The sequence below is a fragment of the Salmo trutta genome, chromosome 13, assembly GCF_901001165.1.
Source record: "Salmo trutta chromosome 13, fSalTru1.1, whole genome shotgun sequence".
Classification (NCBI taxonomy): domain Eukaryota; kingdom Metazoa; phylum Chordata; class Actinopteri; order Salmoniformes; family Salmonidae; genus Salmo; species Salmo trutta.
Window position 1 is genome coordinate 51,009,203 of NC_042969.1, and position 144,179 is coordinate 51,153,381.

At 43.9% G+C, this 144,179-nt stretch overlaps 5 protein-coding genes across 6 annotated transcripts; 1 reads left to right on the plus strand and 4 right to left on the minus strand.

Annotated features, from left to right (window-relative positions):
• Positions 1–30,901: 30,901 nt before the first annotated feature.
• On the minus strand, positions 30,902–49,094 carry LOC115205966 (Down syndrome cell adhesion molecule-like protein 1 homolog). The gene is made up of 3 exons (XM_029772423.1): positions 48,907–49,094; positions 37,539–37,859; positions 30,902–31,375 (listed from the first exon to the last, which is right to left on the minus strand). Exons 1-3 carry the CDS (start codon positions 48,947–48,949, stop codon positions 30,942–30,944), a joined length of 798 nt encoding a protein of 265 aa, XP_029628283.1. The 5' UTR covers positions 48,950–49,094; the 3' UTR covers positions 30,902–30,941.
• A 28,549-nt stretch (positions 49,095–77,643) lies between these two features.
• On the minus strand, positions 77,644–81,805 carry LOC115206781 (sodium/potassium-transporting ATPase subunit gamma). Its single transcript, XM_029773981.1, has 7 exons — positions 81,794–81,805; positions 81,598–81,659; positions 80,195–80,232; positions 79,197–79,232; positions 78,713–78,787; positions 78,452–78,483; positions 77,644–77,757 (listed from the first exon to the last, which is right to left on the minus strand). Exons 1-7 carry the CDS (start codon positions 81,803–81,805, stop codon positions 77,725–77,727), a joined length of 288 nt encoding a protein of 95 aa, XP_029629841.1. The 3' UTR covers positions 77,644–77,724.
• Positions 81,806–85,007: 3,202 nt separating this feature from the next.
• On the minus strand, positions 85,008–98,532 carry LOC115205967 (FXYD domain-containing ion transport regulator 6). Of its 2 annotated transcripts, none has more exons than XM_029772425.1 (7): positions 98,078–98,532; positions 87,747–87,800; positions 85,995–86,036; positions 85,801–85,875; positions 85,656–85,698; positions 85,488–85,537; positions 85,008–85,269 (listed from the first exon to the last, which is right to left on the minus strand). In XM_029772425.1, the coding sequence occupies exons 2-7, from the start codon at positions 87,793–87,795 to the stop codon at positions 85,220–85,222; spliced, it is 309 nt and encodes a 102-aa protein (XP_029628285.1). In that variant the 5' UTR covers positions 87,796–87,800; positions 98,078–98,532; the 3' UTR covers positions 85,008–85,219. The 2 variants fall into 2 exon arrangements, with proteins under 2 accessions (XP_029628285.1, XP_029628284.1); XM_029772424.1 differs by having other exon boundaries at positions 85,783–85,875.
• A 6,219-nt stretch (positions 98,533–104,751) lies between these two features.
• On the minus strand, positions 104,752–119,133 carry LOC115205968 (transmembrane protease serine 13). Its single transcript, XM_029772426.1, has 13 exons — positions 119,010–119,133; positions 115,006–115,180; positions 113,207–113,320; positions 112,551–112,727; positions 112,253–112,379; positions 111,787–111,882; positions 111,473–111,516; positions 111,180–111,342; positions 108,817–108,995; positions 108,178–108,276; positions 107,553–107,695; positions 105,786–105,941; positions 104,752–105,665 (listed from the first exon to the last, which is right to left on the minus strand). Exons 1-13 carry the CDS (start codon positions 119,025–119,027, stop codon positions 105,651–105,653), a joined length of 1,506 nt encoding a protein of 501 aa, XP_029628286.1. The 5' UTR covers positions 119,028–119,133; the 3' UTR covers positions 104,752–105,650.
• Positions 119,134–138,819: 19,686 nt separating this feature from the next.
• LOC115205969 (uncharacterized) lies at positions 138,820–142,823 on the plus strand. Its single transcript, XM_029772427.1, has 7 exons — positions 138,820–139,240; positions 139,937–140,057; positions 140,274–140,449; positions 140,594–140,739; positions 140,893–141,061; positions 141,184–141,302; positions 141,648–142,823. The coding sequence occupies exons 1-7, from the start codon at positions 139,186–139,188 to the stop codon at positions 142,605–142,607; spliced, it is 1,746 nt and encodes a 581-aa protein (XP_029628287.1). The 5' UTR covers positions 138,820–139,185; the 3' UTR covers positions 142,608–142,823.
• The last annotated feature ends 1,356 nt before the right edge of the window (positions 142,824–144,179 follow it).

Here is a 144,179-nt window from a genome sequence, read left to right on the forward strand (position 1 = left end):
ACGTGACAGACGTGACAGAGTCTGGAGACGCCGTGGAGAACGTTCTGCTGCCTGCAACATCCTCCAGCATGACCGGTTTGGCGGTGGGTCAGTCATGGTGAGGGGTGGCATTTCTTTGGGGGGCCGCACAGCCCTCCATGTGCTCGCCAGAGGTAGCCTGACTGCCATTAGGTACCAAGATGAGATCCTCAGACCCCTTGTGAGACCATATGCTGGTGCGGTTGGCCCTGGGTTCCTCCTAATGCAAGACAATGCTAGACCTCATGTGGCTGGAGTGTGTCAGCAGTTCCTGCAAGAGGAAGGCATTGATGCTATGGACTGGCCCGCCCGTTCCCCAGACCTGAATCCAATTGAGCACATCTGGGACATCATGTCTCGCTCCTTCCACCAACGCCACGTTGCACCACAGACTGTCCAGGAGTTGGCGGATGCTTTAGTCCAGGTCTGGGAAGAGATCCCTCAGGAGACCATCCGCCACCTCATCAGGAGCATGCCCAGGCGTTGTAGGGAGGTCATACAGGCACGTGGAGGCCACACACACTACTGAGCCTCATTTTGACTTGTTTTAAGGACATTACATCAAAGTTGGATAAGCCTGTAGTGTGGTTTTCCACTTTAATTTTGAGTGTGACTCCAAATCCAGACCTCCATGGGTTGATAAATTGGATTTCCATTGATTATTTTTGTGTGATTTTGTTGTCAGCACATTCAACTATGTAAAGAAAAAAGTATTTAATAAGATTATTTCATTCATTCAGATCTAGGATGTGTTATTTTAGTGTTCCCTTTATTTTTTTGAGCAGTATATATATCATTGTCACAATAGATTGTACCTTTGTTAAGTTTTAACCAAATGTGACTGGTACCTTTTTTCATTTCATTCCGTGCTAAGTCCTGCTTATGCCAAATGATGATTCCACCTGAGTCTCGGTCCCGTTTAACAATTTTTTGTTAGATTGATCGCAGTAAACTTTCTCTATAGCCTGAGGGACACTGAGTATCTATGTCTCCATGACCCAATGTTTCCAGTAGGATTATGATGTCCTGTCCCTTGATGTTTTTAATCCATTCTGGATTTGTTGTTTTATAACCAAAATGTGAAGAGTATAGGTCCTGGATATTCCAAGAGCTGATAGTTAATGATCTCATTTATAATAAGTGATATTCACTGGTTTGAGTAAAGTACATAGATTTTTTTTTTTATAATAATATATACACACACACACACACACACACACACACACACACACACACACACACACACACACACACACACACACACAGCATTACATATAATTATTATTATAATACCGGTGCCAATAAAATTAAGATTAGTTGTAAACAAATGAATAAGAATGGAATAAGATTGCACAAAAAATAAGTACAATGTAATCTGCAACCCTGTGTGTGTGTGTGTGTGTGTGTGTGTGTGTGTGTGTGTGTGTGTGTGTGTGTGTGTGTGTGTGTGTGTGTGTGAATTAAAGGGTCTGTGTCACGTCCTGACCAGTAAAGGGTTTATTTGTTATTGTAGTTTGGTCAGGACGTGGCAGGGGGTGTTTGTTTTATGGTTTTCATTTTTTTTTGGTTAACTTCTTTGGGATAGGGGGCAGTATTTTCACGGCCGGATAAAAAACGTACCTGATTTAATCTGGTTACTACTCCTGCTCAGAAACTAGAATATGCATATAATTAGTAGATTTGGATAGAAAACACTCTAAAGTTTCTAAAACTGTTTGAATGGTGTCTGTGAGTATAACAGAACTCATATGGCAGGCCAAAATCTGAGAAGATTCCATGCAGGAAGTACCTTGTATGACAATTTGTTGTCCTTCTGTTACATCTCTATCGAAATTACAGCATCTGTGCTGTAACGTGACACTTTCTAAGGCTCCCATTGGCTCTCTAAAGCCGCCAGAAAGTGGAATGGGGTGTCTGCTGTCTCTGGGCAAAGTATAGGAGAAGAGTTTGTAAGTGGTCATTCTGGGGACAATGAGACTGGAGATGCGAGGTCACGAGAACTCGCCATGTTTTTCTTTCTCTCTTTAAATGAATAAAACGTTGCCCGGTTGGAATATTATCGCTATTTTACGAGAAAAATAGCATAAAAATTGATTTTAAACAGCGTTTGACATGCTTCTAAGTACGGTAATGGAATATTTTGAATTTTTTTGTCACGAAATGCGCTCGCGCGTTACCCTTCGGATAGTGACCTAAACACACAAACAAAACGGAGGTATTTGGATATAACTATGGATTATTTGGAACCAAAACAACATTTGTGGATGAAGTAGAAGTCCTGGGAGTGCATTCTGACGAAGAACAGCAAAAATAATCACATTTTTCTAATAGTAATTCTGAGTTTAGGTGACCCCGAAGTTGGCGGATGTCAAAATAGCTAGCCGTGATGGCCGAGCTATGTACTCAGAATATTGAAATATGTGCTTTCGCCGAAAAATCGGACATAGCGATTGCATAAAGGAGTTCTGTATCTATAATTCTTAAAATAATTGTTATGTATTTTGTCAACGTTTATCATGAGTAATTTAGTAAATTCACCGGAAGTTTTCGGTGGGTATGCTAGTTCTGAACATCACATGCTAATGTAAAAAAGCTGTTTTTTGATATAAATATGAACTTGATTGAACAAAACATGCATGTATTGTATAACATAATGTCCTAGGAGTGTCATCTGATGAAGATCATCAAAGGTTAGTGCTGCATTTAGCTGTGGTTTGGGTTTATGTGACATATATGCTTGCTTTGAAAATGGCTGTGTGATTATTTGTGTCTATGTACTCTCCTAACATAATCTAATGTTTTGCTTTCACTGTAAAGCCTTTTTGAAATCGGACAATGTGGTTAGATTAACGAGAGTCTTATCTTTAAAATGGTGTAAAATAGTTGATTGTTTGAGAAAATTGAATTTTGGTATTTTAGTTGGTTTTGTATTTCACGTCGTGCGATGCCATTGGCTGTTGGCTAGGGGTTAGGCAGGAGGGACGGGGTTCCTCAACAGGTTAATGTTCTATGTTAGTATATTTCTATGTTCGTTCTAGTTTTCTATGTTTAGTTTATTGGGTTGACCTTCAATTGGAGGCAGCTGTTCCTCGTTACCTCTAATTGAAGGTCCTATTTAGTAGGGGTGTTTTTCTATGGGTTTTTGTGGGTAGTTGTTCCAAGTGTAGCTGTGGGCCTCACAGGACTGTTTTTCGTTGTTGTTTTAGATTAAGTGTTTGTTTTGGTTTTCTTCGTAAATAAAGAAGATGAGCATACACATTCCCGCTGCGCCTTGGTCTCATCCTTACGACGAACGTGACAGTCTGTCTACTTCAGTAGTCTGCATATTAGATGCAGTAGTTGGCACACCTCTCCAATCTCTGATTGTTCTAGGTGTCTTCTCCAGAGGTTACCTCAGCATATGTAGGCTGATGATCTGAATGATACGTGGTGTGGACTGCACCATGTGGTGTACTTCTCTGAAGGACAGTGTTCTGTCCAACGCTGGAGTAGTGGTCAGAGCTGTGTTGTGATGGGCCAGGTCTAGTAGAGCTGTGTTGTGATGGGCCTGGTCCAGTAGAGCTGTGTTGTGATGGGCCTGGTCCAGTAGAGATGTGTTGTGATGGACCTGGTCTAGTAGAGCTGTGTTGTGATGGGCCAGGTCTAGTAGAGCTGTGTTGTGATGGGCCAGGTCTAGTAGAGCTGTGTTGTGATGAGCCTGGTCTAGTAGAGCTGTGTTGTGATGGGCCTGGTCTAGTAGAGCTGTGTTGTGATGGGCCTGGTCTAGTAGAGCTGTGTTGTGATGGGCCTGGTCTAGTAGAGCTGTGTTGTGATGGGCCTGGTCCAGTAGAGCTGTGTTGAGATGGGACGGGTCCAGTAGAGCTGTGTTGTGATGGGACGGGTCTACTAGAGCTGTGTTGTGATGGGCCAGGTCCAGTAGAGCTGTGTTGTGATGGGCCAGGTCCAGTAGAGCTGTGTTGTGATGGGCCTGGTCTAGTAGAGCTGTGTTGTGATGGGACGGGTCCAGTAGAGCTGTGTTGTGATGGGTCTAGTCTGGTAAATCTGTGCTGTGTTGGGCCTGGTCTAGTAGAGCTGTGTTGTGATGGGTCTAGTCTGGTAAATCTGTGCTGTGTTGGGCCTGGTCTAGTAGAGCTGTGTTGTGTTGGGCCTGGTCTAGTAGAGCTGTGTTGTGATGGGCCAGGTCTAGTAGAGCTGTGTTGTGATGGGTCTAGTCTGGTAAATCTGTGCTGTAATAAGCCGTGTCTGGCTCTTTTCTCCTGGGGATGGTGGAGGTACTGTTTCAGAATGTGGGGCGGGGGACCTCTGTTGCTGGGGTGATGGGTGTGTGGGTCCCTGCCAAATGTTGCATCTTTTAGGTCCTTGGCAAAGGTGCTGATACTGTCCTGATCAAGATGTACGTCATCGTATAAATGTTAACATGTCAGAGTGGGGTGGTGAGCCGTTCTGACGTTGAGCAGTGAGGCACAGTCCACAGTGATCTGTTCATTTATATTGTTGATCAACTGTCCTGGGAAGTCTTTTCTTGGTAGGAGGGTGGACACAACTATATTGGTTGTTGGGAACATAGCCTGTGGCCGTTCTGCCACTCTTCTCACTGCCCCAGATACATTTTCACCTTTGGCATGAAGGTGGTTTGTGCCAGTGTGGATGATGAGGTTGTCGGGGGTGTCAGTCCTGGTCTGACTGAGTAGCTGCATTGCACTGTCAGTTGTAGGACACCAGAAATTAATCACCTGGTGTCTAGGGAATAATCTTTCCTGGACTAAGAACTTCCCATTTGAATCAATAAGGATTGCAGTTGTGGGGTATTGTCTGGGTGGAGAAGACTGGGAGACTGGAGCAGACTGGGAGACTGGTATTTTGACCTGGGCTGGAGCAGACTGGGAGGCTGGTATTCTGACTGGTTATGCTGGTCTCACGTTCTGCTTGTGTTGTACCAAGCTGGTGGACATGTTCTCTAGATGCAGAGGACATAATGACTAGCTGCTGGTTGAGGGGGTCAATGTACCTCTCTCTCTGTTCTTGCTCCTCTCTTGTTGTGCTCAGATGGTCTCTGAGGTCATCATTTGTCTGACTCAGTTTGTCCATTCTGCTTTCTAATTTCGCAATAGATGCTCTGCTCACCTCCCTGAACTGTTTCATCTCTTCTTTTAGTTTTTGGACAGTGTCCTCCTCTTGAAGCTTGTTCTCTCTGAGTTCTATGACCTCTGCTTCGATGAGAGAGAGGGTGTTGTGGAAAACGTTGCATAGCAGGTGTTCTTGGTGTTGTAGGCATGTCCTTGGCTCTGTCTGCTGCAGGTGAGGTAGGTAGAGGGACACTGAGGGCTTCTTGCTGGGTCACAGAGACCGTTGGGGCCTGCTTTTCTCCATCTCCCTCCTTGACTTTTTCCTCAGTTTCTGAGATGAGTTCAGCTTCTGCTTTTAGGGTAGCAAACCTATTCTCAAAGGCCTGGAGGCTTGAATCATTGCCTTGTATCAATACAGTTCCATTATTATATAAGTTTACTGTCCCATCAACAAACCTTTGAAACTTTTCTTAGCATTCTCTGTTTGGATGTCTGGTGGGTAAACAATTTCCATAGCAACGCTGGTGATGTTGGCTACAATGTTGCGATAGAAGCTTGTTTCTTGTATTATTGTCTCTTGTGTCTTTAGAGGACTGTATCACTTTGATTTCCTTTTTCTTCTGTCCTTATTTTGTCTTTCTTTTCTTCTGTTAACTAGATATTCTTTGTTAGCTAGCTAGCTTCTTCCAGGAGAGTCCCTAGCAACTGCTTAGCAACTGGTAAACAATTCAGCTAGCTAAGATAACTGTACAATTTCATGAAAAATAGTTACTTTTTCAAAAGCCTATCTTCTTTGTTTGTTGCTTGTTTTGTCTCCTATTCAGTCATGCAGTTTTCTTTTGCTTTTTTCCGATGTACAATACTTCTCTCTCTCTCTCTCAAATATCCTCCCCTCATCTGATTTATTTTATCATTGGTTACTGTTGGTCCATATCCCAGATAGCAATATCTAATCCCGCTATAGTGAGGACTTGGTTTGCTATTGGCCCACTACAGAGATGTCTTGGTTTTCTATTGGCCCATTACAGAGAGGACTTGGTTTGCTATTGGTCCACTACAGAGAGGACTTGGTTTGCTATTGGCCCACTACAGAGATGTCTTGGTTTGCTATTGGCCCACTACAGAGAGGACTTGGTTTTCTATTGGCCCACTACAGACTATAAATAAACCAACATGGAACAAACCAAGGAGGTAGGGGAGGTGATGGATATAGGGGAGGTAATCAGGGAGGTGATGGAGTCCAGGTAAGTGTCATGAGGCGCAGGTGCGAAAAACGATGGTGGCAAGGGGTGCGTAATGATGAGACAACTGGCGACGTTGAGCGCCGGAGAGGGGGAGCGGGAGTAAATCTGACACATTGGCAGTTCACTTCGGGTCAGAGGGAAAGAGAGATCCTCCTAACATGCTTTGAGGATGATGATGATGAGGAAGGAATTCAAATAATGCAAATATAGTCGAATTAGGCCACATCCCATTGGTAAGAAAAATAGCACTTTGATTCCAGATCCATATCAAGTCCCCGAGATACGCATGAGCACTGAAATAGAGAAAACCCTCATCACTGAAAATAGTCTGCTCAGTCAGCTGATCTGAGAGCAGCTTACCAACCAAACAAATATGTATTGGCCAGGCAAAGACCTACTGTTACGCAACCAATCAGAATCAACTAAAACCTACTACAAAGCAACATGACCATAGTGAGACTATGGGACACGGAGATAAAAACGCTGATGATAGTTGAAATAGAATGCTGATCTTTTCTATAAACTTATACAAACCTTCCTTCTCCAAAAACAGAAACTTTTCAGGAAAAAAACAGCCATATTTGCCCATTAACTTAAATGCAATAAGGAACATTTCCAAAGCTATTTTTAATATATTTTCTTGGTCCTATAGTCATGAACTGTTCAGAGCACATTGAGAGGAGTCACTGCTTTATGTAAAATCAAATAAAAATGGCAAAAAAAATTGAGTTACAAGGTTTTCATCTGACAGAGATGTTGTGTTCCACTCTCACACTGAACAACATTTAAGTTAATGATAAGATAATGACTTTATTATCCCCATGGGTAAATTTGGGTTGCGGTTCTGTGCATACATAACAACACATAATAATTTACCAATTTGATTTCAGATTCTGATGTTTATTCACGTTTCTCCAAACATCAAATTTCGAAGTTAAGGGTTAAAGGTCCAATGCAGCTGTTTTTATCTCACTATCAAATATTATTTCTGGGTAACAACGAAGCACCTTACTGTGATTGCTTTCAATTAAAATGGTAAAAAAGAAACAAAAATAGCTTCTTCACAAAGAGCAATTTCTCAACAATGTTGCTAGGACTGTCTGGGAGTGGTCTGAGTGGGGTGGGGAAAACTGAAAACTAGCTGTTATTGCCAGAGCGGTTTGGAACTCTCCTTTTATTGGTCTACTAACTAATTTACCACCTGGTGATATCACCAGGCAGGCCGAAACGCCATCCAACCGAAACAGGCAGACATTGCTGGCTGTAAAATGTGGGAATTTGGGAATTTAAGGTTTAAGGTTTTGGATAGGGTTCAAATACTAAGTTTATTTATTAAATCCTGAATGGTTAAGTTAAGGATTAGGGTTAAACCATTTTTAATAATAATTATGAATCTACCACTGAAAAACTGTGTCTACCACTGGAATTGAAAACACAACCTTTGAATCCTGAGTCATGGGATTATGTCCATCCCAAAACCCAAACCTAATTGATGGTAATAGCGCTCACTGTTGCCCAAAGAGGATGGCTTTGAAGGAATTACCGAACGTCTTCAGGACATGGACAGACATCCAATTTCAAAGTCAATCTTGAGCAAACAGCGCTCCTTCATGACATGGATTTTGAAATGAAGAACAGTTCAATTGCAGAGCATTACACTGTAAGTAAAATGGAGTGGAGGAAGCAAGACAAAGGAGTGACAAACAGATGAGAAAGAGAGAGAGTTTAGCAATGAAAGGAAAACATACAGTTGAATTCGGAAGTTTACATACACCTTAGCCAACTACATTTAAACTCAGTTTTTCATATTTCCTGACATTTAATCCTAGTAAAAATTCCCTATCTTAAGTTAGTTAGGATCACCACTTAATTTTAAGAATGTGAAATGTCAGAAGAATAGTAGAGAGAATGATTTATTTCAGCTTTTATTTCTTTCATCACATTCCCAGTGGGTCAGAAGTTTACATATACTCAATTAGTATTTGGTAGCATTGCCTTTAAATTGTTTAATTTTGGTCAAACGTCTCAGGTAGCCTTCCACAAGCTTCCCACAATAAGTTGGGTGAATTTTGGCCCATTCCTCCTGACAGAGCGGGTGCTACTGAGTCAGGTTTGGAGGCATCTTTGCTCACACACGCTTTTTCAGTTATGCCCACAAACTTTCTATAGGGTTGAGGTCAGGGCTTTGTGATGGCCACTCCAATATCTTGACTTTGTTGTTCTTAAGCCATTTTGCCACAACTTTGGAAGTGTGCTTAAGGTCATTGTCCATTTGGAAGACCCATTTGCGACCAAGCTTTAACTTCCTGACTGATGTCTTGAGATGCTGCTTTAATATATCCACATAATTTTCTCTCCTCATGATGGCATTTATTTTGTGAAGTGCACCAGTCCCTCCTGCAGCAAAGCACCCCCACAACATGATGCTGCCACCCCCCAATGCTTCACGGTTGGGATGGTGTTCTTCGGCTTGCAAGCCTCCCCCTTTATCCTCCAAACATAACGATGGTCATTATGGCCAAACAGTTCTATTTTTGTTTCATCAGACTAGAGGACCTTTCTCCAAAAAGTACGATCTTTGTACCATGTGCAGTCGCAAAACGTAGTCTGGCTTTTTTTATGGCAGTTTTGGAGCAGTGGCTTCTTCCTTGCTGAGCGGCCTTTCAGGTTATGTCGATACAGGACTTGTTTACTGTGGATATAGATACTTTTGTACGTGTTTCCTCCAGCATCTTCACAAGGTCCTTTGCTGTTGTTCTGGGATTGATTTGCACTTTTCGCACCAAAGAACATTCATCGCGAGGAGACAGAACACGTCTCCTTCCTGAGGGGTATGACGGCTGCGTGGTCCCATGTTGTTTATACTTACGTACTATTGTTTGTACAGATGAACGTGGTACCTTCAGGTATTTGGAAATTGATCCCAAGGATGAACCAGACTTTTGGAGGTCTACAATATTTTTTCTGTGGTCTTGGCTGATTTCTTTTGATTTTCCCAAGCAAAGGGGCACTGAGTTTGAAGGAAGGCCTTGAAATACATCCACAGGTACACCTCCAATTGACTCAAATGTCAATTAGCCTATCAGAAGCTTCTAAAGCCATGACATAATTTTCTGGAACTTTCCAAGCTGTTTAAAGGCACAGTCAACTTAGTGTATGTAACCTCTGACCCACTTGAATTGTGATACAGTGAATTATAAGTGAAATAATCTGTCTGTAAACAAGTGTTGGAACAATGCCATGCACAAAGTAGATGTCCTAACCTAGTTGCCAAAACTATAGTTTGTTAACAAGAAAATTGTGGAGTGGTTGAAAAACGAGTTTTAATGAGTCCAACCTAAATGTATTTAAAACTTCCGACTTCAACTGTACATTACATGACTGTGTGTGATAGGGGAATGAGAGAGAGAGAGAGAGAGAGAGAGAGAGAGAGAGAGAGAGAGAGAGAGAGAGAGAGAGAGAGAGACAGGGAGCAGCATCCATCCACCCTACTGGATAAATATACACATGTACCTCTCTCTTTCTCTCTATGTGTGTGTGTCTCTCTCTCTCTCTCTGTGTCTCTCTCTCTCTGTGTGTCTCTTTCTCTCTGTCTGTGTCTCTCTCTCTCTCTGTCTGTGTCTCTCTCTCTCTGTCTGTGTCTCTCTCTCTCTCCTGCATTATTGACACAGAGACAACAAACATAATTACAGACACAATCATGTATGTGGCAGAAGCACACACACACACACACATACACACACACACCTGAACACAACCTAAGCCCTCAACTCTTCACATGACCCGACCGTCATCAGCCAGTAGTAGTCCACAGCTGTAGTCACGACACAATGCATCTGCATGGGCTGGGAGAGTGATGGAAAAAGAGGGAGTGTGTGAGAGAGTGAGGGGGAGGGACAGAAAGGAATAAATACTGGTCTGTTTTCATCTCAACAGAAATAAACAAGGCATGCACTTGTCATCCCGAGAGAGAAAGACACACTGTCTGCAGGAGAGAAAAACAAATCGCACAACTAACAAAACTAGAGATGGGTGTGGCTAGCGAGAGACAGGGTAGAGGGAGAGAGGGAGAGCGGGGGGAGAGAATGGGGGGGGGGGGCACTGGGCACAGACGTCAATTTAACGTCTACTTCAAGTCGGTTCAACATAATTTTGTTGATATGACAGTGGAGACAACGTTGATTCAACCAGTGTGTGCCCAGTGGGGTGAGAGTAAAGGAGACAACGTTGATTCAACCAGTGTGTGCCCAGTGGGGTGAGAGTAAAGGAGACAACGTTGATTCAACCAGTGTGTGCCAGTGGGGTGAGAGTAAAGGAGACAACGTTGATTCAACCAGTGTGTGCCCAGTGGGGTGAGAGTAAGGAGACAACGTTGATTCAACCAGTGTGTGCCCAGTGGGGTGAGAGTAAAGGAGACAACGTTGATTCAACCAGTGTGTGCCCAGTGGGGTGAGAGTAAAGGAGACAACGTTGATTCAACCAGTGTGTGCCCAGTGGGGTGAGAGTAAAGGAGACAACGTTGATTCAACCAGTGTGTGCCCAGTGGGGTGAGAGTAAAGGAGACAACGTTGATTCAACCAGTGTGTGCCCAGTGGGGTGAGAGTAAAGGAGACAACGTTGATTCAACCAGTGTGTGCCCAGTGGGGTGAGAGTAAAGGAGACAACGTTGATTCAACCAGTGTGTGCCCAGTGGGGTGAGAGTAAAGGAGACAACGTTGATTCAACCAGTGTGTGCCCAGTGGGGTGAGAGTAAAGGAGACAACGTTGATTCAACCAGTGTGTGCCCAGTGGGGTGAGAGTAAAGGAGACAACGTTGATTCAACCAGTGTGTGCCCAGTGGGGTGAGAGTAAAGGAGACAACGTTGATTCAACCAGTGTGTGCCCAGTGGGGTGAGAGTAAGGAGACAACGTTGATTCAACCAGTGTGTGCCCAGTGGGGTGAGAGTAAAGGAGACAACGTTGATTCAACCAGTGTGTGCCCAGTGGGGTGAGAGTAAAGGAGACAACGTTGATTCAACCAGTGTGTGCCCAGTGGGGTGAGAGTAAAGGAGACAACGTTGATTCAACCAGTGTGTGCCCAGTGGGGTGAGAGTAAAGGAGACAACGTTGATTCAACCAGTGTGTGCCCAGTGGGGTGAGAGTAAAGGAGACAACGTTGATTCAACCAGTGTGTGCCCAGTGGGGTGAGAGTAAAGGAGACAACGTTGATTCAACCAGTGTGTGCCCAGTGGGGTGAGAGTAAAGGAGACAACGTTGATTCAACCAGTGTGTGCCCAGTGGGGTGAGAGTAAAGGAGACAACGTTGATTCAACCAGTGTGTGCCCAGTGGGGTGAGAGTAAAGGAGACAACGTTGATTCAACCAGTGTGTGCCCAGTGGGGTGAGAGTAAAGGAGACAACGTTGATTCAACCAGTGTGTGCCCAGTGGGGTGAGAGTAAAGGAGACAACGTTGATTCAACCAGTGTGTGCCCAGTGGGGTGAGAGTAAAGGAGACAACGTTGATTCAACCAGTGTGTGCCCAGTGGGGTGAGAGTAAAGGAGACAACGTTGATTCAACCAGTGTGTGCCCAGTGGGGTGAGAGTAAAGGAGACAACGTTGATTCAACCAGTGTGTGCCCAGTGGGGTGAGAGTAAAGGAGACAACGTTGATTCAACCAGTGTGTGCCCAGTGGGGTGAGAGTAAAGGAGAAGTGGATCTTTAAAACTTCCTCCACCCCCCAAAGAGAGAAGGGATGGTGGTCCGAAAAGCCCAAATAACAGAATGGGTTTCAGATTAGGGAAATGGAGGATAGGGCTACAGGTAGAGATAAACCACTTCTAGCAGATCAACTGCCAAAGTCTCTGTTTGTCTTCTGCTTTCAGAAGCTGAATGGGTTCCTTTATGAACATATTCCCATGGCAATGCTTCCCATACTTCCCTGAGTGAGTATGTGGGTGAGTGCGTGTTTGTATGGGTGTCCACATTACTATAAGTGTCTTTCCGCTACTTATATTTGAGTCTGCTGAGGAGAATGTATGAGTTTGTGTGTGAGCACTCAAATATCAAGCCATCGGGAACAATTTGTGCTCACAGGAGAGAGGGTTGTACACAAAAGAGAGAAAAGGAGAGAGAGAGTGTGTGTGTGTGTGTGTGTGTGTGTGTGAGAGAGAGCTTGCTTGAGTTTGAGTGAGCTTTTAAATTGATGTGTGTGCGTTTCTGTCTATGTGTGCGATGTGTGTGCGTGCGTGCTCGTGTTGCTGCAGTGTGATGTTTTCTGTCTTTATTAAAGGTATGGTCATTGGAGAACGGAGCCAGATCTGAGGAGGGGGGGTTGTACTCCAAAGAGTATATGTGTCAGAGCAAGAATGGCTTTCAACTGAAATGTATATGGGATTCAAATGACATTCTCTACCCTCCACCCCGCACATCTCCCTCCACTCTCTTCCCTTCCCCTCTCACCACTTTGTCTTATGTCCACTGAATACTAGTGTGGAAAACATGACCTTCAGATGAACCCTGTAGACTTGTGTGGCAGTAGGTGGTCCACTGAACTGACGTCTAGGCAGACAATACAGGCCGCTCTTCTCCACAGATATCAGCCAAACACCGGCTGCAACAAACAGACATCAGCTACAAGGTTCCTGATCATTGAATGGCATATCAATCACATACAGTACAATAGTCAGGTTTAGTGATTTTGATAACTGGCCTGATAAAATATGTTTTCAAGAAAAACAATGCTGCGGGTTTCCCGCCTTTTCTACCTGTCAGAAAGACAGGAGTGATGACAACAGAGAACGCTTGCTGAAGGGTTGAGGAAAAGAAACAGAGCAGACCGAGAATTGAACCCTGAGGTACGCCGTGCAGGATGAGGTCTAAATCACTAGTGCAGAAACTGGAAACGGGCTGAGAAGGAAATCAAAAGACAGACATAAGAATAATACTCCGCAAGACACAACGGAGAACGAGAAGTATGTTTGCACAAAAAAAAGCTATTGAGTGGGGGAACATCAAGCAAAGCAAATAAAGTACCTTAAGAGAGAGAGAGCGAAAGAGAGAGAGAAAGAGAGACAGAGAGAGAAAGAGAGACAGAGAGAGAAAGAGAGACAGAGATAATGAGAAAGAAAGAGACAGAGAGACAGAGAGGAATAGAGAAAGAGAGAGAGAGACAGAGAGAGAAAGAGAGAGACAGACAGACAGAGAAAGAGAGACAGAGAGAGAAAGAGAGAGACAGAGAGACAGGGAGACAGAGAGAGAAAGAGAGACGGATAGAGAAAGAGAGACAGAGAGAGAGCAAACTGATGCAGTTTACATTGTCATTTCCATGTTTAATGCAGTCTGAAAACAAACTTTTTTTAATGCAGTCCGAAAACAAAACTGTAGTCAAACATGCTCTTCGGTAGTACAGACCTCACACTCTCTCCTGTGTTATTGATTGTGTGTGTTTGTGTGTGTGTGTGTGTGTGTGTGTTGGGCTTTTGTGGAGATGTCCAGATTAAAGTCTTGTGGGATTTCCCAGGCACTCTATATATTCCAGCAAGGCCATTGATTAGCTATTAATGACGCATGGAGAAGCCATCCATCTCAACAGTGGTCAATCAGGACACACGTACACACACACACACCTCTGTCTCCTCACACCAGCCTCTATTTTCCTCTCTCTTTCTTTCTTTCTCTCCCTCTGTCTCTTTCTGTCCTGTCACTGTCCATTGTCAGGTGCGTGTCAGAGCTATTTTGTCTGTCTCCGTTCGCTCTTTGATTAGCCGCGATCTATCAGCCCGATAAAGAGATGGAGGGAGGGGAAGGAAGGAGGGAGGGAGGGAGGAGGGGATCTGCTGGCTGATGGATAGACTCTGTGTGTGCCATGGCCCGAAAAGAGAGAGAGAGAGAGAGAGAGAGAGAGAGAGAGAGAGACAGAGAGAGACAGAGAGAGACAGAGAGAGAGATCTACAGCAAGGAGGGACAACGCCACCTCATCATTTCTCATTCTGACTTTTGCTTTCCCTCTCTCTCTCCCCGTCTATTTGCTCCAGCTCTCACCACTCCTCTTTACCTCCCTAAGTCCTCTCCTCCATTCTCCCCAGCATCCTCCCTCTCTTTGGTGAACACATTCTCAGGCCATGGATCATTAACCTGGGACTGCCATGTTGCCATATATCCCTCACAGCGCCCACCCCCCCACCTCTCCTGACACCCCCACTCAGACATCGGGACAGGATGAAATTACCCTCCTCAAAACAACATGGCAACCAAGAGCAACAGTAGACATGCTAAAGGTGGGGGGGGGGATTTTGTATGTGTGTTTGTGTGTGCGTCTGGTTTTGTCATATTCTGCACAGTTCAATAGTTGAAAATTGAATTCCTGGGGTGGACTCCATCTGTGATTACTATATGATGGATACACGCCCTATTTTACTCCAGGCCGCTATAACACTGCCAATCTCTCTCACACACACACACACCATGGTTGTCGCTGCTGTCAGACAGCATTAGTCCCTATAGCGGTGTCATTTGAATAACTCGCAGAACAAATCCATTGGATCCCTCATTATCTACGACATCTCCACTTACTCACACGTTCCCCATCATTACCAACACACACCCCGGAGTTGGCGATAGCCCCCCCGGAATGACGTCCATCCTCATCGTCATGCCAACGCAGCTTATCATCAGCACCACGGATCTCATTATCAGAGGCAGAATCGTGGTTTCATTTCTTCATTCGTTCGCTGGGCTGGGTTAACATGGCTGTGCTACAATGTCACGGAGCAGTCATACTGTTGGAGAACGAAACCCAATTAGACAGGCTGTCGTAGAGGGAGGGTGTGATCGGGCTCCGACCAGGTTTATGGAGACTGGAAATGTCCCAAAAATATGCTGGGATGTATTTACAAACATGCACGCACACACACAAAGACGAAGGTGTCTGACAAACACACACACACACATATACACACAGTGGCTGTGGAGGTCAATGCACAACTAACCAGGAGAAAGGAATGGGTGCCATCTTCTCTGAGTAAGGCCAAATGAATCCGCCGAAGGACTATGCAAATGTTCCCCCAGTTAACGAGGCTGCCTGCATGATTGGAGTGCCATTGAAATTCTCCTCATGCACAGCCCTCTCTCAGTCCCTGCCTCCCTCCTTCAATCTCCCTCCGTATCTTCATTTCAACCCTCGCTGTAGCACACATCTCTCTCTCTCTCTCTCTCTCTCTCTTTGTTGATCTGCATCTTTCTGTGTGCATCTGTCATTATCCATGAATCAACTATTCCATCCATCCATCTGAACAGCAAAACAAGTAGCAAACATGTCATTGTAGAACTTTAACTATATAGCGTCATCGTTCTTAGCCATGGTGCCACCAAAAACAAAACAACATCAAATTCAAGCCAGCAATGATCAAATTCGCTGCACTTAGTCGGGCGAGACGTAACAGCCAGCCATTTTGGAATTGATCCAAACTTGCGAGACAACGGTGAAGTCAAAAAGTCAAACTTGAACATTTGTCTGAGCTGGATAAGAAGAGGGCGAGACTGCATGGTGGTCTGTCTCTAATAAGCGGCGGATGTCTTCACTGATCTGGGCGATTAATTGAAGTTTTATGGGTATACAAACATGAAACAAAGCCTATCATCATAGTAGGGTGCAGGGTTCTGTTCTGTCGGTGGACTGTGGTGAATGCCTCTGTGTCTTAGACCCCCCGTCTCCTGCCAATGCCCCCCCCTCATCGAAACAGAGCGCGCTCAGAGTCGCTCTGCACCTGCTCTCTCTGTAAAACACCCAAACACGAGTGCTGAATAAATAATCTAGCACAACATGCATCGCCGTCGTGTCGCCACACACACACACACACACACACACACACACACACGCACACTCCGCACCCCATAAACACGCCTCAATAAGTAAACACCACCCATTTCCTTTCTACATCTCCCCCCCTCCCTCCTACCAACCACTAGGTACAAACTACTCCCCCCCAACACAAAGACAGACATGGGAATAAATAAGTCAAGAGCAGAGAATGCATCTTTAATGGGGAGAAACAGAGCGCCGTGCCCTCCTCTAGCTCCCCGAGGGCCCGGCGACATCAGGATTTCAAAGTGTGCACCTCTCTCCTTGTCCACCTGTCAATCTTTCTCCCTAGACCTTCCTCCCTCTCTTTGCCCATCTTCCTGTCTGCATAATTTAGGATCCCCTGCTCTCTGTCACTTAATCTCTCTCTCTTCTGTCTATCCCTCACTTTTTCTCTCGTCTTCGGCGGAGTTATGCTATTGTCACCCCTCTGTCCCCTTACCTTTCCCACTAAGTGCCCTGAAATGGAGGGATGAAAGAGGGAGAGAAATAAAGATTGGGGACAAGAGAGAACGATTGAGAGTGGAAGCGTGAGAAAGAGAAGAGAGAGGGAGGGAGAGACAGTAGAGAGGCCCTTGCAAAGTGGTCACAAAATGGAGACCTGGGCAAAAGCAGAAGCTGTGATGCTTCACTCCACTGAGAGAGAGAGAGAGAGAGAGAGAGAGAGAGAGAGAGAGAGAGAGAGAGAGAGAGGGAGAGAGAGAGAGAGAGAGAGAGAGAGAGAGAGAGAAAAGATAGATGATTAAACAAGCTCACCTAGAACGCAAACACAGAGATCACTCCTTTCCACCCCCCCATTTCTTTGCAGCATTTCTACTGTCCTCTGTCCCTCTCCGTGTCCTTCTTTTTACACCCCTCTCTCAGAGGAAAGGAGTGGAGGAACGCAAAAATCTCAGGTACATTGTGTGTGTCTGTGCGTGCGTGACCACAAGTGCGGTCCCTTGGTAAGGATAGAGGACAAGTCTGGACATGACTGGGCCCCCACAAAGGGCACATTATTATATCAACTGTCACAAAGCCACAACCGCTGACGCCTCATCAACTTCATAACGAGCGAGGTGAGAAAGACCGTGTGTGTGTGTGTGTGTGTGTGTGTGTGTGTTCTCTCTCGGTGTCAGTGTGTTTTATGTGTCAGCTCGGTGTGTATTAATAGGTCTAAATGTTTTCTCTGTCACTGCGTCTTCTCTTTTTGTTTGATGTTAAAAGAGTACGTGCACGTCTGTTTGTCTTTCTAAGGGTGCGCGTGTGTGCGCGTTTGTGTGTGCGGCGGCGCGGAGCGGTGGTGATGCACTAAATAAAAAAATCACGCGGTGACGCGTCCTCGCACCTTCCTCATTGCCAGCGAGGTTTTTGCGGCCGTTGCCATGGTGACACGATAAAACTCACACTGTTTTAAGCCCTGAGTGGAGGAGGAGACGGATACCAACAAACTGACACGCTGAGGCTGACATAATGACACATACACACACGGATGACATCACCCTACACACACACACACACACACACACACACACATACACACACACACACACACACACACCAAAAGTAAAGAACATTCTCCTTCAGTTTCTTCACTGACAACTAAACAAATGCAAATTCCATAACTGACAGATACACCAGTAGTCAAAAGAGAAGAGGTAGAGAAAGGGGAGAAGAAACCCATTGCCACTGATCCACCAAACAAAGCCAATCTCTGTCCCCCCCCTCCTCTCCCTCCTCTCCCCTCCTCCCCTCCTGTCCCTGTCTCTACAGCTCTCCCCATTGGAAACACATTTGGCTGTCAAACGGTGACACAACGCACACGCAGGGTCACATCATAGTGAGCCCAGCTGTCACGAAACACACCCCTGCCTCTTCATCAAATCAAATCCAAACACAGCTTTATCGACTTGAGGGATGACAGGCGCTGGCCATGTCATACTGTATGTTATGTCATTAAGACAATGCTTACTGGTCTTATTGCTCATACTAAATAGCAAACCAACAGACCGCTGCTTCTTAAATTGAGAAATATATACAGAATACAATAGAAAGCCAATGGATAGATATTCTTTGTGTGTGTGTGTGTGTGTGTGTGTGTGTGTGTGTGTGTGTGTGTGTGTGTGTGTGTGTGTGTGTGTGTGTGTGTGTGTGTGTGTGTGTGTGTGTGTGGTAGGTGTTTGGTGGGTGTGGGGATAAGGTCACCTACATATTATACACACTCAAATTAATTGCATACGCTATCTAAGGACTCCTGTTTAATTGGCACTCCAAAGTATGGATAACTGGTATGAGAGTGGGTATGAGTGTGTGTGTTTGTGTCTCTTGGGGGGAGGTGCTGTCATACAGTGCCCCCAGAGAGAGAGAGAGAGAGAGAGAGAGAGATGTCAAGGGTGTCAGATGAGCATTTTTTTGAAGAAGCTGACCAGAGCAACACGTATCAAACAGTAAACTTATATAATAATGGAACTGTATTGATACAAGGCAATGATTCAAGCCTCCAGGCCTTTGAGAATAGGTTTGCTACCCTAAAAGCAGAAGCTGAACTCATCTTAGAAACTGAGGAAAAAGTCAAGAAGGGAGATGGAGAAAAGCAGGCCCCAACGGTCTCTGTGACCCAGCAAGAAGCCCTCAGTGTCCCTCTACCTACCTCACCTGCAGCAGACCGAGCCAAGGACATGCCTACAACACCAAGAACACCTGTTATGCAACGTTTCCACAACACCCTCTCTCTCGTCGAAGCAGAGGTCATAGAACTCAGAGAGAACAAGCTTCAACAGGAGGACACTGTCCAGAAACTAAAAGAAGAGATGAAACAGTTCAGGGAGGAGAGCAGAGCATCTATTGCTAAATTAGAAAGCAGAATGGACAAACTGAGTCAGACAAATGACGACCTCAGAGACCATCTGAGCACAACAAGAGAGGAGCAAGGACAAAGAGAGAGGAACATTGACCCCCTCAACCAGCAGCTAGTCATTATGTCCTCTGCATCTAGAGAACATGTCCACCAGCTTGGTACAACACAAGCAGAACCTGAGACCAGCATAACCAGCATGGCCTCCAACACAGCCTGATGACACTGCACCAGCCTACCAGTCTGCTCCAGCCCAGATCAGCCAACCAGCGTCCCAGTCTGCTCTAGCACAGGTCAACCTACCAGCCTCTCAGTCTGCTCCAGCCCAGGTCAACCTACCAGCCTCCCAGTCTGCTCCAGCCCAGATCAGCCAACCAGCGTCCCAGTCTGCTCTAACACAGGTCAACCTACCAGCCTCTCAGTCTGCTCCAGCCCAGGTCAACCTACCAGCCTCCCAGTCTGCTCGAGCCCAGATCAGCCAACCAGCCACCCAGTCTGCTCCAGCCCAGGTCAACCTACCAGCCATCCAGTCTGCTCGAGCCCAGATCAGCCAACCAGCCTCCCAGTCTGCTCCAGCCCAGATCAGCCAACCAGCCTCCCAGTCTGCTCCAGCCCAGATCAGCCAACCAGCCTCCCAGTCTGCTCCAGCCCAGATCAGCCAACCAGCCTCCCAGTCTGCTCCAGCCCAGGTTAGAATACCAGCCTCCCAGTCTGCTCCAGCCCAGGTCAGAATACCAGTCTCCCAGTCTGCTCCACCCAGACAATACCCCACAACTTCCATCCTTATTGATTCAAATGGGAAGTTCTTAGTCCAGGAAAGATTATTCCCTAGACACCAGGTGTATAATTTCTGGTGTCCTACAACTGACAGTGCAATGCAGCTACTCAGTCAGACCAGGACTGACACCCCCGACAACCTCATCATCCACATTGGCACAAACCACCTTCATGCCAAAGGTGAAAATGTATCTGGGGCAGTGAGAAGAGTGGCAGAACGGGCACAGGCTATGTTCCCAACAACCAATATAGTTGTGTCCACCCTCCTACCAAGAAAATACTTCCCAGGACAGTTGATCAACAATATAAATCAACAGGTCACTCTGGACTGTGCCTCACTGCTCAACGTCAGAACGGCTCACCACCCCACTCTGACATGTTAACATTTATACGATAACGTACATCTTGATCAGGACAGTATCAGAACCTTTGCCAGGGACCTAAAGGATGCAACACTTGGCAGGGATCCACACACCCATCACCCTAGCAACAGAGGTCCCCCGCCCCACCTTCTGAAACAACAGCACCCCCACCATCCCCAGGAGAAAAGAGCCAGACACAGCTTATTACAGCACAGCTCTACTAGACCCGTCCCATCACAACACAGCTCTACTAGACCAGGCCCATCACAACACAGCTCTACTAGACCAGGCCCAACACAGCACAGATTTACCAGACTAGACCCATCACAACACAGCTCTACTAGACCAGGCCCAACACAGCACAGATTTACCAGACTAGACCCATCACAACACAGCTCTACTGGACCCGTCCCATCACAACACAGCTCTACTAGACCAGGCCCATCACAACACAGCTCTACTGGACCTGGCCCATCACAACACAGCTCTACTGGACCTGGCCCATCACAACACAGCTCTAGTAGACCCGTCCCATCACAACACAGCTCTACTGGACCCGTCCCATCTCAACACAGCTCTACTGGACCAGGCCCATCACAACACAGCTCTACTAGACCAGGCCCATCACAACACAGCTCTACTAGACCAGGCCCATCACAACACAGCTCTACTAGACCAGGCCCATCACAACACAGCTCTACTAGACCAGGCCCATCACAACACACCTCTACTAGACCTGGCCCATCACAACACAGCTCTACTAGACCTGGCCCATCACAACACAGCTCTACTAGACCTGGCCCATCACAACACAGCTCTACTGGACCAGGCCCATCACAACACAGCTCTACTGGACCAGGCCCATCACAATACAGCTCTACTGGACCAGGCCCATCACAACACAGCTCTGACCATTACACCAGGGTCGGACAGAACACTATCCTTCAGAGAAGTACACCACATGATGAAGTCCACACCACGTATCATTCAGATCATCAGCCCGCTGAGGTAACCTCTGGAGAAGACACCTAGAACAATCAGAGATTGGAGAGGTGCGCCAACTACTGCATCTAATATGCAGACTACTGAAGTAGACAGACCCTATAATTCACACACACACACACACACACACACACAGGGTTGCAGATTGCATTGTACTTATTTTTGGTGCAATCTTATTCCATTCTTATGAATTTGTTTACAACTATTCTTAATTTTATTGGCACCGGTATTATAATAATAATTATATGTAATGGTGTGTGTGTGCGTGCATGCGTGCGTATGTATGTATGTATGTATGTATGTATGTATGTATGTATGTATGTATGTATGTATGTATGTATGTATGTATGTATGTATGTATGTACAGTGGGGCAAAAAAGTATTTCGTCAGCCACCAATTGTGCAAGTTCTCCCACTTAAAAAGATGAGGCCTGTAATTTTCATCATAGGTACACGTCAACTATGACAGACAAAAGGAGAAAAAAAATCCAGAAAATCACATTGTAGGATTTTAATGAATTTATTAGCAAATTATGGTGGAAAATAAGTATTTGGTCACCTACAAACAAGCAAGATTTCTGTCTATCACAGACCTGTAACTTCTTCTTTAAGAGGCTCCTCTGTCCTCCACTCGTTACCTGTATTAATGGCACCTGTTTGAACTTGTTATCAGTATAAAAGACACCTGTCCACAACCTCAAACAGTCACACTGCAAACTCCACTATGGCCAAGACCAAAGAGCTGTCAAAGGACATCAGAAACAAAATTGTAGACCTGCACCAGGCTGGGAAGACTGAATCTGCAATAGGTAAGCAGCTTGGTTTGAAGAAATCAACTGTGGGAGCAATTATTAGGAAATGGAAGACATACAAGACCACTGATAATCTCCCTCGATCTGGGGCTCCACGCAAGATCTCACCCGTGGGGTCAAAATGATCACAAGAATGGTGAGCAAAAATCCCAGAACCACACGGGGGGACCTAGTGAATGACCTGCAGAGAGCTGGGACCAAAGTAACAAATCCTACCATCAGTAACACACTACGCCGCCAGGGACTCAAATCCTGCAGTGCTAGACGTGTCCCCCTGCTTAAGCCAGTACATGTCCAGGCCCGTCTGAAGTTTGCTAGAGAGCATTTGGATGATCCAGAAGAGGATTGGGAGAATGTCATATGGTCAGATGAAACCAAAATAGAACTTTTTGGTAAAAACTCAACTCGTCGTGTTTGGAGGACAAAGCATGCTGAGTTGCATCCAAAGAACACCATACCTACTGTGAAGCATGGGGGTGGAAACATCATTCTTTGGGGCTGTTTTTCTGCAAAGGGACCAGGAAGACTGATCCGTGTAAAGGAAAGAATGAATGGGGCCATGTATCGTGAGATTTTGAGTGAAAACCTCCTTCCATCAGCAAGGGCATTGAAGATGAAACGTGGCTGGGTCTTTCAGCATGACAATGATCCCAAACACACCGCCCAGGCAACGAAGGAGTGGCTTTGTAAGAAGCATTTCAAGGTCCTGGAGTGGCCTAACCAGTCTCCAGATCTCAACCCCATAGAAAATCTTTGGAGGGAGTTGAAAGTCTGTGTTGCCCAGCGACAGCCCCAAAACATCACTGCTCTAGAGGAGATCTGCATGGAGGAATGGGCCAAAATGCCAGCAACAGTGTGTGAAGACTTACAGAAAACGTTTGACCTGTGTCATTGCCAACAAAGGGTATATAACAAAGTATTGAGATAAACTTTTGTTATTGACCAAATACTTATTTTCCACCATAATTTGCAAATAAATTCATAAAAAATCCTACAATGTGATTTTCTGGATTTTTTTTCTTCTCATTTTGTCTGTCATAGTTGACGTGTACCTATGATGAAAATTACAGGCCTCTCTCATCTTTTTAAGTGGGAGAACTTGCACAATTGGTGGCTAACTAAATACTTTTTTGCCCCACTGTATGTATGTATGTATGTATGTATGTATGTATGTATGTATGTATGTATGTATGTATGTACGTACAGTGGGGGAAAAAAGTATTTGATCCCCTGCTGATTTTGTACGTTTGCCTACTTACAAAGAAATGATCAGTCTCTAATTTTAATAGTAGGTTTATTTGAACATTGAGAGACAGAATAACAACAACAAAAATCCAGAAAAATGCATGTCAAAAATGTTATAAAATTATTTGCATTTTAATGAGGGAAATAAGTATTTGACCCCTCTGCAAAACATGACTTAGCATTTGGTGGCAAAACCCTTGTTGGCAATCACAGAGGTCAGACGTTTCTTGTAGTTGGCCACCAGGTTTGCACACATCTCAGGTGGGATTTTGTCCCACTCCTCTTTGCAGATCTTCTCCAAGTCATTAAGGTTTCAAGGCTGACGTTTGGCAACTCGAACGTTCAGCTCCCTCCACAGATTTTCTATGGGATTAAGGTCTGGAGACTGGCTAGGCCAATCCAGGACCTTAATGTGCTTCTTCTTGAGCCACTCCTTTGTTGCCTTGGCCGTGTGTTTTGGGTCATTGTCATGCTGGAATACCCATCCACGACCAATTTTCAATGCCCTGGCTGAGGGAAGGAGGTTCTCACCCAAGATTTCACGGTACATGGCCCCGTCCATCGTCCCTTTGATGCGGTGAAGTTGTCCTGTCCCCTTAGTAGAAAAACACCCCAAAGCATAATGTTTCCACCTCCATGTTTGACGGTGTAGATGGTGTTCTTGGGATCATAGGCAGCATTCCTCCTCCTCCAAACACGGCAAGTTGAGTTGATGTCAAAGAGCTCCATTTTGGTCTCATCTGACCACAACACTTTCACCAGTTGTCCTCTGAGTCATTCAGATGTTCATTGGCAAACTTCAGACGGGCATGTATATGTATTCTTGAGCAGGGGGACATTGCGGGCGCTGCAGGGTTTCAGTCCTTCACGGCGTAGTGTGTTACCAATTGTTTTCTTGGTGACTATGGTCCAAGCTGCCTTGAGATCATTGACAAGATCCTCCCGTGTAGTTCTGGGCTGATTCCTCACCATTCTCATGATCATTGCAACTCCACGAGGTGAGATCTTGCATGGAGCCCCAGGCCGAGGGATATTGACAGTTCTTTTGTGTTTCTTCCATTTGCGAATAATCGCATCAAATGTTGTCACCTTCTCACCGAGCTGCTTGGCGATGGTCTTGTAGCCCATTCCAGCCTTGTGTAGGTCTACAATCTTGTCCCTGACATCCTTGGAGAGCTCTTTGGTCTTGGCCATGGTGGAGAGTTTGGAATCTGATTGATTGATTGCTTCTGTGGACAGGAGTCTTTTTTACAGATAACAAGCTGCTGTTAGGAGCACTCCCTTTAAGAGTGTGCTCCTAATCTCAGCTCGTTACCTGTATAAAAGACACCTGGGAGCCAGAAATCTTTCTGATTGAGAGGGGGTAAAATACTTATTTCCCTCATTAAAATGCAAATCAATTTATAACATTTTTGTCATGCGTTTTCTGGATATTTTTGTTGTTATTCTGTCTCTCACTGTTCAAATAAACCTACCATTAAAATTATAGACTGATCCTTTCTTTGTCAGTGGGCAAACGTACAAAATCAGCAGGGGATCAAATACTTTTTTCCCCCACTGTATGTATGTATGCATGCATGCATATATGTATGTATGTATATATTATTTTTATTTTTTTTCAATGTAGTTTACTCAAGCTAGTGAATATCACTTATTATAAATGAGATCATTAACCTCTCTGGGCCAGACGCTTGCGTCCCACCTACTCAACAGCCAGTGGAATCCCGTGGCGCGTTATTCAAATACCTTAGAATTGCTATTACTTCAATTTCTCAAACATATGACTATTTTACAGCATTTTAAAGACAAGACTCTCGTTAATCTAACCACACTGTCCGATTTCAAAAAGGCTTTACAACGAAAGCAAAACATTAGATTATGTCAGCAGAGTACCCAGCCAGAAATAATCAGACACCCATTTTTCAAGCTAGCATATAATGTCACATAAACCCAAACCACAGCTAAATGCAGCACTAACCTTTGATGATCTTCATCAGATGACAATCCTAGGACATTATGTTATACAATACATGCATGTTTTGTTCAATCAAGTTCATATTTATATCAAAAAACAGCTTTTGACATTAGCATGTGACTAGCATGTGACTAGCATTCCCACCCAACACTTCCGGTGAATTTACTAAATTACTCACGATAAACGTTCACAAAAAACATAACAATTATTTTAAGAATTATAGATACAGAACTCCTTTATGCACTCGCTATGTCCGATTTTAAAATAGCTTTTCGGTGAAAGCACATTTTGCAATATTCTGAGTAGATAGCCCAGCCATCACAGGCTAGCTATTTTGACACCCACAAAGTGTGGTACTCACCAAACTCCGATTTACTATTAGAAAAGTTTGATTAGCTTTGGTGTTCTTAGTCAGAATGCACTCCCAGGACTTCTACTTCAATAACAAATGTTGGTTTGGTCCCAAATAATCCATAGTTATATCCAAATAGCGGCGTTTTGTTCGTGCGTTCAAGACACTATCCGATGGGTAAATAAGGGTGACGCGCCCGATGCGTTTCGTGACAAAACAATTCGAAATATTCCATTACCGTACTTCGAAGCATATCAACCGCTGTTTAAAATCAATTTTTATGCCATTTTTCTCGTAAAAAAGCGATAATATTCTGACCGGGAGTGGTTGTTTTCGTTCAAAGAGAGAGAAAGTAAACATGGTGTCAGCTCGGGCACGCGCCTCCAGTCTCATTGTCCTCAGATCGACCACTTACAAAATGCGCTAATGTTTTTCAGCCAGGGCCTGCAAAGCTACCATTCAACTTTCTGGCGCCTTCTGAGAGCCTATGGGAGCGTTAGAAAATGTCACGTCATGCCAGAGATCCCCTGTTTTGGTTAGAGATGATCAAGAAGGCCATGAAATGGTCAGAGAGAGCGCTTCCTGTTTGGAATCTTCTCTGGTTTTGGCCTGCCAAATGAGTTCTGTTATACTCACAGACACCATTCAAACAGTTTTAGAAACTTTAGGGTGTTTTCTTTCCAAATCAAACAATTATATGCATATTCTAGTTACTGGGCAGGAGTAGTAACCAGATTAAATCGGGTACGTTTTTTATCCGGCCGTGCAAATACTGCCCCCTATCCCCAACAGGTTTTAACTATCAGCTCTTGGAATATCCAGGGCCTATACTCTTCACATTTTGGTTATAAAACAACAAATCCAGAATTGATTAAAGACATGGTTTGATAATGAATGTATAACAATTAGAAAACGCCTAAGACAAATGTCAAATGAAAAACATAAGCAGCAAAACAACCCAGAGCTACAATATTAATACTTTGAAACTTTGAAACTCTGAAACAGTATAAACAAACACTGAAACGCAAGAAATTGAATTATACCAAAAAGACACTTGATGAAATTGAAAACGCAATTGACCAAAATCCCTTCTGAGACATGTGGAACAATTTAAGGACGACAAAGCCACAAGAATTAGCCATACAAGATGAAGGAATTTGGAAAACTTATTTTGATAATCTATACAAAAACATTCCACAAAAAGACTTACAACAGAACCAATTAGAAATTCAAGAAAAATGTAACATCCTTGAATCAGTCATTAAAAACAACCAAAATCCATTAGATTACCCAATAACCCAACAAGATCTAAATGAAAAGCTCAAATCTATAAAATCAAAGAAGTCTTGTGGTCTAGATAACATCAGAAATGAAATGCTGAAAAACAGCACACCTGAGTAGCAAAATGCTGTGCTAAACTGTTCAACATGGTTTTAACTTCTGGCTGCTTCCCTGATGTCTGGAACCAGGGGCTCATCTCCCCTATCCACAAACACGGAGACAAATCAGACCCCAAAAAGTACAGGGGAATTTGCATAAACAGCAACTTGGGAAAGGTTTTCTGTAGCATTATGAATTCAAGAATTCAAACTTTTCTTCAAGAAAAACATGTGATAAGTAAATGTCAAATTGGCTTTATGCCTAACTATCGCACTACTGACCACATATACACCTTACACACACTAATTAATAAACACGTCCACCAAAAAAAGAGGGCAAAATCATTGCTTGATTTATTGACTTTAAAAAAAAGCATTTGATTCTATTTGGCACGAAGGGCTATTCTACAAAATTCTCCAAAGTGGGCTGGGTGGTAAGGTGTATGACTTAATAAAATGTATTTCCAAAGAAAACAAGTGTGCAATAAAAATCAAAAACCAAAGAACAGAATTTGTTTCACAACGTCGAGGTGTGAGACAAAGCTGCAGTTTGAGTCCAAATCTTTATAACATTTATATCAATGAATTAGCAGACATGTTGGACCATTCTCCAGCCCCAGGACTCACACTATTTGACACAGAGGTAAAATACCTGCTATATGCTGATGACTTGGTACTTCTATCACCAACCAAAGAAGGTCTTCAACAGAACCTTAACATTCTAGAGCAATATTGCCATAATTGGGCCCTAGCAGTAAATTTCCAAAAAACGAAAATCATGATTTTCCAAAAGAAAACAGATGGCAGAAACACAAATATAAATTCACCCTGAGCAACACCATAATTAAACACACAAAAAATTACACCTACCTTGGTCTGACCATATCTGCATCGGGAAACTTTAATATGGCAGTGAATGCACTCAAAGAAAAAGCCTGCAGAGCATTGTATGCATTGTATGAAATTATTCAAAATCAACATCCCAATTAGAATTTGGCCCAAATTATTTGACAGTGTAATCCTACCAATAGCTCTTTACGGAAGTGAGGTTTGGGGGCCACTCAATAAACTGGACTTTAAAATGTGGGACAAACATCCAATTGAAGCCCTATATGCAGAATTCTGTCGGAAAATTCTACAAGTCCAGAGAAATACACCAACTAATGCATGTAGGGCAGAATTGGGCCGCTTTCCAGTAGTAATGAAAATACAGAAAAGATCATAAAAATGTTGGCTACATCTAAATTCAAGTCCAAATTCAAGTCTGCAATTTAAAGCACTTCAAACCCAAGAGCTGAGCCCAGAAACGAGCCCTCTCAGTCAGCTGGTGTTGGACCTAACCAACCAAGCTGACACCAGCACTGCTTAAAAATAAATAATTCCAATAAACAAAATCATGAACCAATCAAAGGACTCATATTTACAACATTGGAAAAACGAAACAAAATCCCAAAGCTGACTAAATTGCTATCTGACCCTAAACAGAGAATATGAATTGGCTGATTATCTCTACTCTGTCAGAGATACGAAGCAGAGACAGATCCTCACCAAGTACAGGCTGAGTGACCACCGATTGGCAATAGAAACCGGCAGACATAAAAAGACATGGCTACCGAAAGAGGAGCGTGTATGTGGTCATTGCACGACAGGGGAGGTAGAAACAGAGATGCACTTTCTCCTTTACTGGGAGAAATATTCCTCACCAAGAGATTCATTATTCACAGAAATGACTACATTTTATCCAAATTGTAACTTATTAAACCCAGAGGGAAAACTAAAAATACTAACGGGCGAAGGTGCAATGGCTACTCTTGCAGCCAAATATGTATTTTCCTGCCATAGCCTGAGGGACACTGAATAATAACATCTGCATAGTGAGCAGTAACTTACTTATTATTACTATTATTGTTATTACTATTATTATTGTTGTTTATCATTCCAAATAGCAGTGGTATTGGTGGTAATGGTAATGATAGCAGTTTAGTGATGGTGGTGGTAGTAGTAGTGGTAATGTTGATAGTAGTTGTAGTACTGATGTAATGGTGAAGATGACCGTTATTTAGTTATAAGTTAGTTATAGTTTCATTTTTCATATTTAGATTTTTATATTTATTACATTACATTCTACTATTGACTGTTACCATTTTATTGTTATTATTTTTGTATGTAATTGTGTATTATTATTTAATACCATTTAATATTATTATTCTTTATCATTTTAATACAATGTATATTGTATACATTGTTGCTTTGGCAATGTTGACAGAATGTTTTTCATGCCAATAAAGCAGCTTGAATTTGAGAGAGAGAGAGAGAGAGAGAGAGAGAGAGAGAGAGAGAGAGAGAGAGAGAGAGAGAGAGAGAGAGAGAGAGAGAGAGAGAGAGAGAGAGAGAGAGAGAGAGAGAGAGAGAGAGAGAGAGAGAGAGAGAGAGAGAGAGAGAGAGAGAGAGAGAGAGGCCCACCATATCCCATCAGCTTTATCTAACTGCCTATAATAGCAGTAGAAAACTTGAGAGTGGGGACATAGTCCCCTGCAGAGGGTCTACTGCCTTCCACTGCTCTGTGACTCAGTCAGTTCAGCACTGATGATCTGCCCTCCCCCATGCTCAGTGGGGCAGAGAGTCACCTCGCCCTAATGCCGGGGGTGTGAAGTGAACTGGTGTTTTAGTCTATGGCAGTACACCCATCGGCTAAAACCAACACCAGCATGTCCCCCCATATGTCCACAAAACCATGGTACGGATATCTGAATCATTAGAGGACATACAAAGCCTGACAGCTAATACATATGTTAATGAAATACACACATCCATCACATCCAGCACACGTCCATCCATCACTCACACAGAGTGATGGGTCTCACCACACCGAGGTATCCGTGACAAGGGAGAGGGGAATCCGACAGCAAGCTGTATCGATTCAGTCTGGAAACCACCCCTCGGGTCCTGTTCACACACATACGAAACGCAGCTGCACTGGATCAATGAGTGGTCCCGTGTGAAGGACAGAGCCACACGCACGCACGTGCACGCACACGCACACAACAGTGAGAGAGATGAAACGGGAGCCGAGTATCAGAAGGTGAGAGCTGGAGCGAGGAGAGCGACCTGTATCATCTGACCTGAGAAGTCTTATCTGACACCCCTCCATTTATTACTGGGCCACAGAGCGACCTTTAAAACTATGGGCATTTACAGACAGTGCAACACACACACACAAATCCACATTCTGTACCAGCATGTTAGCAGTTGTAACACAGATACAAATAGGAACCTAGATATATGTAGGATGCAGGAAAATTGACAGCACATCCCTCCAAATGTAGGACAAAGATGGTGACATAGCCAAAATATAAAGACAGTTTGTGTGTCATGCCTGGTTTCTTTGGTCTGAATGTGATCAATGGGTAAACAGGTCCACTCCATCAATCCAATGAGTTACAATGAGGCAATGTCCTTGAATTACAGTCTCTTCCCACACACACACGCACATGCAGGTGCGCAGGCACGCACACACACACACACACACACACACACACACACACACACACACACACACACACACACACACACACCCACACCCACCCACACACACACACACGCACACACGTCAGCTCTGTCGGATTTATCCCCCTCACACTGCTATTAAACACGGCAATGAGTGACTAGCCACAGATCACCCCATGAGAGGCTATTTTATGAGACTCCATTTTGAATAATTGGAAAAAAATGTACCCGCTCCCCCCTCTGGTCTACACAAAATGGGACATGCCACTAAAACCACAAAACAGATTACTGCTGATTAACGACCTCCAGATGACCTTAACAGGGGTCCGAGGGTCTTACCAGCAATGTCGGAAAAACCAGGAGGTGATATTCATTTAAATAAGGAGCCCAAAATCAACATTCAAAAACCCTTCTGCACACACACAACAATCCCGTTGGTGGTAACAGTCCAGAGTCTGTTCACTATGATTTTTTATCTGTATTTTTTTCATCCTTTGGGCCAAAATCAGACACGTTTGTCATCTTCATTCTCATATAACTAACCAATCAATCAGCCAATCAATTAAGCAATCAGCCAATCCGTCAAGAATCCCGTTCACATGCATTGGTGATTGGTTGTGAGGTTTCTTTTCAAAGTGTGAATGTATTTGTTGATGGATGTCCATCCCGCATGGGGAAATAAGAGTTGTACTTTCAAGATCTGGGCCCAAAAACATTAAAGGTTTGCCATCTTTGTACTCATATATACCAATCAACCAACCAGCCGACACTTTTTCCCATTTCCACATATTCAGATCTAAACCTGAGATGCTCCTACCTGGCACCATGGAGACGGTGTCTTTCTCCCAGGACACCACGCTGACGTACTCCTGCACGGCCGAGGGGATGAGGCACTTGAACACGGCCACGTTGCCCCGCATGGACCGCTGGTCTGCCACCCGCACCGTATAGGGCTCCCTGAATACTGGAGAGGAGAGACAGAGGAGAAGGGTGGTTAGAGGGGAACAAACCGGGGCTATTCTGCACCCAACTGTGTTAGTCAGCTAAGCTAAAGCCAAGGCGTTCGTTCGGAAAGCTAACACAAGCCAAGAGCAAGAGATGACTAACCTGTACCCTAGATGATAATCCAATGAAAGCAATGACCTCTTTTTCTGATATGCAAGACCTGACATTGTTCCTGAAACTATAATTCACTGAGAGACGCTAAGAGTAAATTTGGTTGGTGGACTGTTAAACAACATCAAGCCAATGTTGTTTTCGCTTTAATCCTGCAATGCAAAGGAGAAACTGATTGTAGAAAGAAGTGACACCCAGTTGCATTGAGAAGGATCTGGTGCGAATGGCGATTACATTTTTAAAGAAAAACCCATGCAATTCTAAAAGGCAGCGCCGAATGGCTGGGTGCGGGCAGTCGCAAAAAGGGGGTGCCCTCTGCACTTGACGCACAGTACCCTGGACATCGCACAGATATATATAGACAAATGACAAAATGGCAACACTAAGGGTATCAGTGTGGATTGGATTGAAATTGGCCTATACAGCAACATGACAAGACGATAGCAGAGCTGGTATGACTGAAATGAAATTGTATTTCAAGCATAATAACAGTGTAATATCAAAATGTATTAGCTAGACTAACAGAAGACAAAAGCATGGGCGTTTGTCATTTCAAACATGTCGATGCAAACGCGATTAAATGTAGACCGAAATCAGCTGGAAAACAACGTGGGGAGGGGACTCTGTGGCACTGCAATCTAATCACAGCTAATTCTAGGAGGCTTCTCTCATACCAATCAGGGGAGTAATGGTTTAACCACGTGAAGTCGACAACACACACACACACACACCCTGCCTGTGCTCTCTCTCTCTCTCTCTCTCTCCAAGTTCACTAGCGATATAATTAACGCCTAGCCTGGAGGTGAATTTCCTTGGTCATTAATAATGTTTAATGCCAGCCGCCAGTGTCACCCACTGAAACCAGAGCCAATGTCCTTGTCGGAATAGTGAAGTCGTTAACCTTAACGTTGTGGTGTGGGTCTACCCCAAACGTAATGTAACCACGAGATGCGCTTTGAGCAGCCGTAGCCAAGCTCTACGCCTATTTGGCCTCTGCACTCAGTGGCCTAATGTATTGCGAAGCCTCATTTGTAACAAATCGAAGAAAGGCCAAATAATTCCAATCAGGTCTTCATTCCAATTCCTCATTTAAATGCCCCCGTTTCTTATCACAGCAGACCATCTCCGGGTCAATCGGCATAATCGATTAAGCAGCCCCTTTCGCAGCCAAGCCAATACGTTCAATCATTTATTTACTCCTTGGTAGAACCTGCATCTCATCACGCAGAGCTAAATTGCCCTATGAGCACTGAGCATCTATGAGACAGTTTAAAGCCAAAACAACTGACAGCAAACATCGCTGATTCTTCGCACTTACATTTCCGATAAAGGCTTAAACCAGAGGTAGGCTAACAAGTGTGGTAGCACACTGATATTGCACATATTTCCGGTTTCGAGGCGAGAGGTGCAGAATATGCCACATTTGTTTCATTAAGCCCTTGCAAGTGCATGCAAATGGTAGCCAGTGTTTATGCATGAATTGCACTCCCCTCACATGCGCACCGTCATTAGCACGTTACTGATGCCTGACTATATGCACCCCGGTTGCCTAGGAACGGGCAAAAACACCGGCCAGGCGCTCTCCGCGCACTGGGAGGAGAGGCCTGTATCACTGCTGCCTAAATAATTAACTACAGGGAAACCAAATACACTATTTACTTATTCATAAAGCGAGCAGCGAAAAAGAGAGAAGAAAATAATCATATAAACGGGAAACTGAAGGGATGTACTGTATTGTACACGTTAATGAATGGGAATAAACAACATCTTGCTAGCAGGTTCCTTCTGTGGCAGAAGACCTACAAACCAGAGATAAAAAGGAGAGCGGCCATGGCCGGGAGCATACAGGGCGGCAGTGGACCACTGTGCTCAGCCCTCAGTCTAAACTCGGTGTGTTTGTGTTGGTAGAAAAAGGGGAGCTGAGGGAGCTCACTGAACAGCTGACCCCAGTTCACTCTAGACCTCCCCTGTGTGTGTAACTCTAGCTCTGTGTGACAAAAGGCGAAGGACATAGGATACAGACACATGCCTAGCGTTGATTACACTACTACTACACTACCAGCCATTGACGGTTACTCGGACTGTCAGGCAAAAATGAATAAAAAGTCATCCAGTAAAGTCACCAGTCATCTCTGCTGTGTGTGTGCGTGTACGCGCGTGTGTGTGGGAGAGGACAGCAGGCATTTGACAGGTGTGAGGAGCGCTGAGCAGGCAGCCATAGACCAAATGAGAGGCGCTCCATCATCACGTGATCTCAATGAGCACACAGGCAGGAAGTCCTCATTACCAGGACTTGAACAGGCTCCAAACTGCAGGCAGACAGGCACTGGGACCAGACAGAGTCTACCTGTAATGCACTCCAAAATGATTGACAGCTCTACAGCAGTGGCTACTACTTCCCAATTCTGTTGACTGACTTTATTTTTCTCCTTTCTTTTCGGTCACAGTGGAATGGCTTGATTTATCTTGTTTCTCTCCCCTGGTGGCCACTGATAGGTGGAAGAATAAACTCGGTCTCAAGAGTGGAGCGCTCAGCTGTAGTTCATTCAGACTGCGTTTTGAGACGAGGTCAGAAACTCAGTCTAGGTCCAATATCTACTCAGTAAAGCATCACAGCCAATAGCCCAGTGTTTAGATTCTCGTTCAATTGGTGACAGATTTTAATGCGAATACTCTAAAATATGCATACATGCACATTTTTCCACCAGAGATGTGTTTCAGTCAAATTGACCAATTGCGTGATGACATACTGCCACGGGGGACCAGTACAAAAAAATGTATGAAATGAAATGAAATGTATGCATTCACTACTGTAAGTCGCTCTGGATAAGAGCGTCTGCTAAATGACTAAAATGTAATGTAAATGTAAAAATAAATTTTTGTGGAAAAATTCCCATGTACCGAAAAAAAGTGAAATAGTCCTCAACAGTCAATCTAATTAACACAATAATACAATCTCCGTCAAGATCTGTCAGTTTAAGCTTGGGCTGCTTCTCAATCCACCACATCCACCTATGTCGGCCATCTGCATCTGCATCTGCGGTGGAAAGTGGCAGAGCTGTTTGTCAGACCAGGAGAAAACATCTGTACCGTCCGAACCATTTGGGCTACTAATATGACCCCACTAAGGAAAGGGGAGACTCTCAAGGACAGGATGGTGTGCTCCGTTTTGCTCTATGACCCCCACAAGTGTCATGGGACTCATCTGAAGGTAACCCATACAAATGAATGGAAGTATAGAGGTAGTTTTGTGTCAACAAAAAAGGGCTAAATACATTGTGTCCAAAAAACAACAATATTTCCTGAGCTTTCTTATCTCCTAGAAATAGGACAGACCCTTCAAAACCTTATTCCTTATGATTTCTTTTTTTTACTGTCTTTTGTGAGAAAAAAACAATGTTATTCAATGCATTTCTATGGGCTACAGCAGTAAAATCCAAATTCAATATTTTCTCTAATATTTTATTTGTATATATTTTTTTTATACATACAGGGGTCCTAAACTTTTAAATAGGTTTCCATTGCATTTTCAACTCCTCTGATGGTTTTGTCACAAGAAAAATGTTGAGTTATATAGTGAATGTGCCCAATCTGGTATTGGCACGTGCGCTTTAGCCAACAACTCGCAGATACATTGCGGGTATAGCCTACATGATGAGATTATTATGGACAAAAGAGCGAGATTATTCGAATTTGTCAAAAGGCAGCCAAGCATCGATCATCATGTCACCAGAATAAGACCCTTGATATTTACTGGAAAGGAGCATCAAGCGAATGATCTTGAAACATCCGTCACGTTCATCATAAGTTATTTCATCTGTAGCCTAATCGACTGCATACTTTCCCCGAGTCGTAGTGTGAGAACCACACAACATGTCTTTGCGTGACTCCAACTTTACTTCAATATGATTGTTATTATATCAACATTTGCACATAAAAGCGTTTCCACTGCCATTTCTCGCGTCACTTATTTTACCAACACAAAAAGATCCCACCTTGTCTAGCGTATTTTGCTTTGTCGACAGTTGCTATCGACATTCGCCGTTTCCATCAGACCTGTCATGACATTTTTTTTGTTGATCCGACGTGGACTTGATTTCGCGTAAAAAGGTTGGACGGGAAAAACCTGGTTAATGACGCTTATCAATGTCAACCGTCACGCACATATGATGCCCAAGCCTGCTTTTCAATGTTTTGTCATGTTATTCACAGTGTGTCTATTCACTGTTAATGGGGTGAGGAGAGGACAACGGAGGGGACGGGCGTAGGATGGAAAGCAGATGAGGGACAAATGTTGACAATGAAGGGGAGGAGGATGGCAAGAACTAGAGATGGATGGGAACGCATCCTATGAGAGCCAATGGAAACACCTTCAACGTCATTAGAACACCGGCAGGTGATTTACAAAATGTCCGTCAAATGCCGAGGATGAAAACGTGTGAGAATGGGTTTAACAAGAAATAGAGGCTCAGGACTTTGACGTTAACAGAGGGAGAGAAAGAAAACAAGCAGTGATTTTCATAAATGTACAGAGATCCACCCAGGTGCCAGTGCTATTGTTGGCACGGTATCAGCACGCATGGGAGGGAGGGAGAATTAGAGGGGGGGTGTCACACCGTGAGCTGTCGGTCTCCGACGCCACCTGAGACGGAACGCGCCACACCCTGCCTCTCAAGCCCTGCCTGTCGCCCATGGTAACCGCAGAATGTGTATGTGAATTTGTGTGTGTGTGTGTGTGTGTGTGTGTGTGTGTGTGTGTGTGTGTGTGTGTGTGTGTGTGTGTGTGTGTGTGTGTGTGTGCGTTCTGCGAAAGTGTGCGGCAGTAGTGGGGCAATACACAGGCGAGTCCTGAGAGCTGGAGTTGAGGGGCTGCAGAGTTGGGTGTGGGTGTGGGGGATGGTGGTTTTTCACAGACTCAGCATTTCATTGATTAATTGAGGTAATTATTTTTTAGGGAAGGTCGCCCCACACAGATGCTGGTTGGAAAGACACTGTACAGCTGATGGGACAAGGGTCCTCTGGACAGAAAGGCTATAATGGGTATGGTGGAGTAGGTGTTGTCTGTAGCCATCTTCAATTGGCCAACTGACAGTTAACAACTGAATCGCTACTGGATCTGTTTTATATCGTCCACATCTTTTAATGGGGTCGTTCCGATTTTGAAGATGCAGATTTGAACGTGAACTAAAACACCAACAATATTTCTTCTCTCTGTTTAACTCTGTTCAATCCCTCACATGTTTAAACTCATTCCCTTTCCAGCTACAGTAAACACCCCGACAAAGACCTGGCACAGCTACCCAGAACAGCCAGCTTGACAAAAATGGTGTGTGTGTGTGTGTGTGTAGTTGGGGGACTTTCCAGTCCATGGACAGATGGTGAGACTGGGAGACAGGAGGCCTGCTGGCATAAGCAGGGCACAGGCTGGTGTGTGTGTGAGTGAGCATCCCAAAGCCTGCTTGTATGTGTACGTGTGTGAACTCCCCCATTGCAGTTTGGCCAGCCCCACACTCCAGCAGTGACCTTGGTACAGGGCACAGAGGTCACTCTGCCAACTGTCTGTGCCACTGTGTGTGTGGCTGCCAGGGGATTTTTAAAGGCGCAGGGTCAAGGCTTTGGGACGCTCCCCCCCCCCCCCCACGAGACTTATTGTTAGTGAGAGGACCAATATGGATGTCGTTTGGTTTACCGTTTGTTACAGATGTTTTTGTTGTTTGTGTGTCTTCACTGTGTTTGGGGGGGTGGTTCTCTTAGAATGGAGCTGAATGATCAGCATCAAATCGCATGAGAAAGTATTTGAGGCACTACATGCATTTTCTTTGTGTTTCTAAACCTCTTCCTTGCAGCCTGTCTTTATGCTTAGCCTCCTCTCATTCTTTGTGAAGACACTGTGTTTCCGTTTGGCCCCGGGAACACTGTTAAGTTAGAGACACAGCTTCACCTGTAGAACCTATGTCCGTCTGTCTAAGGCCCCACCAGAAAAGGTTGCCTGTGTTCAGTCTGAGTCTGACCTGCTTTGACGTGGATGCTGGGGCTGCGGATCTTGCCGGCCTGGTTCTCTGCGGTGCAGAAGTAGTCGTTGTCATGGATGTAGCTGTTGAAGGCGGAGGGCGAGAAAGGGTAGAGCTGGAGGGTGCCGTTGGCGTGCACGTGGCGGATGTGGGGCACGTCGTAGATGTCGTCGCCGGTGGCCAGGTACCAGCGCAGGACGGCATGGGGTGCGCCGCCCGCGGGGCAGGGCAGGGACACCCCGACCGAGCTGGAGAAGGTCACCCGCTGCAGGGAGGCGTTTACAAAGTACAGCCGCGTCGAGACCACATCCTCACTGTTCACTGTGATGGGGGGAGAGAGACATGGTCAGGATAATACACACACAGACACACACACACACACACACACACACACACACACACACACACACACACACACACACACACACACACACACACACACACACACACACACACACACACACACACACAAAGAAAAGCCACATCTAGACTACATCCTCACTCTGATGGGGAGAAGAGATAGGGTGGGGTTGGGACACACACACAGACACACACACACCCATATCCTCCCACACACATATACACACAGCCAATGTGTGGGCAGCTACCTGCCAATCTGCAAACTGGGTTATCTTCTAGAGATTTCCATCAGGTCAGCACAGCAGATCCCAAAAATAGAATCAATTACTCTTTCCCCATTAGGCAAATGACCTGACGTAATATATTCATTATTTATTTCCAGCTACATGTAAGTCTGTTATGATAAGAGATAAGCCAGGCCACAGTCGGAAGCTCTGCTAAGAGCAGATGAACACGGTCTACTTGTTTGGTCTGTACAAAAGTTGGTCTGTACAATAGCTTAAATCAACCTGGGCATTGACTTTGATCATGTAACATGTTACTCTCTCATCCACCTTAATCGAAACAAGCGACCTGGCAGCCAAAAACAGCAGAGATCCGTCATCAACAATGTGCTAGCATCGTATCTGTAGTCTAAGATATGCCTAACGAGAACCCCTCATTAGACTTGCATCTGATTGGAGGGGAAAGGGGTCATGCACCCTCAGACCCCCCCCATGTTGGTATACCCTGCCCACAAAAACAAGAATCCATGAGGTCGTTAGAACAAACCTAATCTGCCAGTTAAACCCACCTCAAGACGATATCGTCACTGAGAAGCCTTCGGTATATCTCCAACCGCAACCCCCAACTTCTTTGCAACCACTATGACTTTCACACGCTGCTTCAATGAAGTGCCGTTGTCCCATAAGTCGTCTTAGGGGAGATGAGTCCCTAATACCTCCCCCCCCATCAGTGTCTCCTGGGAGGCAGCTAGACGTCTTTTTAGCGTAGGGGGGTGTGCTGAGCTCAGCTTGGTCCCGGGCCAACAGGAGACAGGAGGAATGAGAGCCAGATCATTTCTTCTGAATCAATGATCTATAATTAATCCTCTTCCCTGGTTTGTGTCAACAATGGCCGGATTAGCCCTCTCTGTTTGACTCTGAATGACGTGGGACGAATGTCCGTGAATGGAGGTGGCGGCTAGACGCCTCATCAAGGTAGATTTAGGAGGGATCGGCAGCACAGCAGATAACCTACAGCCAGCCATGTGCATTGATGTCAAACCAAATTAGCATGAGGAAAATCATTAAAACTGCTATGAGGGGGAAAAATGAAAGGACTTAAATGCATATTTTGTCATAATTCATATGTTTCAGATCAGATTAATTTCAGTGCTTCATTCATTTTCAGTTAAGTCAAGTCTCTTTATGGGCCTTTCTATATACACTACATGACCCACACTCCAGCAGTGACCTTGGCACAGGAAACAGGGGTCACTCTGCCAACTGTCTGTGCCACTGTGTGTCTGCCAGGGGATTAGGGTCAAGGCTTTGGGATGCTCGCAACCCCGCTGAGTCTTATTGTTAGTCAGAGAACCAATATGGACGTTGTTGGGTTTCATTTTATTTGGGGAGTGGTTCTCTTAGAATGGAGCTGAGTGTACAGCATCATATCATAAGTATGTGGACACCTGCACGGCGAACATCTCATTCCAAAATCATGGGCATTAATATGGAGTTGGTCCCCCCCTTTGCTGCAGTAACAGCCTCGACTCTTCTAGGAAGGCTTTCCACTAGATGTTGGAACATTGCTACGAGGACTTGCTTCCATTCAGCCACAAGAGCATTAGCGAAGTCGGGCACTGATGTTGGGCGATTAGGCCTGGCTCGCAGTCAGCGTTTCAATTCATCCCAAAGGTGTTCGATGGGGTTGAGGTCAGGGTTCTATTCAGGCCAGTCAAGTTCTTCCTCACCGATCTCAACAAACCATTTCTGTATGGACCTCGCTTTGTGCATGGGGGCATTGTCATGCTGAAAAAGGAAAGGTCCTTCCCCAAACTGTTGCCACAAAGTTGGAAGCACAGAATCGTCTAGAATGGTATTGTATGCTGTAACGTTAAGATTTCCCTTCACAGGAACTAAGGGGCCTAGCCCGAACCATGAAATACAGCCCCAGACCATTATTCCTGCTCCACCAAGCTTTACAGTTGGCACTATGCATTGGGGTGGGTAGCGTTCTCCTGCCAAACCCACCAAACCCAGTTTTTGTGCTGACGTTGCTTCCAGGGGTAGTTTGGAACTCGGTAGTGAGTATCGCAACTGAGGACAGACAATTTTTACACGCTACACGCTTCTGCACATGGCGTTCCCATTCTGTGAGCTTGTGTGACCTACCACTTTGCGGCTGAGCCATTGTTGCTCCTAGATGTTTCCACTTCACAATAACAGCACTTACAGTTGACTGGGGCAGCTCTAGCAGGGCAGAAATTTGACAAACTAACTTGTTGGAAAGGTGGCATCCTAAGACGGTGCAACGTTAAAAGTCACTGAGCTCTTCAGTAAGGCCATTCTACTGCCAATGTTTGTGTACGGAGATTGCATGGCTGTGTGCTTGATTTTTATACACCTGTCAGCAACGGGTGTGGCTAAAATAACCGAATCCACAAATTTTAAGAGGTGTCCACATACTTATGTATATATAGTGTAAATATTAACAGACATACGCCAATTGATATCTGGTACAGCAAAAACAGAATGAAGAATATGATACAAGTGATGGCAGAGTATTGAATGGTTGAGATAGTGCTAAAGCCCTCACTAGGTAAGGGTAGCTCTGTCTCTCCCCTCTCCCTCTCTCTCCATTCATTCATCCCTCTCCCACTTCTCTTCCTCCTCTCCTCTGCGTCAATGTATTTTTTCTCTCTCTTCCTCACTCTCCATACATTTTATCTCTCCCTCTTTTTCTCTCCCCACCATTCTCAATCCATCTTACCCTGTCTCTCACCCTTCCCCTCCCTCTCTCTCTCTCTCTCTCTCTCTCTCTCTCTCTCTCTCCTGTTAAAGTCCTCGAGTACATGGCAGGATATGTTATGTGATTTGAATTTGTATTCCAGACGCAGAGAGTTAAATCCATATAATCTCCTTTCACATTTAACACACACACATAGTCTCTCCGCCCTGGTAATCGCAGCACCGTGGAGGGCCTCTTTCCCACTTCTCTGGTGTGTGTGTGTGGTTGGGTTAGATCAGGGCCAGGGAAGGGTTAAGGGGGGTCACTGTGTGCGTGTGCGTGTGCGTGCGCACGAGTTTGTGTGTGCATACGTGCGTTAGTGTTGGGGGGGGGCAGTGATGAGGGGAGTGAGGAGAGGTGACAGTGTGAGTGTGTACACATAAGTGCATGTGTGTGTGTATGTGAGGTCCCTCTCCTATCCAAAATGGAGCAGTTCCTCTGTGTCTAAAAGGTGTAATTTAGGTTGAGTGCAATATATCCTGTATCATATGCCATATAAAACACAAATCTCTGCTCATGTTCTGAGAGAGAGACCATTTCAGCACCATGGACAGGGCCACACTGGCTTTTCAGTCTCACATTTACATTTGAGTCATTTAGCAGACACTCTTTATCCAGAGCAATTAAGGTTAAGTGACTTGCTCATGGGCACATTGACAGATTTTTCACCTAGTCAGCTGGGGGATTCGAACCAGTGAGTGTTTGGTTACTGGCTCAAAGCTCTTAACCACTAAGCTACATGTATTTTTGCGAAAAATATAAAAAATATTTGAAAAATTGTTAAGAAAGGAATCCTTGAATCATCATTGAGCATCCCTGTAATCTTATTTAAAAAATGAAAGACATTCTACAAATAAACAAATTACTGTGATGTCATAAAAAATGGCGCCCGCGAAGTGACATCAAAACAAATCGGAGGCCCATATTGAACTAAAAAGAAAGCAAACAGGCGACTTTGGATGAGGCGGCTCTTGTGAAGCTGTCCTATTGGTGAATCCAGGTCAGTCACTTGAGTACAGTACAACACAGAGAGGGCAGTACAGTGGTGGACTGAACTCCCATCGTGCAGCACAGATTGTGGGCTGCAGCAGAAAGGCCCATAATAAAGATGGCCATATATATATAATCCGCCAGTCGGGGTCTGGGGGAGAGAGAGAGCCAGGACGACGTCCCGCCACAGACTGACAGGGTCTGTCAACACAACCATTAGAAAGAAGAGAGAGACCAAAGAAAGAGAAAAAAACACCCCAACCCAAAAGTGGATATAGAAGCCCAGTGCCCAATCCGAAATCAAGCCCCTGAGAGATGGATGAATGTAAACAAGATGGCAGAAAATCCACTAAAACCTTCCAGAGGGCTACATGAGATGATACAATGTTGCCTTCACCAGGAGGACGTCAAGACATGACTAGGGACAGTGGTAGAGCTTTCTAAGCAAACAGCTGGAGGCAGGGCTTTCTCCTATAGAGCTCAATTTTTATGGAATGGTCTGCCTACCCATGTGAGAGACGCAGACTCGGTCTCAACCTTTAAGTCTTTATTGAAGACTCATCTCTTTAGTAGGTCCTATGATTGAGTGTAGTCTGGCCCAGGAGTGTGCCCTTGCTGTCTCTGCCTGGCCGGTTCCCCTCTCTCCACTGGGATTCTCTGCCTCTAACCCTATTACAGGGGCTGAGTCACTGGCTTACTGGTGCTCTTCCATGCCGTCCCTAGGAGGGTTGCGTCACTTGAGTGGGTTGAGTCACTGGCGTGGTCTTCCTGTCTGGGTTGGCACCCCCCCCCTTGGGTTGTGCCGTGGCGGAGATCTTTGTGGGCTATACTCGGCCTTGTCTCAGGATGGTAAGTTGGTGGTTGAAGTTATCCCTCTAGTGGTGTGAGGGATGTGCTTTGGCAAAGTGGGTGGGGTTATATCCTGCCTGTTTGGCCCTGTCTGGGGGTATCATCGGATGGGGCCACAGTGTCTCCTGACCCCTCCTGTCTCAGCCTCCAGTATTAATGCTGCAGTAGTTTATGTGCCGGGGGGCTAGGGTCAGTCTGTTATATCTGGAGTATTTCTCCTGTCTTATCCGGTGTCCTGTGTGAATTTAAGTATGCTCTCTCTAATTCTCTCTTTCTTTCTTTCTTTCTGTCTCTCGGAGGACCTGGGCTCTAGGACCATGTCTCAGGACTACCTGGCATGATGACTCCTTGTTGTCCTCAGTCCACCTGGCCATGCTGCTGCTCCAGTTTCAACTGTTCTGCCTGCAGCTATGGAACCCTGACCTGTTCACTATGTTCACATTTGAACATCTTGGCCATGTTCTGTTATAATCTCCACCCGGCACAGCCAGAAGAGGACTGGCCACCCTTCATAGCCTGGTTCCTCTCTAGGTTTCTTCCTAGGCTTTGGCCTTTCTAAGGAGTTTTTCCTAGCCGCCGTGCTTCTACACCTGCATTGCTTGCTGTTTGAGGTTTTAGGCTGGGTTTCTGTACAGCACTTTGATACATCAGCTGATGTAAGAAGGGCTATATAAATACATTTGATTTGATTAGAGGCTTGGGCTAGATTTGGGATTTGGATTAAAAGGGGACATAAGGATCCCACACGGGGCTTTGGGGTCTGAGGATTTGAGCAAGGGGCCAGTCTTTACCCCATTCAACAGGGAGTCATGGTGGAAATAAGGAGAGGAGAGAGGACTGAAATAACCCAAATTCTCCCTTTCTTTGTTCTGAGACGTCTAACCCAACGTGTAACTCTTAGTTCTTCCATGCCCTCAGGCTGCCCGCCCTTTTCCCTGGCATGGGCAGGAAGGGAGCAGAGTAGAGGAGGAGAGGAGCAAGTGAGAGAGCTAGGCGCACTCATCCATTTTGGAAGCATATTTTCCCTTTCCTTCAAGCCTGAATGCGTTGATTACAACGGGAGAAGGTCATTGTGATTTGGGTGAGTTACCTAAAACACCACTCCTGTTGGGTGAAGCTTCTTCACTCCGTCTCCTGCTCTTGTTCTGTTGCTGTGACACATTTGACTCAAGCCTCTCCTCCCTCCACACACACATCTGCATATTTCCTTTTTTTCCCCCTTTTGCGGGCAGTATGAAAATGGCGTATGAATATGTATGCCACTGAGACAGGGATATTGCCTATGGTGAACGGCTATGCATAATGCAGCTCTTTCTGTCTCATCTACACACACACACACGCAATCGTCTCTGAGATTCATACCATCCCATGCACACAGGTCAATAAATCTCTCTCACACACACACAATAACATGCACTCAAGGATACACGTACACATTCTCAGAGGCAAGAATGCGTTCCTGTTATGGGTCTGATGAATCATACAGAATACAATACTTAATATGTTCAGGCAGCATAACACTAATGTCATTGCTTTCAGTTACAACACCACAATAACATAGTAGTGATGTTTTACAACCCATTACGGGAAAGCAAGAAGAGAATTATAATTATATCATTGTGAATGCTATTTGATACCCATTTTGCATACAAAGACACTGAAAAAGAATAATGCATTGGCATAACACTGAAATTACCTTGCCGGACGCATGCATGTGTGCACGCACGCACGCACACACCACAAACAACCCCCTTCTACACATTATTCAGTGGAATATTAGGATCCGTTTCAGCGTTTGAGGAGCCACAACCTCCCTCTTTAAATGAAAGATTTTCACAGTTGTGAAGTGAGTGTCATATTGTTGGGGTGTGATTTAATCCTCTATCCTTCCTTCTCACTGAGTCCGAGATATAGGGAGCGGTAGTAAGCAAGACAGCTAGAGAAAAGAGGGACGCAAAGGAGGGAAAAGAAGAGCTGGCCATGTCACTTTAAAGCAGATTAGCCCTACACATGACCCCCCCCCCCCCCCTTGCATCTCCTTTCCTCTCCTGGTACAACAGATCTTGTGAAAGTGGAGATGACTGTCAAGTCAGAGGCCACAGAAAAGATGCCCCACTCAACAACAGGTGAGAGAATACCTGTTGAGTTATCAAACTCAATTGGACAATCCATGTGAAAAGGTCAAGTCATTGTTTACTTTATAGGGTGTTCATTTGTGTTCATATGTTCATATTTTTTTAAGGCATTGGTAAGTTACCCATTGGAAGGGTAGAGGAGTGAAGCGGCATTTGTTATCTATGTCATTTCTCTGTTCTCCCCATATGGTCAAGTTACCCTAGGCCTAAATGATGCATGCAGGTGAGGAATAGCCTCCGTGGCTTTTCTGTTCACCGGCCAAGTCACCAGCACAAACACTCCACGGTAAAAACAGTCGTTGCTTGCCAGAGCGAGACGAGGGGATGCGAGTTAACACGAGAGGGTGGTATTATTGTGGCCGTGCCTCGCAGAGACAAATGACAAGTTCATAGGTAAGGTGTTATTTAGGAGAAGAGATGGTATACACTTAGAGATCGAATATTATGACTGTCGGTCGCGCAATTATATTCAGCGAGAGAGAGAGAGGGGTGGGGTTGCAGGCAACTTGTTGCGGGATAACTCGTGGCTAAGGAGAGGACAGGATAGGTCGAGTCGATATCATTGGAATCAACGTGAAAGACTTAATTTAAAAGTGTATGTTCAATTGAATATCGCGTCAGACTAAATGAAAGCAAAAATACCGTACTGGCACACGTGGCGAGGTAGTAGCCTTTCACCAGGACGCAGACGCAACACATCTAGACGCAGTGCAGTGGTGTACATGAATTCGAGGCAGTCTGAATCTGACTCATAAGAAAATGACTACAAGCCCATTCTGCCCTCTCATCTCTCAGTTTGTGTGCCTTTCATTTGATTCCAAAATTACACTGCCGTATCCGCCCGACCAGGCCTTGGTTGTAAGTCAGACAAGTGCCATAACGGTTGACAAAATACGTTATGAGGAGAGCAGAGAGCAACACGCCGTTGTCAAAACTATCTGGCCCAGATTATGGAAACAAACGGCTATCCCATCAAACATAAAACAAAAGAGGAGGGAGAAGTGCAGTCCTCTAGTCAATGAACTGATTTACTTTTGTAAATAGGTTGCAAATCAGGCTTTAGTTTCAGTTCAAACTGAAGCCTACTAATTACGCAGCTGGGAAGGGATGCTGATTTGGGTAAAACAAGAAGAGAAACCAATTTTGCATATTTCATCCGGTAAGGGGACTAAGTAGAGAGAAAGAGGTCTGTAAGGGGGACATTACAGAGATGATAAATTGCCTCAAAATGCAGCCTAAAGAATGCAATTATATATTGTGCATAACAAAATGCTTACACATCACAAATTAATAAACACTGATAGGCCGAATTATAATGATAATAATAATTATTTTTATTTTTACAATAATAATATTAATAATAATATAGGTGTATTGGTTTCACATTTTAATTTTGGCAAATGTTCAGAAAATCTGGTTCAGGCAAGATAATATCGCTGCCACCACGTACACCACATTGCCTATTTGACGACTGCTCATCCCCCCACCAGTCATTGAGTCATAGTTATGTTCCCGTCAGGTAAGGGAAACGAAATATACATGCATAAAAACCAACTGTTTAGATGTGTCAACTAATCTATTTATATCCTACATTCATCCTATCGTTTCTATTGAAACGGTACAGTCATTCAGTATTCGTTTTATGGATTGGAGGCCTGTCTGGCTGAACTGGATAAAACCGGAATCAGCAATGAATTGATAAAATAACTCTAGTATCTCTCCCTCATTATTTTACAAACCGTAGTCTTGATCAGAATATTGGGTGATTTGAATTTGTGGAGCCATAATAATGATAAAACATTAGGCTTTAAATATCACAAATTGATATGAACATTATTACGTTAATACATTGCAACAAATATGTACAATAAGTGCCATCACCAATAGGCCTGACTGTTTCGGCTGAATAGATGGCACGGATAGCATCTTTCCCTGCTGATTTGTTTTGTGTCTCATCACATTTACATAAAATGACAAGCGAGACCAGATCATGACAAAGAAGAATGAGCCCCCCCCCCCCACCCGCACACACCCCGTTTCAAACCAGGGGTTGATGAGTACTGGTATGGCCGAGACGCATCAATTATGGGACATCTGGTTGTTCATATTGCACTCAAATGACTAATTAGCCTACTGGAAACCAACGACAACGAAAATGTATATTTCTGAGAATATCAAATTATGCAAGGATGTATGGAAGATATATTCATCAAATTAAGCACAGGATGTTGTGTGCCGTTCCACAAAAGTGAGAACCTTTATGGAGGCGCGGCAGACTCAGGAAAATACGCAGTCCTAATGCATATGCATGTGAGATAATTGGCTAACATTTTTCTCTGATCAAATCGTCTCTTTAAAATTAAAACACACATTAAATCAGATAGTATGTAAATATGAAATTGATTGCTGACAAAAATGAACGAATAAAGGAAAAAACTATGCTAAATTGAAGTTCGTTTTCGACTGCGTTATCAACATCTCTTCCCTCTCTACTCTTTCCGCTCCACTGCCTAGCTGCAACCCTCACCCCTCCCTCCCTCCTTTCACCACACACACACACACACACACACACACACACACACACACACACAGCACGTCTTGTTCAGTCACGAGACAAGACAGTGTGCAGTACATAATCTAAAAAGACCCTGTAATCCAATTAAACACAACAAAAACACCACAAAAAGCCCTCGTCACAACAGCAGCAGCAGCACCACGCACACACGCCACGCCATCCCGGACTGTTGGCCTGCAAGGATATAGGCCATGTCTTTCATATGTCTGAAAGGGCATCCACTCATGAAAACACAGAGTGAACAGAATAGAGTTAGGGCCTATCTGCTTGTGGTCCTAAGACTATTTACGTTTTGGACAATTATTTACATATTTATTTATTTATTATTTATGTATATGTATTTATTTTATCTTGGGGTTATGACTGAATTTGATCGACTGGATTATGTTCAAGTTGTTGAAATGGTTGACAAGCGTTCAATCTGAAGCAATTGTTCAATCAAAAACCATATTGAAGCTTCCTCTCGACCTGCAGTATTTTTCCATGCAAACCCAATCAGTATGTAGAATCTGGGGCCATAGAAAATGGAGGATGCATAATTAGACTACCGATAATAATAACTGAGTGTGTCTGCATGCGCTGACCCGTGTCATTCTAGAAAATGAAGCAAATTCCCAACTGCGTATAATCCCAGCGTTCAAAATCCTCAGCATCGCTTTACACATCTCTTATAAAATGTTTTGGCCCTCATTGTGTTTGAACACTCACGCGCACACACACACACACACACACACACACACACACACACACACACTAAAAGGCACGCTCTTCAACAGACATGCACTAATTTGGTGCGCCAAAGAAGCCATATTAGCAAATGACACATAAGCCTGTGACACCTTCTGCTATCTGTTATGGGACAGAGGAAAGAGAGCAAACAAATGTACACTTGAATGCCCCGCTACTTTTCTGATAAACATCCCACAGCTCAGAGACCCAGTTGGAGTTCGTAGCAGCTTGTAGCTCGCAGTCTTTGCGTCCGCATCGCTTCCTCTCTTATTGTCGTGTCTCCATATTCATGACAACTCGACATGTTCATGCATGCAAATGTTATCTCTCCCATTTTAACTGCCACATACAGCGTTTAGGGGAATATGGACCACACTGCCAATATGTACGTTCCTTCTCAAATAAAGTAAACGTGTATTTATGCAGCTGCATAATGCGTCCTTGGATTGATCAAGACACCTGACAGAGGGGATGGTGGCTGGAAAGTCATTCTAATGGTCATCCTCCATTCTAAGTGTGGTTAAAACCGATTATTCCCATCCAAATCAAGCTTTTTATCCAAGTAAAGATAGGCCATTGACTTTAACTGACAAGAAGGAATTTAAAGTTACGACTTTTGTAAATTAGCGCATTTCAACCCAACCTCATTTATTGTAGCACAAATAAACACAAATAGCCCATATGCGCCCCAACTTCATCACTGGATTGGAGCGCAATAGTGTGAATGTCTTTCACGTACCTTCTTGTAAAGAATACAGCAGGAATAAAGTTACCAGCCACATGCCATAAATAGCAGGTATATTTCTCAGGAATGTTGTGCAATCCCGACGAGTGCACGGCGCAGCGTTCGGCCAAGCGAGGCTCCGTGCTGGAGTGGTGACGATGCTCACCGGCGATCTCTCCAGCCCTAGTCCCAGACTCGCAAGCTCCGAGGAACGGACACTGATCTGGTCCCGCCTTCCGTACCCTCCCATAGCCGGGACCATCATCCGAGAGGGGCCCTCCCCCGCTATTGTAATGATGCGCCGTGATGGAGAAGTGAGGCAGTGCGTCTACTGTACGAGGACCACACGCACGGAATATGGAGCTGTTCTCTTTGCGCGGATGGGGGGTGGTTTGTGTACGTGTCTGCAGCGGTGTTGGTGGGTTTGTTTATGGGGGGTCAGGTGTATGGTGTCTTGAGGTGTGATATAACAGGTGACTGGAGAGAGTCAGCTTCGGTCCGTTAGCTCTTTCTTTGTTAAGGTCCATGGACGCGCGCACCTGTGGACTTTTGCCGCGCTAACATCTTCACTTCGCGCACAAAGGAGCTCACTCATTCAGTGACTGTATTAGCTTGGCACAATGGTATAGATACATTTACGTTCGGTGTACCTTATAGGTGCTCTTATTTTTTAGTTATTGTGGCTTGGGTAGCCTAGTACATGCAGGATTGAGAGACAATTTTGTTTAGTCAGATAAATATGAAGATCAAAGATCTCTCTATTTCTGTCTCAGTCCCTCTGGCACAGATGCGGTTGCCACACACGGCTCAGCGCGTCCTTAGAGATTGTGCGCAACATTTTTCTGCCGCCCGCTCTTCAAACAATCACACACACACACACACACACACACACACACACACACACACACACACACACACACACACACACACACACACACACACACACACACACACACACACACACAATCTATATTCTGTTCATGTTTTATTACCATAGTAAAAAAAATGTTTTTAACAAAGGTATTATAAACGAGGGTATAATGAAATGAGTGAATCTATCTCTCTGTTTTTGTCAAAATAAAACGTGAAATTGCATTATTTTAATTTGTTAATTTGTATGATGATGATGTATAGTTTTATATAGAAGTATTGTTGCAGTCATGGAATGTCATTCTTTGAGCACTACATAACCAGTGATGATTTTTGCTATATTATTTACATTTTGTTGGTGGGCCATTTTTGAAATCTACAGTCTGTAGAAGCTTCATATACTACTACAAACTATAAACTACAAGCTAATAAAATGTCAGACTCAATCATTTTTGACATTGTCACAAAAAAACATGATACCAAACATGATGTTGTCAGTAGAGCGTTAGGGTCAACCCACCCTGGGCAAAGGTCATGGGAAGTGGACCATGGCGAGTTAGACGATATTCTGACATGGTTCATCAAACCACTTGTTTTCACAGCTTTTCGTTGAACCCCACTACCCCTGAAGACAACAGCCCAAGAGCCAGTAACAACATTACATAGGATTTGTCCAAAATGGCACCCTATTCCCTATATAGTGCACTACTTTTGACCAGAGCCGCTGTTATGGACGCTGGTCAAAAGAAGCGCACTATAAATGAAATAGGGTGCCACTTTGGAGACACATCTAAAGAGAAACCCAGCTGTACCTCAGTGGTTCCACTGTAACCTTCTGTCTTGGTCCTGTCAGTTCCTCCTCAGCGGGCACTATCCATGCCCCCCCCCCCCCCCCCACCTCACCTGTAATCATTGAATAGCTACACAAACTGTAATGTTATTGATTATAGGGTATACGAGGCACAGTCACCGAAAACAAATGAATCCTGACATCTGTCAACCCTCACTCTCCTCCCCTACGTACTGAGTCCTACGTACAGAACAAACCAAAAAACCAAGCTCCAAAACACAGGACCACACCTCGTGACTGTATTTGAAAGGACTGGCTAGAAATCTTCAGACGAGAATTGTCGCCTAAGTGTCATCTTGAAAATGTTCTCTGGCTTCGGGTCAGCACGGATCAGACCCAGAGACATCCGTAACGTCACTATTTTAGACAAGGATTTGCAGTTATGGAGGGGAAAGCTTTTGCAGTTGCCATCGCCACAACAGAAGAGTAACTAGACTCTTAGTCAAGCTAAACGTACGGCTGACTAAGTGGGAGAAATAAGGAAAGGTATAGTTGTAGAATGAGCGAAATGTGAGCGTACAGCAGCTGTGGTCTCTCCTGTTCACAGAACATCTCCAGTAGGGTAGCGAGCTAGCTACTGTGCATCCTCTCTCCGTTATGTAAGTGGAGAGAGAGAGAGACCCTGTTCGCCACCTAACTACTCCCACATACAGACAAGTGAGAACACACACACACACACACACACACACACACACACACACACACACACACACACACACACACACACACACACACACACACACACACACACGTACACACACCCTAAGTGTCCAGGGCCAAGTAAATACTACAAAATAAAATACATGAGTGGCTTGGAGAAATGTAGCCCAGAGAAATTTACAGTTTGGGCTTCAAATCATCTGACTAGCAGAGCGGAGTGTTGTCTGTCTCCTTCAACCTTCCCTCACCTCTCAACCGGCCTATTAAAACGTCCCTGACTCACTTCTAGAAACAGTTGTAACTCCCCACAGTAGCCGTAGACTTCACAATAACAGAATCCAGCTCCATTCACAGAAAGAGCCAACCCGCTCTGGGCAATGAGTGACATATAAGCGACAGTATGTTACCATACAGAAAGGCTGCAATCCTCTCTCCTCAGGTCTGACTCTGAACTGACCCTTTCTGACAAGCAGGTTATACTGTACTTCAAGCAGTGATCGTCACGAGACCTGACAGTCTAGTAAAATGGCAAGCTCCCAGCCAGCAATGGATATCACTTTGGACAAAAGTCAAGCCGTCCACGGCGCACCTCATGATTAATCTGCATCATCTCTTTCTCCCTCTTCGTTTGTTGCCTGGAGATACACAGGCTGAGTGAGAAAAAGAGAGGGGGAGGAAGAGAGAAAGAAAAGAAAGAAAGAGGGAGAGAGAGAGAGAGAAAGGGAGTGAAGAGGCAGGTGGGTGAATGTTAATGCTAATCCTCAGCCAATCAGAGGGCCCCACGGACCATGGCTACATGCTAGGATCATATTAGTGCTAATGTATCTGGTTATAATGCACAGCCCCATCCCCCATGGAGTCGGCAAGGTCACCGCAGGGGGATAGGTGGAGGGGAACACACCACATCACCGGTCCACTGGGTCAGTTAGGCCTGAGGGTTGGGATGGGGGTGAACTCCAGGGAGCGGGGGGGGTGGGGGGGTGGGGTGTCAACAACATGGACACTGGATAATCAAACGTTGTGGAGGGACAACTTTCATTAACATGACTGTCCATATGGAATCCACACTGATAAAATAACAAAAATGGTGACTATGGTGGTCAAGTAGTAAGACTGCCTAGTGCACTTCCACATCTCTACCACCTCCCAGCTCTAGCCAGGCTCCAGCTCCCCAGTCAGTGTGTCTGCCTGCCACAGATCTCTCCATGCTCCAGTGAGTAGAACGCCTCGCCGTGTGTGTTCTGGGCTGGATTAGATTCATCTGCATTAGACTAATATGAATCTCACAACTGTGCCTGGCTGCCACAGCACATTCAAGGAAGGCACCAGCGTGTATGCATTTAACTAAGTGTTTTTAGATACAAAAGTGTTGTAGCACTGTGTGTGTGTGTGTGTGTGTGTGTGTGTATGCAGGAACACAGAATATTTCTGGTACCTCTCCCTACAGCCAACTGTGTGGGGTGTGTTGGTGTGTGGGGGGGTTGCTGACGTGAGACATCAGGGGTGTTAATTTATTCAAATGAGCCAGAGAGGATAACAAGAGGGGGGAGATTGACGAAGGGGGGGCCACCTCGTCCTTTCGGATGCTCATCTCTCTTCGTTTCTCTTTCACTCTCTCTTCTCCCTCCCTTGTTTTTCTGTGTTTATACATTAGAGAATCTCTGCATGAGACAGAGGGAATGATGAAAGGGAGATGGGGTGTGGGGGTGTGGGGGGGTAGAGATGATGAGATTGAAAAAGGAAACAGGAAAAAGAGATGGCGACTGATGCAAATGATTAGCAGCACACTGGAAAGTCCCTGAGGCTAACCACAGCACACAGACAAAAACACAATGTTCAAGTACTGTCCAAACCACATTCAATATGGCAGCCATTTAAGCCAATCTCTGTGGCTCCAATATGGATCCAGTCCAGTGCAGTGAATGACATCCTAGAAACACACTTCACCAAATATCTATTAGAATTCTCAAATGTGTCTTAGATATGGGAATTTTACTATATAGTCTCTAATAAAGATAGAGAAAATATTGACAGGAAGATGGGCACTGAAGATATGCATCTCTATAACGATCGAGTTAGAGATATGGATCAGAGATATCTGGTGACACCTAGTGGTGAATAGGCGATGCCCATCACATCTGGACATGGACACAGCCTCTTCTTCCTGCCAGGTTCACAAAACACAATGACCCGGTCCAATATCAGCCCATAATCCCATCCCAGAGCCACTACCCATTCTATATATCGTGACCTCTCTGGAGTCGCCGTTGCGGAGGCCACAGAGTGCTTTAATAATAAGATGGAGGGAAGAGAGCTATCTAAGCACGTTCCTCTAGCAAGAGCGGCGTCCCTTCACTGAGACTCGGCCCCCCATGATTCCGACCTCATCACTGTCCGGCAGGTGACCACTGGCGACACATCTCCACTCCTGTACCGGAGCCACCCAACGGGCAGAGATTGCTATAAACAAAGAGATTGTAGAACTTCTGGTGAAGGAGGCGGTGACAGTAGTTCCAGCGGAGCAGAGAAACAAAAGACTTTACTCGCCTTACTTTCTCGTGCCAAAGAAGACGGGGTCACAAGGCCAATTATAGATTTGCGGACTTTAAACAAGTCTGTAGCCAAATGGCCTTTTTGCATACTTATGTCAAAACATCTGTTGGAATGTATCCATATGAACAACTTTTGCACGAGCATCAACCCGAGGGACATATACATCCGTGGCTTCCGCGTCACAGGAAGTTCCAATGTTTTGCCTTTCAAGAAGTGGTGTAAAAGTACACGAGAATACCTTTCGTGTACGCCTTAGCTCCTCGCACCTTTTACAAATGTGTGGAGTAGGGATTGGAGGCACTGTGTCAGCAGGGAGTCAGGATTCTGGCATACTTGGATGACTTGCTGGTTCTCTCCCCATCAGCAGAACTGGCGATCACACACATGGCCCGACTGGCGATTCACCTCACATGTCTGGGGTTTGCAGTGAATTGGAAAAAGAGCGCACCTTGGCAGAGTCGACGGATTGTCTGCCTGAGTCTACAGCTAGACACAACGACTACGACAACATGGTTTTCGGATCCCACGGAAATCTGCGCTCTTGTAGACCCTCAACCGGTTTCATCCAATGCACACGGTAACGGTACACTCTGTCATGTCCCTTCCGGGTCTTATGTCAGCGGCCCACACTGTGGTCCCTCTGTGGCTTCTGCGCAGATCTAGATCATTGGAGAGACATACGCTTTCTGACGAGCTGTGTTCCCATGGGTAGAGAGTCCTCGCACATCCCAGTCTTTACAGACGCATCTCTGATGGGATGGGGTGAGTAGTGTGAAGCTGTGGTAGTGGGGGGTGTGTGGCCTCCAACAGAGTGTTACCTCAAACTCCTGGAGCTGAAAACGTTTATTTTGGTGCTACTGCACTTCACACCTATGCTCCGAGGATGCAATGTGTTGATGTGGTCAGACAACTGGACCATAGTGGCTTACGTAAACCACCAAGAAGGGGGATGAGATCTCCTGCTCTTCACACCCTGGCAGAGGAGCTGTGGCTGAGGGCTCACAAGCATCTTCTCTCGTTGACAGCGCGCCACTTTCTGGGCCACCTCAACATGGGGGCGGACCTCGTGTACCGAGGAGGACCTCAAGAACATGTGTGGCGCCTACACAGCGACATTGTCCTCCAGTTGAGGGAACTTTTTGGGAGAGCCGAGGTGGATGTCTTTTGCGGCACAAGAGAACGCATATTGCCCCTTCTGGTTCTCTTTCGGGCCCAGGATGAACCCCCACTGGGATTGGATGTGTTCACACACCACCCGTGGCCAAGAGTTCTCCTGTACACTTTCCCCCCAACGTCCTGTATTCTCCCATTGTTGGCACGGGTGACATTGGAAGGGCTGTCGGCCAATCTGATAGTTGGTGTGAGAGAGAATTAAGCCTTTGTGTTGTCCAGTATTCTCTCGTTCCTGCAACATCTGTTAGACATTCACATTCGCCGTCCACCATCAAGGTGTATGCTTCATTGATTTTTGCCTGTCATGAGGGTTTTGGCGGAAAGCATGTGGCCTGAGCCACGGTTCCGCAGTGCTAGATAAATCAAATCAAATCAAATGTATTTATATAGCCCTTCTTACATCAGCTGATATCTCAAAGTGCTGTACAGAAACCCAGCCTAAAACCCCAAACAGCAAGCAATGCAGGTGTAGAAGCACAGTGGCTAGGAAAAACTCCCTAGAAAGGCCAAAACCTAGGATGAAACCTAGAGAGGAACCAGGCTATGAGGGGTGGCCAGTCCTCTGCTGGCTGTGCCAGGTGGAGATTATAACAGAACATGGCAAAGATGTTCAAATGTTCATAAATGACCAGCATGGTCAAATAATAATAATCACAGTAGTTGTCGAGGGTGCAACAAGTCAGCACCTCAGGAGTAAATGTCAGTTGGCTTTTCTTAGCCGATCATTCAGAGTATCTCTACCACTCCTGCTGTCTCTAGAGAGTTGAAAACAGCAGGTCTGGGACAGGTAGCATGTCCGGTGAACAGGTCAGGGTTCCATAGCCGCAGGCAGAACAGCTGAAACTGGAGCAGCAGCACGGCCAGGTGGACTGGGGACAGCAAGGAGTCATCATGCCAGGTAGTCCTGAGGCATGGTCCTAGGGCTCAGGTCCTCTGAGAGAGAGAAAGAAAGAGAGAAAGAGAGAAAGAGAGAATTAGAGAGAGCATACTTAAATTCACACAGGACACCGGATAAGACAGGAGAAATACTCCAGATATAACAGACTGACCCTAGCCCCCTGACACATAAACTACTGCAGCATAAATACTGGAGGCTGAGACAGGAGGGGTCAGGAGACACTGTGGCCCCATCCGATGATACCCCCAGACAGGGCCAAACAGGCAGGATATAACCCCACCCACTTTGCCAAAGCACAGCCTTCACACCACTAGAGGGATATCTTCAACCACCAACTTACCATCCTGAGACAAGGCCAAGTATAGCCCACAAAGATCTCCACCATGGCACAACCCAAGGGGGGGCGCCAACCCAGACAGAAAGACCACGTCAGTGACTCAACCCACTCAAGTGACGCACCCCTCCTAGGGACGGCATGGAAGAGCACTAGTAAGCCAGTGACTCAGCCCCTGTAATAGGGTTAGAGGCAGAGAATCCCAATGGAGAGAGGGGAACCGGCTAGGCAGAGACAGCAAGGGCGGTTTGTTGCTCCAGTGCCTTTCCGTTCACCTTCACACTCCTGGGCTAGACTACACTCAATCATAGGACCCACTAAAGAGATGAGTCTTCAATAAAGACTTAAAGGTTGAGACCGAGTCTGCGTCTCTCACATGGGTAGGCAGACCATTCCATAAAAATTGAGCTCTATAGGAGAAAGCCCTGCCTCCAGCTGTTTGCTTAGAAATTCTAGGGACAATTAGGAGGCTTGCGTCTTGTGACCGTAGCGTACGTGTAGGTATGTACGGCAGGACCAAATCAGAAAGATAGGTAGGAGCAAGCCCATGTAATGCTTTGTAAGTTAGCAGTAAAACCTTGAAATCAGCCCTTGCCTTAACAGGAAGCTAGTGTAGGGAGGCTAGCACTGGAGTAATATGATCACATTTTTTGGTTTTAGTCAGGATTCTAGCAGCCGTATTTAGCACTAACTGAAGTTTATTTAGTGCTCTATCCGGGTAGCCGGAAAGTAGAGCATGGCAGTAGTCTAACCTAGAAGTAACAAAAGCATGGGTTCATTTTTCTGCATCAATTTTGGACAGAAAATGTCTGATCATTGCAATGTTACGCAGATGTAAAAAAGCTGTCTTTGAAACAATCTTGATATGTTCGTCAAAAGAGAGATCAGGGTCCAGAGTAACGCCGAGGTCCTTCACAGTTTTATTTGAGACGACTGTACAACCATCAAGATTAATTGTCAGATTCAACAGAAGATCAGTTTGTTTCTTGGGACCTAGAACAAGCATCTCTGTTTTGTCCGAGTTTAAAAGTAGAACGTTTGCAGCCATCCACTTCCTTATGTCTGAAACACAGGCTTCCAGCAAGGGCAATTTTGGGGCTTCACCATGTTTCATTGAAATGTACAGCTGTGTGTCATCCGCATAGCAGTGAAAGTTAACATTATGTTTTCGAATGACATCCCCAAGAGGTAAAATATATAGTGAAAACAATAGTCCTAAAACGGAACCTTGAGAAACAACGAAATTTACAGTTGATTTGTCAGAGGACAAACCATCCACAGAGACAAACTGATATCTTTCCGACAGATAAGATCTAAACCAGGCCAGAACTTGTCCGTGTAGACCAATTTGGGTTTCCAAACTCTCCAAAAGAATGTGGTGATCGATGGTATCAAAAGCAGCACTAAGATCTAGAAGCACGAGGACAGATGCAGAGCCTCGGTCTGACGCCATTAAAAGCTAATTTACCACCTTCACAAGTGCAGTCTCAGTGCTATGATGGGGTCTAAAACCAGACTGAAGCATTTCGTAAACATTGTTTGTCTTCAGGAAGGCAGTGAGTTGCTGCGCAACAGCTTTTTCAATTTTTTTTGAGAGGAATGGGAGATTCGATATAGGCCGATAGTTTTTTATATGTCTGGGTCAAGGTTTGGCTTTTTTAAGAGAGGCATTATTATTGCCACTTTTAGTGAGATTGGTACACATCCGGTGGATAGAGAGCCATTTATTATGTTCAACATAGGAGGGCCGAGCACAGGAAGCAGCTCTTTCAGTAGTTTAGTTGGAAAAGGGTCCAGTATGCAGCTTGAGGGTTTAGAGGACATTATTATTTTCATCATTGTGTCAAGAGATATAATACTAAAACACTTGAGTGTCTCCCTTGATCCTAGGTCCTGGCAGAGTTGTGCAGACTCAAGACAACTGAGCTTTGGAGGAATATGCAGATTTAAAGAGGAGTCCATAATTTGCTTTCTAATGATCATGATCTTTTCCACAAAGAAGTTCATGAATTTAATCCAGCTGAAGTGAAAGCCATCCTCTCTTGGGGAATGCTGCTTTTTAGTTAGCTTTGCGACAGTATCAAATATACATTTCGGATTGTTCTTATTTTCCTCAATTAGGTTGGAAAAATAGGATGATCGAGCAGCAGTGAGGGCTCTTCGATACTACACGGTACTGTCTTTCCAAGCTAGTCGGAAGACCTCCAGTTTGGTGTGGCGCCATTTCCGTTCCAATTTTCTGTATACCAGGGAGCAAGTTTCTTATGACAAATGTTTTTAGTTTTTAGGGGTGCAACTGCATCTAGGGTATTGCGCAAGGTTAAATTGAGTTCCTCAGTTAGGTGGTTAACTGATTTTTGTCCTCTGACGTCCTGACGTAGGCAGAGGGAGTCTGGAAGGGCATCAAGGAATCTTTGGGTTGTCTGAGAATTTATAGCACGACTTTTGATGCTCCTTGGTTGGGGTCTGAGCAGATTATTTGTTGCGATTGCAAACATAATAAAATGGTGGTCCGATAGTCCAGGATTATGAGGAAAAATATTAAGATCCACAACATTTATTCCATGGGACAAACCTAGGTCCAGAGTATGACTGTGGCAGTGAGTAGGTCCGGAGGCACCCCTCCAGCTAGGATGGAGTCCGTCACTCCTCAACAGGCCAGGCTTGGTCCTGTTTGTGGGTGAGTCCCAGAAAGAGGGCCAATTATCTACAAATTCTATCTTTTGGGAGGGGCAGAAAACAGTTTTCAACCAGCGATTGAGTTGTGAGACTCTGCTGTAGATCTCATCACTCCCCCTAACTGGGAGGGGGCCAGAGACAATTACTCAATGCCGACACATCTTTCTAGCTGATTTACACGCTGAAGCTATGTTGTGCTTGGTGACCTCTGACTGTTTCATCCTAACATCGTTAGTGCCGACGTGGGTAACAATACCCCTATACTCTCTACACTCGCCAGGTTTACTCTCTACACTTTACAGTTTTACTTTTATATCTGTACTTACTGGTGGCACAGACGCTGTTTCATCCTTTCCTACACTAAAATTACCCTTGCCTAACGATTGCGTCTGTAGCCAGCTATCCTCGCCGTAAGGCGATCGTTCTCTTGTATATTATGAGTACAGCAACTGCAATTAGAAGGCATCATGTTAATTTTACCACTGAACCTTTGGTCCAGATCTATTTGCCCTGACCTCTGCCAAGAGTTTCAGTGATCTATGCGCTCTGTCTATGCAACCTGACTGTCTCACCATCATTGGCGATCTGAGCAGGGCGGTGTTGCGTCCTAATCCGGCGTTCATGCCTAAGATTATGAAGAGCTCTTACAGATCACTTATCCTTGAGGTGTGGGCCTTCTCTCCTCCTCATCCTGGGGAGAGAGAGGAATGGCTCCATCGTCTGTGTCCTGTCCGCGCTTTGGCACATAATGTGGAATGCATGACAATGGTTAGATAATCACCCAAAATGTTTGTGTGCTATTGTGCCTCGGCCATCGGTTGACCACTCTCAAAACAGCATTTGTCTGACCGACTTTGCAATAGCATTGCATTGGCCTATGAGACTAAGGGGCCTTCGGACAACAGCGCCTTAGTGCCTTCGGACAACAGAGCTACTGGAGTTGCGGCCTCCTCGGCCCTTTTCAAGGGTACGGGGGATCGAGGATATCTGCATTCCCCTTTTATCTATTTTTCCCTTTTGGATATGTCATCGGGCTCTCTCGCACGGTCTGTACTTGGCGTGCCTGCTGACCGCCACCCTGCGGGACATATGTGTGGTTGTGATTACTGTCTGAGTTCAGTTCAGTACATTATTTCTCTTGCCCACCAGTCTTTGAATATGTGGCGAGTTGACTGAGGACACAGCAGTTAGTCCTTTGGGCTACCCTCTGTCATACTTGGTCCCAGCCGCAGCTGGGCCTGACCTTTTTTCTCATGAGGGCAGGGAGTACAAACATCTGGTTCCGCCCTAAAACCATTAGGAGCAAAGCCCCCCTATGGGGCGGACCTCTACAATATAGAGCAATAGTTACTGGGATGTAACTCCAGTTCTGTCAGTGGAGCGAAGCAACATTGGGCTTCGGGCCCTACCGGCCCCCGGACTTTCGCTGAAGACTTTTGGGAGGCTTATTGTAGGGGCGCACTCCGTTAGATAGGGCCAGATGTGCTTCCATTGGCTGGAACTCGTGCAGAATTATTTTGTCAGGCAATTGGCCTGACAAAAGGAGTGACACCACCGTATGGGGCTCCGCTCGACTCATAGAACTGGAGTTACAGTACATACCCAGTAACTATCGTTCTATGTCATCATATCTGAAGGGACTGGATGGGGATGCACTATGTGATGACCCTAACTAACTAGCCGTTCACAAGGGTATTTGGGTCCTGCCATGTTGCGTACCCCCATAGCTGTTCGGTCCTTTCAGGTCTGCTAATATCAGGACAGAATGAGCGAGGGAAAGGGGCTTGGGGTTAAAGGCCCGGAATGGAACCAGTGTGGTATAATTTTTGGGCTACATTGTCTTTTCCCTACCCCAGTAGAAAACGCTCTCTTTGTGTGTGTGTGTGTGTGTGTGTGTGTGTGTGTGTGTGTGTGTGTGTGTGCGTGTGTGTGTGTGTTTGTGTGTGAGCGTGAGAGGGCATGTAGAGCATTGCTGAGAGCAGACTTTCCATTTTGACCCCCATGCTCAGATCTTATCACTTTCCCACGCTTCACACTCCCCACACCCACACACTGACACCCACACAGTAAATAAGGAGCTTTATCACCTTGACAGGTTAAACAAGCATTGCACTGAGCGTTTAACTGGCTTTAAATAGTGGAAAACAACACACTCCTTATCTCGGCATGTCAAATCAAATAACATTTTTTTGGTCACATACTCATGGTTAGCTGATGTTATTGGGAGTGTAGCGAAATGTTTGTGATTCTAGTTCTGACAGTATAGCAATATTTAACATGTAATCTAACAATTCCACAACAACTACCGAATACACACAAATCTAAGTAAAGGAATGGAATAAGCATATATAGACTACCGTTCAAAAGTTTGGGGTGACTTAGAAATGTCCTTGTTTTTGAAAGAAATGCAACTTTTATGTCCATTAAAATAACATAAAATTGATCAGAAATACAGTGCAGACATTGTTAATGTTGTAAATGACTATTGTTGCTGGAAACGGCTGATTTTTTATGGAATATCTACACAGGTGTACAGAGGCCCATTATCAGCAGCCATCACTCCTGTGTTCCAATGGCACTTGTGTTAGCTAATCCAAGTTCATCAATTTAGAAGGCTAATTGATCATTAGAAAACCCTTTTTCAATTATGTTAGCACAGCTGAAAACTGTTGTTTTGATTAAAGAAGCAATAAAACTAGGCCTTCTTTAGACTAGTTGAGTATCTGGAGTATCAGCATTTGTGGGTTCGATTAGACGCTCAAAATGACCAGAAACAAAGAACTTTCTTCTGAAAGGAATGAAGGCTATTCCATGTGAGAAATGCAAAGAAACTGAACATTTCCTACAACGCTGTGTACTATTCCCTTCACAGAACAGCAGAAACTCGCTCTAACCAGAATAAATAGAGGAGTAGGCGGCCCCGGTGCACAACTGAGCAAGAGGACAAGTACATTAGAGTGTCTAGTTTGAGAAACAGACGCCTCACACGTCCTCAACTGGCAGCTTCATTAAATAGTACGTCTTTTTGGCTTTTTCTTTTTTTAAGTTTAGGCACTCATTCCGAATGGTTAAGGTAAGGGTTAAGATTTGGGATTGGGTTAAAACATTAGGTTTAGGCACTCATTCCGAATGGTTAAGGAAGGGTTAAAATTTGGGATAGGGGTATAACAAAAAAATGAACACCCACGACTGGGATCAAACACACAACCTTCTGATCCAGAGTAATGGGATTACAAGTGTCCACTACTTGGATCAAACACACAACCTTCTGATCCAGAGTCATGGGATTACAAGTGTCCACTACTTGGATCAAACACACAACATTTTGATCCAGAGTCTTGGGAATACTAGTGGAATGGGATTCCGTCCAATCCTCTTCAACATCCACAACGACCAAGTAAAACCCAATTCTACTTGACGGTAATAGCGCTCACTGTTGCCCCCTAGTGGCAGGTTTTTGAAGGCATCGGTATTGTTGTTCTACCTCAGTTTCACTCCACTGCCGTGTTTTGCGCTATAACCTATTCAACTGCAAACTTGTTGACATGGTCAAAATCTGACATGTACTGTACACATAGAGGCTGGCAGTTAGGCTACCTATCTTACCTGTGGGAACAATAACTGACCTGCCCTCTCACACAACCCAGCACCTGTCCACAGTGTTTTCAGGTCTGTGAGCACACACACAGTAGTAGAAATGTTATCAGGACAGGGAACAATCTGATAGATGGCCTCTCATGCTTACCTTAACTGAAGTCCTTGTACAAAGCAAGGCAGGTGCAGCAGGGAGAGCAAACCTGTCAAAGCCCATGTACAGTACCCACCACGCGGATCCAGGAAGTTGTCTTGGTGGGAGATTGATACGGCTTTCACACACTGAAACGTTTTGGTGTTTGTGGTTCTATAATAGGCCAGTGAACAGGAAATTCAGCAATTCTTAGAGGACAGTAAAAATTGCTGAAAGTGCTTCTGTAAACGAACGTGTTTTGGCCTTGTCGGAGTTATAGATGGAAAACTCAGGAGGCTGCTGAGGGGTAAACTGCTCATAATAATGGCCCGGAACGAAGCAAATGGAATGGCGTCAAACACCTGGAAACCATGTGTTTGATTTATTTGATACCATCCAACAAATTCTGCTCCACTCATTACCACATGCCCGTTTTCCCCAATTAAAGTGCCACCAACTTCCAGTCGTGGAAAAATTAAGGACACTTGTATACATTTCGAAAGGCCTCCTATAGTTTCAGGGACCAATCACAATTGGAATTCAAAACAAAAAAATGTGATTGGACTGGTTATTAAGAAAACATTTCAATTAACTTACCAATCACAATGTTTCATGTTTTATTCTGATCGTGATTGGTCCCTGGACCAAAGGAGGCCATTTCAAAATATATAAAAGACATAAAAACATTTTTACACCTATAACTCCGACAAGGCAGAAAAGCATTTGTTTTACTGAAGCACTTTTGTCAACTTCCACTGTCCTCCAAGAGTTGCTGAATTTCCTCTTCACATCACAGTTATGTAGGCCTAATATTCCCTTTTAGGTGGTGGTCTGAAGCTGGACATTTTTAAGTTGATCTATCCCTGTCGAGGGAGGAGAGGATTTTTGTTGTATATGACAGTAAAACATTCTTGTGATGACCATGACACTTGTTGGCACCTTCAAATCTTGCACATTTTCTCATAAAAAGTATATGTCAACCAGTGGCGGTCAGTGCTGTTTAAGATGAGGGAGGACATAATTTTTTCTTAATGAGAATGGCCTTATTTCTATTACAGCATATTGGATGACTGTCATTCATGTTTCATTCACCCAGTTCAATGTAACATCGATAGGTTCAGGCTACTATATGATACTCTAATTTTCCCTATACCCATCATGAGGATGCTACAACCTAGCCTATGAATGAAAGTTTACAATGTAGGTTCACACAGGGCTAGACAAAAATTAGAGGTGACACATGGACAGACAGTGACACATTCAATACCGCCTTGCACACTCTTGCCTGCATCTAACTGATACAGGTTGTAATCATTAGTCCAACAGTTGAAAACGCGAGTTTCAATTGGACGAATACAGGTATGTTTATCCCCATTTTGTTCCGTTTAAGAAACGTTTTTTAACAGAATTGGCAGAATGAATACACCGCTGATCACACATAAACATAGTTCACTTTCACAGCAGCCACGTTGTATTCCTACTCACATCCATGCGCTCTCCTCCTCTCACCTTTTCCCTTCGTAGCTTCTGGACTTCAATGCAGCTGTATGTGACCAGGCAAAAAAAACATTCCAAGCCAAACCAAAACATTCCAAGCCAAAACATACATATGGCTGCCTTCATATTGCTATGAAGGCAGCCAATGGCCTGCTTATATCTAATATGTAAACAGCCTGATGTGAAAACGCAAGCTGATATAAGCCTAGGTTCTATTACTGCAACATTCAAAAGTACAAAAATGTATCTAAAATGCAGCCATACACATCAACAACCGTCATTTTACATAGCTTAATAACACAAGATAGATATGGGTCTCATTAAGCTACAACATGCAAGTGTCTAGTGAATCCTAATATACAAATTAACTTGTGGCCTGGGGTGGTCTAGCGGTTAGGGCTGCTTCCTTCAAGGTGCACACATAGGCGTGGGATTGATTCTGGCCCATTCCCTGCTGGCACAAATAACTAAATCCCCTCATTGCTTTAATGTACTTACAAATTTCAAATATTGACAGTCCGGAGTTTTACCCCCAATCTTGATAAGAAATGACCATACCAGACACTTTTTGATAACATACATAGGAAATTAATAAAATAATAAGTCAGTAGGCTACACCAACATTAGTTTCCATTCATGCAAAGTTTCAGGTAAATTGCAACAGATTTTCTGTGGTAAATTAGGAAATAATTAATTTATGTATACAGAATTCTTGCCAAATAAATAAATCGCCCTTAGTCTGTTAAAAAAGTCATAAGTCGTTGCGTTGAAAATACCAACCAGATGCAAAACATATCTTGAAAGACTAATACCCATAAAACCTAGTGGTCAAACAGGGAAATGGTACTAATTGTTTTTCCACCATTCACTTTTCCCATAGGGGATTTTAGAAACACTTCAAAAAAGGGGGCTTTGTTTCGTGCAGGCTTACCCTGGTGTGAAGTTTTGATAACCGTGTCAATCTCTCTAGGACAAGATGACTTTTATCAATATATTCACCTGTATTTGTTTTCCTATGTGTTTTAAGGGGACTAAAGTGGGCACCTGATTCCTTTTCACTAAATAGCATTGGCTTGGCAGGAGAAACAGTCCTGCCCAACTTGTTTGGAGGTAAGACATTTTAACATTTGATGAAAAATGTAGGAAATGCAGCCAGCTGTGTTCTGTTCAATCTTGGCTTGCTAGCCAGCCAAGTTATTTTTGTATTCTGTTAATGAGTCTGTTTTGCTAGCTAGCTGCATGCAGTGTCTGTTTACCTAGCTAACATTAGCTAACTTTCTCTTGCCACTTTCCCTTCCCCTATTGTGTTTTACCACTGAGGTTGGTGTTACTACATAAAATTAGAGGCTACGTTATTCTACTCTTATCTCTTGTGTGGTGTTCATGTTTGTGTTATTCAGCCAATGGTCACGAGTCTGATAGACCCACAACATTATTGGGTATTTAAAACAATACAGCCATAACAATTTACGTAATAATACTTCATACTTAGATGTTGACTTATATCAATTACAAGCAATTGAGACAGCATACATGGTTAATATTTCACATTTACCTCTATTGCATCACATTTATCAATAAAAGCGCTATTTTTAAATAAAATACTAATTACAATCAAGACATGGGTGGAATAAATTATGTTTATCTTGACCAAATATAAATTAAATAATGTTTTCATCACTATTGGTGTTTATTGCTTTGAACTGAAGAAATTGGAAGGACAAATTGTACATACAGTAATTTACGGAAATTATAAATGAGCCCCATTGAACACAAGTAAGGCCGGTCTACACGCCACATGAGGGACAGAGTTTACTGTATTTGTGTGTTGCAAATGTATTTCTTGCACTTGATACATGTGTATTGTGTCTTTGTGTCCTTCTTGGGTCCTCACACATCGCAGTGCTTCTTCTTGTTGCTACCGGCTGCAATATAGAATGATGAAAACACTTAGTTCAGGAACTTTACTAACATCTCACTCACTCACATATATAGTTACAGCAGGCCAAGGTAGGAGAGTCAGACACACACACATGCAACATCATCACTCACACTTACTTCCGGTATTGGAGGTGTTGGTTCTGTGGTTCAGGCCGACGGGGCACCAGCCTCCTCCTCCTGAATCCTCCTCATGATGGCTGCAGAAACTGGGCTCCTCTGGATATGTTGCCTCCTCTGGATTTGAGTTCTTACCAATGCCTTGCCCAGCTCCTTGAGAAAGAGCAGTCTCCTCTGGAGCTTCCCTCTGTTGCAATCTGGGATCAACGCCATCCAGATGACAAATGCCATGTACACCGAGATGTCCAAGATGTTGAAAAATATCAGTGTCCAGCGTAGGGCTCTTCTTTTGCAGTGGTAGCCAGTCACCAGCTTGTCTAAATTGTCCAACCCTCCTTTTGTGGCATTGTAATCCGTTATGATTTACGGTTTTTGATATTCCTGGCCACAGATTCTCCCATCCTTATGCAGCGTACTCATGAGAACCATCTTTTTGCCTTTCTTTGGCACGTAGGACACTGGGGACGTGTCGGCCATGAACACTAAAGTAATTGATAGGCCTTTTTCGTGTATTCAACAGCTGAGCTGGGAGTTCTGGCTTGTTTTTTTGTACTGTTCCTTCCATCGTCAGCTTCCAATTGAGGAGCTCCTGTCCCAGCTTGTGCGAAGTAAAAAAGTTACCGCATGTGATGTTGTGGTTACGGAGTCCTTGTGTTACGTCCAGGACAACCCACATCCCTTGGTTCTTCTCAGGGGCTCCTCTATCTGGCTTCTCTGTATACGATGAAGCAGGATCACCAGCAGCCCAGATCAAGTCTAGGTTCAAAAGGCTTCTTAACAGCTTCTACCCCCAAGCCATAAGAACATCTAATCAAATGGCTTCCCGGACTATTTATATTGTCCCCACCCCCCATTTTTAAGCTGCTGCTACTCTCTGTTTATTATCCATGCATATACACTTTACCTCTACCTAAATGTACAAATTACCTCAATTACCTCGACTAACCAGTGTCCCTGCACATTGACTCTGTACCGGTACCCCTTGTATATAGCCTTGCTACTGTTATTTTGTGGTTGCTCCTTAATTATTTTTTATTTTATTTTTTAATATATTTTTTGCTTCATTTATTTTAGTAGATACTTAACACTTTTTTTCTTCTTAAAACTGCATTGTTGGTTAAGGGCTTGTAAATTAGCATTTCACGGCGCATGTGACAAATACAATTTCATATTGATTCCATATTTTGCAGGTTTAGATGGTATGTACTGCCTGAAGGGGCAGCGGCCCCTAAATGGCATAACCTGCTCATCAACAGTAACATTGGGCCCAGGGTTGTAAAACAGGGGAAGGCTGTCCACCCACTTGTCACACACTGACCTGATTGCAGCTAGCTTGTTTCTCTGACGCCGAGCTGGTCTGGTGTCTCGGTTATCGAAGCAGATAATCCTGGAAATAATGTGAAAGTTTTCCAACGACATTGTTGCACAGAAAAGTTCTCTGGCAGTTTTTCCTGCATCCCAGTGGGATTCTGTGAATTCCCCATTGGATCTAAAAACACCAGCAAGAATAAGAACCCCAAAATATGCATGTAAATGAGTTTGGTCCATCTTCCATCTCTCTCCAAAAACACACCTTCCCTCCAAATTACTGCAGTCCAGAATGATTTTCTGGATGGTGTCTGGGATGAACAGTTCAAAAGAAGACTTTATGTTCTGCACATGAGTAACCACCATCCGCGTCGGCCCTGGTTGCGTCCTTATCACATTGACAGCCCTGCGGCGTGGCTCATTCCTTGGGCAAGAAGACCATTCAATTTCTTACCAAGGATCATTTAGCTATTTTGTTTAGAATTTTAGGGCCCATTTAGGTATATAAAAAAATATGAAGCATTTTTAAAATAAAATGTTGAATTTGGCCTTTAATTCTATAGCTCATAGAAATGCATTGAATCACATGTAACGAGCATTCGGAAAGCATTCAGACCCCTTGACTTTTTCCAAATTTTGTTGCATTACAGCCTTATTCTAAAAACGAATTAAATACATTTTTCCTCTTCAATTTACACACAATACCCTTGAAATATCAACTTTGTTGAAGTTGTTAGGTTATAATTTTAAGAGTAAATGACTCCACAGACACTAGAAAAACTTAACCAAGTTTAATTCTTCCCAAAGGGTCGATACAGCTGGATTCAGACAAAAACATGTTTTTTTTAAAAACACAATTTTAGAATAAGACTGTAACATAACAAAATGTGGGAAAAAAAATCTAAGGGTCTGAATACTTTCCAAATGCACTGTACTTTTGCTGCAGCATAGGCTATGCTACAGTAATATAAATACCAAATGCTCGACTAATTTACACATCTCCATCTGACCTTTAAGGGTCACCTTGTTTTTTTATTGTAAAGATTATTTTAAAATCACTTCAATATCGTTGCTTTAAATCAGTGCACGCGCGAGCAATCTCTTCGCAGTCTTTCTCTCCAACAATTCCATTCTAATTGCACCCAAAGTAGATCATCCTGTTCAAGATTGATATATAGGTCTACATATAAAAGTCCTGTCACGTCCTGACCCTTGTAAGATGTCATTTTCTATAGTAGAGTAGGTCAGGGCGTGACAGGGGGTGTTTTTGGGTGGTTTTCTGGTTATCTGTTTCTATGTGGGTTTCTAGGTTTCTATTTCTATGTTGGGGTTGTTGGGATGATCTCCAATTAGAGGCAGCCGGTTCTCGTTGTCTCTAATTGGAGATCATATTTATGTAGGGGGTTTTTCCACTTGTGTTTGTGGGTTGTTCATTTGTGAGTAGTGTGTATTCTCTCTGCGTCACGGTTTTGTTGTTTTGTTATTTCAAGTATTTGGTGTATTGCAACGTTTCACGATAATAATCAATATGTGGAACTACAAACATGCTGCGCCTTGGTCCGATCCTTTAAACAGCCGTGACAGAACAACGCACAACAAAAGGACCAAGCAGCGTGGTAGGGATCAGCTGGAGGAATGGACTTGGGAGGAGATTTTGGATGGGAAAGGACCCTGGAGGCAGACTGGGGAGTATCGTCGCCCGAGGGAGGAAATTGAAGCAGCAAAAAGGGAGCAACGATACTACGAGGCGCTATATCCACCAACAGGCAAGGTTGAGAGGCAGCCCCCCCAAAAAAATTTGGGGGGGCATACGGGGAGTTTGGCAATGTCAGGGGGAGACCTGAGCCAACTTCCCGTGCTTACCGGGGAGAGCTGTGGAGTGAACCGGAGCCAGTCAGGGAGTCGAGTGCGGAGTTCAACGCAAGATTCCGGAGAGAGGTGCTGGCATTAAGAGCGCTGCGGAGCGGGTGTGCTGAGGAGCGAGTGAATGAACAAGCACTGGGTTATGGTGTGATGCGCACTATATCGCCCATATGCACTCACAGCCCGTGCGCTCGGTGCAAGCTCCTCACCGGTGTCAGGCTAAGATGGTCATTCAGCCAGGAAGGAGTAGGCCTGCTCAGCATTCCTGGTCTCCAGTTCGCCTCCATAGCCCAGTACGTCCTGTGCCTCCTTCCCGCACTCGCCCTGAGGTGCGTGTTACCAGTCTGGCGCCACCTAGGCCAGTTCCACGCATCAGACCTCCAGTGCGCATGCCCAGTCCGGAGTGTCCTGTTCCTGCTCCCTGCACTCGTCCTGAGGTGCGTGTTACCAGTCTGGCGCCACCTAGGCCAGTCCCACACATCAGACCTCCAGTGTGCATGCCCAGTCCGGAGTGTCCTGTTCCTGCTCCCTGCACTCGTCCTGAGGTGGGGGTTACCTGTCTGGCGCCACCCATGCCAGTCCCACGCATCAGGATTCCAGTGCACATTCCCAGTCCAGAGCTTCCGGCGACAGTTCCCCGTCCAGAGCTTCCGGCGACAGTTCCCCGTCCAGAGCTTCCGGCGACAGTTCCCCGTCCAGAGCTTCCGGCAACAGTTCCCCGTCCAAACCTTTTGGCGACGTTTTTCAGTCCGGAACCTACTGAGACGGTCTACAGTCCGGAACCTACTGAGACGGCCTACAGTCCGGAACCTACTGAGACGGCCTACAGTCCGGAACCTACTGAGACGGCATACAGTCTGGAACCTACTGAGACGGCCTACAGTCCGGAACCTACTGAGACGGCCTACAGTCCGGAACCTACTGAGACGGACCTCAGCTCAGAGCCTCCAGCGACGCTCCTCAGTCCGGAGCCTCCAGCGACGCTTCCCAGTCCGGAGCCTCCAGCGACACTCCCCAGTCCGGAGCCTCCAGCGACGCTCCCCAGTCCGGAGCCTCCAGCGACACTCCCCAGTCCGGAGCCTCCAGCGGCGGTCTGCAGCCTGGAGCCTCCAGCGGCGGTCTGCAGCCCAGAGCCTTCAGCGACGGTCTGCAGCCCAGAGCCTTCAGCGGTGGCCTGCAGCCCAGAACCTTCAGCGGTGGCCTGCAGCCCAGAACCTTCAGCGGCGGCCTGCAGCCCAGAACCTTCAGCGGCGGCCTGCAGCCCAGATCCTCCAGCGGCGGCCTGTAGCCCAGAACTTCCAGCGGCGGTCTGCAGCACAGAGCTTCCGGTAATGATCTACAGTCCGGTGTTACAGAAGCGGAGGGATCTGCGGGCGGAACGGGGTTTACGCCTTGAACCTGAGCCACCTCCGCTGCTGGAGGATCTGAGGGATAGTAAGGTTCTGGGTTTAGCACTAGAGCCGCCATAGACATTTGTCACCCTCCCTACCCTCCCTTTGTGTTTTGTGGGTTTTTATTTGTATATATATTTTTTGTATTCGGTGTCTGCACCTTTGGGGGGGGGTACTATCACGTCCTGACCCTTGTAAGATGTCATTTTCTATAGTAGAGTAGGTCAGGGTGTGACATGGGGGTGTTTTTTTTCTGGATATCTGTTTCTATGTGGGTTTCTAGGTTTCTATTTCTATGTTGGGGTTGTTGGGATGATCTCCAATTAGAGGCAGCCGGTTCTCGTTGTCTCTAATTGGAGATCATATTTATGTAGGGGGTTTTTCCACTTGTGTTTGTGGGTTGTTTATTTGTGAGTAGTGTGTATTCTCTCTGCGTCATGGTTTTGTTGTTTTGTTATTTCAAGTATTTGGTGTATTGCAACGTTTCACGATAATAATAAATATGTGGAACTACAAACACGCTGCGCCTTGGTCTGATCCTATAAACAGCCGTGACACGTCCTAGCAGTATTAGCCTTATATTTAGCTAATGAATGGTGGGTTATGCATAATAAGAGAGAGAGAGAGATAGATGCATGTGCATTTTTCAACATGTTTTATTTTTTACAAAAATACAGTTTTGGAGATAGATAAACTTAAATTTATACAGGATTCTACCCTCCACATAACCTTCACTCCAGATCAAAACTCCAAACCTACAACCTAACTTTGGACAAAATTATCTGGAAGGAATTCTTCCACCAAGGATTCCTTTTTCCAAGCTATACAGAGGGTGCTCTGTCAAACAAACAGCAGAGACCTGAGGACACCATTCCAGCTGGGTCTGAGACAGAGCAGATACAACTTGAACTAGCACTGAGGTGTGAAGTGAGAGGTGTCAAAGCCTTTGAGCCCAACAAATGGCAGGAGTCTCTCACAGCCGACCCCACCCAAATCCAGAGGTCTTTGAAGCCTCCTCCCGCTGTTCAGAGACCATTCACAGGCATTTTCTACAAGAAATCTGCCTCCAGAAATAAAAGGTTCTCCCACGTGGGTGTTACACCTACTCCTGTTGCCTGCTGCAGTGCTGCTTGGATTCCACCTGGTGATCTGTTCACCATCTGCCCTGGCCTGTCTCCCCCTGTCTGGTACAGGTACCCCACCACACTCCCCCCCCCCCCGCCTCTCCCGAGATTTCGCTCGCCTAGCACACACGCACTGTTGGGGCGAGTGACTCTGAACTTACAATGGCATTTTGCTGTTTTGCTATTTGCCTCATGACTCCTGCATGCTTTGTTGACTATGAACTTTCTTGTTTACCCAACAGTGGGACAGACTATGTATGTTCCCACACTCAACTCTGACTCTCTATTGGCTATATAGACTTTAGGCCTCCAATCCTATTCTAACCACCTTTTGCAGGCTTTGTATTCATGTTACCTGATGAAATTGCTGTACAATATGATCTTGTTGTCATCTAATGCACATTCAAATGTCATAAATAAACACGGCAGAGCTCTCCCTGTCTTCTGCTGTGCTTTGATTGTATTACTGCTGATGATATCTGGAAATGTGCATGTACACCCTGCTCTCGTAAAAGCCTGGGTTTTCTGTACCTTAACGCTAGACGCTTATTACCTAAATGGATAAATTGAAAGTGTGGGTTCACAGCTCCAATCCAGATGTGTTGGTCATTACTGAGACGTGGTTAAGGAAGAGTGTTTTTAATACTGATGTTAACCTTTCTGGTTATAATCTTTTTCGGCAAGACAGATCTTCCAGAGGTGGGGGAGTGGCAATCTTTACCAAGGATCACCTTAAGTGCTCGGTTGTCACCATCAAGTCTGTCCCCAAACAATTTGATTTGCTGGTTTTAAGTATTAAACTTTCAAGTAGCTCTTTGTTGACTGTTGCTGGGTGTTACCGTCCTCCATCAGCACCGGCCTGTACCCTACCTGCCCTAACCGCTCTCCTGGCCCCTTACACTAAGTCTGAATTTGTCCTGCTAGGTGACCTAAACTGGGACATGCTTAAACCACCTGACCAAGTCCTAAAGCAATGGGACTCCCTAAATCTTTCTCAGATTATTGCTAATCCCATAAAGTATGGGATTGGGAAGGTGATGGGAAGGTGATGTAACTTTCAAATGTGTTTTTGTACATTTTTACACCCAAGAAAGAGCTACTCTCCTCAATGTTATCCTCACAAATAATCCTGATAGGTATCAGACTGGTGTTTTCTGTAATGACCTTAGTGATCACAGTTTTACAGCCTGTGTTCGTAATGGCTGCTCAATGAAACGACCTGTCCTGATTTGTCATAGACGCTTGCTAAAAAACTTTAATGAGCAAGCCTTCCTTCATGACCTGGCCTCTGTAAATTGGTATAGAATCAGCTTGATCCCCTCTGTTGAAAACGCTTGGACCTTCTTTTTTAAAATATTTTCAGTGGTATTTTTAACAAACAAGCCCCCATAAAGAAAATTAGAGTTAAAAACAGGTTCAGCCACTGGTTCAACTGTGATCTTGCAGAGTTACTCCACCTCAAGAATTGCATTTGGCGAAAGGCTCGGCACACGTATACTCAGGCTGACTGGCTCTCGTTCAGGCAAATGTGAAATAAGTGAACTCAGGCTATCTGGAAAGCCAAAGTTAGTTACTTTAAGGAGCAGTTCTCTCTGTGTGGGTCTAACCCTAACAAGTTCTGGAAAACGGAGAAAACTTGGAGATTAAACCTTCCTCCTCACAGCTGTCCATGTCCCTTAATATTGATGATGTGGTTGTTACTGACAAGAAGCACATGGCTGAGCTCTTTAATCACCACTTCATTAAGTCAGGATTCCTATTTGACTCAGCCATGCCTCCTTGCCCGTCCAACATTTCCTCATCTCCCACCCCTTCTAATGCGACAACCCCGATGCTCCTCCCTCTTTTTCCCCTGCCCCGCTACAAAGTTGAGTCGAGGTGTTAAAGGAGCTCCTTAAACTTGACACCTAAAAACCATCTGGGTCAGATGGTTTAAACCCTTTCTTCTTTAAGGTGCTGCCCCTATCATCGCCAAGCTTATCTCTGACCTTTTTAACCTGTCTCTCCTCTCTGGGGAGATTCCCATTGCTTGGAATGCAGCCACGGTTCATCCTTTATTTAAAGGGGGAGATCAAGCTGATCCTAACTGTTATAGGCCTATTTCTATTTTGCCCTGTTTATTAAAAGTGTTGTAAAACTTGTCAATAATCAACTGACTGGCTTTCTTGACGTCTATATTATGCAATCTGGTTTCCGCTCAGGTTATGGATGTATCACTGCAATCTTAAAGGTCCTCAATGATGTCAGCATTGTCCTTGATTCTAAGCAATGTTGTGCTGCTATTTTTATTAACTTGGCCAAAGCTTTTGATACGGTAGACCATTCCATTCTTGTGGGCTGGCTAAGGAGTATTGGTGTCTCTGAGTGGTTTGCTAACTACCTCTCTCTAAGAGTACAGTGTATAAAGTCAGTACATCTGCTGTCTCAGTCACTGCCTGTCACCAAGGAAGTACCCCAAGGCTTGATCCCAGGCCCCATGCTCTTCTCAATTTACATCAACAACATAGCTCAGGCAGTAGGAAGCTCTCTTATCCATTTATTTGCAGATAATACAGTCTTATACTCAGCTGGCCCCTCCCCAGGTTTTGTGTTAAATGCTCTACAACAAAGCTTTCTTAGTGTCCAACAAGCCTTCTCTGCCCTTAACCTTGTTCTGAACACCTCCAAAACAAAGGTCATGTGGTTTGGTAAGAAGACTGCCCCTCTCCCCATAGGTGTGATTACTACCTCTGGGGATTTAGAGCTTGAGGTAGTCACCTCATACAAGTACTTGGGAGTATGGCTAGACGGTACACTGTCCTTCTCTCAGCACATATCAAAGCTGCAGGCTAAAGTTAAATCTAGACTTGGTTTCCTCTATCGTAATCGCTCCTCTTTCACCCCACCTGCCAAACTAACCTTGATTCAGATGACCATTCTACCCATGCTAGATTACGGAGAGAGGTGCTCTCGAGCGGCTAGATGTTCTTTACCATTCGGCCATCATATTTGCCACCAATGCTCCTTATAGGACATATCACTGAACTCTATACTCCTCTGTAAACTTGTCTATAAACTGGTCATCTCTGTATACCCATTGCAAGACCCACTGGTTGATGCTTATTTATAAAACCCACTTAGGCCTCACTCCCCTCTATCTGAGGTATCTACTGCAGCCCTCATCCTCCACATACAACACACGTTCTGCCATTCACATTCTGTTAAAGGTCCCCAGGGCACACACATCCCTGGGTCCCTCGTCTTTTCAGTTCTCTGCAGCTAGTGACTGGAACGAGCTGCAACAAACACTCAAACTGGACAGTTTAATCTCTTCATTCAAAGACTCAATCATGGACACTCTTACTGGCAGTTGTGGCTTCTATGCGTGATGTATTGTTGTCTCTACCTTCTTGCCCTTTGTGCTGTTGTCTGTGCCCAAAAATGTTTGTACCGTGTTTTGTGCCGCTGCCATGTTATCTTGTGTTGTTGCTACCATGTTGTCATGTTGTGTTGCTACCATGCTGTGTTGTCATGTGTTGATGCCAATGTAGGAGAATATAACACAATAGATCTGGTAAAAGATAAGACAAAGATTTTTTTTTTGTACCATCATCTTTGAAATGCAAGAGGAAGGCCATCATTTATTATTCCAGCCCAAGTGCAATTTAGATATTGTCCACCAGATGGCAGCAGTGTATTGCAAAGTGTTGGTCTGATCCAATGAACCATTGCATTTCTGTTCAAATCTTTTATCAAGACTGCCCAAATGTGCCTAATTTGTTTATTAATACATTTTCATGTTCAAAACTCTGCACTCTCCTCAAACAATAGCATGGCATTGTTTCACTGTAATAGCTACTGTAAAATGGACAGTGCAGTTAGATTTACAAGAATGTAATCTTTCTGCCAATATCAGATATGTCTATGTCCTGGGAAATGTTCTTGTTACTTACAACCTCATGCTTATCACATTAGCCTACATTAGCTCAACTGTCCCGCATGGGACCCACCAATCCTGAAGAAGTTTTAAATGGAAGAAGTTTGGAACCACCAAGACTCTTCCTAGAGCTGGCCGCCTGGCCAAACTGAGCAATCGAGGGAAAAAGGCCTTTATCAGGGAGGTGACCAAGAACCCGATGGTGACTCTGACACAGAGCTCCAGAGACAACGCAGGAGTGGCTTCGGGACAAGTCTTTGAATGTACTTGAGAGGCTCAGCCAGAGCTTGGACTTGAACCCGATCGAACATCCCTGGAGAGACCTGAAACTAGCTGTGCAGCAACGCTTCCCATCGAACCTGACAGAGCTTGAGAGGATCTGCAGAGAAAAATGGGAGAGAATCCCCAAATACAGGTGTTCCAAGCTTGTAGCGTCATACCCAAGAAGACTCGAGGCTGTAATCGTTGCCAAAGGTGCTTCAACAAAGTACTGAGTAAAGTGTCTGAGTTGTTATGTAAATGTGATATTTCAGTTTTTTATGGGGTATTGTGTGTAGATTGATGAAGGGGGAAAAAACTATTTAATCAATTTTAGAATAAGGCTGTAACCTAACAAAATGTGGAAAAAGTCAAGGAGTCTGAATACCTTCCGAAGTCACTGGGTGCAACACATTTCACTTTGTCTAGGCCTCGTCTATAGCCTAGGCATGGCCTATGGTCAGTTACATTGGAAACTGTACAATAACATGCATTATTCTATCTTAGGCTACATAGGCTAATAATGATGTGACTATAAAATAGGTCAAATCAAAAATAGGTAGAGGTAGTCACTATCTGCTATGACAGATTGCAAGATCATGGGAATTCATGGAAAGGATACATAAAAGTTGGGATGATTTGTAATAGTTGAGCCTATAAGCCACAATTTTGGCTGTTTTGTTAAATGTCCATAAGATATTCACCCATTTAGCCTACAGGGTAGGTGTGAGTGTGTTCCTGCCTCCGTGCATGCATGAGCGTGTGTGTGAGAGAGAGATGGTGATCAAGAAAACGTTGAAAGAGAGAAAGATTATGATCACAACAGGATGATGACAGCTAAATTAGTCTGTGTGTGTGTGTGTGTGTGTGTGTGTGTGTGTGTGTGTGTGTGTGTATGCACGCCCTAACACAGTGTGGCTGTTGTGGGGGTGGAGGACGGTGTTTACAGAAGGACACCGCTGAGCCCTTTGACCTAGAGGAGGTCCTGCAGGAGCTGCACAAAAGGGACAAAGAGAGAGGTTTGTAGACTAAGCCTACTAGTCTATTAAAATGTGCAACAGAAAGCGTTTACTCCAAACGCTCTTCAACGTTTCGTAAAAGCTGTTGGGTTCTTAAAAACGGAAGTTGTAGTTCATTTTAATTTGACGGTTTCCGCTCATTGCCTTTCCAATCCGAATAGTGTACAAAGTGTTTGGCACAAGCTGCAAATCTGTAAATGAACAATTCTTCCAGCAGGGTTTAAACATTTTATGGTTACTGGGCACTTAACTTTCTGAGCCATTAATATCGAGACCACTTGGCAGTGGTTCATTGAAGGCTTCTGCTAACATGGAGGCTATAGCACTATTTGGCCAGTATAGGCCTAACACCATAGAATTACATTCTCAGGGACTACTTTACATTTTAGCAGATGCTCTTATCCAGATCGACTTAGAGGAGCTATTCGGGTTAGGTGCCTTGCTCAATGGCACGTGGACAGATTTTTCAAACGCTCTTAACGGATAGGCTACCTGGCCGCCCGGTAGAACACCCTAACAAATTTACACCGGTTGATTTTCAACGTACTTTGTAGTAAAACACAGGACAGCGACAGTGGGTCCACAGTTTATCAGTACAATAAGGAATGCAGTCTCACACACATTACAGTCAACAACACACAAGCGCCCAGCCGTCCTACGCTAGGGGCTTCTCTTCAACCTTTGTTTCCTGGAACACACATAGCAGAGGGGCAAGACGTTAACAATAGAATTCACTGAATCTTCACTGGATATTCTCTTGTGGAAATAGTGACTGTTACAATGCCATTTATATTCCTCCCTTCAGGTGTGGTAGATAGATCTAACATAGTCAAGTATTTAACTCATGGATTTTGGTACGACTGTTAAATGAAAGCCTGAATTACTCATACTATGACATACAGTAATATGTATAACTGATTCATTAGAAGTACAGTATATACATTGTGGACCATGATTCCTCATTCATGAATAATCTCGTATTCTTCCAGTACCCAAGAAACACTTGGAGGAGAGAAGTCAAGGCAGAAATGACTGAGAGCTGCCACAACTGGTGTGACCGGGGAAAATGTGTCCCAAACCGAGTGAGATGGAGGGCATTCATCAACGGCCTATGCTCCTTTTTGGAGCCAAGCGCTTCAGTCAAGTATGTCTTCCAGACCCCTTACTCTATGTCTCAAAATGACCAGCAGATGTCACTTAAGTACTGCTTCACAACTGCTTTCTCCGAGAGGCAACTTGCTCAATGGATCCCTACGGTTTCTACAACACCACATATTCATTCATTGACCAGTGAAGGAGGGATGTGGACTGCCTCTCATACTCAAGATGAAGCCTATATCTCATCTTCTTTGTATTCCATTGTCTGATATGAGGGCACTCACCCTGGGCTTTCCACACCTGCGGATTTTGTTGCCTAGGGGATGAGAGAGAAAACCAATCAGTGAGTACTGATGATACAGTCTATTACAGCACTCCCCATGCCCCTAACAGACAGCAAGGCAATAGAGAACACTATCAATAAATTGGTTTAAGGTGGGGTTGTTTAATCGCTTTAAGTCAGTCAGGTTGGAGAGAGTGCACACACGCACACACACACACACACACACACACACACGCACACACAGTCTGGTCTGGGGACTCACTGGCCAGCAGGAGAACAGACAGGATCATGATGACTGCAACGAAGGTCAGACCTCCAATACGAAGAGTTTGGTAGTCTACAACACAGAGGACACACTCATCATAAGCTCACCTATGGTAACATATCTCTCTCTCTTTCTTTCTTTCTTTCTTTCTTTCTTTCTTTCTTTCTTTCTTTCTTTCTTTCTTTCTTTCTCTCTCTCTCCTGTCTGTCTGTCTGTCTGTCGGTCTGTCGGTCTGTCTGTCTGTCTGTCTGTCTGTCTGTCTGTCTGTCTGTCTGTCTGTCTGTCTGTCTGTCTGTCTGTCTGTCTGTCTGTCTGTCTGTCTGTCTGTCTGTCTGTCTGTCTGTCTGTCTGTCTGTCTGTCTGTCTGTCTGTCTGTCTGTGTCTCTGTCTCACTCATTCTCTCCTTGGCATTATGAAATGACCAAATTACTATCTTTATCAGACAACCATGTTTGTGCAGTACCATTTTGTTGTCTCTTACCGTACACAAATTCTGCATCAGGGTCATACTCAGGAGCTGAGGAGAGAGCAGAGAACACAAGATAAGATCCAAGAGGATATCCACACTGTACAGGCCGGTACACTCAGAGGAGTGACAGAAATAGAATAGACAGAGAAACATACTGTTGTCCCAGCCCTGTGGCTTTTATTGCCATCTGGGGTCCTAGGTTTGGGGGCTACCACAAACCCCTGAGGTGCCTTATTGCTATTACAAACAGGTTACCAACGTAATACGAACAGTAAACAAGTAGTTTTGCGTCATACCCGTGGTATATTGTCTCATATTCAGTACCGTGGTTTTCAGCAAATCAGCATCCAGGGTTCGCACGACCCGGTTTCTAACAATATATGACTGACTCAAAAGTAAACCTGACCCACAGAAAGTCAACGTAAATCTCCCAGAGCAGGTCACACCAATATGTTATGATGAGCCACGGTCCCTGTTTTTTGGGGGGGGACGAGCAGGCTAATATGCTGTGTCTCACTCGGGCAAAGGGAGGTAGCAGTGACTGAGAGTGGTTTGTTTGAGTTTGTGAAGGTGCTTTGGGATATGTACTGTATGTATGTACAGTACACTGCGAAGCTAGCCAACTTGTGTGTGTCTCTGTAGCCACAGCATACTAAATGAATGTTTACTATGTGGCTAGAACAATGAGCTAGCACATGATTCCCTGTGGCGTTCTGCCCGTTACCTGACTGGCTAGTGATGTACATGAAACATGATCAGGCCACAGGTTATGGCTATTGCCTGATAAACCCATGGTATAACAGAGAACTGAGACTAGAGGGGATACCTATGGGCATGATCTCCACATTGTAATTCTTTTTTTTTGGAATATAGGACAAATGAAATGTATAATGGAAAATCATCATGAACTATAATATAACAAGGAGAGTCAAAACGTTAAACTTCTCGGGGGAAAAACAGGTTATTTGTGTCTAGTACCGGTAATTGAAATTCAATGATGTAAAACGTACCTCCGGCGGCGGACATGATGGCTGGTCTGTGTGAGTGTCTGTTAGGATGAAGGAAATGAGTAAGAGATATACAAAAGCTGTATCCATGTCTACAATAACATTTGCTGAGTCACTAGTCATTCATTGTTGTATGGTATGCTTAGAAAATCTGTTTTGGTTTGACACCGACATCACAGACAGGGTAAAATTAGTCAATATGTAACATATTTTTGTTTGTCTAGTTAGCAAATTATTTATGTCAGTAGCATTACCAATGAAAACAGGCATTCTGTTAGTTCTGAAACACACTGTCTCGTGGTTAATGATTCAGATAGATTACAATTCAATAATCTGTTTTTAATAAATCTGGGGAATGGTTTTTAATGGTTTTATCCAGCTTTTATGAAAGTCCGTTGACAGGTTAAGAAACTCTAGAAGTCCAAACAAATTGCTTTAGCTGGTTCTTCATCTTTAGCCTTTATATCTGACTAATTGCTAGAGAGGGTAGTAAAGATATTGATTCACACACACACACACACACACACACACACACACACACACACACACACACACACACACACACACACAGTACACTGTTCTGTTCCTTTGATCTATGTCTCTATGCCTTTAATCATTAACTTACATGGATTGTAAGATTCAAATATCCCTGAGTTCATTTTGTTCGGGCCAGTCTCACATGTGTGTAAGTACTAGTTGTGAAATATGTGAGAGTGTATGTGCCTGTGTGTAAACTTACGTGTCCAAGTATTCTGTGTGTGTGGTTTTTCAGTGCATGAGTGACGTACTTTAGCAAAAACTCAACTCATTAACCTTGACACCCCCTACAATCATCCTCTAAATGGCATTCATTCATGTGAGACAAGACAGTTCTGCTTTACATGTACTCAATATGGGATTATTATTCTTTTTTAACTCTACATCGTTGGGAAGGGCTCATAAGCAAGCATTTCGCAATGAAGTTTACACCCGTTGTATTCGGCGCATGTGACAAATAACATTTGATCGGATTTGTAGAGCACCCTGACAAAAGTCAACATCAATAAAGGCTTATTGCTAGTCCGATAATATTATACAGTGTAATTTTAGACCAGTACAGTTTTCCCTTCCACTGATCAATATGTATGTATAAAAGATTAATACACCATGTTATTGATATGATAAAGTTTGGAATCAAAAGCAGATGATGCATGAAAAGCTGGCACTTTTCCCAACTATACAGTATTTCCAAACTAGCTAGCTGTGATTGCTTATGAGTTGCTTGTGTTAAATAAACAATAATTCAACAAGTAGGTATACACTTATCCAACAAGTACTCCTCGGTATCATCAAGTATCATGTATTTGATGTACTAACGGTCTATCGATCTCTAGTCATAGCATTCGGGAGATCCAGGTTGGACTCACCTGTGGTGTTGGAAGGCTCCTCTGGCTATGTGAGATCCTCTCAGGTGTGCCTCCTTCTGTCTCTGTAGTCAGCTGCAGTCCAGTCACCTCCTGCCTCGTCTACCCCCCCCTTTCCCTACCCCACCAGCCATCCATTTACGTTTATAGGCCTATAAAGCGTGGCCTTCAGAGCCGATAAATAGTGTAAGATGGTAACCTTTGGAATCATTGAGGCACAGTGTTCACATTACTGTGACTAACCTAGGAGGAAATGCACGCCATTTTGTACCCTACTTTTGAAGTAGCACTCACACAACCTTGATTGACTTTGAGTTAGAAATTGGCAGGTTTATTGCATTGTCATTGTGTTGTAGTTCTTGGTAGTGTGACTTTGTAGCTTACCACAATTAGGACCAGAATCACAGGTGAGCAGTGATTGGTGGCTATTTTTCTCCATATAAGTCAACTATACAAGTAAACCATAACATTACAACTAAAACTGTATAAGTAAACAAATAGGTGAAGGTTATTGGCGATAGACTCTTTATTTCGGTGTTAAAAGCACAAAATACAGCTATACAGTACAACCTCATGCACAGAATGAACAGTTAGTTACTTATTGTCGTGACAGTGTTTTTTCTTTTGGTTGTAACAATGACACTGCATAAGACTCCATGTATCTGACCGCGTGACCATAAGCTTTACCTGACGTCTGATACAGAGCAAATGATCTTTTCCTTTTATTTCCTTCACCTAATTTGGCGGCTAAAACTACACACACTCTCTCTCAGTCACACGTAGGCCCGCTCTCTCATTAACTAAACGCATGGCCGATCATACAGCACAAAACAGAGAGACACCATTGGTTGAGACTGATTTTGCAATCGGCTACCGTAACTTCTCAACTAAACAATAAGAGGACACAGATTTGCGGCACTGGTGTGGGTGTGGGAACCGTCCAATCATAGCCTGCCTCTGAGGGCGGTATCGCCCAGCTCGGCCAATGACAGAGGAGGAGACTAGATTGGACGGTTTTTCTAGGACAAGGCAGTGATACAGCTGATGTAGAAGCTCACTTCACTAGAGTGACTACTGTTGGTGAGCTCCTAGTTAACTCTGATGCATTATTGTGCTTGGTCAGCAAACTGTGGCAGTTGGATTCTCGTGTGTAAGGCGCACCACAGTCAAATACACACAACCTCTCAGACACACATACAAACCACCCAAACTCATGTACCCACACAGGCATACATATATTGAAATATATATAGCTAGAACTGTATACTGTGTATAGGGTATTTATACTAGTATATATTGCATGTACACTACAGATCAAATGTTTTGTGTCACTTAGAAATGTCCTTGTTTTTAAAAATAAAAAGCAATTTTTTTTGTCCATTAAAATAACATCAAATTGATCAGAAATACAGTGTAAACATTGTTAATGTTGTAAATGACTATTGTAGCTGGAAACGGCTGATTTTTAATGAAATATCTATGTAGGCGTACAGAGGCCCATTATCAGCAACCATCACTCCTGTGTTCCAATGGCACGTTATGTTAGCTAATCCAAGTTTATAATTTTAACAGGCTAATTGATCATTAGAAAACCCTTTTGCAATTATGTTAGCACAGCTGAAAACTGTTGTGCTAATTAAAGAAGCAATGAAACTGGCCTTCTTTAGACTAGTGGGTTTGTGGGTTCGATTACATGCTCAAAATGGCCAGAAACAGTTTGTCTAGTTTGAGAAACAGACGCCTCACAAGTCCTCAACTGGCAGCTTTATTAAATAGTATCTGCAAAACACCAGTCTCAACGTCATCAGTGAAGAGGCGACTCCAGGATGCTGGCCTTCTAGGCAGAGTTCCTCTGTCCAGTGTCGGTGTTCTTTTGCCCATATTAATCTTTTATTTTTATTGGCCAGTCTGAGATATGGCTATTTCTTTGCAACTCTGCCTAGAAGACCAGCATCCCGGAGTCGCCTCTTCACGGTTGACGTTGAGACTGGTGTTTTGCGGGTACTATTTAATGAAGCTGCCAGTTGAGGACTTGTGAGGCATCTATTTCTCAAACTAGAACCTCTAATGTACTTGTCCTCTTCCTCAGTTGTGCACCGGGGCCTCCCACTCCTCTTTCTATTCTGGTTAGAGCCAGTTTGCGCTATTCTGTAAAGGGAGTAGTACACAGCGTTGTATGAGATCTTCAGTTTCTCACATTGAATAGCCTTCATTTCTCAGAACAAGAATAGTCTGACGAGTTTCAGAAGAAAGTTCTTGTTTCTGGACATTTTGAGCCTGTAATCGAACCCACAAATGCTGATGCTCCAGATACTCAACTAGGCTAAAGAAGGCCAGTTTTATTGCTTCTTTAATTAGCACAACAGTTTTCAGCTGTGCTAACATAATTGCAAAAGGGTTTTCTAATGATCAATTAGCCTTTTAAAATGATTAACCTGGATTAGCTAACACAACGTGCCATTGGAACACAGGAGGGATGGTTGCTGATAATGGGCCTCTGTACGCCTATGTAGACATTCAATAAAACATCTGCAGTTTCCAGCTACAATAGTCATTTACAACATTAACAATGTCTACACTGTATTTCTGATCAATTTGAAGTTATTTTAATGGACTTAAAATGCGCTTTTCTTTAAAAAACAAGGACATTTCTAATTGACCCCAAACATTTGAATGGTAGTGTATATATTGTATATAATCTACCACGTGAAAAACATCATTAAGGACAATTGTTACAAGAGTGAAAGTGATAATAACATCTCATAAAAATATAGCAAAGAGTAACTAAAACCTAAAGATGATAGAAACACAGAATATAAGCTAAACACAAACAAGAACAACATTTCTTGACACATCTCTTATTATTAAGAACTGTGGTAAAGACGATCTGCAAAAAGGTGTCACTGGCTAAGACAACAAACTGGAGACCGACTGTCGCATAAAGGCACAGGTACACACAAGATCACTGAGACACGTACACGGGCACAGAGCACGGAACAATAAGTTAGAGGTTTATTTACATCTGCATTATCCCCCACCCACCTTTACACACTCCTATCCCTTGTCCTGTGGTCGCACAATATTCCTGTTGCATCATCTTCATTCTTCATAATTCTTCTGCATCATCTTTGTCATCGTCAGCGTCATCATCATCATTATTGTGTTGGTCCTTAGGTAGTGGTTCACAGTGGTGTAAAGTACTTAAGTAAAAATACTTTAAAGTACCACTTAAGTACTTTACTATTTATATTTTTGACAACTTTTACTTTTACTGCTAAATATTTTTTTTAACTTTTTACTCCATACATTTTCCCTAACACCCAAAATAATTTGTTACATTTTGAATGCTTAACAGAACAGTAAAATTGTCCAATTCACACACTTCAAGAGAACATCTCTGGTCATCCCTACTGCCTCTGATCTGGCGAACTCACTAAACACAAATGCTTTGTTTGTAAATGATGTCTGAGTGTTGAAGTGTGCCCAAGAAAATTGTGCCGTCTGGTTTGCTTAATATAAGGAATTTGAAATGATTTCTACTTTTGATATATTTTTGGTGTGGTGGAATATGTGGCAGATATGGTTGATCGTCAGTCAGGTGGGGAGGCAGTCTGGTTGGGCTGACTCAGTTCTCAGCCTTAGCTTCAGGCTCTGGCTCTGGCTCTGGCTCCTTAGCTGTGTTTGGACAGAAGAGGGGGAATCAAGGAAACTCGTATGACTTCATGAAAAGTCATCGAGTTTGGGGGAGTAATTTCAAAGTGGCCGAAACATAGGGGGAACCTAGGCATCAGGTACGAAGAATCACTCCCAATGGTTGAACACAACTATGGATTGGTGTCAAGGTTGTTCTAGGGGGTGTGTGAGGAGTGAGTGGGTAGTGACAAGTCTCTCACCTTTGGACACGATAAGGGTCTCTGCCGTCGCCTCTTCGTCTCCAGGGGCCCTGCGATAGAACCAAGAGGACGGACATTGGTTGTCATGGTGACCCGAGATGGAGAACACAGCCCCATAACAACAGAGCAGAAATGTAATCGACCAATCAGGCACAATTGCTGACTTACTTGGGCTTCTTCTCCTGATTGGGACAGCAGCGACATTTTCGGCCTAGAACGGACAACAAATCGTGATCACGATCTTAAAATCAACAATCAAAGAGCCAATAAGTATGTGTGGCGTAGTTAGACTTACTGAAGTATGAAGACTTACTGAGGATGAGGAGGATGCCCAGCGCGAAGAGTACCACACCAAAGACCAGTCCACAGATCCGCAGGCTATGATAGTCTATACAGACACACAGAGAGGAGGGATGTCTACTTATGAAAGTCTTCTTTCATGGCTATTGGAACATTGTCAGTTGACGGGGGAAGAGCATCAAGACCCACTAACAGGGGTCTACTTACCATAGACAAATGGGTCCACCTCTTTCTTCTCCTTTTCACCATCTGAAAATACAGGCACGGAGAAAGGCAAGGAAATTAGATACTAGTCATATAGAACATCTAACGATCGTAGCAGTTTTCAATGCTGTACATACCTAGCAGTATAATGGGGCTGGGGTTAACATGGCTAAACACATTGATTACACACAGGTTACTCACCCTCGGCACATGGGTCTGTGACTACTAAGAGAGAGAGCGAGAGAGAGAGAGAGCGAGGTGGTCGTAGGTGGTCTTTACGGGCTCTTATTTGAACTACAGTACGATGTCATATCCAGAGCTTGGATAGGGATCTTGACAGGTTACGGTATTCACATCCGGAGCTTGGATAGGGATCCTGACAGGTTACGGTATTCACATCCGGAGCTTGGATAGGGATCTTGACAGGTTATGGTATTCACATCCAGAGCTTGGATAGGGATCTTGACAGGTTATGGTATTCACATCCAGAGCTTGGATAGGGATCTTGACAGGTTAAAGTATTCACATCCAGAGCTTGGATAGGGATCTTGACAGGTTAAAGTATTCACATCCAGAGCTTGGATAGGGATCTTGACAGGTTACGTTATTCACATCCGGTTGTGCAATGGCACTGGCCTTATGGATGATTTGTTGAATGGACTACCTCAGTTACCTCCCCGTCCTCCTCCTCCCCTACTCTATTCTTCTAACCCTCGCTCCCTGTGTCAATTCATTTCCTAAATTCCCCATCAGCAAACACTGTCCGGCCCATTGCAAAAAAACCCAGACTTTCTATCTGCTCCACAACCCCATTGTGTGTGTGTGTGTGTGTGTGTGTGCACTCTACTCAGCATGTATACTCATATCAACAGACAGAGAGTCACACAGAATGGGGAGTGAGTGCATGAAAAACAAGGAATTATAGTGGGAGGGAGATTAATGGAGGAAAATGTACATCTGGAGATGGAGAAAGGGAAGAGGGAAAAAGAGATGTATAGTCTGGAGACGGAGAAGAAGAAGAAAGGAGAAGAAAGGAGGAAAGAAAGAGAAACCAGAACAGACGGTGTGAACAAAACACAGATGAAAGAATGGAGAGGATACAGAGAGAAGAAAGGAGGGCAGGAAAAGAGGGAGGTGGAAAAGAATGTGAACTGAAGACAGGTGGGAAAACGCCAAAGCAATAGAAAGTGGAAGGTTAGTCTGATTGACAGACAAGCAAGAGTCTGGATAACACCAGACGACATGTATGGCTCAGTTGCTCTCTCCAGTGAAGTACTGAACCTATGACTTCACACTTAGAATCTTAATGGCATAATAATGTGTGTGTGTGTGTGTGTGTGTGTGTGTGTGTGTGTGTGTGTGTGTGTGTGTGTGTGTGTGTGTGTGTGTGTGTGTGTGTGTGTGTGAGTGTGTGTGTGTGTGTGTGTGTGTGGCAGAGTTACACAGTTAATGTGTGTGTGTGTGTCATGGCCTAAATATACTTGTGACATACAGTATATTACATTATACTTGGAATATACAGTATAGTACATTATACTTGGGATATACATATCAACACACAGACACACACTGTACTACGCATGCAAAGGTAGGAAGCCTCAGGCTTTATGAACAAGTCAGTCCATTAATGTTCAGTCAAAACCCCATGCCTGCCATGTCATGCCACGGCCCTCCCTGTGTTTCCTGCCTCCCTATGGATAGAGCAGTAGTGGTGTTGGTGGTAGTGGTGTTGGTAGAGGTGGAGGGGGCACTTACCAGCCACATACACCAGGAGTGAAAAGAGGAAGAACAGAACAGTTTCCATGGTAACTGCAGAAAGAGAGAGAGAAAGAAATAGAGCGAGAGAGAACTGTGTTAGTTGGTTACATGCCAGGCACATACACACCAAGACACACATGCTCACACAGACACATATGTACGGTTGGAAAACGGCCCCCACATCGCCCTTGTATTGAACCAACCTGTTGTGTAACCCACTAAACTTTATTCTTATTACATACCATTATATGAAACATACACTGGTAGATAGATAATGATACTAAATCAGGCAGCTGTGAGTCCTAATGCATGCAGACAGATTGGTATTGCAGACAGATTGCAGACAGATTGGTATTGATCCATTCATTTTTTCCCAATCATGTGTCTCATTTTCAGTTACATTCTCAAACCAGTACTACACAGACATCTTGGTGGGAATAGAAACTAGATGTAAAAGTTGCCAAGCTGCCGGAGTTATTAGAGTAATGGGTTGAATATGAGCCCACTACAGACAAAAGACAGATGGTTACAATACTACAGTAGATTATTTGGATTCAGGCTTTTTATGGAAAGAAACTTGCCCTCCAGGAAAAGAGATGACACCAATCCCTCCATTGTTTTCCCTCTCCTCACCTATCTTTTCCCCGTCTCTCCATCCATCTATGTTCTCCATGTTATGTGCCCCACTTCCCATGGAGCATATCCTTTATTGATACCACCATGAAGATTGCGGGGGAGAGAACACATTCGGCTAAACAGGACCCAAGCCATTAGCATAGCATCACAGTCCAGATGCTGCTTGTGCAGTGTTCACCTCCAAACTCCCTTAAAGACCTTGCCGTTGAAACAGCTTTAAGTGGCGAGCCCAGCCCCATGGTCACAGGCTAACATTGTCTTGGGGAGGAGTCATGTTCTGGACGCAGGTAATTTCCTCAATGATAGGGCACTTAGTTATTGGGTAACAAATGGTCTAATGAACTGGTGGAGAGTGACTTCAGAGCTCACATTGTTGCCATGTTGAATCCAGGCAATTATTCACAGATCTACACATTTCGCATATTTGTCATTCATGGCATTAAGAGCATCGCATGCAAAAGCCAAACTGACTTCTCAGTCTAGTACAGTAAGTCTCTACACACAGTTACGTGGATTCATATTAGTCCGTAAACCGACTGCATGTTTTACCTGGCTGAATGTTATCACTATTCTACCCGGTTACATTATGTGTGCTTTATATGCCTGCTGTTTTCTATATCCAGACAGGTTCTGGGTTATGACTGGGACCATAGCACTCAACCACCAGTCACCACGGAGCAGACATTAGTGGGTTGTTATGTCTGACTCTGTGATGTTGCGTCTACTCCCACCACCCTCCCTAGCTGCACTAAATAGGACAATGTTGCATTCATGATCCACACATTCAGTCAGTCACCACCCATCCCGGCCCTATAACCCTGGGCTACTCATAAGCAGGAGATACGCAGGCAGGGAGGAGGTCTACAGAGTGGATGAGGACGTATTGTGAAGGATAATAGACATCCACAGATGTGGCCAAAAGGTCTTCTCCGAGGGGGGGGGGGACGGGTTCATCTGCATGGTGATTGAGGCCGAACAGCTGCTACAACCTCAACACCGTCAACCTCTGCTGTGACTTTTGACTGTGACCTTTACACCCTCTCGTTGTTCCACACAGCATTCCTATTCTCTTCCTTATTCAATCATCACATCCTGTCCTTTTCACCCATCTGATATATATATATATATATACAGTATGTTCAGTTGAAGTCGGAAGTTTACATACACCTTAGCCAAATGCATTTAAACTGAGTTTTTCACAATTCCTGACATTTAATCTGAGTAAAAATTCCCTGTCTTAGGTCAGTTAGGATCACCACTTTATTTTTACAAATGTGAAATAAAATAGAATAATAGTAGAATAATAGAATAATAGTAGAGAGAATGATTTATTTCAGCTTTCATTTTTGTCATCACATTCCCAGTGGGTCAGAAGTTTACATACACTCAATTAATATTTGGTAGCATTGCCTTTAAATTGTTTAACTTGGGTCAAACATTTCGGGTAGCCTTCCACAAGCTTCCCCCAATAAGTTGGGTGAATTTTGGCCCATTCCTCCTGACAGAGCTGGTGTAACTGAGTCAGGTTTGTAGGCCTCCTTGCTCGCACACGTTTTCAGTTCTGCCCACAACTTTTCTATAGGATTGAGGTCAGGGCTTTGTGATGGCCACTCCAATACCTTGACTTTGTTGTTCTTAAGCCATTTTGCCACAACTTTGAAAGTATGCTTGGGGTCATTGTCCATTTGGAAGACCCATTTGCGACCAAGCTTAACTTCCTGACTGATGTCTTGAGATGTTGCTTCAATATAGCCACATCATTTTCCTTCCTCGTGATGCCATCTATTTTGTGAAGTGCACCAGTCCCTCCTGCAGCAAAGCACTGCAGCAAAGCACCCCCACAACATGATGCTGCCACCCCCGTGCTTCATGCTTGGGATGGTATTCTTCGGCTTGTAAGCCTCCCCCTATTTCCTCCAAACATAACGATGGTCATTATGGCCAAACAGTTCTATTTTTGTTTCATCAGACCAGAGGACATTTCTCCAAAAAGTACGATATTTTTCCCCATGTGCAGTTGCAAACCGTAGTCTGGCTTTTTTATGGCGGTTTTGGAGCAGTGGCTTCTTCCTTGCTGAATGGCCTTTCAGGTTATGTCAATATAGGACTCGTTTTACTGTGGATATAGATACTTTTGTACCTGTTTCTTCCAGCATCTTCAGAAGGTCCTTTGCTGTTGTTCTGGGATAGATTTGCACTTTTCGCACCAAAGTACGTTCATCTCTAGGAGATAGAACGCGTCTCTTTCCTGAGCGATATGACGGCTGTGTGGTCCCATGGTGTTTATGCTTGCGTACTATTGTTTGTACAGATGAACGTGGTACCTTCAGGCATTTGGAAATTGCTCCTAAGGACAAACCAGACTTGTGGAGGTCTACTATTTTTTCTGAGTTCTTGGCTGATTTCTTTTGATTTTCCCATGATGTCAAGCAAAGAGGCACTGAGTTTGAAGGTTGGCCTTGAAATACATCCACAGGTACACCTCCAATTGACTCAAATGATGTCAATTAGCCCACCAGAAGCTTCTAAAGCCATGACATCATTGTCTGGAATTTTCCAAGCTGTTTAAAGGCACAGTCAACTTAGTATATGTAAACTTCTGACCCACTGGAATTGTGATACAGTGAATTATAAGTGAAATACTCTGTCTGCAAACATTTGTTGGAAAAATTACTTGTATCATGTACAAAGTAGATGTCCTAACCGACTTGCCAAAACTATAGTTTGTTAACAAGAAATGTGTGGAGTGTTTGAAAAACGAGTTTTAATGACTCCAACCTAAGTGTATGTAAACTTCTGACTACAACTGTATGTATGTATGTATGTATGTATGTATGTATGTATGTATGTATGTATGTATGTATGTATGTATGTATGTATGTATGTATGTATGTATGTATGTATGTATGTATGTATGTATGTATGTATGTATGTAGAGAGAGGGAGGCATAGAGGACCCCACTTAGAACTCTTACACATAGCTACCTTGCTAATGGTACTGATAGTGCGTTAACATAGCGAAGGTAAAGGCTGCGTGACACGTTGGATGACCTCTAGGGGGATTAGGCACCCTTTTCAAAGCTCCAGACTTCTACTACTAGTCTACACTATAGACACAATAAAATACAGGACTGAGGAACACAGTACAAGCTATTAGTCCACCCAGCACAAAGGATTTACATTCAAAACCCTTTTAACCTTTTCAACAAGCTGAAAAGGAGGGATAGGAAAAGGATGACAGTGAATGGGGCGAGGCAGGAGGCTGGGGAATGATAGCAAATACAAGCCACTGAGGTCCATTCAGTAGTGTTTACCTCAGAGTAGAATTTTAGGGCTCTGCAATATGGCCTAAAAATCATATCTCCATTTTTTATGGGCGATTCACGCTCTATACTGTACCTCTAAATAAACTTTGTTGCACAATTCAAGGTCAAATGCACGGCATTTCAAACAGTCAGCAATAATCTAATGAATTAAGGGCTTTTGAAATGATACTTCGGCAACATTTTCCAGAATCAACGTTCATTGATTCTCCTATTTTGGTAGTGTCTGCTCTGCGCGCAATTTGAAGAGGTGAGACGTATGGTTAGAAAGGTTAATGTCTCCTTTATTACAGTAAAATAATGTCTCCATGTGTTTCGGTGTCCGTGTGACCGATTCTGTTGGAACAAACCTCAAATGCAAATAGCGAGTTGAAACCACTTGTCAGAGAGGAAGAAGTGATCTCTCATCTTTGTTTTTGTGAGTGGCAAGGGGAGGGACTTGGTGTGTGTGTGTGTGGACATAGGAAGGTGCACACAGCATAGAAGGAGTGATGGAGACGACGTAAGAACAAGCGGACATAAACGCTCATGAAAACAAAACAAATGTAAAAATGTGATTCTTGCGATACAGGCATTTGCAATTGCACTAAAACATACATTCTACTTAATTGAATTAATTCTATATATCGCCTAGCCCTAACTGACAGTGAGTGACCTGCTGTGAACTATCTAACGATCAGGACCAGAGGGCAAGAAAAACACAATGCCAATAGTCTGAAATTCCACCCAGTGGGAAAGTGCAATTCAACCAGTTCTACCGCTCAGATCAGAGGTTGACAATTTGGCCATATCTCTCAGAATCCCGTAGGAAAGCTGCTGTTTGGGTGTGGCACCGCCAGCCAGGCCAGTGCTAGTGACACAGACACTCAAGTTCACCTCCCTTGCTAGAAATGAGAAGTGCCACCCGATTCACTGGCCTCTATGCCTCTCCTTAACCCACTTTTGTCCCTCCATTGTTTGTATGTGTCGCGTTTCAGTCCCATGGTGCTGCCAGCACCTCGCTTTGTCTCGAGCTAGAAGGGGGAAGGGTAGAGCAGAGGGGGAAGGGTAGGCAGAAACTGAGGCAGAAGCAGCGGCATCCTGGGATGACGTCGGTGTAGACATCTACAGAAGCAACAAACCCAGGGAGGGAGCTATGACTCGAGCCCAAGACCATGAATGATGAATTATGCATATGGAGGAAGACATCGAAATAAACATCATAGTGGAAATGCTGTCGTGTGTTGTGACCGGTTGTTTATCTTCCTTCTCTGTGTGAGTGGGAATCTTTTCACACCTGAACGTTCACGCCTTTGTTTGCGAGTGTCTAGGCCATGATCAAACCTGCACTCTTAGATAGAATGGTTCCAAAAGGGTTCCATGTAGAACACTTTTTGGTTCCAGGGTTCTACATGGAGCTCAAACCGTTAAGGGTTGTACATGGAATTCAAAAGGGTTCTCCCTGGAACCAAAAGGGTTCTACCTGGTACCAAAAAGGTTTCTTCAAAGGGTACTCTTATGGGGACAGCTAAAGAACCCTTTTAGGTCCTAGATGGCACTTTTGTTCTAAGAGTTTAGAGTGTATGGTTGTGGGAAATTATATTTGGAAGCATTGTGATATACTGTAACTGCTGGAGCTTGATTTCTCTCTGGATCTTACCCATTATTGTTATTTCTATGTCAATTTGACATTGATCGCTATCTCTCTGGGACACCCAGACTCATGTAAAAGCTCCCATATCTACAGTGGCAAGAAAAAGTATGTGAACCATTTGGAATTACCTGGATTTCTGCATAAATTGGTCATCACATTTGATCTGATCTTCATCTAAGTCACAACAGTAGACAAACACACTGTGCTTAAACTAATAACACACAAATGATTGCATTTTTCTTGTCTATATTGAATACATCAGTTAAACACTCACAGTGTAGGTTGGAAAAAGTATGTGAACCCCTAGGCTAATGACTTCTCCAAAAGCTAATTGGAGCCAGGAGTCAGCTAACCTGGAGTCCAATCAATGAGACGAGATTGGAGATGTTGGTTAGAGCTGCCTTGCCCTATAAAAAACACTCACAAAATGTGAGTTTGCTATTCACAAGAAGCATTGCCTGATGTGAACCATGCCTCGAACAAAAGAGATCATAGAAGACCTCAGATTAAGAATTGTTGACTTGCATTAAGCTGGAAAGGGTTACAAAAGTATCTCTAAAAGCCTTGATGTTCATCAGTCCACGGTAAGACAATCTGTCTATAAATTGAGACAGTTCAGCACTGTTGCTACTCTACCTAGGAGTGGCCGTCCTGCAAAGATGACTGCAAGAGCATAGCGCAGAAAGCTCAATGAGGTTAAGAAGAATCCTAGTGTCAGCTAAAGACTTACAGAAATCTCTGGAACATGCTAACATCTCTGTTGACGAGTCTACAATACGTAAAACACTAAACAAGAATGGTGTTCATGGGAGGACACCATGGAAGAAGCCACTGCTGTCCAAAAAAAACATTACTGCACGTCTGAAGTTTTTAAAAGTGCACCTGGATGTTCCACAGCGCTACTGGCAAAATATTCTGTGTACAAATGAAACTACAGTTGAGTTGTTTGGAAGCAACACACAACTCTATGTGTGGAAAAAAAGGCACAGCACACCAACATCAAAATCTCATCCCAACTGTAAACTATGGTGGAGGGAGCATCATGGTTTGGGGCTTCTTTGCTGCCTCAGGGCCTGGACAGCTTGCTATCATTAACGGAAAAATGAATTCCCAAGTTTATCAAGACATTTTGCAGGAGAACGTTAGGCTATCTGTCCACCAACTGAAGCTCAACAGAAGTTGGGTGATGCAACAGGACAACGACCCAAAACACAGACGTAAATCAACATCAGAAGGGCTTCAACAGAAGAAAATACGCCTTCTGGAGTGGCCCAGTCAAGAGTCCTGACCTCAACCCGATTGAGATGCTTTGGCATGACCTCAAGAGAACAGTTTACCCCAGACATCCCAAGAATATTGCTGAACTGACAGTTTTGTAAAGAGGAATGGTCCAAAATTCCTCCTGACTGTTGTGCACGTCCGATTCGCAACTACAGAAAACATTTGGTTGAGGTTATTGCTGCCAAAGGAGGGTCAACCAGTTATTCAATCCAAGGGTTCACATACTTTTTCCACCCTGCATTGTGAATGTTTACACGGTGTGTTCAAGAAAAAGTAAAATTGTTATTAGTTAAGCAGACTGTGTTGGTCTGATGTGGTGACCTAGATGAAGATCAGATTAAATTTTATGACCAATTTATGCAGAAATCCAGGTATTTCCAAAGGGTTCACATACTTGTTCTTGCCACTGTAGGTGTTTGGGAGGTAGGTCAGGCGTTTGAAGAGTGCAGAATGATTATCTATTTACCCCATCTCACTGACAAAACAGCTGCTCTTACCCAAGACAGACCCCTCTATTACTGACAATGTAATTTTAGAGTACCTCTCTGCTGATGAAAGATGCATGTAACTGTGAAATTAAAGGAAACACCAACATAAAGTGCCTAAATAGGGTGTTGGGCTACCACGACCTGCCAGAACAGCTTCAATGCACCTTGGTATAGATTCTACAAGTGTCTGGAACTCTACTGGAGGGATGTGACACCATTCTTCCACAAGAAATTCTATCATTTGGTGTTTTGTCTCAGGCGCCACTCCAGAATCTCCCATAAGTGTTCAATTGGGTTGAGATCTGGTGACTGAGACGGCCATGGCATATTGCTTACATCGTTTTCACGCTCATCAAACCATTCAGGGACCACTCGTGCCCTGTGGATGGGGGGGGGGGGGGGCATTGTCATCCTACGGAGGCATAGCCATAATCATCCTGGAAAAGATGGATAGAAATGGTTCACCAGAATGGCTGTGTATTTATTGCCATTTACCTTGCCCTTCTAACGGGTTGAGTGGACCTAAACCATGCCAGGAAAAAGCAACCTACACCATAACAGAGCTTCCAGAACTCTCATTTACTCAAGTGTTTCTTTTATTTTGGCAGTTACCTGTAGCTCTCCACAATGCCGCTGCCTCTGATTAGCTCTCAGGCGTGCGTGTGTGTCCGTGCCTCATCTGTCGCTTTACTACAACTCGCTCATTCTCATTATGTGATCCAGACGTGTTATAATACAACCCAAATAGAACAATCAAATTATGAATTAGCACAAAATACAGTGCATCAAGATCCTTTCTGGAGCAAGACCCATGGCTTATGGCTTAGTATCTTTGCCATCACCGTGATTGTAAATCTCCATGACAACAAGACATTGGACGTGCCTACTGCCATGGCGCCGGGGTATTGCTATGGCAACTGTTTCCATCAGGTGACCACTATTCGAGGTACCAAATACTGTCGGTGAGGGATGTGTGCCGAGTGGAGGGAGGTGGGCTCGAGATGGTATTGTCATGAAAACTTTAGTATGTGAGAAGAGAAGAAAAGGGGTGGGACACAGGGATGAGATTCAAACGTTAATTAATGCTCGTTCACGCTCAACATAAGCCTTTATACAATAGGGTCGTTCCACTAGAAGAGTGCCTTTTCATATTTTAAGTAGAAATTGTGCGCTAATATTTAATTTAAAAAATCTATTATATTAAGTTCCCTTTAATTAATATAGACCACATGGAAAATTCTATAAATCTGATTTTTTTTATTAAAAAATATTTGCTAAAGTGCCAAAATTCTGCATTTTGACATGCCCCTCAGTGCACCCTCTGACTTCAAGGAAGATTTTAACCCACGTAACTCCAACATTTCTCCAAGTTTTCCCCATTGTTGTAAAGCCCTAGTTATTTTGTTGCTTTGACAAAGTCATATCTAAGATGATCATTTACTTCATGTGATTAGCGATTCATCCAATCTCATCAAATATCTGTCCCTTATTTTAAGGTAAACCCTACTACGTGAACTGAACTCGTTTTAATATGGTGAAACTATTTATTTAAAAAATATTTTTTCGAAAGAAACATTGCACATTTAATAATCCAATCATAGTGTTAAGGCAGGTGAGCTGGTTCTACTCCTTTAGGCCATGTTCGGGTATTTTGTGGTGGAAAACTGAGCGGGTCGACCATAATACATTAACCCTGTTGCCCAGAAAGACTGGCTACAAATGAACATCTTTTTGTGAAGCCTGCATTCAACTGCCGCACCCTGTTGCACACAACAAGCTTCAATTCCCCCTGTCACAGGGGTATATATGGCTTATTTAAGATTAAATCATCCACCCTGTTACTTTATTTGGCACTTAATAGGCACTTACTATCGTCATTTTTCAATTTAACCTCTTGAGATGCTAAAACGTTTAATTTTTTTTACATTAAGTCGAGCATGTGTTGTTTATGAAAGAATGTTAAACTAAGGTGAAAGAAAAACATTTTGGGACTAGATTACACTACCCAAAAGGTAATCATTTGGTGGAACGACCCAACAGCTCATGACAACCAGATGAACGAACACAAGTGCCTCAGTTTAATTATTGTCCCCTACCTACCACATATCCATCATCCACAGATAAGCTTTTTTCGCGCACCCGACCACTGCCCAAAATGGAGACTGGGAGGGACAATAACTCCCGAATAATTGTATCAGTTGGTATATTATAGCATTGCTTATAGTGTGTCTCTGGTGTTACCTACATTACGACATAGCCTGTGCATGAGTGTGTTTTAGAATTTGCAAAGGCGAGATAGTCTAGCTAGCTCATCATGGACACTGTGCCTGGCGTCAGCTCCGCGAGTCTGCCACTTTCACCGATCCTAACCTGTGGCTTTACCACTAGACTAGCCAGTATTGTGGACAGAGGAGTATTCAGGCGCTTCAAATCATTTGTTCTACATACCATTCAGACCTATTTGGCCTAGGACTAATTATACAAACTGTTGAATGTTGTGTGTCTGCTCTGCACGAGACGACTTGGCTGAACTAACATCATACACTGCCACTGTGAAAAGGACACACCCTCACGGCATTAGACGATTGCATACAAAAACAAGTCGACACCTTTATAGTTTAGGCCTATTTGGAAAGAAATTATGCTCTTACAGACGTTATTTTTGCTAAATAAAATGCAATGAGTGAATATATATATTTTTTTATATCCCTCATAAACTTATATTATGCATGCATAGGCCAATACATATTGAGACAAGTTCTCAATACATTATTCACATCAATATTGCAGGAAATTAAATGTTGCCTATATTATTTATTAGCCAATAGACCCCACTCATTTGACCAGGTACCAGATTCCAAATATTTGGCTCCAACTAGGCAGACAATAACACACTGTAGATATGAGAACGCACACGCCCCTTTTAAATTATGTCGAAAAACAAACATGCCCAATTTATCTTCTCACCTCTTTCTATTATCTTGACGTTGAGCTACAAATTGATTGACCCAAATCCAATCCACGACAATGATCAGCTTCTTCTCGCAAAGCGTAATTATTGTTTCAATTTGTATAATCTGTGCCTTCTCACTGTTCAATTGCAGTCCACGAAGGGTTCTTGATCGTGTCGCACTCTTAGAATGCAAAACGTAAAAATAGTTTGCCAATATCTTTGTTGGCGGAATCTCAATGTTTCTTCTTTTTTTATTGATGTCTATCACGTTCTTTCTGTCTGTCTGTCTCTCACTCTCTCTACCTCACACACACCACCCACTGTTGATGTTTGTGAGCATCTAGCCATCTACCCGTAGCTTTCCGCGCGTCTTCCCGTCGGTGAATGGGGCACACAACCGGTTACAAATATACACTGATTGTGTTTTGATGTAAGCTACAGTGTAGTCTGTGTTAAACCATCAGTATTGGGAGACTGGAGAGAGATTAACATTAGGGAGCAGTCGAAATGTACACAATCTTTACCTGGAGGAAAAATGGGGGAGGGTCATGCTTTTTTAATTTCAGTCAGGGGGAGGGTTTAGTCTTTTTTATTATTTAGTCCCGGGGAGGGTTATGTAAATTGAAATCAATGAAATGTCATATTGCTCATGTTTGAGAAGAAAGACAGAAAGAGAGAGAGAGATTTATATTAGGGAGCAGTCACAATGTCAGGGGGAGGGTTTAGTCTTTTTTAAATTTAGTCCAGGGGAGGGTCATGTAATTTGTAATTGATCAAATGTTGTATTGCTCAGGGTTTGAGAATTAGTTGCTTATTATAGTATCTCGATGAGTGCCCGATGATGACCCTCGTCCCTGCTTCTCTGCTGGGCATGTAATATCAAGTGCGCCTAGTGTGGTCTCAGTAAAATGATCCATAGCCTATACTATAGGCTATACGAAGAGCATGCTCGGAGAAGCACAGGGCCAAGTTATATTTCTAAGAAAATTTACTTCCTGAGTTTTTGCGCTCTTGGAATGGTGTATATAAACACTAGGCTACACTGCATTGGATAGGCCTTCCCAAATCAAATCAAATTTTATTTGTCACATACACATGGTTAGCAGATGATAATGCGAGTGTAGCGAAATGCTTGTGCTTCTAGTTCCGACCATGCAGTAATATCTAACAAGTAATCTAACAATTTCACAACAACTACCTTATACACACAAGTGTAAAGGAATGAATAAGAATATGCACATAAAGATGAATGAATGAGCGACGGCCGAACGGCATAGGCAAGATGCGGTAGATGGTATAGAGTACAGTATATACATATGAGATGAGTAATGTAGGGTATGTAAACATTATATAAAGTGGCATTGTTTAAAGTGGCTAGTGATACATTTATTACATACATTTGTCATTATTAAAGTGGCTAGAGATGAGTCAGTATGTTGGCAGCAGCCACTCAAAGTTATTGATGGCTGTTTAACAGTCTGATGGCATTGAGATAGAAGCTGTTTTTCAGTCTCTCGGTCCCCGCTTTGATGTACCTGTACTGACCTCGCCTTCTGGATGATAGCGGGGTGAACAGGTAGTTGCTCGGGTGGTTGTTGTCCTTGATGATCTTTTTGGCCTTCCTGTGACATCGGGTGGTGTAGGTGTCCTGGAGGGCAGGTAGTTTGCCCCCGGTGATGCGTTGTGCAGACCTCACTACCTTCTGGAGAGCCTTACGGTTGTGGGCGGAGCAGTTGCCGTACCAGGCGGTGATTCAGCCTGACAGGATGCTCTCGATTGTGCATCTGTAAAAGTTTGTGAGGGTTTTTGGTGACAAGCCAAATTTCTTCAGCCTCCTGAGGTTGAAGAGGCGCTCCTGCGCTTTCTTCACCACGCTGTCTGTGTGGGTGGAAACATTTCAGTTTGTCCGTGATGTGTACGCCGAGGAACTTAAAACTTTCCACCTTCTCCACTACTGTCCCGTCGATGTGGATAGGGGGCTGCCCCCTCTGCTGTTTCCTGAAGTCCATGATCATCTCCTTTGTTTTGTTGACATTGAGTGTGAGGTTATTTTCCTGACACCACACTCTGAGGGCCCTCACCTCCTCTCTGTAGGCCGTCTCGTCGTTGTTGGTAATCAAGCCTACCACTGTAGTGTCGTCTGCAAACTGGATGATTGAGTTGGAGGCGTGCATGGCCACGCAGTCATAGGTGAACAGGGAGTACAGGAGAGGGCTCAGAACGCACCTTTGTGGGGCCCCAGTGTTGAGGATCAGTTGGGTGGAGATGTTGTTTCCTACCCTCACGACCTGGGGGTGGCCCGTCAGGAAGTCCAGGACCCAGTTGCACAGGGTGGGGCCGAGACCCAGGGTCTCGAGCTTAATGACGAGTTTGGAGGGTACTATGGTGTTAAATGCTGAGCTGTAATCGATGAACAGCATTCTTACATAGCTATTCCTCTTGTCCAGATGGGTTAGGGCAGTGTGCAGTGTGATTACGATTGTGTCGTCTGTGGACCTTTTGGGTCGGTAAGCAAATTGGAGTGGGTCTAGGGTGTCAGGTAGTGTGGAGGTGATATGGTCCTTGACTAGTCTCTCAAAGCACTTCATGATGACGGAAGTGAGTGCTACGGGGCGATAATCATTTAGCTCAGTTACCTTAGCTTTCTTGTGAACAGGAAGAATGGTGGCCTTCTTGAAGCATGTGGGAACAGCAGACTGGGATAAGGATTGATTGAATATGTCTGTAAACATACCAGCCAGCTGGTCTGCGCATGCTCTGAGGACGCGGCTGGGGATGTCGTCTGGGCCGGCAGCCTTGCGAGGGTTAACATGTTTAAATGTTTTACTCAAGTTAGCTGCAGTGAAGGAGAGCCCGCAGGTTTTGGTAGCGGGCCATGTCAGTGGCACTGTATTGTCCTCAAAGCGAGCAAAGAAGTTGTTTAGTTTGTCTGGGAGCAAGACATTGTGGTCCGCGAGGGGGCTGGTTTTCCTTTTGTAGTCTGTGATTGACTGTAGACCCTGCCACATACCTCTCGTGTCTGAGCCATTGAATTGCAACTCTACTTTGTCTCTATACTGACGCTTAGCTTGTTTGATTGCCTTGCTGAGGTAATAGCTACACTGTTTGTGTTCGGTCATGTTTCCGGTCACTTTGCCCTGATTAAAAGCAGTGGTTCACGCTTTCAGTTTTGCGCGAATGCTGCCATCAATCCGCGGTTTCTGGTTGGGGAAGGTTTTAATAGACGCTGTGGGTACAACATCACCGATGCACTTGCTAATGAACTCGCTCACCGAATCAGCATATTCATCAATGTTATTGTCCAACGCTATGCGGAACATATCCCAGTCCACGTGATCGAAGCAATCTTGAAGCGTGGAATCCTATTGGCCGGACCAGCGATGAACAGACCTGAGCACGGGCGCTTCCTGTTTTAGTTTCTGTCTATAAACTGGGAGCAACAAAATGGAGTCGTGGTCAGATTTTCCGGAAGGAGGGTGGGGAAGGGCTTTGTATGCATCACGGAAGTTAGAATAACAATGGTCCAGGGTTTTGCCAACCCAGGTCGTGCATTCGATATGCTGATGAAATTTAGGGAGCCTTGATTTCAGACTAGCCTTGTTAAAATCCCCAGCTACAATAAATGCAGCCTCAGGATTTGTGGTTTCCAGTTTACATAGAGTCAAATGAAGTTCTTTCAGGGCCGTCGATGTGTCTGCTTGGGGGGGATATACACGACTGTGATTATGATCGAAGAGAATTCTCTTGGTAGATAATGCGGTCGGCATTTGATTGTAAGGAATTCTAGGTCATGTGAACAAAAGGACTTGAGTTCCTGTATGTTGTTATGATGACACCACGTCTCATTAGTCATACGGCATACACCCCTGCCCTTCTTCTTACCAGAGAGATGTTTGTTTCTGTCGGATCGATGCATGAAGAAACCAGGTGGCTGTACCGACTCTGATGACATATCCCGAGTGAGCCATGTTTCCGTGAAACAAAGAACGTTACAATCTCTGATGTCTCTCTGGAAAGCAACCTTTGCTTGGATTTTGTCTACCTTGTTGTCAAGAGACTGGACATTGTCGAGTAGTATGCTCGGGAGCGGTGCGCGATGTGCCCGTCTACGGAGCCTGACCAGAAGACCGCTCTGTCTGCCCCTGCTGCGGCGCCGTTGTTTTGGGTCGCTGGCTGGGATCCGATCCATTGTCCTGGTTGGTGGACCAAACAGAGGATCCGCTTCGGGAAAGTCGTATTCCTGGTCGTAATGTTGGTGAGTTGACGTTGCTCTTCTATCCAATAGTTCCTCCCGACTGTATGTAATAAAACTTAAGATTTCCTGGGGTAACAATGTAAGAAATAACACATAAAAAAATAAAATACTGCGTAGTTTCCTAGGAACGCGAAGCGAGGGGGCCATCTCTGTCGGCGCCAGCCTGCCCTTTTTTTGCTGATGTAACAACTAGCTCTCACAGTTTCACGTCAGAATTAGATGTTCATCCATGTTTCTCAAACTTCAAATTTTGTAGTTGTTTAAAATGTGAAATTTGAAAGTGATTAAGTTTAAATTTAGGCATTAACTCAACATTTTTAATGTTAGGGTTAAGTTTAGGCATTAACTACGAATGGTTAAGGTAAGGGTTAAGGTCCTGAATAGGCTTAAAACCAAAATCTCAAAAACAACTTTCTATCGCTGGATTAGAACATGCAACCGTTGGCACCAGAGCCAGATCCTTACATACTTGAAGGTAACAGCGCTCACTGTTGCCTCTAGTGTTTGGTTTCCATGTCATCTCCCGACGTCCTCAGACATGGATGGATGTCGAATACTGACTTGTATCACGGGTGACCTGGCTGGATGTAAACCCCTTTGTGCTGCCTAACCAATGACTGTGCTGTGTATGGTGGCACTTCAGAAGGTGAGTCAAAGGCTTCTTTCCAGACAAATGTTTTGATTTGTAAGACTAGGCTATAATTGATTATAGTAAAAACAATATGTTTCGTTGCCGATAATGAAGCCATTTATCAGAGTTATTGACCTCACAATAAGCCATATTTGAGTAATTTACATAACTTACATTACTATGAAGCGGCAGCCACGGAAATAGACAGCACATGGGTGCTGAAAGTAGGCTAATTCGAGAAGGCCTAATTCATTCAAAAAGTCTTCATTTTAATTTTGACTTTAGGCTACTGTAACGGTCGTCGTATGTAATGGACCAAGGCGCAGCGGGTTGAGTGCTCATTTTAACGTTTATTAGAACACTGAATAAACAAAACAAGAAAACGAACGAACAGTAATGCAGGCAACACACACACACACACACACACACACACACACACACACACACACACACACACACACACACACACACACACACACACACACACACACACACACACACACACACACACACACACACACACACACACACACACACACACACACACACACACAGCTATGCAAAAACAACTTCCCACCAACCACAGGTGAAAAAAGGGCTACCTAAGTATGACTCCCAATCAGCAACAACGATGTACAGCTGTTCCTGATTGAGAGCCATACTAGGCCAACAAAGAAATACAAAACCTAGAAAATCATAGAAATACAAAACCAGAACAATACCCAAAAACCCCGGAACACAAAAAACAAACACCCCTCTTACATAAGAACATATCCCAACAAACCCCAAACCACATAAAACAAACACCCCCTGCCACGTCCTGACCAAACTACAATAACAGATAACCCCTTTACTGGTCAGGACGTGACAGCTACTAACAACAAGAGGGCTTTGTGTTGGAGCCTATTTATTCCTAGAATTATAGTACTATCCAAAGATTTAGATTTTGTCAGCCAATTCCTTCAGTCACCGAGCACTCCTTAAATATCTCTGTCAGTGAAGAGATTGGTGTGTTAAGTTAAAACCAGGGCTCGAATTGAGGGGGTATGCGAGGGTATTGTGGCTTTTGTTAACGAATATGGCTAAAAGCATAGGCCTACCCCTTGTTAGCCTAAGATAAAAAAATGAATAAAACATACTTAGAATTAAATTATAATAATGAAACGAAAAATGCCTTATTAGGCTCATATATTCCCATGCCACAGTCAACACGAATCTATTTTGTGACAACAATATCATGGAATAAAATATAATCCATTTGAAAAGGATCGTTTCCCACATGAAAAACAGCTAGAAGTGCATGTAGGTCCACCTGATGACCTGATGATATGCGGCTGCTGTGTTAAACAACGAGTGGCTTTTCCTTGAATTCATTGATGATGATCCGATACTTCAGTTGTAATTGGTTCTGTTGCGCTACATTTTTACAGTTCATAGACAACTTCATCACTGCTCCAAACTTAGACTATCCTTTTTTTTTTACAATATCCTGTATAGAAATCAAGACGTCTCCGGTGCTGCAGCATGCGCTCAGTCCTTGTCATGCTCTGTTGTGGTATTAAAAAAGTATCTGCTTGTCTCCAGTCATGTAAAATGAATTGCACGTCATGTGTTTATTATAATGGATACCCTTATCCGGGGGTGGTCGGCGAATCCACAGCCTTCTGGGTACTTTGCCATGTAATGCTTACAAAACTAATAACAATTTCCAGAACTGCATATCTAAAGGCTCTGCGCTGTCCTATTAGTGAGGGTAAATGGTAGGCATGTTCTCTGCTACCCACTTTACGCTTTAATTATTATTTTGGGTATAGGGAGGGTCACTTGTTTTTTTTCAAGCGTTCAGGGAAGGTAGGGTAAAACTATATTTTACTATGGCACTAAGAGGTGATATCCACATTAGTCAACAATAAGAAAGAGACTTGAAAGGACTGTGCAGCTGTGAGTAGGGACAGATTATTACATTAGTTAAACTCCTTCCTTTCCAATGAGTTTCACATAATTCACACCAAATATTTTCTGGAGATGAATCACAAAGCACATTGCATCTCTAAATTCCTTATAGATGCAACAGAAATAAGCATGCAGTCTCCCCAAAAAACAGTAGAAAAACTTTTTAAAAAACATTGGAGATATGGGAGGCGTGAGTGGGTATGAGGGGTGCATAGACTTAGAAAAGAGAGGCCAGCCATCTTACAACCTCCTATCTCAGGTAAATATCATAAACATACTTACTGTAAGATAAAAAAAAATGTGGTGGGAATAAAAATCATTCAAACACAAAACTGGAATCAGTGAACAGAATATATTGGTGTAGATTCACATATTATACATAGGGTAGCAGCTGTTGGGCATAACTACAGCAATGCATTTTGTGATTTTAGAAGGTACAGTAAAGGAACAGAAGAACACAAGAACAAATGGTCTTGTGTTAAAGTGCAATATGCCTTTCCTGGTACTCCCTTAGCTAGTGGCCATCCTTTCCTCTGTCTGTCTGTCTGTCTGTCTGTCTGTCTGTCTGTCTGTCTGTCTGTCTGTCTGTCTGTCTGTCTGTCTGTCTGTCTGGCTGGCTGGCTGGCTGGCTGGCTGGCTGGCTGGCTGGCATAGGACTTCATGGTGTGATGTTCCGAGAGGAACGAGAAAGCAGGCCGCGAGTGGTCTTTAGGGAGGATGTGGCGAGGTCAATGGAAATGAAGTGACATCACGGATTCTCCAGCTGCAGAGGGAACAATGAGAATTAACATTCATGTAAGTCAAGGGAGGGTGAGCTGGGTATTAGGTGTGGTTGGTGGTTTGATAGAACACAGGCAATCCAGGTAGTTTCTCTTCATCTCACCTGCATCTTGCTGTAGATCCAGGGCAGTAGGCTGGACACCTTGGTGTAGACCCCCGGCCTGTTACTCTGCCCACAGCCGCTGCCCCAGCTGGTCACGCCCACCAGCTGCCAAAGGTTGTCCCTGGCCTGGCACACCAGAGGACCACCACTGTCTCCCTTTGAGAGGAATAGAGAGAAGGGATGAGTGAACAGGGCCCGAGGTGTGGAAAGCACCTGATACAGTAATATTATATGTTTTAAAGCGGTGGATAGCAGATGAGGTAGAAGGGAATTTGAGTAGTGGGGGAGGCAGTTTTCATCAGCCCCAAGGCGGCTAAGATGACGACAAGCGTTTGTGCAGGAGAGGACAGCTATGGACTATCGAAGTTCAGAAATGTAATTAATAATGTTGGCACCAAATGTTCTAAGACAGTTAGTTAGACTCTGGGAAGAATACAGAATGTTGCTGTCATGGAACATCTGGTGTCCATATGGAGGACAGTTTGCCAAACTCTGCATCTATGGCTGTTAAAAAAATTATATATTTTCAAAGTATTTTGTATGCTAATGGTATAGAGAGAGATATATATTTTTAAATTCAATAGCGGTGAAAGATAGGAGAAAGAGTGTTGAAAGAGTTGTGGGCCGAAATTGAACCCATGCTGGCAGCGGTACATTGTACATGTGCTCCAGAGGCAGCGGCTTAGACCTCTAGACCACCACAGGTGCCTCATTTATAACTGTTGCGTAAATACGCCACACATACATAAACTTGTTTTCCATTATAAATCCGACCTGTCGTCAAACTGCGTGTGAACAAGCCCTCCATTCACTTTTTATGGTGACAATAACGCCTTTCATTTGCTGTATAATTTGGAACTGTTGGAATTAGACCACTGCAGTTTATAAAAGAAAGAGCAATTGCAAATTTGATCAAATGTTTTTGGTGGTGTTGACAGATTATTAAAATATTTTGCAATAACCTTTGCTGTATTTGCCAAAGGACTGTGACAGTTTCTGAAGAAAAAAAACAATGGCTAATTGCTGTGGACCTGTCAGCATAACGTTTAAATTCAACAATGTTTTGCTTTGACATTTCCCCCGACCTAAATATGCTGGACTGCTCACAACTTCTAAAACATTGTCTAGGCTACTCAAAAAAATGGAAATTAAAGTAGGTTACTTACAGTAGTTGCATTCATAATTCAATGTAAAATATCAACTGTCTGTTCACCTGTTAAATTCAACTGTTACGTTATAAACCGCGCTGCCTATGCGATCATATAGACTACAGCAAAACTTGAAATACATAGCCTATCTATTTACTAGGCCCAATTAAATGAGCGATGCGCATGGTATTTTTTTATTACTTCGGGAATGCGTCACAGCCAGAAAAGGTGAGGAATTTATAAAAATAAAATAAATAGGAAATAGATGTGTCTATTTTAGATTCCAAAAACAAAACACATTTGGTAGATTTTCGCTCTTCTCACTAACTGCATCTTATAATTATATATTTTTTGCGTGTCCTCAGATCCCACATTTGTACAAAATACTGTACATGCTTGCAATACAATACTTTAGCCACTAGAAAATGTGTGTAAGTTGAAGTTTGCATGGCGGTAAGCATGTTCTCAGGCCAAGTTCAGTTTTTATAAATGCCAACTTTTGCGGCAAAACTGCCACACGCATGTTTTGGGGTATATTTTGTACGTACGCAAGGTTTATAAATGAGTCCCCGGGCCTGTAAATAGAGGGTGAATTGAACTACAGCAGGTGGACATGTACCTGACAGGAGTCCCTGCCCCCATTGAGATCACCGGCACACAGCATGTTGTTGGACACACTGCCAGAGTATACTTTGGAGCTGTTACACACACGCACGTCGATGATGTCAACGGTCACCTCCATCAGGTCTTTGGAGGGTTTTGCTGTGAAGGGACACATACAGTACACAGTCATTCTCCAAACACACACACACTTCAACTAGGGACACAATAGCTACTTGCTCTAGGCAAACTGTTGCTCTACTGGGTATAGTATAGATTCCTGCAATGAGAAGATATTGAGATAGGATGAATGATGCATGTGTAGCCTCCCTTCTCCATGTCGGACAGACCATAGAGCAATTCTGTAAAATACCAGATGGGCTGTTTCATTTGTAGCCTAGTGGGCCTGTCTAAATTGTTGTTGTTTCTTGTGCAAAATGATCATTATTTGGCTGATAATAATTTTAAAAAGGGCTGGTGTGGGGGCCTCGAGGATAGAAATGGGCCAGTGTGTTAGAAATGGCCGGGACAAATTCTGTTCCCAGTCCGTCCCTGTTGTCTCACTCTAGATAAGCATTCTGTATGCACTTTCCTTTAGTGTAGTCCATCTCTCCCTCTCTCAACTCCCTTGTCCCTCTTCCTACCTGACCCCTTATCTATTGTTCCGAAGCCCGAGGTCCAGCATTTGGTTCCACGGGGGAATGTCTGGTCAAAGGCTGGCAAACAGGCAGGCTGAACTGCATCTGAATAACAAACACAAACAGGAAGTTAGATAAACAGAGTGGCATACAGACTTCAGACACAAGAACACACAGTTACAGAAATGACACACGTGTGCACACACATACACACAAATGAGTGGTGGAAAAGGTACTCAATTGTCATACTTGAGTAAAAGTAAAGATACCTTAATTGCAATTCATCTGATCACTCTTCATAACATTCTGGAGTATATGCAAATTGCCATCATACAAACTGAGGCAGCAGACTTTGTGAATATTTGTGTCATTCTCAAAACTTTTGGCCACGACTGTAGTAAAAGTAAAAGTTGGCAGAAATATAAATATTAAAGTACAGATACCCCAAAAAACGACTTAAGTAGTACTTTAAAGTATTTTTACTTAAGTACTTTACACCACTGCAAATGAGATTACCATTCTGACAGTGGATGCATCACAGACATTTAGAGGCAAAGAGCAAATGTTTTTACAGTGCTGTCCCAACATTGATGCTAGTGTTTCCCTAGCGTTTCTCTGATATACAAGGAATAGACCTGGACTCACTAGTGAAGTCCACTGGTGAGGCCAGCTTCAGTATGGCGATGTCCTGGTCATTGGTTACGTTATTGTAGTTCTCATTCACGATGATCTTCTCTACGAGATAGGGAGAAGGAAGCTTGTCTTGAGACACCACTCCTCCGTACACACGCCACTTACTGGCATCAAGAACCGGGGGGAATGACCTTCAATTGGCAAGGAAAAAAATCGAATAGATATTCATTTACTTCTCATACCAAGGCTGTATGACACATATGGTATTATTATTATGGTAATAAGGTGTTTAATTGAGTTATGGAGATTGGTTGTCAAGGTGAGGGTTGTTGAGGTGATGAGGGGCTGTCATGCTGCTTGTTCTTGAGTCACGCTGAGCAAGTCGCTGCATAGATTCACTACTAGTCTGTGTTTTACATGGGTATGTATAAGTAAAACATTGACATTCTACTTAGGCTAATGATGCGTCAACGACATGTCGGAAACTCTGAAATACAAGCTTGAAATCTATTTGATCGGTCCTCTAACTTCTTGGTGACAGGGGACAGTATTCAGATGAATACGTGCCCAAATAAAACTGCCTGCTTCTCGGGCCCAGAAGGTAGGATATGCATATTATTAGATTTGGATAGAAAACACTCTGAAGTTTCTAAAACTGTTTCAATGATGTCTGTGAGTATAACAGAACTCATATGGCAGGCAAAAACCTGAGAATAAATCCAACCAGGAAGTGACTTGTAGTTTTTCTATCTAATCCCTATTCAAACTACAGTGTCTGTGGGGTCATTTTGCACTTCCTAAGGCTTCCATTGGCTGTCAACAGCCTTTAGAAACTTGTTTCATGTTTCTACTGTTACTGGGCAGAGAATAGGAGCTCAGTCAATCAGTGGACTGTCTGGGACCAGTGAGTTGTTTACTGCGCGAGCACGCAAGCGAGCCGCTCCTTCTTTTTCCTCTGTAATGAATACGCTATTGTCCGGTTGGAATATTATCAAAGTTTTATGTTAAAAAGACCCTAAGGATTGATTGTAAACATTGTTTGACATGTTTCTATGAACGGTAATGGAACTATTTGACTTTTCGTCTCTGGTTTTGCGCTCTCGCGTTATGCCTTTGGATTAGTGATCTGAACGCGCAAACAAAACGGAGGTATTTGGACATAAATCTGGAGTTTTTCGAACAAAAATAACATTTCTTGTGGGAGTCCTGGCAGTGCATTCCAACGAAGATCAGCAAAGGTAAGGGAAGATTTATAATACTAATTCTGAGTTTAGTTGACTCCAGAAGTTGGCGGGTAACTGTATAGCTTGCTTTGATGGCTGAGCTCTGTACTCAGAATATTGAAAAGTGTGCTTTCGCCGTAAAGCTATTTTAAAATCTGACACAGCGGTTGCATTAAGGAGAAGTGTATCTATAATTCTTTCAATAACTGTTGTAAATTTTATCAACGTTTATGATGAGTATTTTTGTAAATTGATGTGCTCATTCACCGGGGTTTTGGTGGGAATACATTTTCTGAACATCACGCGCCAATGTATAATGGGGTTTATGGATATAAATATGAACTTTATAAAGCAAAACATACATGTATTTTGTAAAATTGAGTCCTGGGAGTGTCATCTGATGAAGATCATCAAAGGTTAGTGATTAATTTTAGCTGTATTTCTGGTTTTTGTGATGCCTCTACTTGCTTGGAAAATGGCTGTGTGGTTTTTCTTGTCTCTGCGCTGTCCTAACATAATCTAATGCTATTCTTTTGCCGTAAAGCCTTTTTGAAATCGGACTTTTGGTTGGATTAAGGAGAATCTTATCTTTAAAATGGTGTATAATACTTGTATGTTTGAGAAATTTGAATTATGAGATTTTTGTTGTTTTGAATTTGCCGCCCTGCTATTTCACTGGCTGTTGATAGTGTGTACCGCGGGTGAGACGCTAGCGTCCCAGATGTCCCAGAGAGTAATTAAAAGTCAGGAACCCTCCCATCATCTCAGTGTCACACCCTGATCTGTTCACCTGTCCTTGTGCTTGTCCCAACATGCTGAACTCTGACTAAGGAAATTACTTCGACAACAACATTTTTGGCAGTTAAATGCAACAATAAAAAGTAATTTCATCAAAAACAATCTATAAGGTTTTTTTTACACTGTTTACGAGCATTATAGTTGTACTTTCTGTTTATGGTTAGAGTAGCTAGCTTGCTGTTAGTCAATTGGCATTCTCAACGAGTTCAAAACAGGTCGGATTTCACTCCGACTTGTCATGAACGCAGTAGAGAGGGTAAGGTGGAGCTATTACCAAGAATCTACGTAGCATGTCTAGAATTAGAGCCAAGGGATCAGTTTGGAACTGAGCATTGTTGTCCTCTAGTCACTGACCTGGGGAAGCAGTGGGCAGCTGTCACCACAAAGTCAGGGGACACCAGAACCCCTCCACAGACATGTGATCTACCAAAGTGCAGAGAGAGTTGCCAGGGCCATTGGCCCAGCTTGGCAACAGTGCCCCCTATTATCCGGGAGGTCAACTGCTGACGCCCACAATCTGGGAAAAGGGGGAGAAGTGGTCAAAATGTGTGTATCTAATTTAACTAGAAGTCATATTTCAAACAGAAGGTTGATATAGGCCTGCCTGAGTGCAATATTTGAAATATTAACCGATGAGAGCTCCTTACCAATACACTTCAGAGAGACCATATTCTGGTCAGGGCAGGAAGAGCTACACAGCAACACAAGATCAATCATGTCAGCAACTCAGGATCTAACATTAAACCATGTTGGAACACATGCAGCATGGTTACAGTTGATTTGAAACTTCCTTCATGAGGCTTATAATGCGGTTATGTTGATGACATAGCATTACGTCCCAACCAGTCATGACAGGTAATGACAGTGAATGACTTAACACCATCATTCCCTCAACATTACTGGGACTAAATTGAGTAAATACAAAAGTGCTAAGATTTGTAGAGGAGTTGAGCTCTCTTACCTGACTTTGACCTGGCCCTGGATGGGTAAAGACGATCTGTTGTTCAGGGATAGACCAATGGACTGCTGGGATTTCACGGCCTTGGTTGCAAAGGACCTGCACGGTCGACACACACAAACACATTTAGATTCTGTCTGCCAAAGCAGTACAAGAATCAATTCCCCTCCCATGAAGCATTCCCAGAAACCCAATTTGCCACGGGCAGACCAACCCCAGAGAGAGAGAGGAGCGCAGAGATTCAATCTGAGAGTAAATACTGAAAATGGCAGCAGTGAAATTAGACGTCACTGAGCAAATGTCTGTGCGAAAAAGTAGTTCACGCCAGAGGTAGCGTATACAAATGGCTGCTGTGAGTGAAAGTGATTACTCTCTAAATGCAGCATATAACGTGGCTGCTGTGAGAGAAAGTAGTTACTTTGTGAGGTAGTTTATAAAATATCTGTGAGAAAACAAGGTGATGTCTTACTTTCTGAAGCCCAGTTGGGCACAGATTTGGTTGGCATAGCTCTGGTCCCATCCCTGGTAACACACTGGGAGGAAACGGTTGTCCTGAGACGTTCTGACCTGTAGAGCACCGTCCGCCCCAAACCTCACTGGAGAGAGAAGGAGAGGAGGGATGGAATAATAAGACACAAAAAAGGGTTATGTTTGTCTGCTTGTAAGACGTCGAGTGTACGTCTACCTGCTCGCCTGGCTTTCATTTCTGCACATCTACCTGCAAGTATGTTTGTCTTTATGTCTGTCTGTTATGTGTGTGCGCTTACCACAGTTGGACTCGTCGGTGCCCAGTCTGCAGTCTCGCAGAGCGTCACATTGGACGGTGGAGTGGGAGCAGGTGTCATGAACGGGCACGCTCAACTGCTTCTCATAGTGCCCCTCATCCTCACTGTCATGGTGGTCGAGGGTGACAGCCTCAGTTGCCAACCTGGTACCGTAACGCACTACCCAGAGAGAGAGAGAGAGAGAGAGAGAGAGAGAGAGAGAGAGAGAGAGAGAGAGAGAGAGAGAGAGAGAGAGAGAGAGAGAGAGAGAGAGAGAGAGAGAGAGAGAGAGAGAGAGAGAGAGAGAGAGAGAGAGAGAGAGAGAGAGAGAGAGAGAGAGAGAGAGAGAGAGAGAGAGAGAGAGAGAGAGAGAGAGAGAGAGAGAGAGAGAGAGAGAGAGAGACGATGGAAGGGTTGGATGGGGTAGGTTGGGGGGGCACAGAGAACATGTAAGGGTGGGGAGAAGAGGAGAGAAAGGGGAAACCTAGTCAGTAGGGAAAAGGGAAACCTAGTCAGTCGCACAACTGAATTCATTCAACCAAAATGTGTCATTTAACCCCTGCCGAATCAGAGAGTAGCTTATAAATAAATGAATAAACAGGCATACATGTACATGAGTAACAACATATGAATAAATATGAAGACAACCCTGGCCTTACCTCCGAGCCAGATGGCAATGCCCAGGAGGAGCAGCAGAACCATGCCTCCTGACCCACCAATGCACTTGGCACTACGGTGGCAGCATTTGCCTTTCTTCTTCTTGTTAGAAAGAGCTGGAACAACACACATGGCATACACGTCAAATAGATATATCTTACTCAAGAGACCATATAGAGACCATACACTGAGTGTACACAACATTAGGAACCCCTTCCAAATATTGAGTTGCAGCCCCTTTTGCCTTCAGAACAGCCTCAATGCGTTGGCGCATGACCTCTACAAGGTGTCGAAAGCGTTCCACAGGGATGCTGGCCCATGTTGACTCCAATGCTTCCTGTAGATGTGTCAAGTTGGCTGGATGTCCTTTGGGTGGTGGACCATTCTTGAAACACATGGGAAACTGTTGAGCGTGAAATCCCTAGCAGCATCACAGTTCTTTACACACTTAAACCAGACCCCGTTCAAAGGCACTTAAATATTTTGTCTTGCCAATTCACCCTCCGAATGGAACACAATCCATGTCTCAATTGTCTTCAAGCTTAAAAATCATTTTTTAACCTGTCTCCTCCCCTTCATCTACACCGATTGAAGTGGATTTAAGAAGTGACATCAATAAGGGATCATAGCTTTCACCTGGTCAATCTATGTCATGGAAAGAGCATGTGTTGATAATGTCTTGTACACTCAGTGTACCACACGCAACCGCTTAAAACCTCTACGGGATCGGTGTCCCCCCGCGGGACGGTTGAGCTAACGTAGGCTAATGTGATTAGCATGAGATTGTAAGTAAAAAAAAAAATCCCAGGACATAGACATATCTGATATGGGCAGCAAGCTTAAATTCTTGTTAATCTAACTGCACTGTCCAATTTACAGTAGCTATTACAGTGAAAGAATGCCATGCTATTGTTTGAGGAGAGTGCACAATTATGAACTTGAAAATGTATTAATAAAACTATTAGGCACATTTGGGCAGTCTTGGTACAACATTTTGAACAGATATGCGCTCATTGGATCAGTCTAAAACTTTGCACATATACTGCTGCCATCTACAGGCAGCTAGATTTGGGTATGTCATTTCAGGCGAAAAAAAACGAACAAACGGTTGGATCCGTAATGATAAAATCAGTCTCCTATTTTACATGTCAACTATCATCTACATCCGTCCTAGGTCTGATGAACAGATATCAGGTGGGGGGGGGGGAATAGGAAGGTGAAGAGGAAAACAGAGTGTGAGGAGGTGGAACGTATTCCAGCAGAACTCCTGCCTGATATTTCACCCCCAGGTGAGGTCAATAAGGGATCATAGCTTTCACCTGGATTCACCTGGTCAGTCTGTATCACGGAACGAGCAGGTGTTCCTAATGTTACTACCCTGGCGTTGGACTAGTGACCGTAAAGAGCGTTGGACTAGTGACCGTAAAGGTTGCAAGATCAAATCCCCGAGCTGTCAAGGTAAAAATCTGTCGTTCTGCCCCAGAACAAGGCAGTTAACCCACTGTTCCTAGACTGTCATTGAAAATAAGAATTTGTTCTTTAACTGACTTGCCTAGTTAAATAAAGGTAAAATAAATAAAAACAATTCTGTACACTCAGTGTATAGCCACCACATAATGCAGAGACATAATGAGGGACTTCAAATCACACTTCTCAAGGACGTTTGTATAAAACACTTCTGTTTCAACTTTTATTATTTTACACTACTTTCACTGGTGGTTTGTAGTCCACTGAAAGCAAACAGGGAATGGAGAAAACTGGACTGGGACAGAACTGCACTATATTAGAGATCGCTACTCACATATACTGGGCTGGCAGACATGCTGCGCAGCCACTGGTGGGGGATGCTGGGGGATGTAGTATAGCTGGTTGGGATGAGTGTGCCTTGGACCCGCTCCATAGACTAGCTCTTCATAGGACTGGAGGGGCGGGACGGTGTGCACCTCAACAGAGTAGTATGGAGGAGGGAGCTCGTTCTGTAGGGGAGAACACAGAGAAAATTAGAAAAGGTTAAGAAGTCAGTCATTCAAAAATATGTGGATCTAACACCCAACACCCATCTTAAAGGCCCAGTGTTTTATATAATATTGTACAAAAATGGATGAAATGAACACTATAAAAGTGTGAAAAAAAGTTATGTTTTATTTCCTGATAGTTGCTGGTTGATAATACAATCTACACAGGACCTTCAAAGTGACATCACCAGGCGGTATAGGTTTTAAAGTCCCAGTGCAGTCAAAAATGTGATTTTCCTGTGTTTTATAAAATAATACTTTGAAATTGTGAAAAAGATGATAATGCCCTTTTAATGTAAGAGCTGTTGGAAAAAACGTCTGAAATGTCATTGTTATGGTGGGATTGCGTTTTGGCCTGCCTGTTGACATCACCATGTGGTAAATTAGTTAATAGACCAATAAGAAAGAGTTTTCCAAACCTCTCTGGCAATAACAGCTTTTCCCCTCCCCACTCAGACAACTCCCAGACAGTCCCAGCAAAAATATTTTTGGATAAATATTTTTTTGCTAAAAAGCTATTTCTGTTTATTTTTTTTACAATTTTAAGGGAAAATGATTACATTCAGGCACCATATTGTTCCACAGAAATGATTTGATATTGAGATGAAAATCCCCAGTAAACAACTCCCATGCAGGAACCCCCTGATTCTTCCATAAACAATAGTGTATGGGGTGCTGCCTAGAGTACACATGTTGATTGCGAAAAGGGCTTACAGATGGTTGATGATTGGTGAAAAAAGGCATTCTAGTATCTTCAGGTTAGATGTAACTCATTGTCGGCCATAATAATATCATCCTTATCGAGCAAGTGTGAGATCCCAAGACCTGGATAACCAACTCAAGCACAATAGAAGTTCCCCTGTCTCTAGGCAACAATGTGCCAAGATTCCCAATGGGCCCCTTATTCATTTCCTCCTCTCTTTAACATGCTCTCATTTCTGCTTTATATTCATCTGCTCCCCATAGCGCTATCAAGCATCTCAGACAATAGAGCTAATCATCGTCGCCAGGGCCGCAGCCGAGCTCACATTGCCCCCCGGGAGTCTCTATTGTTGCCACGGAGAAGAAGGGTGGCTGCCATGGAGACAACGGAAGAGCAAACTCCAAAAGGAAGTTGTGGTCATCCCCTGTCCCTGGCTGCTGCCTGGTTGTATCACACACACAGGTGATTTGTAATCCACATCAACACAGGTGATTTGTAACCCACATCCACACAGGTGATTTGTAACTCACATCCCCACAGCTGATTTGTAACCCACATCCACACAGGTGTTCTGTAACTCACATCCACACAGCTGATTTGTAACCCACATCCACACAGCTGATTTGTAACCCACACCCACACAGCTGATTTGTAACCCACACCCACACAGCTGATTTGTAACCCACATCCCCACAAAGGTGATTTGTAACCCACATCCACACAGCTGATTTGGAACCCACACCCACACAGCTGATTTGTAACCCACACCCACACAGCTGATTTGTAACCCACATCCACACAGGTGATTTGTAACCCACATCCCCACAAAGGTGATTTGTGACCCACATCCACACAGGTGATTTGTAACCCACATCCCCACAAAGGTGATTTGTGACCCACATCCACACAGGTGCAGGTCAGTCAGTCTGATAGTGTGCTTCCCCCCCCTGGGGCTGGATGACGGACAGCCAGGGTTCAATATTGGTTTTGAGTTCTGTCTCTCTTTTCATTGACGGCTTCTCACTTTACATTGTGTGTTTATTCGAGGGGGGGGGGATGATTACTTACAATGACAGCCTACACAGGCCAAACCCTGACGACGCTGGGCCAATTGTGCACCGCCCTGTTTGACTCCCAATCACAGCCAGTTGTGATATAGCCTGGATTCGAACCAGGGTGTCTGTAGTGACGTCTCAAGCACTGAGATGCAGTGCCTCAGACCGCTGTGCCACCAGGGAGGGATGACATTGCTTTTAACTTCCCTAACTGGTTCTGATGCTGGGACTTTGACTGATCTGCCCATGGCTATGTTTATGTTTGCAATGACCGACATGGAAAGAATCTACTTCCTGATGGTACAACATGCATGACCTCAACACCGATTCCCACAACAGATTAGTAGTGTGCTCTGCATCTAGACGTGCTGAGGATTGGTGGCGATTTACACAACAGTGCAAGATTTTCAGTCGGAGTTTTGATTTCATAGGGGCTAGGCTGTAGTGATGATCCCAAGGGTCACACAGATCATTATATCCTTTAGGTCTGGATCATACTGAAATGTTCGTCTGATTGAGGATAAAGAGTGCTTACCAAAAATGACTTGTGTCTACATTGGGGTTTCCATGGTAACCCGTCAACCCAATATTATTTTGACTGTTGATTTTTCGAAGAACTTAGTCAGTTACAGGGCATCTCGGTCAAGCCCACTAACTCTCTCACCCTAGAGATTGGACCAGAAGCACTATAAAAAAAAGACCTTCCTGAATCAAAAGAACCTTCACACAGACACGTACCACCACGCTCCATAGGAAGCCAAGAGGCAGGCATGTACCATATTGTGTCTTCTCTATCTGAAAATCCAAAAACACCCACTGTCTGGTTTATTAGCTTCTATATCTCCATTTGAAAACACCTGATGTATTTGATCAGGAAGTCCATGGAAGGTGCCATTTCCTCTCATTAACCTCTATTCTTAGTTCCCCCAAACTATGTGACTGTTTATTGCCATAAATGTATACAATATACCTGATACCCCCCCCCCCCCCCCCCCCCCCCCACAAGCACAACAATAAACAAAGATGGGATTTACTGTTATCTGTCTTGGTGACATAGAGAAGACTCCTTGGCTCAGTAAGTAATAATACTGGTTTATAACCTAAACCTTTTCTTTGGTCAACAGCTCCAGTTTCATGACCATAGGCACAAAACTCCAACGCAAATGAACCGGAATACTGTACCAAGTGGATGTTCAGTTGGTGGAAGAGCCGGTTAGCCTGAATTCCCAAATGGATCGACAGAGGTCAATAGACATTGTTCCCCCCCTTGGCATTTTCCAGTAATTACTGTAAACTGATGAGGTTTTAGGTTCCAATTACATTTCAAAGGGCAGACTGTACTTATAAACATAACGTTGTTATATACTGTAACTTTGAACTTCAATTCCAAAGAGTCGCTTAGAGCTTAAAATAGTAGATAAATAGGTCAAATAGAACCAGCCCACATTGATTGTTGATTTACTAATCAAGACAGATAAATCCTCTCTGTTACAGATGGAACTCCACAGTAGCAGGGTACAGTGGGCCTATTTGGGTCATTTTCACCTCAAGTCTTATTTTGCAATCTGCCCCCGTATTTTGGTTCCACAAACCATTTAGATGAAGAACCCCGACTTTCAACAAAATATTTTCCCTTTGGGGGATTCGACATAAATTCGACACACCATGCGGAGCTACACAGTATAGAGATCGGAGACAGAGGCAATCGCAATGAGGTCATATGGGGCTCCAGCTACACACCAGCTTGACCCTGTGCCTCTAGTCTAGCTCCTAGTAGCATACCAACACATTGGTCCTGCAATCTGTCCATGTGGCAAAAAGTACAACCTTTGAGAACACCAGCAATACACAAGGGAAACTTCTACTTCAAAAACCCAACCTGACAGTGAGAGTACGAGTATAGCATGTTCCGTGTGTGTGAGAAAGAAAATAGTGTTGTTTTGGAGGCAGGTGACAGAAGTCAGCCCAGGGGAAACAGATAAAGAGCCAGAGAAGCAGAGAACAAGGAGGAGAGGATAAAGGAAGAACTTACAGGGTCATGCTTTGCCATCGGATGCTGGGGGAGCAGTGAGGAGAGTGGAGGTGAGACCTGGTAGGAGAGGCTTTTCACAGTGCCACTCAAACAGTCACAGAACAGTGATCAGAGCATGCTGACGCCACATTTGACACTCCCCTCCTCCTTTCTTCTCACTGTCTATCCCTGAACCCCCTCCACTTAGCCCACACAGGTGGGACTGCCCCCCTCCATCCAACCCCTCGTTCTCTCATCTCCTCTTCACAGAAATGGGTGTGTCCCAGTGTGCTACTTTCCCACCTACCAGACCGGTTTCACTGTAGCCAGGGGAGAGACAAAGATTGATTCACACAGTGTGGCCTGCTCCATTCCGGCTCAGGTGACACCAGCTGGGCAATCAGAGCCAGGGACCAAAATGGCGTCCTCTCAGACAGCCACATTTTATTGCTGTGGCAGATATTTTTCTCAGATCTTCAGTTTGAAATATTCCGTCAGTCAGCAAAGTCTCAACTCGTGTGATGTAGAGTTGTTCCAAGTACATAGCAGTTGATCCTATCAAGAATGTCGACACTATATTGAAATATTGAGTTGAAACAACTATGAAACTCAAAGAAATGTACAGAACAAAATCTTGCTGCCCATTCACATACTTCATCTTCATAATCATGTACAGTAACACAGGGATGTTGATGAAATTAACAGTGCTTAGGAAAACAAATAGAATGGCGCCGTATCAATGCAGTTCATGAACTTCCGATATCTTACTCATTATGCATTGAACAGTTTATTAGTGAGGTCAAGGTGTACAGAATGAGCTCAGACTGCATTCCTTCTACTATTTATTTCACCTTTATTTAACAAGGTAGGCAAGTTGAGAACAAGTTCTCATTTACAATTGCGACCTGCCCAAGATAAAGCAAAGCAGTTCGACACATACAACAACACAGAGTGACACATGGAGTAAAACAAACATACAGTCAATAATACAGTACAAAAATAAGTCTATATACAATGTAAGCAAATGAGGTGAGATAAGGGAGGTAAAGGCAAAAAAAGGCCATGGTGGCAAAATAAATACAATATAGCAAGTAAAACACTGGAATGGTAGATTTGTAGTGGAAGAAAGTGCAAAATAGAAATAATGGGGTGCAAAGGAGCAAAATAAATAAATAAATACAGTAGGGGAAGAGGTAGTTGTTTAGGCTAAATTACAGATGGGCTATGTACAGGTGCAGTGATCTGTGAGCTGCTCTGACGGCTGGTGCTTAAAGCTAGTGAGGGAGATGTGTTTCCAGTTTCAGAGATTTTTGTAGTTCGTTCCAGTCATTGGCAGAAGAGAACTGGAAGGAGAGACGGCCAAAGGAGGAATTGGCTTTTGGGGTGACCAGAGAGATATACCTGCTGGAGCGCGTGCTACAGGTGGGTGCTGCTATGGTGACCAATGAGCTGAGATATGGGAGGACTTTACCTAGCAGGGTCTTGTAGATGACCTGGAGCCAGTGGGTTTGGCGACGAGTATGAAGCGAGGGCCAGCCAACGAGAGCGTACAGGTCACAGTGGTGGGTAGTATATGGGGCTTTGGTGACAAAACGGATTGCACTGTGATAGACTGCATCCAGTTTATTGAGTAGGGTATTGGAGGCTATTTTGTAAATGACATCGCCGAAGTCGAGGATTGGTAGGATGGTCAGTTTTACGAGGGTATGTTTGACAGCATGAGTGAAGAATGCTTTGTTTGCGAAATAGGAAGCCAATTCTAGATTTAACTTTGGATTGGAGATGTTTGATGTGAGTCTGGAAGGAGAGTTTACAGTCTAACCAGACACCTAGGTATTTGTAGTTGTCCACATATTCTAAGTCAGAACCATCCAGAGTAGTGATGCTGGACGGGCGGGCAGGTGCGGGCAGCGATTGTTTGAAGAGCATGCATTTAGTTTTACTTGTATTTAAGAGCAGTTGGAGGCCATGGAAGGAGAGTTGTATGGCATTGAAGCTCGTCTGGAGGGTTGTTAACACAGTATCCAAAGAAGGGCCAGAAGTATACAGAATGGTATCGTCTGCGTAGAGGTGGATCAGAGACTCACCAGCAGCAAGAACAACATCATTGATGTATACAGAGAAAAGAGTTGGCCCAAGAATTGAACCCTGTGGCACCCCCATAGAGACTGGCAGAGGCCAAAACAACAGGCCATCCGATTTAACACATTGAACTCTATCAGAGAAGTAGTTGGAGAACCAGGCGAGGCAATCATTTGAGAAACCAAGGCTACTGAGTCTGCCGATGAGGATGTGGTGATTGACAGAGTCGAGAGCCTTGGCCAGGTCAATGAATACGGCAGCACAGTATTGTTTCTTATCGATGGCGGTTACGATATCGTTTAGGACCTTGAGCGTGGCTGAGGTGCACCCATGACCAGCTCGGAAACCAGATTGCATAGCAGAGAAGGTGCGGTGGAATTCGAAATGGTCGGTAATCTGTTTGTTGACTTGGCTTTCAAAGACCTTAGAAAGGCAGGGTAGGATAGATATAGGTCTGTAGCAGTTTGGGTCAAGAGTGTCCCCCCCTTTGAAGAGGGTGATGACCGCAGCTGCTTTCCAATCTTTGGGAATCTCAGACGACACGAAAGAGAGGTTGAACAGGCTAGTAATAAGGGTTGCAACAATTTTGGCAGTTAATTTAAGAAAGAAAGGGTCCAGATTGTCTAACCCGGCTGATTTGTAGGGGTCCAGATTTTGCAGCTCTTTCAGAACATCAGCTGACTGGATTTGGGAGAAAGAGAAATGGGGAAGGCTTGGGCGAGTAGCTGTGGGGGGTGCAGTGCTGTTGACCGCGGTAGGGGTAGCCAGGTGGAAAGCATGGCCAGCCGTAGAAAAGTGCTTATCGAAATTCTCAATTATAGTGGATTTATCGGTGGTGACAGAGTTTCATATCCTCAGTGCAATGGGCAGCTGGGAGGAGGTGTTCTTATTCTCCATGGACTTTACAGTGTCCCAGAACTTTGAGTTTGTGTTGCAGGAAGGACATTTCTGCTTGAAAAAGCTAGCCTTGGCTTTTCTAACTGCCTGTGTATATTGGTTTCTAACTTCCCTGAAAAGTTGCATATCACGGGGCTGTTCGATGCTAATGCAGAACGCCACAGGATGTTTTTGTGTTGGTTAGGGGCAGTCAGGTCTGGAGAGAACCAAGGGCTATATCTGTTCCTGGTTCTAAATTTCTTGAATGGGGCATGCTTATTTAAGATGGATAGGAAGGCCTTTTAAAAAAAATAACCAGGCATCCTCTACTGACGGGACGAGGTCAATATCCTTCCAGGATACCCGGGCCAGGTTGATTAGAAAGTCTTGCTCGCTGAAGTGTTTCAGGGAGTGTTTGACAGTGATGAGTGGAGGTCGTTTGACCGCTGACCCATTACGGATGCAGGCAATGAGGCTGTGATCGCTGAGATCTTGGTTGAAAACAGCAGAGGTGTATTTAGAGGGCAAGTTGGTTAGGATGATATCTATGAGGGTGCCCGTGTTTACAGCTTTGTGGTGGTACCTGGTAGGTTCATTGATAATTTGTGTGAGATTGAGGGATGGCTGGGGTGTTAAGCATGTCCCAGTTTAGGTCACCTAGCAGCACAAGCTCTGAAGATAGATGGGGGGCAATCAGTTCACATATGGTGTCCAGAGCACAGCTGGGGGCAGAGGGTGGTCTATAGCAGGCGGCAACGGTGAGAGACTTGTTTTTAGAGAGGTGGATTTTAAAAGTAGAAGTTCAAATTGTTTGGGTACAGACCTGGATAGTAGGACAGAACTCTGCAGGCTATCTCTGCAGTAGATTGCAACACTGCCCCCTTTGGCCGTTCTATCTTGTCTGAAAATGTTGTAGTTAGGGATGAAGATTTTTTGGTGGTCTTCCTAAGGCGGGATTCAGACATGGCTAGGACATCCGGGTTGGCAGAGTGTGCTAAAGCGGTGAATAAAACAAACTTAGGGAGGAGGCTTCTAATGTTAACATGCATGAAACCAAGGCTATTACGGTTACAGATGTCATCAAAGAGAGCGCCTGGGGAATAGGAGTGGAGCTAGGCACTGCAGGGCCTGGATTCACCTCTACATCACCAGAGGAACAGAGGAGGAGTAGGATAAGGGTACGGCTAAAAGCTATGAGAATTGGTCGTCTATGACGTCCGGAATAGAGAGTAAAAGGAGCAGGTTTCTGGGGGCGATAAATTAGCTTCAAGGTATAATGTACAGACAAAGGTATGGTAGGATGTGAATACAGTGGAGGTAAACCTAGGCATTGAGTGATGATGAGAGAGATATTGTCTCTAGAAACATCATTTGGAACCAGGTGATGTCATAGCATGTGTGGGTGGTGGAACTGAAAGGTTGGATAAGGTATAATGAGCAGGGCTAGAGGCTCTACAGTGAAATAAGCCAATAAACACTAACCAGAACAGCAATGGACAAGGCATATTGGCATTAAGGAGAGGCATGCTTAGCCGAGTGATCATAAGGGTCCAGTGAGATTCAGACAGCTAGCCGGGCCATAGGTAGCAAGCTGGCAGAAGATGGAGGGAGCTCTGTTTTTAGCCACCTTGTGCGTTTCCGTCTGTAGATTAGTGGGGTTCCGTGTGGTAGAGGGGACCAATTCAATTGGCAAAATAGTTATAGTTATAGTGGCCCGAGAAAATTGTCCGATAGACCTATTCAGATAGCAGCCGATAAGACAGATAACGATTAGCGGGCCACAGATGGGTGTTCAGGTTACGTCGCGACGGAGGGGCCAGTTTGATAACTCCTTCGGGCAGATAACGTCGGTAGTCCAGTCGTGAAGGCCCGGTGGGGCTCCGCATCGGCAGTAAAACGGGTCCGGATAGGTGATTATTGCCCAGGAGTGGCTGATGGAACTCTTCAGCTGGCTAGCTCCGGGAATAATTGATGTTTGCTCTGGGACCGACGTTAGCCAATAGTCACTCGGATAGCAGCTAGCTAGCTGCAAGATCCAGGCGTACATGTCCAGAGCTTGCGATAGAAATCCGGGGATATGGAGAGAAAAATAGGTTCAGTATGCTCTGGTCTGCTTCGCGTTGTACAAAACTGGCGATAGCTATTCGAGCTAAATGATAGCTGATGACCGCCAACCGTGGTTAGCTGAATACTAACGCAAGCTTCTGGCTAGCTTCTGTTGTGGATTTCAGATTTGAGGTGAATAATACTTTTTTTTTTAATTGGTGAGGCGAGTTGCAGGAGAGTGCTTTTGAAGTTGAGTTTTTAGAAAAAAATATATAAAAAGATATGCGAAGAAAAGAAGTAAATATATATATATATATATATATATATATATATATATATATATATATATATATATACAGGACACGACAAGACCAGGACAAAATATGTCTGACTGCTATGCCATCTTGGAGAAGATATGAGGAAGATACTAGAGAAAGCACAGGCATGCAGACGCCCACCCATACATGCGTGCGCACCCACAACTTGTCAAGTAAAATGATCTTAGAATCAACCTTGAAATCCTCTGACTAGAATGTTGCTTATTTTCATTAGATCAAACACTCCCTCCTTCTAAACCCTTCCAAACAGAAACAAACAGAAAAGGACGGACACCGGTAAATAAACAAACGATTCTGAATGTCTCCACTAAGAGAAGAGCTTCCAACCATCATCTATGGTCAAGTTTACCAAAGCAAATGATGACGCCTTTCAGCAGAATATGAAGCAGACTTCAAATCAGCATTTACAGAGGTGACCGTTCGTTGGAATAATGATCGGACAAAGGCGCAGCGTGAGTAGCGTTCCACATAATTTTAATGAATAGTGAAACTAAGAAACATACAAAAACAATAAATGAAACGTGGCGACAATGCAACTACACATAAACACAATATCCCATAACCCACAGGTGGAAAACATGCTACTTAAGTATGATCCCCAATTAGAGACAATGATTACCAGCTGCCTCTAATTGGGAATCATACACAATCACCAAAACATAGAAAAACTAAACTAGAACCCCACATAGAAAATAATAACTAGAAAAACCCCCAGTCACGCTCGGACCTACACTACCATAGAAAATAAGAGCTCTCTATGGTCAGGACGTGACAGGTGATCTAATAGTACAGTATGTTAATACAAGGCAATGAACACAGACCTTGAGGATGGGTAACGGTTGGCCAATGTAATAGCCATCAAAAGTGAACATGTGTTCATTTATACTGTCTGTTCACAAGACATAGACATATCATCATTCTTGCATGTTTCCAGGAGAGTGCATCTTAAAAAGCATGTCGGTAGATTGCGAACGTGACCCTCAGCTTGACAATTAACTTACATTACCGATTTATCGCCACTAGAGGGTGATAGTGCATGGTACCTCCATTCTGCTATCTCTCTATCTGCTGCTCTCCGCTGGAGAGCTCATTGTTACGGGTGAGACCACTGTTGTCTCAACTCAACTGAGCTGCATTTGTGTAGTGGTGTCCATTCTCAGACGAGAAACCAATTGAGAGACAGATCGAGAAATAGTACCGATGTTGAATTACGAGAAAAAGGAAGTGGAGAGTTGACAGAGCATGAGAGACAGTAGAGGTTAGAATCATCAAATGTAATGAAATTGTATTGGTCACATGATTTGTGAAATGCTTCCTTACGGGTCCTTTTCCAACAATGCAGAGTTAAAGATAAAGATACAAAATTAAATAAAAAATATACATTTTGACGAGGAATAAATACACAGTGAATAACTCATAACAATAAGGGGTAAAAATAACATGCTCTATACAGGGAGTACCAGTACTGAGTCGATGTGGAGGGGGGGTGTAATAGGAAGTTAAGGTAGCTACTGTATGTACATCAGTGGAGGTTGGTGACTTGAAAAATTGAGGAGGATGGGAGACCCACGTTATAGGCGTGGAACGCACGGAGACAACAAAGCGTGTTTCAAAAATGGTTAAAGTCTAATTATTTTAACCTAAAGCATTTAATAAAGACATTTGTAGTACAAAATTATGGGGAATGGGAATGAGAGGGCTACTTACACAGTGTTGGGAAGGGTTCACAGCAGCGATTGAATGAGGGTATGAGGCATGACTTGAGGTGTTCAGAGGCTTGACTTCAGTGCAGGACAGGGGTTGAGGTGTTCATACTGTAGGCTTCAGTGCAGGACAGGCTCATCGTGGATGGATGGTGTTAGAGAAGAGCTCAGCTCTTCCACTGAGGACAGGACAGGATTTGACTGGGAAGACTAAAAACAATCACACAACACACTACACAGTTAGACAAAAGATGTAAGAATGAGTTAGTCTAAGCAACGAGTAAAATCATTGATGTAATAATGTGATTGTGTATGTGATTGACTCTACATACAGTAATGAGAGAAAATTGATAGGGGTACTCAGTGCTTGGAGGAGAAACATTCAATGTGCCAGTGGATGAGCGGGCACATGAGACGTGGCTTCAGTTCATGTCAGGAGAAAGTTGACAATGGTAGTGGAGTGGAGTAGTCATCACCTCTTAATCAGGGAACAAGAGGGGACTTAGCTGTAAATACAAATAGCAGATACATTCCATTACAGCTGCGTCATCATCGGTTTGGGCAACGAGTTTATCCAACGAGTTAACCTCAGACATCTCAGAATTCACAAAGTGAAACACAGACTTTGCCTTCTCGCCTACTTGACAGAATAAAGCCCTGATCATTCACATATCTGACGATAATATTAAGAGGGGGATTTCCTCTACACAGACACAACAACTGATGGAAAATAGAACTCACAGGGCTGAGCTTTATGCATGTTTGCGTCATGCAGCCTATATGTAACTGTAGGCCTTATAAAACATTTACTCACATCTGTCATCACTATTATGTTGATTCATTCATTCCAGTTAATCATTTTGGATTAAAAACGTATATAAGTTTGAATATAAACCACATTTGATCATGTTCACATTTTCTCCTGACACACAAATGGACAATAAATACATACCTTTACCAATTTGTTAACCCAGACCAGATGGACTGGGGGCATAGGATGTAACGTTATGCAGCTGCTCTTATTAGTAGCCTACAGTTGATCAGACTGAAAAATTGTCTCGTTTTCATCCCATACAGCAAGTTAGATCTCTAATGTTTCGGTGTAGACTAGGCTGCTGCAACATTTATGTCATTAGTTTGTTGTCTGTTCATTAGTTTGTTGTATGTCATTGTCTGTTCAGAGTGATTTTGTGTTATCATCTTTTCTAAATAAATACAGAAGGGAAGTGGAAAGCCTACTTGAGCACGAAAAAATGCGCTGGCCAACCTCTGTCTTTAATGTCACCTTTTAATGGATGATGTGAATGAAGCTATCAAATCATTCTGAATTGATTTTGGCATCCCATAAATCACAGTCTAAAGTTCCATATGTTCAGCAAGTAAAGCATCTTCAAATCAAATCAAATGAAATGTATTTGTCACATACACATGGTTAGCAGGTGTTAATGCAAGTGTAGCGAAATGCTTGTGCTTCTAGTTCCGACCATGCAGTAATATCTAACAAGTAATCTACCAATTCCACAACAACTACCTTGTACACACAAGTGTAAAGGAATGAATACGAATATGTACATAAAAATATATAAATGAGTGATGGCCGAACGGCATAGGCAAGATGTAATAGATGGTATGGAGTACAGTATATACATATGAGATGAGTATTGTAGGGTATGAAAACATATAAAGCAGCATTGTTTAAGGTGGCTAGTGATACATTATGTCAGGATGGCAAGATGCAGTAGATGGTATGGCGTACAGTATATACATATGAGATGAATAATGTAGGTTATGTAAACACAATCTAATATAAATAATATAAAGTGGCAAGTGATAAATTGATTACATACATTTTCCCATTATTAAAGTGGCTTGAATTGAGTCAGCATGTTGGCAGCAGCCACTCAATGTTAGTGATGGCTGTTTAAAACCTGATATGCATAGGGGGCAGTATTTTCACAGCCGGATGAAAAAACGTACCCGATGGAAACTGGTTACTACTCTTGCCTAGAAGCGAGAATATGCATAATATTAGTAGATTTGGATAGACAACACTCTGAAGTTTCTAAAACCGTTTGAATGGTGTCTGTGAGTATAACAGAACTCATATGGCAGGCAAAAATCTGAGAAAAAGTCAACCAGGTAGTGGAGGATCTGAGAATTGTAGTTCTTCTTTCTAGTCCCTTTCGAAACTACAGTATCTGTGCTGTTACGTTGCACTTTCTAAGGCTTCCATTGGCTGTCTAAAGCCTTCAGAAAGTGGTTTGATCCTTCCTCTGTCACTGGGCAGAGTATAGGAGCTCAGTTACTGAGTGGTCTGCCTGGCAACAAAGGGATTGGATATTCCCGGTCCCGCGAGCATGCTGTTTTTTCTTTTTCTCCTTGAATGAATACGCTATTGTCCGGTTGGAATATTATCGCAATTTTACGTTAAAAATACCATAAAAATAGATTTTAAACAGTGTTTGACATGCTTCTAAGTACGGTAATGGTACATTTTGACTTTTTGTGTCTCGAATTGCGCTCGCGTGTTACCCTTAGTGACCAGAACACACGAACAAAACGGAGGAATTTGGACATAACTATGGATTATTTGGAACAAAAACAACATTTCTTGTGGAAGTAGCAGTCCTGGGAGTGCATTCTGACGAAGATCAGCAAAGGTAAGAGCATATTTCTAATACTAATTCTGAGTTTAGGTTGCAGCGAACTTGGCGGGTGTCTGAATAGCTCACCGTGATGGCGAGCTATGTACTCAGAATATTGAAAAATGTGCTTTCTCCGTAAAGCTATTTTAAAATCTGACACAGCGGTTGCATAAAGGAGTTCTGTATCTATAATTCTTAAAATAATTGTTATGTATTTTGTCAATGTTTATGATGAGTATTTTTGTAAATTCACAATAAGTTTTTGGTGGGAATAGATTTTCTGAACATCACGTGCCAATGTAAAATGCTGTTTTTGGATATAAATATGAACTTGATTGAACAAAACATACATGTATTGTGTAACATAATGTCCTAGGAGTGTCATCTGATGAAGATCATCAAAGGTTAGTGCTTCATTTAGATGTGTTTTGGGTTTTTGTGACATATATGCTTGCTTGGAAAATGGCTGTGCGGTTATTTTGGTCTATGTACTCTCCTAACATAATCTAATGTTTTGCTTTCGCTTTAAAGCCTTTTTGAAATCGGACAATGTGGTTGGATTAAGGTGAAGTGTATCTTTAAAATGGTGTAAAATAGTTGTATGTTTGAGAAATTGAAATTATTGGATTTTTGAGGTTTTTGTATTTCGCGCCACGCTGTTCCATTGGATATTGGCTAGTAGTCCTCAACAGGTTTTAACAGTCTGATGGCCTTGCGATAGAAGCTGTTTTTCAGTCTCTCAGTTCCAGCTTTGATGCACCTGTACTGACCTCTCCTTCTGGATGTTAGCGGGGTGAACAGGCAGTGGCTTGGGTGGTTGCTGTCCTTGATGTTCTTTTTGGCCTTCCTGTGACATCGGGTGGTGTAGGTGTCCTGGAGGGCAGGTAGTTTGCACCCGGTGATGCGTTGTGCAGACCTCACTACCCTTCTGGAGAGCCTTCCCTTATGGGCGGAGAAGCTGCCGTACCAGGCGGTGATACAGCCCGACAGGATGCTCTCAATTGTGCATCTGTAAAAGTTTGTGAGTGTTTTTGGTGACACGCCGAATTTCTTCAGCCTCCTGAGGTTGAAGATGCGCTTCTGCGCCTTCTTCACCACGCTGTCTGTGTGGGTGGACCATTTCAGTTTGTCCGTGATGTGTATGCCGAGGAACTTAAAACTCTCCACCCTCTCCACTACTGTCCCGTCAATGTAGATAGGGGGCTGCTCCCTCTGCTGTTTCCTGAAGTCCACGATCATCTCTTTTGTTTTGTTGACATTGAGTGCGAGGTCATTTTCCTGACACCACACTCCGAGGGCCCTCACCTCCTCCCTGTAGGCCGTCTCGTCGTTGTTGGTAATCAAGCCTACCACTGTAGTGACTTCTGCAAACTTGATAATTGAGTTGGATGTGTGCATGGCCACGCAGTCTTGGGTGAACAGGGAGTACAGAAGAGGGCTGAGAACGCACCCTTGTGGGCACCCAGTGTTGAGGATCAGCGGGGTGGAGATGTTGTTACCTACCCTCACCACCTGGGGGCGGCCCGTCAGGAAGTCCAGGACCAAGTTGCACAGGGCGGGGTCGAGACCCAGTGTCTCGAGCTTAATGACGAGTTTGGAGGGTACTATGGTGTTAAATGCTGAGCTGTAGTCGATGAACAGCATTCTTACATAACTATTCCTCTTGTCCAGATGGGTTAAGGCAGTGTGCAGTGTGATGGCAATTGTGTCGTCTGTGGACCTATTGGGTCGGTAAGCAAATTGGAGTGCGTCTAGGGTGTCAGGTAGTGTGGAGGTGATATTGTCCTTGACTAGTCTCTCAAAGCACTTCATGATGACGGAAGTGAGTGCTACAGGGCGGTAGTCATTTAGCTCAGTTACCTTTGCTTTCTTGGGAACAGGAACAATGGTGGCCCTCTTGAAGCATGTGGGGACAGCAGACTGGGATAAGGATTGATTGAATATGTCTGTAAACACACCAGCCAGCTGGTCTGCGCATGCTCTGAGGACGCGGCCGGGGATGCCGTCTGGGCCTGCAGCCTTGCGAGGGTTAACACGTTTAAATGTTTTACTCACGTTGGCTGCAGTGAAGGAGAGCCCGCAGGTTTTGGTAGCGGTCCGTGTTAGTGGCACTGTATTGTCCTCAAAGCGAGCAAAAAACTTGTTTAGTGTGTCTGTAAGCAAGTGTCATGACGTTGGCCTGTGGGTAAGGTTTATGACCCCCCCCCATAAATACCTTCTCCCTTCCCCTCTCTCTCTGACCCTACTGAAGGACTGGAATAGCCTGTGTTAAATATAGAGAGTCTGGGAACATCAAACAAATAGGGAAAGGAACCATCTTTTGTTAATAAAACCAGTTGGAAATATGCTTGATAACGTAATGAGTATGTATGTCAGTTCATTGTTATCTGAGACATTATGATTGATGGCAGGACGACATAAACTGTACCGGAGAAAGTATACGAGAGGTCTGCAGCCTCGACGTTATAAGGACAGACATGTTAACTAAACCATATCAAGGACAGAACTAAGCCAACCTCGGCGTGAGCTTTGATGGCGAATGGTATGAACTTTGAGCTTATTCACTACAGAAGGGATACTTCCTAGCCGTTGAGTTAGCAGCGGCCGCTGTCGACGTGGGCTAGGAAAGGACGGACGACGGATCCAGTCTAACAGACGGACGAAGACACCACCACGTATCCAATTTACCACCATTGACATTCTTCCACTACACAACAGGAAGATCTGTTGGCCAACCACGGCCAGCATCTACGACCAATCTACCGAAGCGCAGCTCAGAGTAAATATTTATTGCATTTTCCTTTTCCAAATGGGCGGTAATTTAGAATGCATAAGATAATGTATTTACGATAGCATAGCTGCTGTTTCTGTGTTCCTAAATCTTCCCGCTCTTTCATTCAAGCCCAACCCCCTTTTCCTTTGTGTAACCAGCCATGATACAGGCTCAGTCCACCAGGACGCTTTCTGTATGACATCATATGAATTCTGTGTATTTGTAATTCTGTGTGATTAGTTAGGTATTTAGTAAATAAATAATTAAACCCAATTTTGTATTGCTGATTCAACTTGTTAGCCAGGGTTCGTGAAGATAACCAAGAATTTATAACTTTCATGATGAGATTGAAAATAAGATTAGATTGACTGCTATCGATGTAAAATATTACTAAGTATTTTAAGAGTTTATTCAGAAGATAACAGCTCTATAAACGTTCTTCTGTGGTGCCCCGACTTTCTAGTTAATTACATTTACATGATTAGCTTAATCAGGTAATATTAATTACAGAGAAATAATTTTATAAGTTAGCATGTCATATCACTTAATCCGGCATTGCCAAAGACACGACACAAGGCATCGTGATCCGCGACGGGGCTGATTTTTCTTTTGTAGTCCGTGATTGACTGTAAACCCTGCCACATACCTCTCGTGTCTGAGTCGTTGAATTGCGACTCCACTATGTCTCTGTACTGACGCTTAGCTTGTTTGATTGCCTTGTGGAGGGAATAGCTACTCTGTTTATATTCGGTCATGTTTCTGGTCACTTTGCCCTGATTAAAAGCAGTGGTTCGCGCGTTCAGTTTTGCGTGAATGCTGCCATCAATCCACGGTTTCTGGTTGGGGAATGTTTTAATAGACGCTTTTGGTACGGCATCACCGATGCACTTGTTAATGAACTCGCACACAGAGTCAGCGTAATCGCCAATGTTGTTGTTCGCAGCAATGCGGAACATATCCCAGTCCACGTGATCGAAGCAATCTGGAAGCGTGGAATCCGATTGGTCGGACCAGCGTTGAACAGACCTGAGGGCGGGAGCTTCCTGTTTTAGCTTCTGTCTATAGGCTGGGAGCAACAAAATGGAGTTGTCATCAGCTTTTCCAAAGGGAGGGCGGGGGAGGGCCTTATATGCATCGCGGAAGTTAGAATAACAGTGGTCTAGGGTTTTGCCCGCCCTGGTAGCACAACCGATATGCTGATAGAATTTGGGGAGCCTTGTTTTCAGATTAGCCTTGTTAAAATCCCCGGCTACAATAAATGCAGCCTCAGGATATGTGGTTTCCAGTTTACATAGAATCCAATGAAGTTCTTTCAGGGCCGTCGATGTGTCTGCTTGGGGGGGATATACACGGCTGTGATTATAATTGAAGAGAATTCTCTTGGTAGATAATGCGGTCGGCATTTGAATTCTAAGTCAGGTGAACAAAATGACTTGAGTTCCTGTATGTTGTTATGATCACACCACGTCTCGTTAATCATAAGGCATACACCCCCACCCTTCTTCTTACCAGAGAGATGCTTGTTTCTGTCTTCGCGATGCGTGAAGAAACCAGGTGGCTGTACCGACTCAGATAGCGTGTCTCGAGTGAGCCATGTTTCCGTGAAACAAAGAACGTTACAGTCTCGAATGTCTCTCTGGAATGCTACCCTTGCTTGGATTTTGTCTACCTTGTTGTCAAGAGACTGGACATTGTCGAGTAGTATGCTCGGGAGCGGTGCGCGATGTGCCCGTCTACGGAGCCTGACCAGAAGACCGCTCCGTCTGCCCCTTCTTCTGCGTCGCCGTTGTTTTGGCTCGCCGGCTGGGATCCGATCCATTGTCCTGGGTGGTGGGCCAAACAGATGATCCGCTTCGAGACAGTAGTATTTCTGGTCGTAATGTTGGTGAGTTGACTTTGCTCTTATATTCAATAGTTCCTCCCGACTGTATGTAGTAAAACCTAAGATTACCTGGGGTAACAATGTAAGAAATAACACATAAAAAAGCAAAATACTGCATAGTTTTCTAGGAACGCAAAGTGAGCTGGCCATCAAACGCTCTTAATGTGCAATTACCTAGGCAAGATCCTTGTAGTTACCTTGTTAGCGGAACATTCCTTCTCGTCGTGTCCTTTAAAAGCCAGTTCTTGCATGCCCAAAAATGCAGTGGTGTTGATAAACTACTTGTCAACAACTTCCACCGAAGGTGGTTCCTCTCCCTGTTCGGGCGGCGCTCGGCGGTCGGCGTTGCCGGCCTACTAGTCATCACAGATCCCTTTTTCCTTTTCCGTTTGTTTTGTCTGTGGTTCTTTCACACCTGTTTTTCATTTGCCTTCATTTATTTTTGTACAATTACCCCTGTTTGCCTGCCTAGGTTTCTGCGGGATTGTTCATTGTGACGTTGTTCACTAAGGTTGTGCCTTATTGGTGCTCACGTATTATACATAGTGTGAATAAGTTTAGGAGAGTTGTTTTTTGTTTCCCTCCTTCCGTGAGTAACTGGTTTTCTCTGTTAAGAGCGTTTGTTTTGGTATTGTACCTGACCTGTATGTTTATGGGACTTGCCTATCAAATACACAAATACCCACTTTCAACAAGGCACCTGCAAGGCACCTGCAAGTTCCTAGACATTTCTGGGGGGAATGGCCCTCACCCTCCGATCCAACAGGTCCCAGATGTGCTCAATGGGATTGAGATACGGGCTCTTCGCTGGCCATGGCAGAACACTGACATTCCTATCTTGCAGGAAATCACGTACAGAACGAGCAGTATGGCTGGTAGCATTGTCATGCTGGAGGGTCAGATACAGGCCTCGGTGTAACACTCATTCCTTCGACGATAAATGCGAATCCGACCATCACCCCTGGTGAGACAAAACCGCGACTCGTCAGTGAAGAGCACTTTTTGCCAGTCCTGTCTGGTCCAGCGACGGTGGGTTTGTGCCCATAGGCGACATTGTTGACTGTGATGTCTGGTGAGGACAGACCTTACAACAGGCCTACATGCCCTCGGTCCAGCCTCTCAGGCTATTGCGGATAGTCTGAGCACTGCTGGAGGGATTCTGCATTCCTGGTGTAACGTGGGCAGTTGTTGTTGCCATCCTGTACCTGTCCCTTCAGGTGTGATGTTCGGATGTACCGATCCTGTGTAGGTGTTGTTACACATGGTATGCCACTGCGAGGACGATCAGCTGTCCGTCCTGTCTCCCTGTAGCATCTCACAAGTACCTCTCTCACAGTACGGACATTGCAATTTATTGCCCTGGCCACATCTGCAGTCCTCATGCCTCCTTGCAGCATGCCTAAGGCACATTCACACAGATGAGCAGGGACCCTGGGCATCTTTCTTTTGCTGCTTTTCAGAGTCAGTAGAAAGGCCTCTTTAGTGTCCTAAGTTTTCATAACTGTGACCTTAATTGCCTACAGTCTGTAAGCTGTTAGTGTCTTAACGACCGTTCCACAGGTGCATGTTCATTAATTGTTTATGGTTCATTGAACAAGCATGGGAAACAGTGTTTAAAGGCTTTACAATGAAGATCTGTGAAGTTATTTGAAGTTTTACAAATTATCTTTGAAAGACAGGGTCCTGCAAAAGGGACGTATCTTTTTTGCTGAGTTTATGATCGATGCGGCTTTTTCCCAGAAGATTGATTCTGATGTGGACATTTATATGCTTCCTGCTTTTTTTATGCATTTTAGCTGAACGATCGATGTTCTTCAGGTTATTGTACACCCCTTTCACCCAAAGCTCAAGCCTTTCCAAAAAGCAGGCAAGGCCAGCAATACAGGCGGCTTGATGAAAGGCTCCCTGTTAACCAACTATACTTTTGATACCAATTGGTCTTGAATGCTCTCACCTTTTCATCCTTCTTCATGAAACTGATCTCAGGCAGAGGTCCACCCTCGCTTTTAATTCACACTTTATCCTGTGTACCCCAGAGAATGAAAGTGGTTCTTCAGCAAAAAGTCCACAACATTTTCTGTAGCTTTGGCTATTCAGGCGGTGAAAACTGCACGCTTGCTGCTTGCGCTGGTATCTAGTGCTACTGCTACTTGCTACTGGAGATAATATGCAGTTGCAGCAGCGTATATGGTGACTGTGAAAGTATGTGTGTGGCATCAGTATGCGTGTGTGTGTGTGTGGCCGTATGTAGTGTGTTGGGGTGTCAGTGGAAGTATTTGTGAGTGTGTGGAGTCCAGTTTGTGTACATAGAGTTAGTGCAAAACATGGTAAATGCAGGTAGTCCGGGTAGCCATTTGATTAGCCATTAAGGACTCTTGTTTAGTAGTCTTATGGCTTGGGGGTAGAAGCTGTTCAGGGTCCTGTTGGTTTCACACTTGGTGCACTGGTACCGCTTGCCATGTGGTAGCAGAGAGAATCATCAATGGACTTTGTGTCTGGAGTCTTTGACAATTTTTGGGGCCTTCCTCTTACACCGCCTGGTAAAGAGGTCCTGGATGGCAGGGAACTCAACCCCAATGATGAACTGCGCCGTACACACTGCCCTCTGTAGCACCTTGCGGTTAGAGGCCGAGCAGTCTTAGATCCATTCTTTTAGATTTGTGTGTATTGTTGTGAATTGTTAGATCCTACCTATCCTATTTAACCTTTATTTAACTAGGCAAGTCAGATAAGAACAAATTCTTATGTACAATGACGGCCTAGCCCGGCCAAACCCTAACCCGGACGACGCTGGGCCAATTGTGCAGCGCCCTATGGGACTCCCAATCACAGCCGGTTGTGATACAGCCTGGAATCAAACCAGGGTCTGGAGTGATACCTCGAGCAATGAGATGCAGTGCCTTAGCCCGCTGCGCCACTCAGGAGCTAGGAACACAAGCATTTCACTACACCTGCAACAACATCTGCTAAATATGTGTATGTGACCAATACAATTTGATTTGATTTGATGCAGCCAGTCAAGATGCTCTCAATGGTGCAGCTGTAGAACTTTTTGAGGATCAGAGGGCACATGACAAATCTTCTCCCGGATCCAGTTGCAGAGGGAGGTGTTCAGTCCCAGCGTCCAGAGGCTGGTGATGAACTTGGAGGGGACTGTGGTATTGAATGCTGCGTTGTGAATTGGAGTGGGTCCAGGGTGTCTAGGATTATGGTGAGCCATGACCAGACTTTTAAGCGTTTCATGGCTATAGATGTGAGTGCTTTGAGACGATTCTCATTTAGGCAGGTTACCTTGGCGTTCTTGGGCACAGGTACTATGGTGGTCTGCTTGAAACAAGTTTGTATTACAGACCGGGTCAGGGATAGGTTGAAAATGTCAGTAAAGACACCCACCAGCTGGTCAACGCATGCTCTGAGTATGCATCCTGGTATTCCGTCTGGCCCCGCGGTCTTGCGAATGTTAACCTGTCTAAAGGTATTTTTTGCTACGGAGAACGAGATCACACAGGCTATCGTCAGAGAGAGGATTTGAGGTCTGTGTTTTCTGATAATGTACAGAAGAGAGAAACTGCTTTCTCAGAATCAAAAGCATGACTAGAAAACAGAAGTGATAAGGGTTAGCGTGTAGAAACTGAAATCCCCTGACGGGCCCAAAGAATTTCCTTGTTTGAAGAAGTAAAACCATAATGGTGTGAAATTAACCGCTATGAGCGTTTTGGTGTATGACTGCATGCAGCAGTGTTGTTGGGGTGATGAGTGGATAGGTCTAGGGACAGTTTGGGTCCCTTGAGGGGACACAGCTCCAAGAGCGGACAAATTGTCCAAAAAACCCACCTTGATTTTTACATGTTCAAATGCATCAGGTACAGTTTTATTGCATAAGGGCCCCACCATGTGGGCTTAGGGAATACTACACCCCCTGAGAGAGAGCGTAATCAACCCAAGTAGCAACTCTCAAATCGCTTTCAATGGAAATGCACAGAACTGTGGTCGTGTTCTTCGTCCTCAGATTAAGGGCCAGAGAGGGCATGACTGCCCAAACAGGCTTGTTGAGACTCGACGAGACCCATTTTGTGCATAAAGAAACACACTGCTTTCCCAATACAAAAAAGTGGGTTTTTATTTAAACCTTTTGTGGTGATCATGTCTGTGGGACCCATTTTCAATGTTTACTAAAAGAAAAATGATACAATTAATGATTAATTCAACCTGAAATTCATTGGCCTTGCCTAATTTTCTGTGATGAACATGTAAAAGAACACACTTTCATTGAGTGCACACTGTGCACCCCTTACACATTTATATTACATATGTGGATGTTCGGGTCCACTGGTAATAAAAGTGTGGAAATGTGTGTGTGTGTGAAAACAATTTAAATTTTTACAAAAAGGTTTGCTGTGTGCCTTCACTCTGTCTTCCTCCTCCCTGGGCCTGCTGTTTCAACATCGCACCAATAACCTGTCTGTTTCCCTGCCTGTCTCTCCCTTTCTTGCACTCTTTACCCTTTAGTGTGTGAAACCACACAATGTCTTGCAGGAACCTGCACAACGTCATTACATTACATTACTTCGATACATTGTAAAAATGTCAGTATTTTCCCACACTCTACCCCAGCCAGGTAGAGTGTGGGTTACTAAGGTTACTAAGGTTACTAAGAGCAGCTGCATAACGTTACATCCTATGCGCCCAGTCCATCTGGTCTGGGTTAACAAACTGGTAAAGGTATGTATTTATAGCCCATTTGTGTGTCAGGAGAAAATGTGAACATGATGAAATGTGGTTTATATTCAAACTTATATACGTTTTTAATCCAAAATGATTAACTGGAATGAATGAATCAACATAATGGTGATGACAGATGTGAGTAAATGTTTTATAAGGCCTACAGTTGCATAGGCCTGCATCATGCATAAAGCTCAGCCCTGTGAGTTCTGTTTTTCTATCAGTTGTTGTCTCTGTGTCTGTTTCAGGAAATCCCCCTCTTAAAATAGTCTAAATATAATTAATATGAACAAATATAAGGTAGCTGCAGTTTGACATGGGTTTCGTCCCCCCCAGGGCCAGGAGTTTTTTTCAGGAGTTTAAAACAACCGTGTGACCTGATTAGGAAAAACTGCTCCCATCATAGCCCATATGAAACCATTTTACAATTGATTAATCAATGTTATAGGGTCCAGAGGTTTCCTGGTTAGGTTAACAGAGAAGGAAAAACTCTGGGCCCCAGGGGGAAAAAATTGCCCATTCTGCATACTTCTGCAGTATTGAGATGGGCAGTCATGGAACCGACAGATATATTTTGGAGCTCCTTTCTGAATCCATTATTCCAGTGATTGAGAAATAAACTCGGTGGGCGATGTTCATGGCTAACACTTGCAAAATCAATTTCACATTTTTGACATGAATTGAACATTGAGACATACTGCTGATTTAAACCCCCTTGTTCTATGAGGAGAGCTGGAAAGAGAGGTGGCTGTCAGAAAGGAGGAAGGGAGGGACAAATCAGAAAGGGGGCGAAGAGCGAGAGGAGGGAAGTGCCGTGCTACAGTCAGAACAGGAAGCCCGTTGTCAGCTGAGCGAGAGCGCGCGAGAGAGAGGGCTGTGTGGTCAAACGGGGAAATAAACACACGTCCTCCTCCCACCGTCACACAGATCAACAAGAATGTGGGAGTCAACTTCAACTATTAACTGTAGCTTGAGTAAAGCCTCTCATATCATAACGTAGGAGTCCAACTGAGCCTTCCCGTCTCCTGTAGTCAGATAGAAGGCTGAGGTGATGAGGGACACCAGACATGTGCTGACATCATCTACAGTATGACCCTGGTTATCTGAGAACCAAAACATACGTTGTGGACATGGATTGGATCTTTTGGATTTCCATTCTCCTGATCATCTCAGACTATGTGTCAGGTAATGAAAGCTTTAATAAGGAATTTTAAATGTCTGGTAAAGGCTGTTTAGTTCTCTTAATAGACTCTCTAAATGTAAGAACATTACATATGCAGCATATATATATATATATATATATATATATATATATATATATATATATATATATATATATATATATATATATATATATACACACACATATTTCTTAAAAATAATGTATCTTCTTTAATATTGCAGTTTGAAGTGTACATCTTATTCTGGCTTTCAAAAGTGTTTGAGGCAGCATGTTGTACATTATTTCAGTGTGTATGTGTCCTTCCTATCAAAATGGAACATGTTTCTAGACACACATCGATTTAACAGTGTAATGCCCATTTACGTAAACAACAAACTAAGTTCTGATTGTGATTGATAATTCAATTATTAGTCAATGTTAATCTAGTTAACTTGAGTCAACAGAGAAAATGTGTCGTTCAATTGGCATCCTATGATATAGTTCTAATTGGGCGATGTATTAATAATAAACACATTGCGACATTTCATAGAAAAACTGGTTTAGAAAACCCCTGATGAAGCAGTCCTTTTTGGGAAACCCGCCAACAACTTATTGCTCTTCTGTACACCCGGGCTTCCTATAAATGTTTTGTACTTTCAAAATGTCATAAAAAAATGCCTGGATATTCCTTAACATTTGGAATGTTATAATTGTGACAGGTAAAGACCTACTGATGCCAGTCAATCTGATGGTGGACATATGGGACGGGGAGGTGACATTGCTCTGGGACCCCCCTGAAGGGGCCCCGCCACTGGCTCAGTACCAGGTGCAGATGGCCAGGTATAACCCCATACTCCTTACGTCCGACTAATTCACTCATCCTTTCATTCTCAGACGTGTCACTTAGCTACCTCACTTCAGCGTGCATCCATCTTAGTCCTCCCGATCCGCACAATCACCTTTCTCCTTTTCAATCATTCCTCCATACCACCTTCTCCTCATATCTGAAGAAAATACAATTTTTTCATCTAGCTACGTTCATGTGTCTTTCCTCAGGTATGTCAATATTAATTGGACCAACGTGACCAGCTGTGACAGGACCGAGCTGACATATTGTGACCTGTCCTACCTTATCGATGACTTCTTCATGGTCTACAAGGTCCGGGTTCGACTGGTCACTGAGAACAGCATCTCTGCATGGTCACGGTGGAAGAAGTTCAACCCCAGAGAAAGTAAGTCAAGTACAGCGAAGTTTTAGTGGCCGAGTTGAATAGGTATTGCTTTCAGAAATGTGCTCATTTCTTTCTAGCTTATAGTGACACACTGCCAGAAGCTCGTCCATCGCTTACCTTTCTCCTCTACCCCTGTTCTCCCAGGTAAACTGCAGCATCCCTCCAGTACGCTGTTGGCCACCTCCAGTTCAGTAACAGTCAGTGTTCACAGGAAGCCATTACTAAAAAAGATCTTCCCATTTGGCCTGACTTACACTATCTACCTACAGGGAAAAGGGCAGGGCCACAAGGTAAAGGACAGTAAGACACTGACCGTACTTAGTTTTAAAACATACCAGCAACGGTACTTCTAATGTAATAACATTTATTATGACGTGCGGTTCATCCTAGTTCATCTATTCATGTTACTGTATTGACTGACCTTTTCATTTATTGGCTTGCAGACCGTCATCCGGCATTTGAAGGATGAAGATGACGAGGATAAGGCGGAGGTTCGGTTTACGTCTCTTGACTGGGGACAGGAGTACTGTGTCAGCCTCAAAGTCGCAGGCAATGGAGGAGAATTTACCAGTGAGCTCTCCCCTGAACAGTGCCTCCTTCTGCCGGAGCAAGGTAATACAACTCAGACTACACAGCCCTACATGGCCATATATGGCTCAACATTTTGATGTGTCATACACCGGCCTAACTGCCTCAAACTCATTCGGCTAAAAACATGTTCTGTTTCTCATCAGAGTGGTATATCCTTGCTGTAGTGTCCTTCTCCATCCTAAGTGTGATGGGGTTCCTGGTCATCCTGTCCCTTTGCCTTTGCTACTTCCTGAGGCGTCCTGAGAAAGTGCCTGTTGCACTGGTAAGTTTCTTTGAACAGTTTCACTAATGCAGAACTGACTATGTCTATCACTCCTGGGAAAGGACACTTCAGGGAAATGTTTACTTGCAGGTTCCTTCTCTATAATCAAACAACAATAAGAAATAATCACAATAATCAAATATACGAATACGAACACGAAGTAAATGGCTTCAGTAGAGAAGTTCAGTGGTGCTTTGTTCTACCACATACAGTATATTAATTTCCTGCAACTCCACAGATGGAAAAAACCCAGGATTTTAATAAGTCTTCATATAAACTAAGGGCCTACTGTCATTCTATTTTCTGTTATCAATCACTTCCTTTTTTTGTCCTCTTTTACCTCAGAAATCACCAGGCAGCGGCTGGCAGCCTCTCTGTGTGGGAGATGACCCAGTGGAGATCGTCACAGACAAAGGCTGGTTCATGAACACCGCAAGAACTGATGCCATGGTCTGGTTGGCTGACGAGAGGACAACTACAGCAGGCAAGGGAGAGCAGGAAGAAGGAGAGGACAGAAGAGCGGGTCTGGACAATGGGACTTGCACTGAATCACACATTTCTGGGAATGGAAACGGAGGAAGTCCGGCAAAGCAAGAAGACAGTGGCTGTGGAAGCCTGGGAGCAACAGAAAGTGCCATCAGCAGCAGGAGTGGAACTGGAGAGCCACCCCTGCTGGATGGGAAGATGAACACAGACATCAACCTGAAAGAGGACAGTGGGGTGGGGCTGGGCTGCCAGTTAGGGTGTGCTGGTAGTCTACAGGGGGAGGACTGTGGAATCTTGCCTGAGATGGAAATGGTCACAGGGGATGGCTACCGGAGCCAGAGTCCCTCTTCGGTGGACGCCCATGTTTTTGAGACAGAGCAGAGTTTTCAACAAATCTCATGCGAAACAGTTATGGCTGATCCTGTTGTGGGATACAGGTCTGGTCAAATAGAATGCGTTTGTTTAGGGACAAGCCAATGTGTTTGGTGCCAGACAAGAAGAGACAATGAGAGGAGTGTTGATGGACAGTCTGTATCCCTGTTTAGTTTGACAGAGGAGCAGCTAAACTGCAGCAATCTCACAGGTGACAGATGTGAGATGGAATCTACAAGCTCTAGCTATAAAAATAACAATCTCCACATAGACACAGTGGTAAACTTGGAGGACTCAGTAACCTTTTCCTACCTGCCTACATGCATAGGGGAATCCTTCCCACTCCTGGTGGCTTTATCTGAGTTGCCACTCGTGGAGGGAGGACTGAACTGCAGCGTGAACACTATGCTTCCTTCTCTGGGTGATTTGGAAGTGATATTTGATTGACAAGGTCCACAAACTGAGGACACTGTGTGACACACAGAAGGGTTTGCTTAGCACTCTAGACTGTGGGGAGTCATGCAATATGTCTACAAACCCTTTTTATGCTATTTCAAGTAAACACTCCTTTTCCTAACTGTAAAGATCAGCAATCCTAATTCTATTTGTGGCTATTTAAGTATTTTTGGAGCCTTTTGGCATGGGTCCTCAGATCCTCAAAAAGTTCTACAACTGCACCATCGAGAGCATCCTGACTGGTTGCATAACCGCCTGGTATGGAAACTGCTCGGCCTCCGACCGCAAGGCACTACAGAGGGTAGAGCGTACGGCCCAGTACATCACTGGGGCCAAGCTTCCTGCCATCCAGGACCTCTATACGAGGCGGTGTCAGAGGATGGCCCAAAAAATTGCCAAAGACTCCAGCCACCTTAGTCATTGACTGTTCTCTCTGCTACCTCTACCTACATGTACATATTACCTTAACTACCCAGACTAACCGGTACCCCCTGTATTTAGCCTCGCTACTGTTATTTTATTGTTGCTCCTTAATAATTTTTTATTTGTATACTGTATTTCATCTTCATTTAAAAATGTAATTTTAGTTAACACTTTCTTAACACTTTTTTCTTAAAACTGCATTGTTGGTTAAGGGCTTGTCAGTAAGCATTTCACTGTAAGGTCTACCTACACCTGTTGTATTCGGTGCATGTGACAAATAAAATGTTATTTTATTTGCTGTATGTCTGTTTAAACCAATTCACATACTGTATGTCTGTTATACCCCATTCAGAAACTGGATGTCTGTTTTAAACCAATCCTGTATGTCTGTTTAACCCCATTCACACACTGAAAGGTTGCAAGTTCAAATCCCCGAGCTGACAAGGTACAAATCTGTCGTTCTGCCCCTGAACAAGGCAGTTAACCCACTGTTCCTAGGCCGTCATTGAAAATAAGAATTTGTTCTTAACTGACTTGCCTAGTTAAATAAAGGTCAAATAAATTGTTTACATTTCTGTTTAAACCCATTCACATACTGTATGTCTGTTTAAACCCATTCACATACCGTATGTCTGTTTAAACCAATTCACATACTGTATGTCTGTTTAACCCCATTCACACACTGTATGTCTGTTTAACCCCATTCACATACTGTCTGTTTAACCCCATTCACATACTGTATGTATGATCTTTCCATACTGAGATAAATAAATACAAATTTCAGATCCTTACTCAGAAAAAGACTACAAGACAAAATAGAACATTTTCACAGCTAACGTCAGTGGACTACAGGCCAAACTGTCACGTCCTGGCCAGTATAAGGGTTAATTGGTATTGTAGTTTGGTCAGGACGTGGCAGAGGGTATTTGTTTTATGTAGTTAGGGGTGGTGTTTTTCTAAAAAGGGCATTTGATTTAAGTATTCCGGGGGTTTTGGGCACTGTTCCTTGTTTACGTATTTCTATGTTGATCTAGTTAGTTGTATGTCTATGTTTGGTTAATTGGGGTGGACTTCCAATTGAAGGCAGCTGTGTGGTGTTGCCTTTGATTGGAAGTCCTATATTAGTTGGGTGTGTTTGTC

Coding starts and splice junctions, on each gene's coding strand:
- LOC115205966 (XM_029772423.1), bottom strand. CDS start 48,949: ATGTGGCTGGTAACTTTATTCCTGCTGTATTCTTTACAAGAAG. Junction 37,860..48,906: donor GCTGTATTCTTTACAAGAAG/GTACGTGAAAGA, acceptor CCCCCATCACAG/TGAACAGTGAGGATGTGGTC. Junction 31,376..37,538: donor CAGCATCCACGTCAAAGCAG/GTCAGACTCAGA, acceptor TCTCCTCTCCAG/TATTCAGGGAGCCCTATACG.
- LOC115206781 (XM_029773981.1), bottom strand. Junction 79,233..80,194: donor CATCATGTCCGCCGCCGGAG/GTACGTTTTACA, acceptor CTCTCTCCTCAG/CTCCTGAGTATGACCCTGAT. Junction 78,788..79,196: donor TGATGCAGAATTTGTGTACG/GTAAGAGACAAC, acceptor TCTGTGTTGTAG/ACTACCAAACTCTTCGTATT.
- LOC115205967 (XM_029772424.1), bottom strand. CDS start 87,795: ATGGAAACTGTTCTGTTCTTCCTCTTTTCACTCCTGGTGTATGTGGCT. Junction 85,876..85,994: donor GGTGGACCCATTTGTCTATG/GTAAGTAGACCC, acceptor GTGTCTGTATAG/ACTATCATAGCCTGCGGATC. Junction 85,699..85,782: donor CAGTAAGTCTTCATACTTCA/GTAAGTCTAACT, acceptor TGTCCGTTCTAG/GCCGAAAATGTCGCTGCTGT.
- LOC115205968 (XM_029772426.1), bottom strand. Junction 113,321..115,005: donor TGTCTGCCAGCCCAGTATAT/GTGAGTAGCGAT, acceptor GTGTTGTTCCAG/CTCTTTCTAACAAGAAGAAG. Junction 108,277..108,816: donor CTCACCAGTGGACTTCACTA/GTGAGTCCAGGT, acceptor TTTGTTATTCAG/ATGCAGTTCAGCCTGCCTGT.
- LOC115205969 (XM_029772427.1), top strand. CDS start 139,186: ATGGATTGGATCTTTTGGATTTCCATTCTCCTGATCATCTCAGACTAT. Junction 140,058..140,273: donor TACCAGGTGCAGATGGCCAG/GTATAACCCCAT, acceptor GTCTTTCCTCAG/GTATGTCAATATTAATTGGA. Junction 141,303..141,647: donor AGAAAGTGCCTGTTGCACTG/GTAAGTTTCTTT, acceptor CTTTTACCTCAG/AAATCACCAGGCAGCGGCTG.